The 127,232-nt window shown below is 41.3% G+C and overlaps 1 protein-coding gene across 1 annotated transcript; it reads right to left on the bottom strand.

Moving 5' to 3' along the window:
- Window positions 1-27,404: 27,404 nt before the first annotated feature.
- Window positions 27,405-94,691, bottom strand: LOC141277647 (teneurin-1-like). Its single transcript, XM_073799574.1, has 4 exons — window positions 91,997-94,691; window positions 64,854-65,008; window positions 31,299-31,665; window positions 27,405-29,885 (listed from the first exon to the last, which is right to left on the bottom strand). The coding sequence occupies exons 1-4, from the start codon at window positions 92,196-92,198 to the stop codon at window positions 29,371-29,373; spliced, it is 1,239 nt and encodes a 412-aa protein (XP_073655675.1). The 5' UTR covers window positions 92,199-94,691; the 3' UTR covers window positions 27,405-29,370.
- Window positions 94,692-127,232: the final 32,541 nt, after the last annotated feature.

Below are 127,232 nucleotides of genomic sequence, written 5' to 3'. Positions count from 1 at the left end.
GAGGAAGTACAGGGCGCTTATGGGAAGCGGAGGAAGAGCAGCTAACTCAGATAAGAGGTCAAGAAAGGCGTCCTGGAGGCTGGGACATCTGAGTTGAGACATAAAGGGTGACTAGGGGTTGCCCAGATAAAGGCAGGGTGGTGGGTGGAACAGGATGGGGAGAGTATTCCTGACACAGGGCATAGCACTGTGAGGGTCAGGATAAGAAAGAGAACATGGCTTTTTCAGGGAATGACAGGAATTTTGTGTGGCCAGAGTATGGGTGTGTTGGAAGGGGTGGGTGAATGGCAAGAGCTGAGGCCAGGCAGGTAGGCTGGATCTAGATCACACTGGGGTTTCTAAGCCACGCTAAGGAGTTTGGACTTTAACCTGCTGGCAACAAGGAAAACGCTGAAAGCAAATCGAAGGACAGGGCAATCCAGTAGGTATTCCAGAAAGGTTACTATTGCTTCAATGTGGAGGTGGATTGGAGGGAGGTAAATGGGGGGCAGGGCATGCCACATATTAAGTATTAGTCACCAAAAAATACTTATTGACTTTATAGAGGTGTCTTTCTGAAAAGTTGTATATAAAATATTACTATTACAGTAGTCCCCTCCTTATCTGCAGTTTTGCTTTCTGAGTTACCCACAGTCAACTGCTGTCTGAAAATATTAAATGGAAAGTTCCAGAAATAAACAATTCATGAGTTTTAAATTGCACACTGTTCTGAGTAGTGTGATGAAATCTCACGCTGTCCTTCCCAGGATGTGGATCATCCCTTTGTTCAGTGTATCCACGCTGTATCTGCTACCCGCCCGATAGTACAGGAAATATCAGTATATATGGGGTTCCATACTATCCACAGTTTCAGGCATCCACTGGGGGCCTCGGAACGTATCCCCCGCAGGTAAGGGGGGACTACTGTATTGCTCTGCTATTCGTGTTTTAAACTATATTAGGGAAACATGCCATTAACAGTGAAGACTTCTCTGGTTATGCAAGCCCTCTCCCCCAAACTGATCTGTATTTCAGAAAGTTATTTGTTGAGGTATAATGCTTTGCACGTTATGGGTGCTTCATTGATATTGGTTTATCTTATTTTAATTTTAAATATAGACATAAAAAGAACACTACTGTAGGGAGAACTCAAACCCTATTTCTAATTGAAAAGCATTTAAGCCTCATCTTTCAATAAAAATAAAAATTGTTCACCCCTGGGAATTCTGATATATCTCCCTAAGGGAGCTTTTACCCCTCCTTTCTTGAGAATTGGCTTATCAAGCAAAAAGATTTAGTTGAGCTTTATTTTCTGAAGTTTCTGTTATGAAAACAATAGGTATCTTTTCATTTTCTAAATATAAATTACATAAATAGTTATGAATATGAATTACATAAGCATATATAATGTACTTTTAAAACTTCTAAGTATGAAATTATACTCTAATATTGAACATGCTTCTTGAAACTGCACGTCATCCCTGCTCGTCTGAGAATTGATATGGAATCGCATGTCAGTACTGTGAAGTCAAAGTCAGCACTTATTTGCTTGTTCGCTTATCCTTTCCTTCTTTTCCACCAAGTACTCTGCCCGGGGATACAGAGCTGTGTGGAAATCCTATCACCTCATCACCTGTGGACACCCTGTAGCTCCAGAAAATCTGCTGAACAGAAGGCTGGAGACTTGGAACTCCTGCGGGGGCACGAGGACACAAAGGGACCACTGAGTCCTTGACCACGGCAGAACTCAACAGAACCTGGGAGGAAATTGGTGGGAGATGCCTTTGCATCACCTCTATGCTGAAAGCCAGATTTCTCAGCTACTTTCCACTCTCTTCTGTCAATTTGCCATGAACAAATGACATCTGTCACCTGCGATGTGGGCCAGGGACAATCACCATATGGCTCGCACACATTATCTAGTACCAGCCTGCCTGGGCCAGGCCTTTTCCAGTCGCTGTACCAGCCTTGCCAAACATTTATAGCACATCGCCATTGTGTTCTCTCCCTGCTCTCATCCTCTGCGCTGCAGTAAACTACTGCCTGACCCTGTTCCTGGGTGGTGCTGATGCTGCGCTGTCTCAAAAGCTCCCTGGTCTGTTTTAAAGCTTCCTGCCAATGGCAAAAATGTGGATGATGTGATTAGAAATCTCATGAATGTAACCGTTGCGTTGCCAGACTACCATTTAGTTCTCACTTGCCTGCTTTTTCACTTTGGGTGGGCATTATTATCAGCTCTTTCAAAAACAATACTTATGAGTCCATCCAGTGCCCATAGTGCAGCTATACGGTAAAAGGCCATTTCTTATTCGTTGAAACAATGGAGTGGGAGACTTTGTATTTTTTAAAAATTGATTGTGAGATCCGAAAAGACTGTGACATCATTGTAAAGAAGAAAACAAGAACAATCATGGCTGTATACTCATTTGAACACGAGTAGAAATGAGAAATGGCAGAAATTTGAAAAATTAAAGCATTTGAATGACCACCAGATGGCAGTCTGGGGCCACCTGGAAGCACAAGCCAAAGGCTGCATTCTCTCCCTCGAGGCAGCCTTTGAAAATTTCAGCCCCAAAGAGGCAATTTTGTGTAAATGTATCAGACTAAAGCATCTTATTAAATGATTATAAAATATATTTAAATGTATTTAAAAATGAAGTTCTTAAGAACAATTTTAGGAAACGGAAAGATGTAAATTTACTGTAATACAAAATTTTAGCCCCACAAGTCTTCAAAATATAATTAACTCAGGGAAGGCTCATAAATCAAGATAGAGAATTAATGGCCGCACAGAGAAAACTTAAGAAACAATAATTGATTTTTTTAAATAGAGATGAGATCATTTAAGCCACCGCAGCTATCAGCCAAATAATTATTTTTCTCCTAATGGCTACAAATCATTGCGCATGAAAATGATACGAGTAGTTTTTACTTACTCTAGAGGAAGTCAAACAATTTTTACAAAATTTCTGCACATTAAGGTGAAATATCTGCTGTTTGATTTTTAATATATCATGGTATAGGGATGGCAAGCAAATTTACAGAGGTACTACCAGAAGTATTTTGAGGTATAAAAAGAGACTTATATTTTAAAGTTTGAGAACTCTTACTTCAAAATATACTACTAGAGCCAGCCTCTTTGTCTTGCTCTGCCCCAGACATAGTGAAAGAATGTTCCAGCGAAGGCCATGTTAAAGAGAGGACTTTAAAAGAGCACGGGGAGGCACAGAACCTCATCACCTCACTGGAAAAGTTACATGTTAACTGGATTTTGGTAAATTGAATATTCTTTACCTTTTCTTTCTAGAATCACAATTTCAAAGTTGCTTTAATTTCCTTCCTTTTTTCCTTCCTTCCGTTCTTTCCTGTTTTAATTTACCTTCAAGTAGCAGTAACTGCCAGCCTTTAAGTTCTTCGATTCATATAAATACTAGAATAAATACTAGAATGCACGATTTAAATGGAAAGGAATTAACTTTTATTGAATGACTAGATGTGCTGGGTGCTTTATATTGTTATTTCATTTAATCGCTGCTTCTATTCAGTGAATTAATTATTATCACTGGTAATAATAATGTTAATAAAATCAATCTCGTGATAGATGATTTTTGGAAAGTAAAGAACCATTCCATAATTATGTGTTTTGTAGGTTCTGAGTTTTGCATAATAGCATTGCTTAAGTCACGGGCTATCTTGTAACTAGAGAACAAATTAAATATGAAATCAAGAAAGGGAGAAAAGTCAACTAAAAGGCACAAGCGATTTGGCTGTCTCACTGGTCAGTTAACTAGTCTTTGGAAGTCACTGGGGCTTTTCTCCATACATTGTTTTGTGACAATAAGGTCTTATTTCTGTCTACTGCAGACACTGACAGTCTCAGGGAGCTCTCTTTGTTGTGTTTTTTTTTTTAAAGAATTATTGCCAAGTAAGTTTCTGTAGCAAAACGGACGTATGTGAAGTTTGCTTCACATCATTCTTTGCTGAAATAACTGTGCTGAAATAATCAGTTAATCCAGAAAAGGGGAACAATAAAATTGCTTCATTGGTGTCAGAGAAGAGGCTAAATAACTATATGCAGGGCTGAAATTTAAGTTTCAACAGGCTCTTTTGTCATCCTATGGACAGCCTAAAGGGAAAGTTCTACGAGACATAGAAGCAACTGTCTACAGGCAGTTAGCTCAGTGGCCAGACTGTGGCGCTAATGAGGCTGGGGCTCTGAGTTCAAAACTGTACATACTTTTTTTTTTTTTGGCTGTGCCCGGCGGCTTGTGGGACCTTAGTTCCCCCGACCGGGGATTGAACCGGGCCCTGGCAGTGAAAGTGCTGAGTCCTAACCACTGGACCACCAGGGAATTTCCTCAAAACTGTACATACTCATAATGAGTGCCAGCTCCTTCACTAGTCACACGTAGACCTGTGGGAGGATCAGCACAAACCTATCCTCATTCCTGGAAAGACTAATCAGCCTACATTCTGCTAGAATCAGTGGCATCTTTTTTTCATATGATGGTCATCATTACATGCCTTGCCTCTGTGAACGTACACCAAATCTTTGGATTCAGTTAATTTTTTTTTTTTTTTGCGGTACGCGGGCCTCTCACTGTTGTGGCCTCTCTTTGTGGACAGTAGTCATACGATTTTGCCAATCATCCTTGTTACTAAAATTCAAAAGATAAAAGATCTACTCTGTAAAATTCAGATGTTCCCAGTGTAGAGTACAGATTATAGAGATTTCATCGATTTCTTCAGCAGAAAAGGACAGGAGGTGGATACAGCAGAGAACTCCCTCCTTTACCCTGGCTCCCAAGTGGAGCTCTGCTTTATCTCCTAGGCATTCCCAACTTGGCAAATTCCCCAGCGACTGGCTCTGGGAAATAATACAATAGTTTTATAATAACATACAACCGCTGGCACACTTTTTTTAAAAAAAAACTTTCAGGGGTATATCAGAAAGGCTTAGCATCATTATAGTGAAATTTTGCGATGTGAGCTATGAATGCCCATGACTTTCCTAAGAACTTCTAGGGGTGACTTTGCACTGACTACCCTTGAATCCTCAAGGGAAGGCATCTTCCAATTTTCCCAGAAATTAATTCAGGACTGATAAGTTGAATGGATAGATTTGGGAAAAAAGAGACAGTATCTTAGGACATCAGAGATTGAGATGGTAGATAGAGATCAATTTCTCTTATTGTCTTCTGATACTGATCCGGCTAGAAATCATTTTGCTGTGGGGGGCTGATGTTTGACAAATGGATCCAGTGATGGGATTAAAATCCTTGCCCATTCCAAGCAGACAGAGGCCACGAGCTCCTATTACAGATGCTACTGGAGAGTCATTACATACAAAGGACTATTACCAACGAGGCCCCACTGCTACCATTTCCTCAGACCGATTACTTGGGAAAATTAGTCTTCAAATGTATACCGCTAAACTTTTACTGACTATCCTAACAAAAGTAGAAGTCCTTATCCTCTGCGTAAGAGGCTCTTTTCCGGAGCTGCGATACATTAACACGCAATTTTATAATTTTCTACCTATTTTACTTCAGTGTGAGCTTTCATAATAATAAAGATACATTTTCAGGAGCATGAACAAATATGCTCAAATGAGGAGAAATCGAAGCCATTATCCTGACTTCAGTTTGAAAGAGTACCTGGCAGAGCGTGGGGTTGGGGAAAGTTTTCAGCTGAAAAACAGCTTATCCTTACAGGTATAATTTGTTGTTGTTACTTCTATAGAGCAGAACAGCCAGAACACAGACTTTTCTCCTGCAGGTCCTCAGCAAGGCGGGTAGTTCAGTGCCGCTTTCAATATTCTCATTCGGGAACTCAGAACTAGTTTATTTCCCCTACATGCTTACCTTTTCTAAGTAGGTATAGCTCCAAATTTTCCCATCAGCCCAAGTTCTTGAAATGATTTTTCCACTCTGGTCATATTCCATTTTTTCATTCCACGTCCCTCGTTGAATAAACGTCACCAATCCTGAAGGTGAATATGTGATATTCACTTCATTATATCTGCTTATGGGAGACCACAGAACAGGTCGTCCAGTCTGGTCATAAAGAATTCGAAGGGTGAATTTCCGATGGTCGTCATAGATCTTTCCTGTGCGAGTCATATGATCAAAATCTATGGAGAGCAGGTTTCTGTTATGGGCCTACAAAAAAGAGATAGGAAATACATTTGAAGCACTGCCTTAGCTCCCCTCATCAAGTGCATTCACAATTGAAAAGCTTTTTCTGTTTCTCCAGCAATGGGGCGTCTCTTGCCTTTGAATCCACCGGCTTCTCCTCGGATGACACTTGTCTTTATTCTCCCAGCAGACTGTACAGTCTTGGAAGGTTGGGGCTATGTCTTAACTACTGGTATGTGCTAGCTCCTCAACATACGGTTATTGATTGCTTTTGCCCAACTCAAGCCTCAAGTGTGCTGATACAATTTTCAGTGATTATGTAATCTTATTTTATGTGAGTCAGATGCCTACCAAGGAACGGGATTTCCTCCCCCTCTTTTACCAATGAAGTGGCTAAAACATAGAATGGTGAGTTATTTACATAATTAGAAATTAGAAAAAATGAATATAGAGCGCCCCCTCTAATTTATACAGAGAATCCCTTCTTGGGCTTCCTGTTCCTCTGGGCATGGAGCTTTATCACTTCACATCTATCACAGGGGAACACAGAGCAACTCAGATTGTCTCCTGAGATGGAAGCCCACTCAGCAATGTTTTACCAGAAGGTAAATGTGGCAGGTGTTGGTAGGCCCCCCAGTATTTGCGAGGGTGACACCACTCAGTGAGGTTAGAGCATGGAGTTCAATCTGGGTACCAAGTTTAGAAACAATTAGTAGCTCAGCTTGGTTCTGGTCTTAGGCTTCCTTGACTGCACGCCAGCATCCCCTCTGTGTACTTCACGGCCCCAAAGTTGTCCAGAGAAATCCTGCCTCTGAGGAAATTCAGCCTGGTCTACACAAGATAACCAAAGAACTAAATGGCTTAGTTAAAAAGTTTTTAAATTGGACAAAAGGCCACTTTTACTGGGTTTTCAAAGCAACTGGACAACTGACATGATCTGTTCTACTCTTCAGCTAGTAATGCCAATGTTTGGCACTCCCACCAGTAACTGCTATAGCAAGCTGATGACAACACAGAGCTGAAGAAGGCTCTGGAAGACAGGGGTTTTGAAGTAGGTGGGTGAGAGGCCAAGGGGAGGGCTTTAAAAATTTGTTTTATTTATTTTAGTTTAGCTCAGTTAAGTTTTCATTTCAGTGAGTCGTTTGTTTTGTTTTATTATAACTTTTTATGTGGAACTAGTCTGACTCACAAGAAGTTGCAAAAGTGGGGAATTCCCTGGCGGTCCAGTGGTTAGGACTCCAAGCTCTCATTGCCCAGGGCCCAGGGTTGATCCCTGGTCTGGGAACTAAAATCCCACAAGCCTCACAGTGCGGCCAATAAAATAAAATATGTAAATTGTTGGAGCTATTAAAAAAAAAAGAAGTTGCAAAAATGATACAGTAGCCATGTACTCTTCACCCAACTTTCAAGGAAAAGACTTCTTTTGGGTGAAGGGGGTCCAAGCATATCTGGAAGGAACCTTCTAGGTTCTTGGCTGAGACCCCCACACACTGCCACCCTCACCCTGTAATAAAAACAGGAGAAAAACAAACAAGTTTAATAACATGTATACCTCCTGTACACATGGGAGAGACCCAGGGGAACTGATTAACTCTCCAAAATGGCCCAAGTCACCACCTTATATACTATCTCCAACTAAAGACAAAAGATGTTGGGAGGAGGGAGCCAGTTATGGGAGGTGACCAGGCAAAGCACAGTAAACAAGGGTAAGGTTGTTATGCAGATTTAAGTCATTGCTTTCTCCATCAGCCTAAAATAATCTTTATACCAAAGAGGCATATTTTGGGGTGGCAAATTCTTCTCCCCTTCAAATAAAAAAGGAGGAACTTTGAGAAGTATAAACAACAGTGGCTCTCGGGAGTCAGGAGACTGAATTAGCTGCTTGCCTGTGCACCAGCCATCTCTTGTATTCGGGCCTTAGTTTTCTTATCTGTGAAAAGGGAGTGATATTTACCACTCTACACCACACACCTGTGTTAAGAATTAAATGAGATTACATATACGGGTACCTGGTGATGTGTAAAAATAATATTAGTAATTGTTGTTTTTAGATATCATTACTTTTTGCATTTTAGTTAGGCTTCTGAATGGGCCCATGTGTCAGATTCCAAGGACTGTAGCTTGGTGTATTAGATTTATATCTGTAGGAATTGTCAACACGATCCTGAACAGAATATTAAATATCTGTTTAATGAGGTAGGGGAAAAAAACCAACATTAGGATTTGACTACATTAATCATAGTCGGACTAAATGGATTCACTAGCTATTCAACTAAACTTCATGTTCATTTATAATTTTTGTGGTCAAGGATTTCTTTAAATATCTGAAAGCTATGTACTGTGTCCCCAGAAAAACGCACATAAGTACATAAACAAACATTTTAAACAAAATCTCAAGTGGGATCTGAAACTCAAACATGAAACCTTTAGGGGTCTTGAGTCCAATTTCAAACTCCTGGCTCAGAAAGAGGTTTTCAAAAATTTTTTGTTAAAATTTTTTTTTGCTATTTAAAAACTTGAGATATAACTGACATATACCATTGTATTAGTTTCAGGTTCAATATGTGTATATATTGTGAAATAATTACCACAAAAATCTAGTTAACATCCATCACCATATGTAGTTACAACTTTTTTTTCTTGTGATGAAAACTTTTAAGATCTATTCTCTTAGCAACTGTCAAATATACAAAACAGTATTATTAGCTATAGTCACCATGCTGTACATTACATCCCCAGGACTTATTAATCTTTTAACTGGAGCTTTGCACCTTTTCACCCCCTTCATCCATCTCGCCCACCCTTCACTACCTGCCTCTGGCAGCCACCAATCTGTTCTCTGTATCTATGGCCTTTTTTTTTTTTTTTGATTCCACATCTAAATGAGATCCAGAGTTTTTATCTTAGTGCCCTACATGACTGCAAAGCCAGCATTCTCATTTCAGACTCTGGTTTTCCTTTGCTCAGTAATTTTGTGCACTTTGCTTTTTAAAATAACCTCCTTAACTTCTACCCCCATCATAAAAGTGATATTTTTTCATTGCAGAAAAATTGGAAAATATAGAAATATACAAAGAAAATAATCACCTGTAATCCCATCCTTCAATGTGAATCATTGCTAGTACTTTGCAGCATTTCATGCCCACTTTTGTTTTGCATAATCTATGCCCATACACTTAAAGAATACAATTAGAATTATACTTAAAGTTTTGTGTCCTACTTTTTCAGCTAATGTTTTGTCTTGAGCATTCCTCATGTTATTAAATATTCTTAAAATGTGGATTTTAGTGGTTACATAATATCTTCTACATGGTAAGCATTTATTTTTCCTTTCTCCTATTGTTGGAAATTAGAGTTTTTGTTTTCCATTTTTCTTTTATCTTTCATGTTCTGTTGAACATTTTTGTAAATAAATATTTCCTTAATACAAAACCCTATAAGGGAAATTATGGGGTCAAATGATAACGCATTAAAGACTCCTGATGCAACTCGAGATATTACTTCATGGTGCACAAAGGTTTACAAATTTATGCTCTTATTAACTAGCAGTGGAAGAGTTCAACTCATTCCATCCTTACCACCATTGAGTATTGTCATTGTTAGTATGCTTTTCCCAATATGAGAGTGGGAAAATAGTATGTTACTGTGGTTTAAATTTGCATTTATTTGGTTACTAATGAGGTTGAACCCTTTTAAACGTCTATTCGCCACATGTACGTCTTCTATGAATTGTCTGCTATTTTCAACGTCTTTTGGTTTCAGTTTCTTCATCAGCCAGCTAGGGCTAATGATACTTGCCATTAATTTTGAGCTTCTGCAAGAAAAAAAAAAAAAAAGGACAGCAAATGTTCCACGCCATGAATTCCAGAAGACTAGTGATTAGATACTCCAATTATTTGGGAGGAAGTCTTGTCAGTTGCAGGGGTAGGTTTCATTCAGGGAATAGAGCCACAGATTGGGAAACATGACTCTTTAACCATCTGTAGCCAATGTGTGCAGTGCCGTGGTGCATAAATACACAGTAAACTGCTGTTATCACCTAAAAGGGGATAGAGAAGCACGTATTTCCTGTCTTTTGATACACAGGGCTTGGAAACCTATACGAAACCAGGTGTTCTTTCTTCTACTACCTTTCCTGTGGTTTTATAGCCACATATCTCTAACTGTAATACTGTTCATTTACAATAGCTGTAAAATATCCATGTACTCCCAGAGACGGTTGTAACTGTTACAATTTATGTTATAATGATAGTTAAAGAGCCAAAGTAACAAGTGATTTCCAGTTCAACTAAATTTGTGGTTTTATTTGTCTGATAGATTAAGTTTACTACTCAAGAACACATTTCTTAATAAAGTCATTACAGCTACACAAGCAGGGACCACTGTTAAAAATCCACTACAGGCACTTCCCTGGTGGTGCAGTGGTTAAGAATCTGCCTGCCAATGCAGGGGACACGGGTTCGAGCCCTGGTCCGGGAAGATCCCACATGCCACGGAGCAACTCAGCCCGTGCGCCACAACTACTGAGCCTGCGCTCTAGAGCCCGCGAGCCACAACTACTGAAGCCTGCGCGCCTAGAGCCCGTGCTCTGCAACAAGAGAAGCCACCGCAATGAGAAGCCCGCACACCACAACCAAGAGTAGCCCCCGCTGGCCGCAACTAGAGAAAGCCCGGGCGCAGCAACGAAGACCCAACGCAGCCAAAAATAAATAACTAAATAAATAAAATTTAAAAAAAATCCACTACAAAGCGAGCAGAAGAAAACTCTGCCTAATGTTCTTTCCCTGCCTGCCAAGACTTCTGCAACCATGCTTCTGTTTCTGGATAATGCACTCGGATATTCAGATGTTGCTGAAACGCTAGTTTTAAAGTCAGGTTTGGAAGATAATGTAAAATTCGGCTAAGAGCTGAAAGGGGATGAAGGAATTGAAGATGCCACAGCCCCCCACCCTGCAAGTCTCCTATGGAACCCACATGTGAGAAGGCTGAGAGAAAGAATGCTAGGCTGACCGCCTTTGACTGCTGGGGTCATGAGCAAGGGTGGGAAAGCAACACGTTCATACAAACTCTTGTTTGCCTGAAAGACAACAATAGCCCTTGACCTAAGTGTGGGTCATCAATCCTTATTTTGGCTCTTCCTCCAAACAATCTATACCAATCTTTGCCCTGGAAAAGAGAGGGGCAAAGAAAAGGTTGACATTTGAGAATAGCTCCAAGTTAAAAAGAGTCTCTTTGGACATTGAGCAAGACACTTGAGTTTGGCAATTGATGAGTTGTATGTTGGGGTAAGAAAGTTGGACTTGGTAATTTTTTTAATAAGGAAAGTATTTATGCTTTAATTTATTCTTCGGTTTTCTTTAGGCTTTTTTTTAGCTTTGCTGAAGAGAAGTAAGGAGAAGGGCTTGCTTTTTTGTTCACACTTCGACCAGAAAGGGAAGAGGAAAGAGCATGCACTGGGGAGCCATGGGTTGTGTTGCCAGCAGAAATCAAAGTGCCTGCGAAGGGTGGGTACAGGCAGAAGCTCCAAAGAAAAGTGTCCTCTGCCTCCCCTCAGATCCTTTCCTTGCTCTTTCCTAGGAGTTTGAGTTTTAATTGCTTAAGAGAAAGTCCTTTCAACCCCTTGCAATTTGAGACTCATTCAATTAGTAGGATAAAAATATATTAGGTTGATAATATATAAAGATATATTAGGTTGATATATAGATATATAAGATATATAGACATATAAATATCCATAGGCAACTGCTGATATTTGAGTGTTTTGGGCCTACCAAAAGGGCAGTTTCCTATGGTTCAACCCAATACACACACACACACGTGCTGAACTCTAAGCTCCAATCATGGCAGTTGATTTTCTTCAGAATAAAGGAGGAGAAGGCTGAATTTTCAAGGATGCTGTCTAGCATTTCAACTCACAAGGCAACTGAGGTACGTGTTTGATTTTTGCTGAAGAAGTTGAAAGGTGAATAAGTGAGATGGGCCAAATAACCACATTACAGTTTGGGAGATGCACTGCATTTAATTTCCATGAAGCTGTGGGAATGGACAGAGTCACAGCTGCTTTTAAATTGGTACACGCTACTCTATTCTCACTGGTTTTAAGGTAATTAGTACGTGACTTTTAGAAATCGATCAATACAATTCTACAGATTTTATTTTTTATTGCTATTGCTACGCTGACAATGCAAACCGACTCAGGCTTGCTTCTGTTTCACAGAGTTGCCTACAGATGAACAGGGCATGTATGCAGGGTTAACATCAGCCTGCACGGCTCCACTGGGAATTTCTTTATACCTGTTTTTCTTCTTTTTTCCTCCCAAGGCACTCTCTTTACCTCGCCAGACCACAGAATCTTAGTGCCAGAAGGAATCTTACGACATGGGCTATTGACCTGGACTGCCTGGGTTCAAATCCTGTGTCACCATTTACTAGCTGTGTGCCCTCTGTGTGCCTTGGTTTCTTTATCTGTGAGAATGTTAATAAGAAAACACACCTGATAAGGTGTTATGAGTAATAAATGAGTTAATATATGGCCATACACAGATAATATTTCAATGAATGTTAGTTGCTATAATTATGATTAATGGTAATAATACTACTAGTCATAATCATAGAGATTGTATAGCTCATATCCCTCATTTTATAGATGGGAAAAGTGGTGTAAAGTTATGGGCATACCAGTTCTTCTTCAAAACCTTACTCATTCCTCTCACTTGATTTCTGCCATACCATTTAACTTGGACACTTTGTGCACTAAAATAATTTGCTCTTGTTTAATTACTTTCCCGTTGGCGAATTCATCTGGGTAACCGTACAACAGGCATTTAAATATTTTAATACCAAATCATTAATGCTTATATACAAGTGAAATAGTGTGTGAAATAATACTTTCTGTCTAGCTATCTTTGTGGAGTTGACCCAAGATTAACAAATATAGTAATTTGTTAAATTTACAAATCACAGTAAATTTCTGTGATTTGAAGGCCCCAAGAATCCCCTGACCCCAAAAACCAACACTGCCCAGTGGCCTCGATGCCTTAAATCTCCTGTCTCCAGGCGACTCCTTAGGGGTGAATACACTGCTACTTGGGACTGACACCCACAGATATATTTAAAAAATAGATGAATCTATCTGCAAGCAGGCTCCTTATCTAAATTTTCACAAAATGAAACCCTCCAGCAAACCTAGGGAGAACGAAGTTAAAAGTGTGAAGCAAACACATTTTCTGAGAAAGGAAGGAGACGCTGGAACCCTCTTGGCTGTCTCCCACATTCCCCATCATTTGTCAGCCTGGGACCTTGTGTTTCACCTGGGCTTGTTCCCCCTTTCAAAGCTCAGCTGGCATATGAACAGTCACATGTTGCATTTCAAAACAAATCTACCCTGTTCTCAGTTATCTTTGAATGGCGAGAAAAACAATCAATCGTGAGGGTTTTTAGATTAGTCTTGGCTTCATTTTGCTTGTAAAACATAATCATCTTACTTGATTTGATGACTTTGGTTTGAAGTGCTAAGCTTCTTGGTTTTTGTTTTTTTTTTTAATAAAGGAGGCTGCAGTTCTGGAGTTTTGCTGTAACCTCACATCTCAGTCTGCGAAATCTTGTAAAGAGCTCTGAGGTCCAATGCTGGGATAAGTCACATTTAATAGCATTATTATCCACGGACACAGCAAGGTGCAATCTGGATGTAGTTCCTAAACCAGTGTGCTTTTGGTGAACGTCTAATTTCTCTATTGTCCAGGGAAATGTATATATGGGGACAGACTGATGCAGCAGATGAGAAGGTACATAGACTGGATGGGAAAGTACTTTGTAAGGAAAATGATTCAAATACAACTCAGGTTGGGGGGGAAATGGCTTTTTAAAATAAATGAAATTTCAGGATGTTAATGTGATTTATTTCACTTAATGGAGCTGGTGCCGGATGGCCCAGAGGTAACAAATCCCTCGCCTGCTCAGGCTAAGCAGGATATCATGTTTCCCAGCAGTTTGTTTCCTCACCTTGAAGAGGACCCCCAGTGTGTATAGAAAAAGAAAATCACCGATGGTTGGAGAAAAGCAACTCTTGTTGCTTTATCTTCAAGAGAGGTCTATCATTTTCTGATTTTTTTTTTTTTCTTTCCACCTAGAAGGTCTGGGGTGGATGTGATAGGTAGCTTTGGGGAATATTTGATGTCCATCATCTTACCAAGGAAGCCTTTAAACGAACCTGTCATTCTGTGCCCGAACAATTAGTGTTTTATGACCTGCTGCCCAAGCACATTTGCAAATTACAAGCACACCTCTGTGTGGTTTTTCAAAGAGGAGCCCTATTTCCCCCAGGGCAGCAGGGGTTTCTATGTTGTGTGACTATCTGAACCTGTTATTCTGTCTGAAGAGCTCTGGAACAGCAGCTCCTCCAGGAGAAATAGAAGATTCAGTGCAAGGTCTCCAGGTACTTGGGGGCACCAGAGAGCCTTAATCTTTACATAGATGTTTACGAATGGGTCACCGCATATTTGGCCCAGAGAGAGAGAAAGTTACATCTCATGTGTCATCAGCTTGCCCCTTGAAAGCTACCATAAGTGAAGGGGGCACCATCTATGAAATAATAAAGTCAGTAAGGAAAAAGAATTTGCCTGGTTAAAACTGGATCTACACCTGCCTTTGGGGAGCGTATTCATTCCATTAAATTGGATATGTCTAATCTGGGGAAACTGAGGCAGTAATATAAGCCAAAGTGCCTAAGGATAGGGACAGCAGGTAAGGATTACCCAGTTAAACAGCCTCCTTCCTCTTGCCGCCTCCACACTTTGCCTGCCCGGAGGCCAGCCAGTTGTCCCGCACCATCCACACTTGCCAGTACATTAGAGTCGATTATTTGTCTCTTTTTGTCAGCACTGAAATGAGGAGTCAGGCCCTGCCAAGGTGGCTCCACTGAGCGGGGCAGTGATTTATAGATTAATTATTTTAAGGAACAAGGCAGCACAGCATGATGTAGTGGAAAGAGTGCTGCGCTAGGCGAAGCCCTGCATTTTAGTGCTGGCTCGGATCCTTAATAGCTGTTTGACTTTGGGCAAATCACTTAACCTCTCTGGGCCTTAGTCTCTTTATCTGTAAATTGGGAATAACAATAATTGATGGTTGTTGGACTTCCCTGGTGGCACAGTGGTTAAGAATCTGCCTGCCAAGGCAGGGAACACGGGCTCGAGCCCTGGTCCAGGAAGATCCCACATGTCGCAGAGCAACTAAGCCTGTGCACCACAACTACTGAGTCTGTGCTCTAGAGCCCGTGAGCCACAACTATTGAGCCTGCGTGCCACAACTACTGAAGCCCGTGCTCTGCAACAAGAGGAGCCACCGCAACGAGAAGCCCACGCACCGCAACGAAGAGTAGCCCCCGCTTGCTGCAACTAGAGAAAGCCTGCACGCAGCAACGGAGACCCAATGCAGCCAAAAATAAATATAAATAAATAAATAAATAAATTTATTTAAAAAATTGATGGTTGTGGTGATCAAATAAAACCCTGACTATGAAAGCATTTTATTGATTGTAAGGCACTAAACATATGTAAAGGATTGTTATTGTTGTTAGATTGCTAGGGACATGTACAGTAACACCACCTAGCCATTCTTCAGTCCCAGGACCTCAGGAAGAACCCTAGAAGTCATAGAGGAGAGGGCCCTGAATTTGTTGCCCTTATAAGCCGTTCCACAAATCTGCTCAACTCTACCACGGGATGGGAAACGGGTCAATTATCAATGGTACTAACTAAATAACACTTCACTCTACTCAACACGAAAGAGCCCCCGTATGTTTTATGACCATTAGCTTCTCAGTATTAAGAACAATTTGGGATATGAGGTGCAAATTACAATTTACAGTCTCTCTCCATTATCCGTGCATATGGAAGGGAGAAAACAGGGTGGGTGATCGTAGAAAGTGGAAAATACTAAAGTCACATAGTATAGAATGAGTTCTCCTAAAGAATATAAAATCCCAAAGTCACATAGTGTATGATATGATTCACAATGTTTTATTCAGACTATAAGCTGGGGAGGCACTATGAGACCATTTATTTGATATAATTGTTCTGGGGTGAATCCATGAGGTTGGTGAGCCATATGTAGATAATTCGGACTTTTCTCTAGTATGACATTTCATTTCACAGGTGAAGAAAATAAAGGCGTTCCTTAAGCCAGTTGTAAGACTTCCCCATCGAGGGTTCTACCCAGGAGATCTCATTTCTAGAAGAACTCTGATAGAAACCCTCACTGCTCTCACACAGACAGGTTTGACTATTTGGACTGGTTTCACCTCCCAATTCAGTGGCATACCTAGTAAATAGTCTGGCCAATGGAATCAAAACCTACAAATTGACTTGTGCATGTAGACAACCTTAGTAGCTGTTACAAAAAACAAGCATGGAAGTCTGTGTCTTTGTGTTACCAACAGAAGTGACTGGAAAGTGAGCGCTAGTGTAGATCATTTAGTCCGTATCAAGCCATGGGACTGACTTGACGGCTTGTCACTGGAATTGGGTGGTTGTTTGGCATTGCGTTGCCACAGCCTAGAGGTTACCACATTTTTACTGTGAGTGAAATTTTACTGTGAGTGAAGAAAATGCAAGTGTTCCAGGTATCCCAGGCACGACACAGGTGCTCAAGGCAGGCCTCAATAATGAGTGATCTTCTCCCTCAGGCTGGCAGTTGCTCTCGGGCTGATATTGAATGTTACTATACTTGGAAAGTTGGTCATGTCATCCTAACATTGGTTCATGTTCAAGAAGGGACAGGTAGACAGAGCGCTGTGGTGTCTGTAGGCTTTGTGTGCTGCAGAAAGGCAATTTTGATTGAATGATCCCTGGTTAACTGTGGTGAACAGTGCTTGGTAAGAACTTGAAAACCCCCAAATCTTTCATTTCCCCGGGCAGCTGTCTCTGAGCACCATTAGCCCAATGTGAGTACTAGTCCTTGACCCCTTTGGCCCTTAATATGTATATTCATGACAATGATATCATTCACTGTTTTCGCCCTTTATCTTGCTTTTGTCCAGATGTTGCCTGATGTCTCACATCCTTCTGTGTGTGCCTGCCTGGCCTTTCCAAATGAAGTATCAACTACCGCAAAGCAGGGGTCTGGGACAGCTCAGTGGACCTGCTGACCATCTGCAGGCCTTGTGAGGGATTCTGGAGGGCCTCCCGACTAAACACATTTCTCGATCCAGATGTTCTTGGGTCCTGAAATTGCTATTGTCAGAGCACTTTAGCTGGCTAATGACAAAGAAAGCTCCTATTAGGAGGGGGAAGGGTAAGCTGTGACAAAGTGAGAGAGTGGCATGGACATATATACACTACCAAAAGTAAAATAGATAGCTAATGGGAAGCAGCCGCATAGCACAGGGAGATCAGCTCAGTGCTTTGTGACCACCTGGAGGGGTGGGATAGGGAAGGTGGGAGGGAGACTCAAGAGGGAGGGGATATGGGGATATATGTATACACATAGCTGATTCACTGTGTTATAAAGCAGAAACTAACACACCATAGTAAAGCAATTATACTCCAATAAAGATGTTTAAAAAATAAATAAATAAATAAAAAGAAAGCTCCTATTAGAATGTTCATTTCAGGGTACTGAACCATTATCAGCCTTTAGCACCCTCTCTTGAATTAGTATATCATATAAGCTAGTCAGTCAGCTAGAAAAGCTTTGGAGAAATGGGACTTCCAAAGAGGGAGGCTCTGCCGTTTTCAAAACTGAAACACCAATTCTATAGCTTCTATCAGGTCAAGCCTTACCCTCAGCCTTCTTTCAAAAGCGGAAATGTTGCCTTTGTTCTGCTCCTTCCGCTGCCGCCACTCGATGAGGTTGGCGTTGTGCTCTCCGGGCAGTGAGATGTTGCATTTGCCCAGGGTGGGGTTGACCGCCCCGGACAGGATGTGGGGCTCTGAGCTGAGGCTGATCTCCATCCCGCTGGCAAAAGTGACACGTAGGGAGCCGTCTGGACTCACCCGATAGGTACTCTGGGTATTTTCTGCAGACAGAGGAGCAAAGGAGGAAGAGGGGGAAGAAAGGGAAGCACAGAAGCAGAGGAGAGACAAGTTTAGCTTTAGGAGGTAAGGTTGGGAAAGGATGAGCAGGTGGGGTGCCGTGGACCTAACTGCCCTCTGGGCTAGACAACCACTCTGACAGGCCAACACACTCTGTCCATTTGGGTCTCGTTATTTTCACAGCTGGGCTGTCTTGTTTCTTGGATAAAAGACTCCTGTGTAATACTGCAGGCTGTTTTTGTTTTGAGAAACTTTCTCACTTTTAAAGAATTCCCTCACAAACTCCCTTTCTGACTTGGTGGACTGGCCTCCTCCATTTGATATGCTGGGAGCTAGAATGGGCAGAGTATGAAGTTTAACTCAGTATCATCACTGCGGGGGGACACCAGCACGGTTGCCGGACTCCACAAAATGATACGCTGACAAAGGTCGCCACCGATCCTTTTACAGTGGCTCAGCCTAACAATAGAAGGAGTCCTTAATGACTGGGCAGAGAGAAAACAATTTCTCTGTGTCCACCTCCCTCAGCTTCCAAGATATTCTTTCCAAATCCACCTCCCTCCCTCCCTTCCTCCCTTCCTTCCTGTTTACTCCTCTATTTCTCCCCCTCTCTCTCCTCACTTCCCTCCTTTCTTCCTTCCCTCTCTCCCTTCCTTCTTTTTCCTTCCATTCCTTTACTTTCCTCTCTTTGAACAGAATGAGCTTTTAATTCTCTCATTTCCCTTATATTCCTGCTTGGTGTGTATCCTCATTCATCCTTTTTATTCACCCATGTCATCATTGCTCTAGAATGCTAATCTCAGATGGGACACAGACTTCATTTCTTTAGTATAACCCAATTGGAGCTTAAAGAGCCTTACAAACAGCTGCGTGTTGGGAAATGACTTGACGGAAGAGTAGATTTGGCAGGGATTTAACCTCATAACTCCCACTGGGATGTGGCCCAATGTTGCTATAGGAACTTTGTGAAAGGTGTGACTTTGTCTGGGCTTCAGCCTCCATAGCTGGAATATTGGGAGAAGAAGTCATCTTCTCAGCCAAAAGTGAATTCTAGTCATTGACGGTGTGCAGAGGTTTGATGGTAGAAGTAAGAGAGATGCTGTTAGAGTCTGGCGAAGTTGGAAATATTCTTACCTTGTTTTAAAATATATATGGTACTAGTTGCTGTCAAATTGGTTGACATGAGGACGTTTTCGCGGTTGGAGGTATCTAGCTCCACTTTTGTCAGCTTCTCCAGGTCACTGTGGAAGCTGCTGACCTCTCCAGTGGGAAACGTTGCATTGGTCAGATGCCCCTCGGGGTCATACCTGAGGAATGTAACCAATCCCAATGTTGAAGTCTCTTGGCAGTGATAACAGGCTTTTGCAAAATAAAAATCACTTGGCAGCTAATACAGTTTAACTTTGAGTGATAACAAGTATTATTAACCTTGTTCAATAAGAAAAAAAAGGTCAGAGAGATGATTAATCAAACGAAGGTATTTTTTGCTGCTTCTGAATTCTTGATGACTTCCTTGAGCTGTGCTGTTTTACAGAAAAAATATATCTGGTAATGAATCACTAGGGTGGAAAACTGATTTATGAGTCATGTCCTGCTGTGTGCAATGTTGCAGGGAGCCCTCCGTTTGCAATTTGGGTCGATCCCATCAGATGTGATGGGTCACAAGGACCAGCAGAGGGTGCTGTTGACAAAGAAAAAGGAGGCATGACTGTCCGCCGCCCCGCCCCGCCCCCACCAGCCTGAGAAGGCTAATAAACTGATTCTGCACTGTGATAGGAAAATTATGTTTGCTGATCTTTAAGTTGCCAAATTTGAAATGAATGAATCATTCTTCCAACAAAATGACCAAGCACCGAAGACAATGGAAACATGTTCATTAAAACATTCTGGAGCCCCCTGATCTCAGTGCCACTTAATTTTTTAATCTTTTTATAATATAGTACATAATGTGTTGTAATTTGCCTATATGAGTAAGAGACGAAAACAAATAATTACCTGGGATAATAGGCAATAACCTATATCTAGAAATATAGTCTTGTGAGTTGACTTTTTTTAAAAAATCAGAATTGGCAATCTCACTGTCCTCCAAGTGGAAACTGCCTCCCTGAAGGCTTTTGGTGTGGAGCTGTTCTTTTATTGCCAATAGAACCATGAAAAATAAACCCTTCATTAAAAGTAAGGACATGCACTTGGAAACCCATTACTGCTTTCAAGTTGCAAATTACAAAATAGTTAAGTACTTTTTTTGTTTTTAAAATGTTAAACAATTATATTCTTTTTACCCAAAGTGAGCAGGATACAGCCTGGACACAGTGGTAGAGTCTGGCTCTACTGCCTTCTCCCACCAAAATTATGCAAAATGGCCTAGTGATTCAGTGTTAATCCACTACGCTTTAAAGAACTCAGCCTGGATAGCTGCTGAAATTTTAAAACTTAGACCAGCCTTTGGTAGGCTTGGGAAAAGGGGCTAGACATTATTTTATAGGACAAAACTGAACTTGAGGCTATACACAATGCCATCTCAAGTTCAGTTCTGTTTGTACATGAGTGTGTGCACTGCACACACATGCTATCAGTTAAAAGAGTCAGGCACGCAAATAAAAATAATCAAATAGGTCATTTGACATCATAGATATGGCAAGCCCTAGTTGTTTAATTGGATGCACGCTTTGCTTAAATGGATTTCAGTCAAAAAGGTTATTGGCATGTTGCAGCTATGCTGCTAAGGCCTCATTATCGAGGAAAGGCTGAAGGGTGCTGTTTGCGCCTGGGGTTAATGGCAAAATCCTCCCCCCTGCTCAGCCCGTTTGCCCGTGGCCTGCTCGGGGCTCTGTGGCTGCAAGAAGAAGACCCCTGATGAGAAAGGGGAATGGAAGGGCCTGAACACCTAACACAGCTCCGACTTTGTCTGCCTGGTCTTCCTTCCAGGAGAGGAAAACGATATCCAGTTTTGATTCTTGCAAGGTACCAACCTGCTTTTCCCTGTAGGGAGGAGTTTCCAGGCAGCAGACAGAAGGGAGCTGCTGCAGGCCCCCCTCACTATGGAGACTGTGGTCCCACAGCCTGGACTACTCAGGCAGTTCCTCTCTGTTTCACATCCATCACCAGCAACTCTGCCTCATTGGTTTCCCTTTCCTGATTTCTGAAGGGTTTCCTCAGCACTTGGCAAGGTCACTCTTCATTATTCCTCCAGGAGATCTGACCTAAGATGCTACGCATGCAGGTTTCCAACGGGCTTTCCAGCTCAGGGCAGCTTCTTTCTTTCCCAGTCACATAGCCCCTTGTTTGAAAGCAAGATTTCATTGAAAGGTGATGGCAGTGGTCGTGCCCACTTCTCAGGGCAAGATGACAAGATCAGATGCTAACTGAGCCATCCATGAGCAGAGGTCAAAAATCTGAATGAACCTCAGCAGTGGCCTGTGGTGTAATTCCCTGGATAGATGTAGCTGGGAGGCTGCTGCCTGGCTCCTCGTCTGCTGAGAGAGGGAATGCAGTGGGGATAAGATAGAATTTCCCACAGTCCTGCCCAGGCACTAGAGAGCTAGAAAGTTGTATTGTCTGATTTCCTTTCTGTGGCTGGATAAGCCTCCTTATCTGAAAGTGTACATTTGACTTTATCATAAACAAAGCACTCTACCTTGAGGGCGTTATGCTAAGTGAAATAAATCGGACAGAGTAAGACAAATACTGTATGATCTCACTTATGTGTGGAATCTGAAAAAAAACAAAACCAAAAACCCGAACACAAAAAACTCATAGAAAGAGAGATCAGATTTGTGGTTACCAGAGGCGGGGGGTGGGTGGAGGAATGGGACAGAGGTGGTCAGAAGGTCAAAACTTCCAGTCATAAGTTACATAAGTACTGGGGACGCAATGTACAACATGACAATAGTTAACTGCGGTGTGGTATGTATGAAAATTCCTAAGAAAGTAAATCCTAAAAGTTCTCATCAGAAGGAAAAAATATTTTTCTTCTTTTTTTTTTGTATCTATATGAGATGACGGACATTCACTAAACTTACTGTCATCATCATTTTGCAATATATATAAATCAAGTCATTATGCTGCATGCCTTAAACTTATATAGTGCTGTATGTCGATTATATCTCAGTAAAACTGAAGGGAAAAAACCCAAAAAAACAAAGCACCCTACCCCCCCAGTACACTCACCCGCCCCAATTCTGCTAGTCACAGCCAAAGCAATGGCATTTGGTGTCTGCAGTGTGGTGCCTCTCCTGGGCTCATTCAAAACCTACAGGCCCAAGTCTCTTCTGTGGGGTCATGTTCAAAGGAAGAGCAGATCCCACAACTTTGGAAAGATTGCTCCAAACTGGATAAGAAATAAAGGAAGCCTTTGATTTCTTATGGCTTGCTTGAGGTTTCTTTTTGTTGTTGTTGTTGTTGTTTCCCCTCCATCACAGGGGACTGCATGTTTCCAGAGTGAATGTCAAAGAAACAAGTTTAATCAAAATCTCTTACGCTGTTTTGTGGGCTTCCCTCTGGTGCCTGCATCCTTTGGTGCAGAGAACACAAGCCAATATGCTGCAACTGATCCCTTCAGGCCGTAACAGGGTTGTAACTTCCACCGCCCTGCCCCCACTCCCCCTCCCTACCCTGGGCTGCAAATTCTGGTCGGTGAATTGTGTGATCAGGCATTGACTGTTGCCTTCATGGTCATCAGGAGTGAGCTTGGGAAGAGGAGCTTTGCCATCACCTTGTCCCTTCCCGTCCCTGATTTTACAGAGTTCCACTGTGTGCGTGCGCACACACGTGTCCCCGTGGATCAAAGGAAACATTTGTAAAGGAAATTCAGAATTCATTCTTGTCCTTGAGGAACATATAGTTTATATTAGGGGAGATGATATTTACACATTATTAAAAATATATTTGGTCTGATATTTTCTCGTAAGGGAAAATATCCAGCCAGGCTCTGAAAGCTCGTTCGGCCAGCAGCCTCTCTTCCTTCTGTTCAGTCCCTTTCTCTTTGGTAGTTCTCTCTCCCCAGCATGAGCCACGACAGTTCTCTCTGCCCATTCCTGAGCCTTACCAAGGGCATAAAGCACAGGGGGAAGGAACTGAGCAAAGGTGTCCAGTCTGTCTCTGGAGTACTGAAGGAACTGTTGGCAATTCTACGTTCTTCTTGCTTAAATGAAATCCCTCACCTGCCCAGAGGCAGGGGCCTGGACCATGTGGTGCCTTAGCTCTCTCCCTACTCTGAGATTCTCAAAAGCACTGGAAACACTTCGATGTGTTTGGACTGACTATTCACTTACATAACCAGTTCCGCATGGGAATCACATCCTCTGCTTAGGCAAATATCTCACCCGGAGACGTGGCTTGTGTACCTTGCCCCGCCTCCCCGCTCCCCGCCCCCGTTCTGCTAATCTTATCAGGGAGGAGAGAGAACCTCCCATTAGCCATCTTCCATAAGACTGAGCATTTGTAAAACAGCCTAGAAGGCACCCAGAGCTATCGTGAGGGCATTTCCAAGTTGTCAGTAAATGGCGTTTTCTTGGGGGGGGGGGGGGTGGGGAATGTGCAAACCAAGTCCCGGGATAGAGAGAACACAGAAAACCAGGGATCAAGAGATTGTGCTCCCACAAAGGTCAAGGGCCTGAGGAACTGTCAGCTCGGCCTGCACTGGCAGCAGTGACAAAACTGACACTTTGGCCTCAGTCTGGGACCTTTTCAGTTGAGCGTAGCAGAAGACTTTACCGGGGAAATGCTTGCGAAACAAGCAAGGGTGTCCTGGCTATCCTTGCAGCCTCTGCTGGGGCAGGGTCATCGCAATTAGGAGCCCGCCAGCCCCTCGGGCCAGAACCCCTGCCTCGTTCCTAGTTCTGCTTTGACAGCCATTTCTCTGTGGTCAGCTTTTCCCCTGACACTCAGGACACTTAGGCGCAGTCACATCAAGTACTAATACTTGGGGTGTGCAACTTTGATCCTGGTCCGAGTCAAACGGAATTATGGAAAGCAATGAATTATTTAAACAACATCACACTACACAAGACAAGCCCACATACTACCACGGCACCAGATGCATTTTAAAATCCCATTTGGACTGTCCACACTGTTCAGGGTCATCTGTGTCATTTCTCCCTGCGTTTTCGCTGATAACCGAAAGTTGAACGGATTACTGGCTTAGCTACCTCTATGCAGCAGTCTTCCATCCTTCCAACAATTTTGCTTCTGTTTCTCTTTTTCTGTTTCTCATCTCAGAACAGAAATCTGATGTCCACCTTAGCAAAGGATTTGTCACCTTTTGGCCAAAGAAGGCAGCCTCTCTCTCACCTCTGAGCAATGCTCAAGTTCTTTTAGGAGGGCCTGGTAACAGTGGCCCAAGGCCACCTTCTACTGACCTCAGCATGGCTGTAACCCTGACTGGAAGAGTAGGTCCGATTCGGTGCTCCCTGGCTTCAGAAGGAGAAGGAAAACCTCGAAGGAGTGCTCAGAACCGGCTAAAGCGTTGGAGGATAAAAGTGAAAGAAGCCAGAGTTTGTACAGAGTAGACTGGGAAGAATTAGTTTCATTTTGAAGGTTGGGAAGTTGCTCATTCCCGTATGTACATGCAGGAACCGACAGGGACAGCATTCCGTTGGGGACAGAATGCACTGCTTCAGGAGGAAGAGGAACCTTCTCTCCACAGAGGGTTTCCGCATAATACTGGCTGGAGTCGAGAAGGTGGGAGAAGGACGAAACGGATATTCAGCCTCCCTTTCTCTTTCATGGCGCTCTCATACTCCTCTTGTCCTGCTACTGCAGCAGAAATCTTCTAGCTCCCCAGACTTCCCATGGTCACTCCTGTAATCCCAAATCCTCTTCCTTTTTCTGGAAGGCAGTGGGGTAGTAGTGGAAAGAGCAGTGGGCTAGAAGCTCAAAGATCTGACTCTAGACCCAGCCAACCAGCAACATGAATGGGCAAATTAGTCCCCTACTCTAGGCCTCCATTTCCTTATTTGTAAAGTGACCTCTGATGTCTCCTTGTGGCCATAAAATTCCATGATTAACCCCGCGTGAATGCCTGTGTTTCTCATCTCTTAATGCCTCAAGATTGGTTACCCAAAAACAATGATGTTAGATGCTACTTTTTTCTCACTGCCAGCTGAGTCCTGGTAACAGGCCTGGGCTCTGCTTGCTGTAAGTATCCGCCGGGACCACAAACTATCCGACTACAACATTCTGCTCTCTATCTGACATCATCAGTTTTCCCCTCTGTATTGGATTATTTTCATCAGCACACAAATGTACCATTATTTCTTTCATTTTAAAAACCTCCTTCTGATTACTCTGTTCCCCCCCCCCCGCTCCAATTTCTCTGCTCGTTACAGCAGTGCACTTCAGAAGGGTTCTTTACTCATTGTCCCCAAACTCTCCTCCCAGTTGCTCTCTTTATTATTATGATGATTATTATTGAAATATAATTAACATAGCATAAAATTCACCATTTAAAAGTACACAGTACACAATTCAGTGGCTTTCAGTACATTCACAACGTGTGCAACCGTCAGCACCATTTCTAGAACATTTCCATCACCCCCAAAATAAACCCCGTACTCACTGGCAGTCACTCCCCGTTCACTCCTCTCCCTAGCTGTTGGCAACTGCTAACCTGTTATACTTTGTCTCTATGAATTTGCCTTTTCCGGATATCTCATATAAACGGAACTATATAATATCTGTCCTTTTGTGTCTGGCTTCTTTCAGGTAGCATAACGTCTCTGAGGTTCACCCATGCTGTAGCACGTACCAGAACTTCACTCCTTTTCATGGATGGATAATATCGCATTGTATGGATATACCACATTTCGTTTGGTTATTCATGACTGGATGGACACGGTCCTCTACACCTCTTGGCTATTATGAATAACACTGCTATGAACATGTGTGTATCCATTATCTCTTAAACCTCCTCTGCTAAAGCTTCTGTCCCCCAGTGCCCACAGCACCTGTTCTTGTGAAGGTACACAATGATGTCCACAGTGTTGGATGGAACTGTCATTCTCCGTGCTTATCTTACTTGACTTATCAGGAGTATTTGACACGGCTGATCGCTCCTTCCTCCTTGCATCACTTGTTTTACTTCGCTTCCAGGACGTCCCACTCTCCTGGTTTTCTTCCTACTTCACTGGACTTTCTTTCTCCGTCTCTTTTGCTGGTTCCTCTTCATATCTTCAACTCAATGTTGGGGTGCTCTAGGTTCCATCATCAGATCTCTTTTCTTCCTTGACTACACTCACTTTTCCATGAAGATCTCGTGGCTTTAAACACAGTCAAGACACTGGTGGACGCTAAATTTGGATCTCCAAATTTCACATCTCCAGCCGCTCCCCTCAATTCCAGACTCATAAATCCAACTGCCAACTTGATATTTTCCCTTGGATGTCTAAACTGATCATATCCAACCCTGAACTCCCACCCAGTATCATGTACTCCTTGCCTGGTCTTCCCCATCCTGGTAAATGGAAAGTCCAACACCCACTTGCTCAGGCCAAAAACTTTGGAGTTATTTCTGACCCTTTTTTTTTCTCATACTCCACATCCCATCTGTCAGTCCTGACAGCTCTATTGTCAAAATATATTTAGAATATTATCACTTACTGCCCTCACTCCCTGGTCTAAGTCACCATTTTGCCTGGATTATTGCAATAGCCCCCTCCCTCCATTAGGTTCCTCTACTTCCACCATACAGTCTGTTTTCAATACAGAGTGATTCTTTAAAAATGGAAGGCAGATTCTGTCACTCCTTTACTTGAAGCTCTCCAGTGGTCTCACCTTTTACTCAGAGTCAAAAGGTCTTTACAGAGGCCTGCAAAGCCCTATGTGAAGTGGCCCTGGCCACTTCGTTGATTTTGTCTCCCTACTGTGATTGTGCACTCCACTCCAGTCACAGTGGCTGCCTTACTATTCCTTGAACATGTCAGATTTGTTCCTGCTGCAGGGCCTTTGCACTTGCTGTTCACTCTGCTTGCAATGTTTTCGCCCTTCCTCCCTGGCAGATACCCACACGACTCACTCCCTCACCTCCTACAGGCCTTTACTCAAATGTCACCTTCTGAGTGAGGTCTTCCCTGACCACCCAGTCTGAAATAAAAACCCCTTCTGCCTCCAAATCTTGATTCCCCCTGACCCTGCTTTATTTCCTCCACAGAGCTTATCACCATCTGAAGTTCTGTGCATTTTACTTGTCTCCCTCCAGTACAATGTAAGCGCTGTGAAGGTAGGGATTTGTATCTGTCTTGTTCACGGCTATATCCCCAGCACCAGAACACTGCCAGGTGTATACTAGCTGCTTAGCAAATATTTGTTGAATAAATAAATGAATGGTTAAACGGTTATTTTGTGGGGCTTTTTCTCTAGTTTTATTGAGGTATAATTGACAAATAAAATTGCATGTATTTCAAGTGTACAATGTGATGATTGGTAAATAAGTAAACGGTTGAACTGGTTATTTTGAAAACTAGTTAATAATTCTGCCATTTCTTGTTGCTTAACTGAATTTAACCATTAGTTTTCAAAATAGTTGTTTGTCGGGCTTCCCTGGTGGCGCAGTGGTTGAGAGTCCGCCTGCCGATGCAGGGGACACGGGTTCGTGCCCCGGTCCGGGAAGATCCCACATGCCGCGGAGCGGCTGGACCCGTGAGCCATGGCCACTGAGCCTGCGCGTCCGGAGCCTGTGCTCCGCAATGGGAGAGGCCACAGCAGTGAGAGGCCCGCGTACGGAAAAAAAAAAAAAAAGTTATTTGTCTAATTTCAGCTGCAGTGTGATCTTGCATGAATTTTTGAAAAAAGATATTCTCATTAGAACTTTTATCTTTCTTAAGGGTAGTATATTTCAAAATGTGGGCTCTTGAGTCAGACTGTTGCAGTTTGAATCCTGGACATCTGTGTGAATCAGGACAAGCTCACCATGCTGGGCCTCAGTTTCCTCATCCATAAAACAGGCAAACCAGGAGCACGTATCCCATGTTGTTATTTTGGAGATCAAACAAAATACTTTATGTAAATCACCTACCCTAGGACCTAGCACATAGTAAACCCTCAGTGAACAGTAGCTTTTATTACTTTTATTAAGATGTAAGAGAAATTTTTCCAGAAATAGAGGAAGACCTGCGACAGAAACTGAATACATTTTTCTCAGTGAAACTAAAATAGCTGTCCAGCTCTTTTGTATAAGTGGCATTTCTTTGGGAAATGATCCAAAACTTGAAGGCCAACTGTTTTGTCCCTTTCCTCAGGAGGGTTTCGTGGGATCCAGTCTTTTCATATTCCCTACATTCTCACGGAAGAGTCACACCTGGAACTCCTCGTATTTAGTATCTCCGCTTCTCACGTTCCCCAACTTGAATGCCATTTCAGGCTCTGGGTTCAGTTCCATGCATTATCTTCACTCTGTAAACTGGTTAAAAATTCAGCAACTCCCTTCGTGGGGAAGAGGCTTGCCGAGCGCTGGCAAACTAGCTTTCTAAATGGGTTGACTTGCAAATAACGTTGTCCAGCCTTAAAAGGCAAGGACGATGGTCTCTATGTCCATGACAGGACACCTCCTAGTAGCCTGCCGTCAGACACACCTTCTGTTAATTCCCAGTTAAACAAAGTTATCACAGACCCGGTCTGTGAATACCCAAATGTATTGGAGTCTTTGCCTTGTGCAGGGAAACTGGGGGGAGGGCGCAGGCCTGTACTGAAGCTTTTGACTCCACATTTCCCAGAAGCAGCCAGTGGAGTGCAGCTTCTCCTGTTTCAGCATTTGCCCCACGTCATTTCACAACTTAAACTGAGTTGGGCTGGGCCGGGCTGCGCACACATTCATTCATTCATTAAACCCCACAGCGATCAATAAATACTAGTTAAGCTACACTGCTTCTTTGCTACTTTAGAACTATTTTCTAGTTTTGTCATTTAAATGAAATTTTCCCTTGTTTTCCCAGCTATGCTGTAAATTTCTCGAGCACGTGGACTTCCGCCTCATTCTTGTCTCGTGCAGCACCATGCTTGATTCTTCATTCGGCCTATGTGTTTATTATTATGCTCTGCAAAAGTGCTTGCTCTGGAGAAATGGGTTCGAAGCCTAGGAGTTGGGTAAAATTTTCTCCTTGACTTTTTTTTTTTTATTGTGGCTGTTAGGAGAAAATAGCATGCAACACGCAGCAATTACTAAGTCATTTTCCCACTGTAATACAACTGCAAATACAAACCTAACAAAGCCCATGTTGAGATTTAGAAACTTACTCATAAACGGTTGTCCATCCATTTTCGTTACTTTTGGTAGCCAGAAGCCCCGTGTTTCCTGGGTAGGTCATCAAGGCCAGATTGTAGCCTTGGGCTGACACTCTTTTCAGGACTCCGTTGCTGCTTATGGTCAGCCAGTACACCTGCCCGCCAGGCACCACAAGCCAAAGGGGCATCCCGCTTGCGTCTCGGCGAATGTGCACAGAATTGCCGTTGTTGCTGGTAATCGCACCCAAGTCGCCTTCGGCATTGTAGGTGAAATTATACACATAGTCCCTCGTTATCAAGTTCAAGGTGTGCAGGTGGGTTCCATTGACAGTGAACTGGTACAGTTCCTGATCAGCAGGTGATGCAATCTCATAAAGGTTCATGTCATTCAAGTGGGCTTGGTTCCTGCTAATGGTACGAATTCGAACATTCCCAAGGTCTGCCACGTAGAGGGTACCATCAGGTGACACTGCTAAGGAGGAAGGGGCTTTCATCTTTGCATCTTTGGCATAGCCACCATCACCTGTGGGAGAAAGACCCTGATGTTAATAGTTGTGGTCACAAGCACTTATACAAACATACCATATACAGAAATCGCTGTGCATCAAGAATCATTTTAAAGGGAACAGTCAGTGAACCAACATTCTCCACATGCCCCAGCCGGATATTTGAAACCCATTATTCCCAATTCTTGAGTCAGTGCCACTAAAGATGAACAGTGAGATGCAATTCTCTCAGTTAACACCAATTTTGTGAAATCGTCAATCCTGCTCTTCTGTATCTAAAGATACAAAAACAGCAAATGATGACAGTCACCCCAAATCTAGCCAGAGACTTACGCCTGTCCATGCTCATAGCATCTATCTCAGGGCTTTCCAGTCCTACTGTGCCCAGACACCGTTCTTCTGTTAACTTTCATTGTCATATTGTCAAAGTACACTAAGTCTGCAAGTACGACAATGATTCAGAACATCAAATTTGATAACTGGAATAAACATTCCAGTTTTGCCTTGAAAGAAAGATATCAATTAGCAAAATAACTATAAAACTAGTTGTCTAGGAAAACATTGGAAATATCAATCAAAAGTAGTATTGACCAAGTTGCTCACTCTTGATTCCTCTGTCCCAAGGAAAGGCAAAGGTTAAAAGAACCATCTGGGCGTGGATGAGCAGTTTAATAGGGCGGCATGCAGCATGGAGGGATGTCCACGTACCAGCAGTAAATGCATCTATTGACATTTACAGGACTGTTTACTGTCTGGAATATCCACTCTGTGTTTTGGAGAAAAGGCTCTTTTCCCCCCCTCTATTTCAATTGAAGTAAAGGGCACTATTGGTTATGGAAAAAATTTTGGATTAAAAAAAAACAATGTAAGTAGCAGACTGATGTCCTGAGAACCCTCCATTGTGAGATTTAATTTTGCCCTTGTATCCTGAAAGCAGTCTGCTTCTAGTCCCTTTGGGTTTCAAATAGCACACATTGTTAATCTGGAAACCAGTCACTTATTGGAAGTAATTTTTTCCTTAGCTAAATCAGTAAATGTAGGTTTTACCTAGCTTCCCTTTCTCCAAAGTACAAATAATATCATGATCTTACATTTGTAGAGTGGTGTTAACTTCTTAGAGTACCAAAACTTTTATTATACTAGTTTATCTTCAAAACAGCAAGGTGATATAACTGAGACACGTGGTCCCTCTACTTAGCAGATGAAGTGAGTCATGAAGGGGTTTTATGGCTTTCCTAGGGTCACTCAGTGAGTCAGCTGCAGAACAAGGACAAGATACTAAGCTATCTGACCCCCAATCCATTGCTTTCTCCAGTGCCTCACACCAATGTTTACAAGTAATACTTCTGTTCTTTTTTTGACTTTTCTGATGCACGTTTTTCTTTTGAAAACAGAGAGGGGGAGCTACTGAATTGCTAGAAAGGTCATACCTGAAAAACAGTCACAGTTGGGATCAATTTTGCAGTCACAGTCAGTGGGGGCACCAGCCATGATGGAGATCTCCCCATTGGTGGTAACTTGCTGAATGCGGTTTACTTTCCTCTCGTCTGTTTCAGCTATGAAGAGCAGCCCGCTGTGGGAGACGCTGATGGCCCTTGCTGACTCCAGAGTGGAGTGAATTGCTACCTTGCTGACCAAGAAATGATCGATGCCTGGCACCTGGCAGTGAATGGGGCGCCCTGCAATGATCCGCACTCGCCTGTTCTCAGAAATTTGAAGCACAATGTTGTTATCCAAGACGTACAATGAATTGTCCAAGGGATTGACTGCAAGGTCTGTTGGCCACTCTAATCGCACCTGCAAAAAGAACAGAACACACACCATTAGGTTACAATATCTTTCCGGGGCCGTTTTACCTTGAAAGAAAAATTGGCTTATTGGTTCCCCGTCTCATGAATTTCAGCAATGTTGGTGTTATCCGGCAAAGTTCGGAAGGACAGCTGATTAAGTGCTCTGGTAAACACATTTACCATTTATGCCATTTCCAACATAATGTGAATTATTTTCTGCTATAACTCCAGAAGGATCCTTCTCAGAGTGTGGTCTCTGGACCAGCAGCAAGAGCATCACCTGAGAACCAGTTAGAAATGCAAATCCTCAGGCCCCAACCTAGACTTATTGAATCAGAAACTCTGGAGTTGGAGCCCAGCCAGCCATGTTTTAACGAGTCCTCCACATGATTCTGAAGCACAATAAAGTTTGAGGACCACTGCTCTAGGGCTTCTGTGGCACTATGAGATGCAAATCTCTCTCACTGCTCTGTAGATGCATGGAACAGCAAAGTCATAGAGGCATCTGGACAACAGAGTGCTAGAGAAACCCGATTTTACTCTATCAGCAACCTTTGGGGACAGGACCTTTCCTTGCACAGACCTAGCAGCTGTCTTGTGGAGTACTCAGGTACAGTTCATCAGCTGGGGATTTGGAATCCTAAGTTGTAATGCACTGCTCATGTGGCTTGACCTGGTTCACTCCACATCCTTCTTTCCTCAGCAAAGAAACAGGTTGGTTTGTTCTTTCATTGGATGTTTGCTGAGCACCTTCTCTGTGCTAAGCCTTGTGCTAGGCTTTGGGCATTCAAAAGATCTCCAAAATGACACAGCTTCTGTCTTCAAATGCCTCATGGTCTACAAGAACCCTTGGAGAGCCATCAGGCAATTACTCTCCATGTCATGAGAAGGAGGCAGCGGAGAGGACGCGAGAGCTCTTTACCCAGATTAGGAGTCAGGAGGCAGGGTATTTCCAGAGAAGGTGGTACCTAAATAGGGTCTGCAATGACCAGTAGGAGAGGAATGGGGTGGAAATGGCAGGCAGTAGAGTTGAGGGCAATCCAGGGAGAGGGAGCAGCATGGGTAAAGGTTCAGAGATTAGAAACAGTATGGCCCATCCAGATACTACAAACAATCCAGTAAGGCTAATACAGGCTGAGTGATGGAGAGGTGATCGGTGAGAATCAGGAGGTAGACAGTGGCTAGGTATCAGGACTGAATTGTGCCCCCCTAAATTCATATGCTGAAGTCTAACCTCTAATGTGACTGTATTTGGAGATGAGGCCTTGACAGAGGTAATAAAGGTTAAATGAGGTCATAAGGGTGGGGCTCTCAGGTCCTTATAAGAAGGAGGAAATACCAGGAATGTGTATGCACAGAGAAAAGCCCATGTGAGGACACAGTAAGAGGATGGGCGTCTGCAAGCCAAGGAGAGAGATCTCAGGAGAAGCCAAACCTGCCGACACCTTGATCTTGAACTTCCCACCTCCAGAACTATGAGAGTATCACTTTCTCTTGTTAAAGCCACCTGGTCTGTGGTGTTTCGTTGTGGTAGCCCCAGCAGACTAATACACCAGGTAATGGAGAGATGTACATGTCCAGTTTTATTCTGATGGCTTTAAGTAGGGATGTGACATAATCATATTTGGGTTCTAGAGGGATCACCCTTTCTGCTGTTGAGATCATATTGGAGGAGGAGGTGAGATGGGAAACAGGCCGCTAGTTAAGAGGCTCCTGCAGTGGTCCAGGTGAGGGATGATGGTGGCCTGAATTAGGTTGGCGACAGTGGGGATGGAGAGAAGTAGATGGATTTGAGACAAAGAGTTAGAAGCAAAAGGACTGGGGTGTGTGTGTGTGTGTGTGTGTGTGTGTGTGTGTGTCTGGCGTGCTGGTGCCAAGTGCTGTGCTGGGCACTGGGACACACAGGCCAAGCAAACACGGATCTACTCTAGCTCCTTTCTCGACACAGGAGTCAGCCCAATGTCTACCCTGACATCTCTTCGACACGACAGCTGCTATTTATCACCGGGCACTTCTCAGAGAACTACGTTACGTGCACTCTCGACTCCACCACTCACTTATTCTGTACTTTATTTCTCTTCTCTTATGGCTAGGCAAAGGCAGAAGAGTCTGCCCCATTCCTGGCCAAGATAGTAACAGTAATGTAGCTGCAATTCTTTTTGCCTTGAGTGAAAGCCCGAGGAAAGCTTTGTTTTTCTCATTGAATCCGAAAGTCTGAAAACAAGATATATGCTATCATCGCATTCTGAGGCCCACTATTTCCAGGTTGGAAGAGGCCTTCCACTCAGTAATGAAGTGGACAAAGGCCAGTCTGAGATAAAGCCCTTCCCTCTAATTCTGTCTCTTAATGGAGGACAACTGGTGATGTTATAAAGAAGACAAAGGTTGTCTTTGACCTCCCCTCTTGTACCACTTGGGTCTCTTTGTCCCCTGTCTCTGAGTGTCTCTCCCAGACATCCAGCAGCCTCAACCTGTCCTCCTGTCTCTACATGCCCTCAGCCTCGACATAGGCTGGCCTTCTCTGGTCAGTACCATATGCCTCTGGACAGCTAGGAATTTGAATGCTAATGGAGTATAAAGCTGAGCTTCTGTTATGCATGTTCTACAGAGCCTTTCAAACTGAGGCCATTGGATAAACATTAAACACCAGCCTTAACAGCTCCCAGAGCTGTTTGCTGTGATGTGTTCCTCAGCACGTCTGTCTGAGGCCCTTGCATGTCAGCGCCCTGCCACGGAGAGGGAGAGCAGGGAGATGGAGCGCCTGCGCTGTGGACCCCTCCGCAGCCCTCACTCTGGACCTCTATACACACCATCGGGCTGCTACAGAAGCTGTCTGTGTGCGCTGGGCCTCTGGAGCACGGTCCCCCAGGAAATAAGCTGGGGCTGGCTGAGGAAGAGGAAACCAATTGATTTCAGTCCAACACTCGTATTTTGATCAAGTCTGAAGTCAGTGACCCAGAAAAAACAAAGCTGGCAGAAATGACGTTCTAATTATCCCCACTCTGAGAGCTAAGGCCGGGCCAGAGGCCGGGGACGGCACACACCTGGCAGAAGTCAGAGAAGGCCATGTTTTGGACTCTGCTCTCTGCTGTCAAGGCGGCCTCTGAGATAAAGGCTGGTAGTTGGAAGACGAGCTGTTAAATTCTCCAACTCGCCCGAGCTGATTTAAGTCAACGCTACTGGTGTCATGTTTATTAGGTTTAAAATTGCCTCAAAAATACACCAGCTATTGTGTCTGTTTGTTTTCTGTTCCATCAAATAAGTCACCCTCTGGCAGTTTCCTGTGACTAAAGTGGCCTCTGTGCTTCTGAGACACTTTCTGTATGAGCTACACAGAATCCCTTTAATTCCCATTTGATTTGTCTCTGAAAACGCCTCAGATGAAAGATGTGTGGCTACTTAGTAGTCTAGGGTCTGTCTTTTCAGAAACTGGACCTCTTCACCTCTCGTAGGTTGTTAGTTCCTTCTGCTTCTCATGGTAGATACTCTCTTTTCCACGTAATTTTTCAAGGAACTGGTGCTTTATACCAAGGCATTTCCATAACACACAATGTAACATGCGGATTGGAGTCTTCGCCTCATTCCGGCTGTCAGAATTAGCATCTGTTAGCTGCAGAGAGACCCCAGAATTATAGACTACTGAGGTGGGACTAAGGTTAACCCCTGAGGGCTGTTGGCATTTGTCCAGGTGGAGAAGAATAAACATTTCTTTTGGGGGTGGTGGGAGAATCTTTGCACAGTAACCCAGCCTGCAGGGAAACCATTTGGCCTAATTTGTGGTCGGTGCCCCACCTTGTAAAAATACATTAATTTGCTTGAAATGTCAAAATGTATTCAAGCTAAACTAGCATTAAAGGTCACTGGTGTAGCCGCCAGCTGGTAGAATGTGCCCATCTCCCAACAACCTTCCCTGAGAAATAACCCAGAGCAGAAAGGGGCTCTTGGTCTGGATGTCAAGCCTTGACAGTACCATGTCTTCCTCTGCTAATTGAAAATCTGCCTTGAAGGCACTTGGCCCTCAGGTCAGCCAGTCTCATGGCTGGTTTAAAGAGTCAGCTAATTTTGACCTAAGTAGTAGTTTATAAAGCAACAGAATCCTATCGGGGAAAATCCATGTGTAACAGCAATATCTAAATATGAGCCCTTGATTAGACTAAACTAGAAAATTCCTCAGTTATCCCACACTGTAGACACAGACCATAATTTGTAAACTGAGGCTCTCCCTAACAGTTTCAAGGCTGGTTCCTTCCCATACTAGTGTGTAACCCTAGGCAAATGAGGTATCTTCTGTGAGTCTCTGATTTCTTCATCTGCAATAAGGAAAAGAAGCTGATGATAGTCTATCTACTTTTCAGAGATATTGCATGGATCAATTGTGATAAGGAGGCAAGGTACTGAGCCCAGTGCCTGGACAAAGTATGGGATAGCAAATGGTATTAACATGAAAAATGGTCTCAAAGTCATAAACCTTTAGCGCTAGAAGGAACCTAGTCCAGTTACCATTCAATATAGTTCCTTTTCAGCTCCGTTTCCCAGACTTCAGTTGTCCACATAACAGCTTCATGAATTTTGCCTTAGCTGTCCACCACTTGCACTATTATTGACTTAATATTTTTCTTTAAATTGACTTATTTTTAAATATAAATAGGTGCTGCCCCTTCCTTTGAACTGGTCCTAATCAGTAACATCTGTAAGATTACAGGCCCCCTCATCTGAGCCTTTAATATAAGTAGCTACTGTTTACTGAGTGCTTCCTGTGTATCAGGCTCTTTACATGGATTATTCCTTTATATTCTTAGAGCAATCACTTGAGAAAGGAACTATCAATATCCCCATTTTCAGATGTCTGTGCTTTGCCTCTATGCCGTCTGATTCCTCACCTAGAAGAGTGGACATGTTTCTTCACGCTCTCCTCACCAAGTCTGGCCTCCCCTTTACCTGGTTAGATTCAACCTAAAGGTTGATTTCAACCTTTTGTTTTGTTTTGTTTTGTTCCTGAGAAGGTCAAAGCTCATTAGGAGTTGAGTGATTGTCTTTCTCTCTGTCATTTGTTATCTTTCAGTTCAATGCTTTGTGGTGCCTACTCTGTCTCAGGCACTATTATAAAGGTAAATAAAAAAGGTCCCTGCCCTTTATGAGTTCACGGTCAAGTGACAGAAGGCAGATACAGAAACAGGTCATTTCAATATCACGTGGTTAAGTGACATGATAGACACATGCCCAGGATGACATGGGAACACAGAGGAGGAAGCTTGGGGCAATACTCCTAGAAAAGAAATGTAAACTTAATCTTGAAGGATGAAGCAAAGGTACTGAGAAAAAGCAAGGTGGGAAGAGTGATCTCAGCAGAGGGAAAAGAATGAACAAAAGCACAGAAGCACGAAACCATATGGGAGTGTGGAGCTCACCGGAGTCTGGGATTGCTGGAGCATAAGTAGGGTAGGCAGTGGTGGTAAATGAAGTTTCAGTGTTTGCCGGGGACTAATTTTAAGTCTCTCCACTGAGGCACTATTGTCATTTGGGACCAGGTGATTCTTCGTTGTGGGGCCTGTCCTGTGCAGTACAAGATATTTAGCAGCGTCTCTGGCCTTTATTCGCTAAATGCAGGTAGCACCTTCCCTTGAGCTGTGACAACCAAAAATGTCTCCAGACATTACCAAATGTCCCCTAAGGGGAAAACTGTCCCTTGTTGAGAACCGCTGCATTAAGCCATGAAGGGCTGTGTAGGCTAAGGACTTTAGACTTGAACTGAGGGTGTTGAGGAGTCAATGAAGATCTTTAAAGTTGGGGGTTGACATGGTCAGACTAGGGCTTTAGAAAGATTACTTAGGCTGCAGTTTGGGGAGCAGGCTGGAGGGAGACCAGATTGATGCAGGAGAATCAATTTGGAGGCCAGATCTTCACCAGTACATTCACACATTTACATAGCTGTCCCTCCACGCCTCTCGCAAATATCTGATGCTGATTCAGACAGACAAGGTCCCTGCCTTCATGGGCTTAGAGTCCGCTACACTGTTTCTCATACTTTTTTGGATTTACAAAGTCCTTCGAGAATCTGATGGAAGCTATATACTCTCTCCGTAGAAAAAGGCTCAGATGTAGTAGAAGGAAGTGGTTAGGAGCTCGGGCTTCAGAGTTAAGACTTCCTGGGTTCAAAATTTTGTTATTTGCTAACTTTGTGACCTTGGAGCAAATCAGTTAACCTCTCTGAGCCTCAGTTTCCTTATCTAGAAATTGGGTATAGTAATAATACCTTCTCAAAAATTTATTATAGGAATTATACCAAAAAAATCTACATAAAGCACTTAGCACAGTGCCTGGTACACAGAAAGGGCTCTGTAAAGGCTACTTTTTATTATGGAACATGCCTGTATTTCTTCTCATTCCTGTCTGACTATGGACATGTTCTATTCCTTGGCTATCTCATGAACCCTTATTTGATTTTTTTTTTTTTTTTTGGGCTGTGCCTCACGGCTTGTGGGATCTTAGTTCCCCAACCAGGGATTGGACCTGTGCCCCCTGAAATGGAAGTGCAGAGTCCTAACCACTGGACCGCCAGGGAAGTCCCTCTCATGAACTCTTAAGTGCAGTCACATCGTCATGCTCTTTCAATGTTTCCCTTGCTTCTCTGTCACCAGCCATTCCCTCCTTGTTCATTTATTCCATTGCTTGAGAATCCTTTTAAGCTATGTGTCCTCCAAGAAACATTTGGCTTATATTGGGATATATTATTTCTCATACATTTGTCAGCCAATTTCATGGCTAATATTTCAGCTTATTACTGGGATTCCCCACTGTTATTTGTAACAGTACTCTTGGTGCAGTTCCAAGTGTAGAACATGCTACTTTATTTTCCTTTCTTCTGCCAATAAATGGCTCTTTATCCCATTTTAGGCATTATGCTAGGCACTAAGGAGCCAGCTCTAACCAACACAGACTAGGCCCTGCCCTCATGTAACTGACAACCTTTGGCTGACTTCATTTCCTTCATTTTCTAATAGATACAGGGTGTTGCCAGTGACACAGAGCAGTAGACTACTTCTGTTCCACTCCATCCATTTTAAGAAATTACTTTCCATGGAAAAGCCTCAGAAACACATCATGACTGTTACTATATTTTGCCATTGCTACCAAGTGCTAATAACTTCTTTTCCCCAAGTTCAACTGTGCTGAAGAAACCAGCTGTTTCCCAAACGGCCCTGTCTCACTATCCTAAACAGGACACTTCTCATCTCCCTCCTTTAGTACATTTCTAGCCTTGTGGCTCATTTGAAAAGTGACTGTTTGCTTTTGATCTCTGAGGCCTCTTCAGCAGGAATTTCCAGGAAGCGTATGATTAGCGCTTCTGTAGTACGCCAACCTGGGGGAAGATGCAGTGACGGGACGCAGTGCTCTCTGCCAGGTGTTCTGCCAACTCCATGTTAGACTTCCCCATTCTTCTAAAAGCTGACAACTGCAGACTGTTAGCATCACTTTCTGTCAGTTTGCAAATGGCCTTCTCGTTTCTTGACACTGATACTGTCTGAGCTTCTTCAAATTTATAAAAGAGGGAAAAAACCGTCTGGAGAAAGTTTGGTTTTCTGCAGTTGGAAAGCGCGATGACACCTTTGAGAGCGATGGCCCTTATTGATCTTGCTTTTAAAAAGTGGAAATTATTAGAAGATGAAATACACTGAGACTACACGGACTCGTCAACCGGCAAATTATTTCCCATTATCTCAGATCCACATTCTTGTGTTTCTCTGCATAACGGCTGGAGAGTTTGAGGAACCCCTCAACCTTTGGTCAAATGTGTCAGCCTGGTCTGTGTCCATGGCTGCCCAATCAGAATAACTGACACGTAAGTCACATTATTCATTGCAGATGAATAGCCAGGATCAATCTAATCAAGAGTTACAATTGGACTGATCTTTAGAATCATTTTGCGGCAGAGCCTATAGATTAAATCACACCTACCCCAATGTTTCAAAAACATTGTGGAAGTTGAGGAAACAAAGCAAAGCAAAACAAACAAATAAAAACCCCCCAAAGCAGAGCTGGTATGTTTCATCTTGCAATAATTCACACTTTTTAAAAGGAAGATCAATAGGAACCATCACTCTGAAAAGTATCATTGTGCTTTCCAAGTGCCCCAAACCAAATTTTTCCAGATGGCTTTTAGAAATTTGAAGAAGCTCAGACAGTATCAGGGTCAAAACAAAATGCTGAATTTGTGGTTACTAAGATGCCTGCGGCAGAGACTACTAGTTCTAGACCTACCCTATCATTCTTTCACTCTCTCCTCCTCCTTTAGTGCACTAATCTTAAAATTTGGGCATACTGCTATCTAGAATCGAAGGCATTCCAGCCTGATTTGCAGTTACCTGTAGCCATGTGATAAAGTTCAAGGCAATACGATGTAAGAGGAGGTGTGGAAGTATCCACACTTTTAAATTGATGCTGCTTAAGGACAGCTGACCCAACTGGAAGGAGCCTCTTTTTGCCCTTTCTTCCAATATGCAATATGGATAGAAGTGGTGGGAATTTTAGCAGATGTCTTAGACCATGAGGTGGCCATGAAAATGGAAGTTCTGTGCCGGGTGGGCAGGGCAGAATTATAGGAGCCTGGGTCCCAGACGACCTCGTGGAACTGCCATCCAGTCCTGGACTATACTAATGTGGCTGCTATCCTGCTTATGTCACTGTTGTGTGTGTGTGTGTGTGTGTGTGTGTGTGTGTGTGTGTGTGTGTGTGTGTGTGTGTGTGTGGCGGGGGGAAGGGGCTCTATTATTCTCAGCCAAATCCAATCACAACCAAGAAAATGTTCTGTTAAGCTTTGTTTTTGACTGGCGCTACTGACTATACCAATATGGTCAATCCGGTCTAACAAATTTCTAGGTTTACATCTCTGGATAGATCACCAGTGTTTGCAAAATTAAATTAAACTGACATAAATTAATGTCCCAAAGAGACTGACACATGTGCCAAAGTCCACTAGGGCAGCCCTTTGTTATGAGGATGACTAATTGCTTACACTTAGTGATTAACCTCAAGCATTCCTGAATACCCAGGGCTCCATCTTTGGGTACTTCAAGCTGTTCTTCCAGGTCCATGACTCATTCAGATCCAATGCTTCTCCATTATACTATAAATATTTGTTTGCCTTCCTTTGTCTTCTATTAGGTCTGTGAGTCTTCAAGGGCAGGAATGAGGTCTCATTCATTTTTGTATTTCCAGTATCTGGTATTACAGTTGACAAATGTTTATTGAATGAAAACATTAGTGCCTTACTGACTGTAACATCTTCAGTCCATGAATGCATTTTAAAAATTGTAAAACACAAATTAGCTCTAAGAAAAACTAATTTTCCTCAACATGTTTCAGTCAGTAAATCTGCATTTCCAGAGACCCACTGAGGTTAGTGGGAGTTGCCATATTTCCTCAATCTTAAGAACTGTATTTCCTACCCCTTCCATATTTTAAATTTTCTGAAGTGAGGTTGTGTCTTATAATCAACGCATACATTTAATGGAGCATCTCTCCTCACCACCTAAAGTTATCAAATTGATGCTACGTTTTAGAATACATGGTGTCTTAGAACTGAGGAAATATGGTATTTCCATTTTGGTCTGCAGACTTCGGGGATCCCTGAGACTCTTTCAAGGAGGTCTGTGAGGTCAAAGTTATTCTTAATACTATTTGCCTTTTGTACTTTCTTATGAGTATATATAGTGGAGTTTTCCAGAGGGTGCCTGAGGCTACTATAGTTTTGTGTTTAAAAAAATTCACACTTTTACTTTCTAATAAAGTAAATAGATAAAACCCACATAGAGAAAAGCTCTTTGAAGTCTCCAACAATTTTTAGGAGTGTAAAGGGGTCCTGACACCAAAAAGCTTGAGAATAGGAAAGAAACAGTGAATGAAACCGCTCTGCTACATAAGAGTTTCATTCAAGCTCATTAAGAAAAAAGCACGTATCCCTTCCAAGATGGTTCCTGGGGCCATAAGCTCTGTCCAAAAGCACACTGACCGAGTGGCTGAAAATCTTTCCTTCCTCTAGAGACCCAAGGCCTGATGGGTGCTATAAAAGTTTGTTCTCAGAGGCTCCCTCAGAGCAATCGGCACGTACACACTCTGTATGAGTCTGCTGTGTAATTGCCACTACCTCATCTTCATAACAGGCATAATTGCTCTGAGTTTCCGTCACCCTTTCTTGCATCTCCTCTCTGAAGCCTCAATTTTGGAAATGGCACTTGTGAATACACAGAATGTTTAACCACTTCCAGTTTTTAATTTACAGTCAAAGTCATCTATCAGCAGGAGATGAAGGCCCGGTGTGAAAACTACAGCATGTCCTTCAGACTCCACAGCTAATTTGTTTGTAAATTTGACTGTTATTGTAAGAACACATTGTACACGATGCTACTTGCCGATTTACTATTTGTATCTCTCTGTATCTTGGGCTTTATCATTACAGTCAAAGAACTTAACACTTTCAGCACTTCTGCGGGTGGGGAGAGGAACATGAAAGTTGTACTGTTTTTTTGCTTTTTCTTTTGTGTCTCTATTTCAATTTAATTTTACATGTATTTCTTAAATTCCCAGTGTATAGCCAGCACTGTGGGAGATACACATACAGAAGGGGAGATGACCAGAGAACAGTCCAAGGTAACACGAAATCCAATGTGAGACCAGGTGATGAGACCATGCATTCTGAGAGAATCTGGAGTAAAGAGAAGACCATTGTGGGTCTTCATGCAGTAGCGGGTGGGGCTCTTGTCGACAGCCAAGGCTTTGCCTGCGTAGGAGCCAGGGACTTTGAAGAAGGCCCCAGAATCATTTGGTAGCGTTCCTTCCTGTTGAGCAGTTGCAGAAACTTGTCTGTTGCAGGTTGTTAATATTATAGTATTGGCTCGACAGGATAGACCACGCTTCCAATTCCCTTTGGCACCTAAAGCAATTTACGGGCCAGAAGTATGACTGCACTGCTTTTATGAAATGTTCTGATTTCATTGATCAGCCACTCTGAGATTATGTTTTCATTTCTGTAGCTACTGCTAACCCTGTTTTCCGGTATAATATTTCAGGAAGGAACTATTAAAAAATTTCACCATGGAGATCTTTAGAAGTGGGCAGGGTTCTAAATGGGAAGAGAAATGTCACAAGTCACGATTGCTCTACTCAAAAGTTCATTTCAAGTTAGACTAGAATTCCACCACAGATTGTGTCTCATCTTAACTCTGTAATGTTTCCAAATGATAAGGACACTAATAAGAACAGATGGCCTAATGAACATTTAGAGGGAAGATTTAACTGGTCTTATTTTCATTAGGCCTCCAGTGCACTTCCGGGTTTTGCCCACCACTTCCCTGTGTGTAATACAAAACAGCACATCCTCAACAGATGGCCCAGCTCAGGCTTCATGCTTCTAGAACTCTGGAGACTGGCCATCTGACCACTTACCATGTGTACAGAATCACTTAAGGAAGCAGGCAGGCTACGGACTTGAGCCTGAACAAAAGCAAAAAATTGTGATGCATATTGAGTACCCGAGTTTCAACAACAGGGGAGTCAGAATCACTAGCAAACAAACTGAGCAGCTCTGGTTGAGGTCACCCCATAACAGCTTCTTATGGATTCAGTAATGATGAAATCCTCTGTGGCAAACAGTCCACTCTAATTAACATTTCATCCAAACCGTAAGCATATGTGAGTGACTCCGGCAGCAACAATGACATGGAAATCCAACACCTCGTTGCACAGTGTGTTAGTTAGTGAGCTATTGTCTCCCAGCTCCAGACTCACTCCTTTAAAGACACTGCTTTAGATGAACCGGTTTGCAGGGCAGAACTAGAGACACACATGTAGAGAAACAAACGTATGGACACCAAGGGGGAAAGCGGCGGGGGGGGTGGGGGGGTGGGAAGAACTGGGAGACTGGGATTGACATATATACACTAATATGTATGAAATAGATAACTAATAAGAACCTGTTATATAAAAATAAATAAAATAAAATTCAAAAAAATAAATAAAGGGCTTCCCTGGTGGCACAGTGGTTGAGAGTCCGCCTGCCGATGCAGGGGATGTGGGTTCGTGCCCCGGTCCGGGAAGATCCCGCATGCCGTGGAGCGGCTGGGCCCGTGAACCATGGCCGCTGAGCCTGCGCGTCCGGAGCCTGTGCTCCGCAACGGGAGAGGCCACAACAGTGAGAGGCCCGCGTAACGCAAAAAAAAATAATAATAATAAAGACACTGCTTTGTGATACTGGGCTTGGGACTCTGCAAACTACATTTCTCTTTTTACCAGCTGGATATTTGATCCATCCTGACAATCTGGGAAATAAAGCGACTCTGGAAGGCTAGAGGAGGGCGAGGGCACTCACTCCTTCCTGCTTGCTTTCTGTTCCAGTCAGTGTTGCTATAACAGTAGCCCTTCATCCTGGTGGCAGTGGCTGGCTGCACTTTCCAGCTCTTCTCCGTAATCGGAGAATTGGTCTCATCATGCTCCCTCTCAGGGGCCGGAAGCAGGCTGACTGGTACCCTCTTCTCAGAGGAGTAGGTCCCACCTCTCTAGGTTCTGACAAGTCCAACCCCTTTCTTTTGTTTCCCCAGCCCTAGAGGTGGTGACTGCCTCATGCAGATACTACCTCTTTTCTTGCAACCCTCTAACACCTGTGCAGCCCATTCCCTATATTAAATCTCTCTCTGTTAAAATCACTAATTTCTGTTTTTCTGACTGGATCTTAACTGAGATTCACAGCATCAACCCATATATGACGACAAAGGAAGAGCAATACCCACTGCAGGGCAGTGGTAATAGAAAACTAGTCAAAGTGAACCAGAAGCAGCAAAGACTATCTGGTACTGAGAGAATTTATTAGTCAGTAGCATCCTCAGTGTATCTACTGGCCTGTGAAGCTGCCATGTCCAGAAAATAGCCACACAAAATAAATCCGCTGTGTTTGGACTTTAATGAAGTTCGTTGTGATTGACTTTAACCAGAGCTTCTCTGACTCTCTGGCGCTGCCATGTTGATGTCCTTACCGTTTAAAAGCTTCTCACCCTTGTGATTTTTGAGGATGATTTCATAGTGGATCATGCCACTCTCCCAAACATCTTTTGGAGAAAGAATTCTGTACTGAATGATTCATAAGGTGGGCCCATGACAATAGTTCCTGTGTGCTTAGAATTTACTTATTAAATAATAATACAATGGGCATTTACTACTAAATGTCTTTTATATTCTCTCTTGCTAGTCTCCTTGTCAGAAATTAGGATTGCTCCTTCAGAATCCTTTTCCCCTTGATTTGGAATGGGGAGTGTATTCTGAGGCGGATCAAATGAACACCAGTTTTTCTTATGTATCTCAAGATAAACGCCTCTCAGCAGGTGTAGCCTCTTGGTGTTTCATATGTTCCCGTGTTCACTTTTTACATATATACTAACTTCTGCATGAAAAGATGACACGCCTCATGACAGCTAACAGAACTTTCTCTCTGAATTGTGTTTCCATTTAATAAATATGGGTTGGCACTGAATCATGAACTTCCCCCTCCCACAGTTAATAGAGAGCAAGGCTACATTTAAAGATAAAGTCTGAAAGATAGTTAGGCCAATTGGCTCACATTTGAACTTAGCCCAGGATGTTGGCCATAGATAAGCCCTAGATACTAACCACTGAATTTTCCAACCAGATACCTCTGCATCTTAGAGAGTTTCAGGTTTATTTCAGGTTATGGCGCCTGCCAGGCAAAATGTGTGCAAGACTGAGTGGTTCAAAAGTAGTTTGCAAGCTTTGCATCTTGTGACTCTCCCTGAACTCTGAAGATGCTTTTCCTCTAGTGCTTCATAGCTTTAATAAGAGCTAACATGCCATTGTCCTTTGTGTGGAAAGAGGACACTGCTGAGGGAGTTTTATTTATGCGATAAATTACGTTTTCGATATAGAATTGAGCACGGTACTTGACTTTTATTTTAAGGCCCCTGACAACTCTGGCTATTTGCTTGTGTGCAGACATTTCAGCAGAATTTGGATGTGCTGGAGTTGAAGATGTTGGCCTGCTGTTCTCCACTTCTTATATAAATAACCGAGTGTTCACTTTGGAGGGAGCAATGCAAATATCTTGGGTAATAGGCTATTCTACCCTGATTGTGATTTTACCTAAGAGATGTGGGCCTAAAAAGTGCAGTTAAAAGAAAAAGAGTTTGAATGAATTTGGAGAAGGGAAATGATTGATATTTAAAGAAACTCTGGGACTTCCCTGGTGGCACAGTGGTTAAGAATTCGCCTGCCAATGCAGGGGACATGGGTTCGAGTCCTGGTCCAGAAAGATCCCACATGCCTCACAGCAGCTAAGCCCGTGCGCCACAACTACTGAGCCTGCGCTCTAGAGCCTGCGAACCACAGCTACTGAGCCCACGTGCCACAACTACTGCAGCCCTTGTGCCAAGAGCCTGTGCTCCGCAACAAGAGAAGCCACCGCAATGAGAAGCCCGCGCACCGCAACGAAGAGTAGCCCCAGCTTGCCACAACTAGAGAAAGCCCACGCGCAGCAACGAACACCCAACACGGCCAAAAGAAAAAGAAAGAAACTCTGTGGGTAATTTTATTGTAATGCTTCTCCCAGTTTATAATTTTGTTAAATTTGGGTTTTTATACATTAGACTTTTAAAAACTGATTGACATGCTTGGAACCTGAATATCTTGATTAAAAAAAAGAAAAAGACAAAGCAACTCATAGACTAAACTTGCTTCAAAAATTCTAGGACACTGCGCTCTTTCTTATTATGAATATATTAGCCTCATAACTTCTTTCCTTTTGATTTTCCACTTAGCTGGGAGCCTCTGTTTTGTCTTGGGAGAGTCATATTCTTCGTATTGACCTAGAAAAACCCTGTCATCTTACTTATCTACTTTCATATTTAATTTTTTTGTGAAATTGACCCACCTAGGATGGCCACCCACTGAATGAGCTGCTCTTTACCTCTTGATTTCAAAGTGATGGAAGATGATCTAAAATCTATACATCTCAAATTCACAGACGTATGAAACTCACACTACATTCCAACCCTAGCTCCACAGTCCACGTGACACTTCTTGACAGTAGAAAGAAAATGAAGGATTTGGGGCACCATTCAATGACTGCAGTGAACACGCTTTAAGCAATCTAGAGAGAGCGTCACATTAGCATTAGGCACATGAAACATCCTGTGAAGGTCACAGTAGATTAAGATCAGTCTCTGGAGCATATGCTTGATACAGCCCATGAAACTCATATACAGGTTTATGCATGCCTCTCTGCAAAAGGTACCCCTATGTACAAAGGACGGAAGGGAAGATTACACAATTTCTATAGCAGTTCCAAACTTCTTGGTCCTTTTATGTCTTGGTTCTGTAAATTATCACTTCAATTTTCTGTTCTGTGAATGGAAGGTCAAATACTACTACTGGTGCTGCTACTGCTCATCCTGCTAATTTATTGAGCACTTACGAGCCAGGTACTTTGCTAAGTGATTTTTTATATATCAGTATTATCTCATTTAATCCTCACAACTTCCCTATAGAGAAAAGTATCACTGTCATCTCCATTTACAGATAAAGATTTTTTCCCAGAGGCACACTTCTAGCAAGTGGTGGACCTGGGATTCAAATCCAGGAGGTCTGTTTTCCCAACCATTCAACTTTACTGAATTTTTATATTAATATTATTATGAAGGAGAATCTACCCTAAAGGCCTGATTTTTGTCTCCTGCACCCTCTATTAAAGGATTAGAGAAAAGTTTGGCTCCCCTTTGCAGTTCCAGAAGGTGTTTTCCTGCATCTGACAGAGCAAGGAGAGTAGGTCTGGACTGAATGAGCAATAAATAACATTATCCAGGAAGGCATTTAAAATAGAGACTGACAATCACAGATATTACAAAATCAGAATAAACACCTTGCAGACTTATTTTGTTCTTGTGTCCTCCCATTTTAGAAAGTGTATGATGAATCAACAGAAAATATTTCCTGAAGATGCCAATTAACATCTTACATCATCCCTTATATTTGTAAAGCAGTTCATACTTTTCCAAGTGCTTTCACATTAAAAAAAGCGATGACACTTAATCAACAATTGGGTCATTTACTGAATTAGCCTTCACAAGGAGGAATAATTAACCAGCTCTAAAATTCTAATGTGTGTTTTCCAAGTGTAGTGCTGAATTGGAAATGACAGAGAAACCTCTTTTAGGTCAAGAAGTAGACAAAAACGATTTAATTTTTAAAAAATATATTGCCAGAGGGAGAGAACTTCAAGAGGCAGAGGAGTAAGAGGTAGAGATCACTTTCCTTCCCACAAATACATCAGAAATACATCTACGTGTGGAACAATTCCTACAGAACACCTACTGAAGGCTGGCAGAAGAGCTCAGACCTCCCAAAAGGCAAGAAACTACCCACATACCTGGCTGTGTGGCTGACAGGGTCTTCGTTCTCCAGCCGGGCGCCAGCCCTGTGCCTCTGAGGTGGGAAAGCCGAGTTCAGGACATTGGTCCACCAGAGACCTCCTGGCTCCATGCAATATCAAATGGCAGAAGCCCTCCCACAGATCTCCATCTCAACACCAAGACCCAGCTCCACTCAACGACCAGCAAGCTACAGTGCTGGACACCCTATGCCAAACAACTAGCAAGACAGGAACACAACGCCACCCATTAGCAGAGAGGCTGCCTAAAATCATAAGGTCACAGACACCCCAAAACACACCACCAGACGTGGACCTGCCCACCAGCAAGACAAGATCCAGCCTCATCCACCAGAACACAGGCACCAGTTCCCTCCACCAGGAAGCCTACACAACCCACTGAACCAATCTTAGCCACTGGGGGCATATACCCAAAACAATGGGAACTACGAACCTGTAGCCTGTGAAAAGGAGACCCCAAACAAAGTAAGTTAAGCAAAATGGGAAGAAAGAGGAACACACAGCAGATGAAGGAGCAAGATAAAAACCCACCAGACCAAACAAATGAAGAGGAAATAGGCAGTCTACCTGAAAAAGAATTCACAGTAATGAGAGTAAAGATGATCCAAAATCTTGGAAATAGAATGGAGAAAATACAAACAACGTTTAACAAGGTCCCAAAAGAACTAAAGAGCAAACAAACAATGATGAACAACAAAATAAATGAAATTAAAAATTCTCTAGAAGGAATCAATGGCAGGATAACTGAGGCAGAAGAACAGATAAGTGACCTGGAAGATAAAAGAGTGGAAATGACTACTGAAGAGCAGAGTAAAGAAAAAAGAATGAAAAGAATTGAGGACAGTCTCAGAGACCTCTGGGACAACGTTAAACACACCAACATTCGAACTATAGGGGTCCCAGGAGAAAAAGAGAAAGAGAAAGGGACTGAGAAAATATTTGAAGAGATTATAGTTGAAAACTTCCCTAATATGAGAAAGGAAATAGTCAATCAAATCCAGGAAGCACAGGGAGTCCCATACAGGAAAAATCCAAGGAGAAACACGCCAAGACACATATTAATCAAACTATCAAAAATTAAATACAAAGAAAAAATTTTAAAAGCAGCAAGGGAGAAACAACAAATAACATACAAGGGAATCCACACAAGGTTAACAGCTGATCTTTCAGCAGAAACTCTGCAAGCCAGAAGGGACTGGCAGAACATATTTAAAGCGATGAAAGGGAAAAACCTACGACCAAGATTACGCTACCCAGCAAGGATCTCATTCAGATTAGACGGAGAAATTAAAATCTTAACAGACAAGCAAAAGCTAAGAGAATTCAGCACCACCAAACCAGCTCTACAACAAATGCTAAAGGAACTTCTTTAGGCAGGAAACACAAGAGAAGGAAAAGACCTACAATAACAAACCCCAAACAATTAAGAAAATGGCAATAGGAACATAGATATAGATAACTACCTTAAATGTAAATGAATTAAAAGCTCCCACCAAAAGACACAGACTGGCTGAATGGATACAAAAACAAGACCCGTACATATGCTGTCTACAAGAGACCCACTTCAGACCTAGGGACACATACAGACTGAAAGTGAGGGCATGGAAAAAGATATTCTATGCAAATGGAAATCAAAAGAAAGCTGGAGTAGCAATTCTCATATCGGACAAAATAGACTTTAAAATAAAGACTATTACAAGAGTCAAAGAAGAACACTACATAATGATCAAGGGATCGATCCAAGAAGAAGATATAACAATTGTAAATATTTATGCACCCAACAGAGGAGCACCTCAATACGTAAGGCAAATACTAATAGCCATAAAAGGGGAAATCGACAGTAACACGATCATAGTAGGGGACTTTAACACCTCACTTTCACCAATGGACAGACCATCTAAAATGAAAATAAATAAGGAAACACAAGCTTTAAATGATACATTAAACATCTAAAATGAAAATAAATAAGGAAACACAAGCTTTAAATGATACATTAAACAAGATGGACTTAATTGATATTTATAGGACATTCCATTCAAAAACAAGGGAATACACTTTCTTCTCATGTGCTCAGGGAACATTCCCAGGAGAGATCATATTTTGGGTCACAAATCAAGCCTCAGTAAATTTAAGAAAATTGAAATAATATCAAGTATCTTTTCCAACCACAATGCTATGAGACTAGATATCAATTGCAGGAAAAAATCTGTGAAAAATACAAACACATGGAGGCTAAATAATACACTACTTAGTAACCAAGAGATCACTGATGAAATCAAAGAGGAAATCAAAAATTACCTAGAAACAAATGACAATGAAAACACAACAACCCACAACATATGGGATGCAGCAAAAACAGTTCTAAGAGGAGAGTTTATAGCAATACAATCCTACCTCAAGAAACAAGAAACACCTCAAATAAACAACCTAACCTTATACCTAAAGCAATTAGAGAAAGAAGAACAAAAAAACACCAAAGTTAGCAGAAGGAAAGAAATCATAAAGATCAGATCAGAAATAAATGAAAAAGAAATGAAGGAAACAATAGCAAAGATCAATAAAACTAAAAGCTGGTTCTTTGAGAAGATAAACAAAATTGATAAACCATTAGCCAGACTCATCAGGAAAAAAGGGAGAAGACTCAAATCAGTAGAGTTGGAAATGAAAAAGGAGAGTAACAACTGACACTACAGAAATACAAAGGATCATGAGAGATTACTGCAAGCAACTATATGCTAATAAAATGGACAACCTGGAAGAAATGGACAAATTCTTAGAAATGCACAACCTTCTGAGACTGAACCAGGAAGAAATAGAAAATATGAAAAGACCAATCACAAACACTGAAATTGAAACTGTGATTAAAAATCTTCCAACAAACAAAAGCCCAGGACCAGATGGCTTCACAGGCGAATTCTATCAAACATTTAGAGAAGAGCTAACACCTATCCTTCTCAAACTCTTCCAAAAAATAGCAGAGGGAGGAACACTCCCAAACACATTCTATGAGGCCACCATCACCCTGATACCAAAACCAGAAAAAGATGTCACAAAGAAAGACAACTACAGGCCAATGTCACTGATGAACATAGATGCAAAAATCCTCAACAAAATACTAGCAAACAGAATCCAACAGCACATTAAAAGGAGCATACACCATGATCAAGTGGGGTTTATCCCAGGAATGCAAGGATTCTTCAATATACGCAAATCAATCAATGTGATACACCATATTAACAAACTGAAGGAGACAAAACCATATGATCATCTCAATAGATGCAGAAAAAGCTTTTGACAAAATTCAACAACGATTTATGATAAAAACCCTCCAGAAAGCAGGGCACAGAGGGAACTTACCTCAACATAACAGCCATATATGACAAACCCACAGCCAACATTGCTCTCAGTGGTGAAAAACTGAAACCATTTCCTCTAAGATCAGGAACAAGAAAAGGTTGTCCACTCTCACCACTATTATTCAGCATAGTTTTAGAAGTTTTAGCCACAGCAATCAGAGAAAAAAAAGAAATAAAAGGAATCCAAATTGGAAAAGAAGAAGTAAAGCTGTCACTATTTGCAGATGACATGATACTATACAGAAAGAATCATAAAGATGCTACCAGAAAACTACTAGAGCTAATCAATGAAATTGGTAATGTAGCATGACACAAAATTAATGCACAGAAATCTCTTGCACTCCTATACAGTAATGATGAAAAATCTGAAAGAGAATTTAAGGAAACACTCCCCTTTACCACTGCAACACAAAGAATAAAATACCTAGGAATAAACTTACCTAAAAAGACAAAAGATCTGTATGCAGAAAACTATAAGACACTGATGAAAGAAATTAAAGATGATACAAACACATGGAGAGACATACCATGTTCTTGGATTGGAAGATGAACATTGTGAAAATGACTATACTACCCAAATCAATGTACAGATTCAGTGCAATCCCTATCAAACCACCAATGGCATTTTTCACAGAACTAGAACAAAAAATTTCACAATTTGTATGGAAACACAAAAGACACCGAATAACCAATGCAATTTTGAGAAAGAGAAACGGAGCTGGAGGAATCAGGCTCCCTGACTTCAGACTATACTACAAAGCTCCAGTAATCAAGACAGTATGGTACTGGCACAAAACCAGAAAGATAGATCAATGGAACAGGATAGAAAGCCCTGAGATAAACCCACGCACATATGGTCACCTTATTTTTGATAAAGGAGGCAAGACTATACAATGGAGAAAAGACAGCCTCTTCAGTAAGTGGTGCTGGGGAAACTGGACAGCTACATGTAAAAGAATGAAATTAGAACACTCCCTAACACCATACACAAAAATAAACTCAAAATGGATTAAAGACCTGAATGTAAGGCCAGACACTACCAAACTCTTAGAGGAAAACATAGGCAGAACACTCTATGACATATATCACAGCAAGATCCTTTTTGACCCACCTCCTAGAGAAATGGAAATAAAAACAAAAATAAACAAATGGGACCTAATGAAACTTAAAAGCTTTTGCACAGCAATGGAAACCATAAACAAGATGAAAAGACAACCTTCAGAATGGGAGAAAATATTTGCCAATGAAGCAACTGACAAAGGATTAATCTCCAAAATTTACAAGCAGCTCATGCAGCTCAATATCAAAAAAACAAACAACCCAATCCAAAAATGGTCAGAAGACCTAAATAGACATTTCTCCAAAGAAGATATACAGATTGCCAACTAACACATGAAAGGATGCTCAACATCACTAACCATTAGAGAAATGCAAATCAAAACTACAGTGAGGTGTCACCTCACACCAGTCAGAATGGCCATCATCAAAAAATCTACAAACAATCAATGCTGGAAAGGGTGTGGAGAAAAGGGAAACCTCTTGCACTGCTGGTAGGAATGTTAATTGATACAGCCACTATGGAGAACAGTATGAAGGTTCCTTAAAAAAGTAAAAATAGAACTGCCATATGACCCAGCAATCCCACTACTGGGCATATACCCTGAGAAAGCCATAATTCAAAAAGAGTCATGTGCCACAATGTTCACTGCAGCTCTATTTACAATAGCCAGGACATGGAAGCGACCTAAGTGTCCATCGACAGATTAATGGATAAAGAAGATGTGGCACATATATAGAATGGAATATTATTCAGCCATAAAAAGGAATGAAATTGAGTTATCTGTAGTGAGGTGGATGGACCTAGAGTCTGTCATACAGAGTGAAGTAAGTCAGAAAGAGAAAAATAAATACTGTATGCTAATGCATATAGATGGAATCTAAAAAAAAAAAGAAATGGTTCTGAAGAACCTAGGAGCAGGACAGGAATAAAGACGCAGACATAGAGAATGGACTTGAGGACACTGGGAGGGGGAATGGTAAGCTGGGATGAAGTGAGAGAGTGGCATGGACATATATACACTACCAAATGTAAAATAGATAGCTAGTGGGAAGCAGCCGCATAGCACAGGGAGACCAGCTCTGTGCTTTGTGACCACCTAGAGGGGTGGGATAGGGAGGATGGGAGGGAGACGCAAGAGGGAGGGGATATGGGGATATATGTATATGTATGGCTGATTCACTTTGTTATAAAGCAGAAACTAACACACCACTGTAAAGGAATTATACTCCAATAAAGATGTTAAATAAAATTTAAAAATAAAATAAAATATTGAAAAAAATATATTGCCATATTTCAGAGGAGAACAGAATAAATGATTCAGAAATAGATGTTCTCGGCTTCCCTGGTGGCGCAGTGGTTGAGAGTCCACCTGCTGATGCAGGGGACGCGGGTTCGTGCCGCGGTCGGGGAAGATCCCACATGCCACAGAGCGGCTGGGCCCGTGAGCCATGGCCGCTGAGCCTGCGCGTCCGGAGCCTGTGCTCCGCAGCGGGAGAGGCCACAACAGTGAGAGGTCCGCATACCGCAAAAAAAAAGAAAAAAAAAGATGTTCTTTTCCTCAAATCTAGATATGGCAACTAGAAGAATTGTTTATTTAGTGCTATTTTGTAATTTCCAGCCATAAACGCTAATGGATCACTCCTTTACAGGTGAGTAATGTGGAGAGTCACTAGGGACTCCTAAAGTCGACTTTCTTTATGGTTCTTGGTGCTGTTGTCAAATCAGAGTCTGAACAACAGTAACTGCCATCTCATGCTGTGTGACAGTATAATTTGATTGCTATATAGTTGGAGGTTTGTGAAACCTTTCCACATGCCACTCACCTAACTGGTGGGGTGAAGGAAAACAAAAGCCAACGTTACATGTAATGCCATATGACCTCTCTCTTCACTTCTGATTAACACCAACAATTTACAGTTGCAAGTGCTTTTCAGAAAACAAAGGTCTTTCATATTTGTTTTCTTGTTTAACTATCACAATAGCCTTAGGAAACAATACGGGCTTTTATCCCACTTTCTATTGTTGAGGAAGCTCAGACACAGAGACTTTAAGTAACTTGCCTGAGGTTGCACTGCTAATAAATGGTAGAATCTGGACTCACACCCAGGACTGGCTATGTTCTTTCTACTAGACATGCTACCTTAGTCAAAGGGAAGTGGGTGATTAGGAAATTGCCCAGAGAACTGGTAAAATATGGCTTAGTACTCCTGAAGAAGTGAATAACTGTTCCAAGCTTATAAACGTGTCTGACAGGAAGTTTGCTCATTTTTAGTCAATTGTCATCACTCTCTAATTTAAGTACTTTCACATTTAAGGTTATCGATATTTTGAGCTCTTTGAGAAGAGCGTGGCTAAGTTAGCAGCGCCTTCCTGCCACGGTTGGTGTAGACTAAGCTTCCTCTTTACCTTAGAGAGTAGCACTTCCCCCTCCCCCATTTTTACGTTCATGAGCCTTTGGATCTGCGGGAGGGACTGGCCGTGACTGATGTGGGTTGACAGAGTGCATGTGGCTCAAATGAATAGAGCAGAACATTCCTGACTTAGGATGCTTATATCTGGACTGCTGCAAGAACCGACTGCCGAGCAGCAAGACTGCTGCACTAATGATGCTGTCCAGGCATGAGAATAGGGAAAGAAAGTGAGAAAATCCATTGGAGGTTTGGTTGGTATGAGTTTATCATTATTATTGTAAAAAAAAAAAAAACCCACACATAACATTTTTACCATCTTAACCTCGTTTAAGTGTGCAGTTCACTTGTGTTAAGTATATTCACATTGTTGGGCAACAGATCTCTAGAGCTTTTTCATCTTGCAGTAATGACACTCTATACCCATTAAACATTAATTCCCTCTCTCCATTCCCCTTGGTATCTACCTTGCTACTTTCTGTCTCTATGATTTTGACTACTTCAGATACTGCATATGAGTGGACTCATATAGTATATGTCTTTTTGTGACTGGTCTATCTCATTTTGCATTTCCTCAAGTTTCATCCATGTTGTAGGATGTGACAAGGTTTCCTTCTTTTTAAAGGTTATATAATATTCCATTGGCTGTATGTACCAGATTTTCTTTCTCGTGGTATGTTTTAATACCATCCAATTCATTATTTGGTGGTCACTATAGAAGTGGTTGATTCAGGGACTTCCCTGGTAGTCCAGTGATTAAGACTCTGCACTTCCACTGCAGGGCACATGGGTTCGATCCCTGGTTGGGGAGCTAAGATCCCACGTGCCGCAAGGCAAGGCCAAAAAAAAAAAAAAGTGGTTGATTTAGTTGTTTAAACTAACCAGCCAAATAGGATGAAGTAAATGGTTGGCACAAGGGCTGTCAAATAACTTTTTTGGTTTCATTTTACTACTCCCTGGGCCTCATTAATCTGCTCTTTGAGCCATTCTCCACTCCCTAAACTTCTCTTATCCTTTCTGTCACCTCTCTTTTACTCCCACCTAGCTGTCCCTGCTGCCCACTGGCATTGCTGGCTCCTGATAGAGGTGTTTACAGATATTTCAGATTAACTTGCTTACATCTTCCCTGTTTGCCATTTACTGGCAAGTCACTCCTTCCTTCCACCGCACATCCCTTGGTCTGAATTATCTGGAGTGTGGCCACAGACCGTTTCTTTGCTTTGACAGTGAGATAGGTTCCATAGTCACTGAGGCCTTGGGAGGGGGTGGTGGAGGGGGTGGAGGTGGTGAGATTTTCATCTCTGGTGCCAAGAACTTTTAAAGTAAACTTACTTTCTTTTTTTTTTCTCCCTGGGAAACCCCTTTATTCAAGCAAACCTATTATAATTCATATTTTCTTGATTCCCTACAGAGCTTCACAAAATTCAGAAGTCTGTCCCTGCAGGGAATTTCACTTGTAATGGCCTTCATTCCAAAGATATAATTCTGTCCTCTTTCAGTATGCACATGGGAGAGTGATGGAAGTGCATGAAGAAAGGCAAGTAACCCCTGAAGAACTTGAGTTTCAGTAGCTTCCATATCACTCAGGGTGATGGAGGACGTTCTGTAGAAATGAAAAGGTTGGCAGGGGAGAGAAGAAGAGACAATGAGGCACATTAGGCAAGAGTTTAAAAAGGGGAAAAGAAGGTGCCTTTTCTGTACTAAAATGACTGTTACTTTTCTTTGTTCTCCCTGGATTGCTGTAACTTTTCATGCATGAATGTTATTACATATAGTTTTTCAAAACAACAGGAAATGCTGAATCCACTTGTATAAAATTGAATTGACATGTAGATTTCAAAGAGGAGGCTTATATTTCTCCTTCTATCCAGTTGTGGTTAGGGTATCTGAGACTTGCAAAAAGTTTAAAGAACAATAGAAAATAGCTTTTCTTCAGGCACACAGAGACCTGAAATCTTTCAGGGAAGGCAAAGGTCCTCGGCTTGGGGCAGGCGGTATAATGCAGATGGATGAGAGAGAGGAAAGTTTTGTTTCCTTTGTTAAACAGAATGACCACAAAGAACATTGAGTCAAAGTTACTACAGTCCAAGATGGGTGAAGGGACTGTAAAATAGCACCAAACTTCTTTAAGCTGAGTTCAAGTTTCCTGGACAGAAAGAACTACCTCTTAGAATTGCAAACGAGTTTTTAGAACCAAGTTTTACAATTACTGAGAAATACTGGGCAGTAGAAGATATGTTGGACGATTAGAGGTGGTTAAACATAGGTCTGACCTCAAGAAGAATCCGAAGATGTGCCCCACAAACTGTAAGGAGGGAACCTGATGTTGATTTAGGAAAGGTCTTGGAATGGGTTATTAAACAGTTGTTTCTTAGTTCTTAGATGAGGAAATGGTGTTTATAGATACTATGGCTGGAAACAAATTATGTCAAGGGATTCTTATTTTCTTTTAAACAGAGTTACCAACTTGGTAAGGTTTCTCATGATACCTTCGTGGATGAGTTAGGGGAAATATAGGTGAGTGTAGTGGCTTTCAAGCTTGTTTTGACTGTGACCCTCAGTAAGAATTATATTTTAGACCATTATTCAGGATATACAATTGAAATAAAAGTTTCATGAAACAATACTTATTTACCCTTACCACACATGATACACTCTGATTTTTTTTGTTGTTGTTCTATTTCATTTTTCTTGAAAACTAGTCATAGGCCATCGTGTTGCTTTCCTGATCCACTATGAATCACAACCCACTGAATCTAATGAGATGGAATTGAATACAGACTAACATAAGATCCGGTACTATGATGTATGTGTAGTAAGGGTAAGTCAGTATTGTTTCATGAAACTTTTATTTCAACTATATATCCTGAATAATGGTGTAAAATATAATTCTTACTGAGGGTCACAGTCAAAACAATCGAAAAACCAACAGTGCAAGTACAAGATGAGGAGATGGGGATGAGAGACATGTGAATTTTTAGTCCTCTGTAATCACATCGTACGTCAAAAGTGTCCAAAAATCCAACTCAACTTTAACTGTGGTTTCTTAACCTGTGCTCTTTATTTCCCTAGCATTTTGCCCAAGTGCTTTGGGGGTTGCCATGCAAACTACCACTGGGTGGGAGTGAGCTTGAATAGAGAAGGTTCTAGGATACTACTTCTTGTTTGAATTTGCTGTTTGTATCAGTTTTATAAATGGGGACTTCTTCTGTTTGAAGTAAATGTTCTTTGGCAAAAGTCCTTCTGAAAACCACCAGGCAAAATGACCCGAAACAGAGAATACAGAAAGAGGGTTCTGAGTTAGTCAGAGCACATCTGGATTATTTTACTCATTTCTGGAAGCCTCACTGTCAAAGAGATATTGATAAATGGGAACATGTTCAGAGAAGAATGAGGAGAATGGTGAAGGAACTCAAAACCGTGGCAAGTGAGGTACAGTTAAATGAATCAGGGATGTGACTTAGGAGGCCTGAGAGAGTTGTTCACATATATTGAAAAGGCTGTCATGTGGAGAAGGCAGTTTGGTGAAAAGAATGTGAACTTTGGCATCAGGTCAACCAGGTTCAAATTTCAACTCTGCCACTTATTGGTTGTGTGACCTTGACCAAGTTTCTCAACTCCTCTGAACCTTGTTTTTCATGTTTATTAAAAATAGGGGAATATAATACTTCCCTTGAAGGACTGTCATGAGGATTAAATAAGATAATATATATGAAAGTACTCAGTATAGTGCTTGGTTCACAAATATATTTATTTCATAGAAGACAGATTAATTCATACCACGAGGCCTAAAGAGTTGCAGTAAAGACGAGATGGTGAAAGTTAAAGGAAGATTAAAAAGTTAGAGGGATCCCAGAAGAGTTTTCCATCAGTCAGAGACATTCAAGGATGGAATGCGCTGCTGGGGAAAGGTAGTGAGTTCCCTATCCCAAGAGGCATTTGAGGAGATGCTGGACTATTACTAAATGGTGAGAATATTCTGTAGGGAATGACTGGGGAGAGGAGGAGAATTCCCAGTAGGCTAGCTCAATAGATTGAATGCATGGGGTCAAGCTTGGCTCCTCCAAAGAACCAGATACTGTTCTTCTTTCATAACCATGAATGATGCCTCCTTCCACTTGTTAGGCCCATCGGACAAATGAGTGCTTTGGGGAAGCACTTTGTAGTATAAAGATGGTCCAACAAACATATACGGAGGACTGGTTATGTACTGGATACTCCAAGTGTGCACATTATGGACAGTGGGTGAACAGGATTATCTGCATACAAGAGGTCCATGGTGCTCGTGTATCTGCTATTGGGCTGATTTTGGGGAGAGCACTGGGCTGGCCCCAAGGAGTAAATCAGCTCTCAAATTTGGTAGCACACCAAGAGACTTGGTCTAACTCCCAATTCCATTCTAGTCAGGCACAAGATGGAAGTGAGTTACCAGAGCAAGATGATTCAAAAGCAGCAACGGAAATAAAGAGCCCAATCTCTTCATAATCAACTCATCTCCTGAAGTGAAAGGCCTGGTTGTTTATAGCAGTGCTGACAATGGGAAGTTACGCTTCAGGGTTTATACCGAGAGTTGTTTCACATTTCAGTAAATCAAAAAAAGATACTGATTTTGAACAAATGGCTGATTTTATTGTCAAAGCAAATTTCATTTCTTGAGATGATTAGATTTTACTAAACTCTTTCCTAAGTGCCACTAAACACACATTCTGTGAATAAACAGCATATTCCTCAACCAAATGACATTTGTCATCCACTAAATACAATTATATTTGGTCATCTCCAGTTGTCATTGAAAATGCAGAAGTGGGAAAATTGCACACTGGGAGTCAGAAAGTTTTTGCTCAACTCTTGGCTGTATGACTTAATAATTCTATGGTCATAGCACAATACATAATCCTTCTGACTACCAGTTTTCTTCTCTTCAGATGGGGAGGGTGGCTTCTTCTCTCAAGGGTGGTTGGGTCGTGGAGATAAAATGGAACAGTGTGAGTAAGATGCTTAGCATAGTTCCTGGCACATAGTAAGCTCTCAATAAGTAGTAGCAGTTATTATTAGAATTAACAGAAGGAGAATATTCATAGTCTGTTGAGGATTAGGGCACGCTTTTGAGGATTGATTCTTCCCAGGGGCTCAGGTTTGCCTCAGAAAAGAACAGAAAACAAAGGCATCACGTCCCAGCTTCCAAAGGTATTATACTATGCTAGCATGAATGGGCCTTCCCATGTTGGGGACTTTTTGTGTGTGTGGGGGGGGATTTTAGTTTCCCGACCAGGGATCGAACCCAGGCCCCCCAGGCAGTGGAAGCGCTGAGTCCTAACCACTGGACAGGCAGAGAATGCCCAGGACCTTTTGGTTTTGAAATGTAGGGAGAGTAACAAGGAACTTTAGCAATTGGGTTATATTTCTGTAGAGAAACCTTCATGATGTTGTAAGGGCCCTTGAGAAAACAGTTGATCCACCTTCCTGATTCCAGAGAGGCCTGCATTCCAAGCATTCATAGATTACTGCTATCCAACATTTGCTTTAAAAGTTTCAGAAGGTGGGGATTCTATAAGATCTTTGGATAATGTATGACACTGCCACATTGTCTTAGAATCAGTAAGCTCTTCATAAGGTCTGATTCAAATCTTCATGCTGCAGCACAGGCCTCTATTTTTTCTCTTGCCTCTGCCTGTCAGCAGAATCTGTGTGCTCTCATTTAGACATTTGTCTCTACCCTCACCCATCAATATATTTTGATTTACTGAAATATAAAACTGAGCACTGTAAGCTCAGCTGGATCACTGTAAGTACTACTATAAACAACTGGGGCTTTCCTCTTGGAAGGTGTTATGAAGCTCCCTATTCAGCTTTCTTCCTTCCAGCTCAAGACAGCCCATGTTCTTAAGCAGAGTCATGGGAAACCTAAGTCCCCAATCTGCCACCATTGTCTAAACAGACAGTGGAAACTCTGTCCGTAGAGGCTGAGCACCTGGGAAGCTGTGCCACGCGCTGGCTTCCTCCCGGTAGACACTTTGACCCAGAGCATTTCCTTTGGTGTCTTCCAGCTTTTGTCCACCTGTGCCGCACCTGGGTGCTGATTTGCTTCAATGCCAGATCCTCCCCCTTCCCAGCCAAACATCTCAAAAGAGTGATCTATTTTCACTTTCTTCACTTCCTCACCTCCCACTCTACCACTACAGTCCAACTCCAATTAAATTGCACTGTACCAAAGGCACTCTTATCAGAGTCACGAATGCTGTCCAACCAAATTGCTTCTTAAAACAACAACAGGGCTTCCCTGGTGGCGCAGTGGTTAAGAATCCGCCTGCCAGGGCTTCCCTGGTGGCGCAGTGGTTGAAAGTCCGCCTGCCGACGCAGGGGACGCGGGTTCGTGCCCCGGTCTGGGAAGATCCCACGTGCCGCGGAGCGGCTGGGCCCGTGAGCCATGGCCGCTGAGCCTGCGCGTCCGGAGCCTGTGCTCCGCAACGGGAGAGGCCACAACAGTGAGAGGCCCGTGTACCGCAAAAACAACAACAACAACAACAAAAACACACCTTATTTTACGTGACCTCTAAGCAGCATTTGATATTAACCGTTCCCTTTTGAAAAGCTTGCTTCCCTTGCGTTTTTGGACCACATGCATTCCTGGTTTTCTTCCTACTTGTCGGGTCTCTTCATCTCACTCTCCTTTTTGTGGGTTCCTATTCCTCATTCTTCTCTTGAATATTGTTATCGTTGGAGTTTGGTCTGAAGCCTTCTCTTTTTTTCTGCTTATGTACCCTCCCTGGAAGATCTCACCCACTTCCCTATTTGCCATTACCATGGGATAAAACTGATAATCCCAAATCTCATCTCCATTTTAGGCCTTGATATCCAATTGCCTGCCAGATGTATTTACCTGACCATGCAACGGTACCTCAAACTCAGTTTGCCCCCAGATAAACCCCTCACCCAACCCTCACCCAAACCTGCTTCTCCTCTTCTTGTATTTCTTATCTCAGCGAATGGTACCACTCTACACATACATCCTTAATTCCAAAATTGTCAGTCAGCAAGTTCTTTGATTGTAGCTCCAATATTTCACTAATCTGTCTCGCTTTCTTAATCCACACTGCTGATACTTTAGGCTTGGCCATTATCATTGCGTGCCTATGTAACCCGCATGAAGCTGGGCAGCTTCACGGTCAGGGTCATCACGGAGTTGTATCTCAAAGAAATATCACCTGAACAGCCAAAAAAAAAAAACTGGAAAGCAATTTAATTTGCACTGAAGTTTCTTGAAAGGGGACTAATCATTTATTTATTGATGTTTTGTCCCTGTCACACCTACATTGCTTTGACTGCCTCTTAAGTGGTCTCCCTGCCTCTAATACTGTTTCCCTCCACTTGATTCTCTATACTACAGCTAGAATGCTCCTTTACAAATGGATTTCCATGTTTAAGACTATTTTAAAAATGCATTTTCTTGCTTAATGCTCTCATTGGCTCCCCATTGTCCGCTGGATAAAACTGGAACTCCATCACGCTTATAAGGTCCTTCACCACATTGCCCGCACTTAACTCCTTCATATTCTTTGTACCATATAGTGTCTTTTTCATATTGGTATATGTGTTAACGATGCCTGCTGAGCACTTACTATGCATGTCCAAAGAAGGTACAGTGGGAAACTCGTTGGATACATAGTTTGGCAACAGAGAGCGAATTATATATTAAACATTGTGATGTTAAATTCCAGGAAGGGAATGAGACCACAGAGAGGATTAGAAGCATTAGGGAAGGGTCCCGTGGAAAAGGTGAGGTGTAAGGGGGGTAGGGAAGGGGATTTGGACCAGCAGAAGAAGTTCCAGTCTGAAGGATCGGGGCCATGAGAAGCAGGCTCCTAATAAAAGTGGAAGGTCATACTCTGGACACTGAAGTAGACATCAGTCCAGACTCATTGGCCTGTGCCGGCCTAAGAGGAAAAATGCCAGATACTCTTTAGGGTGCTTGAAGCACACAACACGAAGAGATGGCCAGCAGCGGAGATAGAAGCCAAATAATTTGGACATGAAGCCTGATTTCTCTCCCAGGCTGTCCTGCTGGTTTCGAACATGTACCCTGACCCACCCCACTTAACTCTCCATCTCCTCCCCACCTCCCCCCCCAAAATGACTGTTTTTCTCAAGCTGATGTTGTTTAAGGAAAAGGGAAGGGGGATACTGTCAGGGAAACTGAGGCTTGGAATGAAATGTCATAGAGAAACTGTGACTCTGTCTCCTGTTCAGTGGGCTGCACTCTGCATGCCAACCTGAAAGGGATGAGGTAGCTTTTACGGCGGCAGTTATGGCTTATGAGGTGTCGTGTGAAAAAGGACCCTTCTCACGGTGATGAAGATCCTATGTTTGCTCTATTTAGACAAAGAATTCTCTTTTCAGCATAACTTTCCACACCGAAACACAAATTGTTTAGAGCTGACTGACTGCAATACTAAGTGTTCTACTTTAAAACTATTCCCACAAGTGAATCATATACGCGCATCTTCTCTCTTTCGTCCCCCTCCTCCATATAAACACATTCACGCCCTTCCTCACCGCCATAAATAATGCTCCTTTTGCTTGCCTCCCGCAGGACTTTGCATTGTGGAAAATTAGGCTGCTCTAGGACTTGATAGCCTGACCCACTCTTATCTCTCTTAAAGAGGGTTCATTCATTTTGTCAGTTTTCCAGGCCTTCCAATTCCGATTTTATTTTTGTAGTTGACTCTATTTGACTATTTTCTGAGGTTCTGGGGTGAGGCAGGGGCATCCTAACCGTGGAGAATATTGCTGGTTGCCTACTGAAGAGTAATCCTTCATTCCTTGCTAACAGAACCCTGATTTGGGTTCTAGAATTAGGTAGCAGTCTGCTCAGGGAGGTTGACCCAGTTCCAGAGGGTCTGAATCCATTTTGGAGATCCCATTTCCCCTTTGCCAGTGACTCACTTCTGGCCAATGTGACACAAGAAGGAAATCTGCCGGCATCTTTGCCTACTTCTGGTCATCTCACTATGTGAATTAATGAAACCTTATTGTTCAAATCACTTTTAGTTAAGTGTCTTACTACTTGCAGTCAAAACCATCCTCTCTGATACACTAACCAATTCTAAAACTCTCAACTTCTACTGTGATTCATTTGAAAAGATAAATCATCTACTTCATCAGAGTCATAGATTCATGGAATGTTAGTTTGAAAGTCCGTTTGACGACTGTCTAGTCTGTTTGCCTCACTGAACATACTAACTGCTTGTGTCTGCAAACTAAGAAACTCATCCACAAGGTGCTGGGACTGTGCTCTATGCTCTGTAATCTCTACATGTCTAATCCTGATTTTGCATAATTCTGATAAAATCAGAATTTTGAACTCAGACGGGAACTACACTGAATTTTCCCTTTTATTCTCATTGGCAAAAGGCTCTCCTAAATACATGTAAAATAGATCTCAGAGGGAATGCTGCTTTTACTTCAAAAAAAAAAAACCCCACAAAAAACCGCCCTAGAAATAGCTATTTACATAGACATGAATGATAAGTCATGCTCATATATTCATTAAAAAAGATTTCCAGACTTTAGTAGTCAGTACTTTTCCAAATGTGAGTTATTGTATTATTCAAAAATAATAAAATTACATATCTTGGACCATGGTCAATAAGTGAAATTGGCCTTACCCTCTAATTGATTCAAATTTGAGAGACTTTAATGTTCACGCCAACATTCCACCCAGTGGTACTCCCATCCTAGTTTACTCTTTTCTCTCAACTGAGTTTTTCTGAGAAGGAAAAAAGTAACTTACATAAAGAGAAACTTCTGCTATCTGGTGTTATAATGGATACACCAGGCTTCCTTTCTACCTAATTTCTGTATGAGAAAATTGTTATCCGTTTCCATGATGCCAAATGGTGATAGCGCTTGAAAACCATTGGTGCCTACCTGAGTGATGTCCATTCCCGAGTCACAGCTCAGTGGCTGTGTGGAAGTCAGACCGTTTGAGCCGATTACAGTTGTGATCACACCATTCTCATCAATTCTCCGAATCATAGTCCCATCCACAAAGTAAATGAATCCATGCCTATCAACTGTGATGCCTGTTGGGGAAGAGCAATTGAGCATTAGTAGTCTAGAGGGCCACATTTGCGCCAAGATCAGTATTTTGAAAGAAGCCATAGAAATGAAAAGGCATTTTAAAGACATATGGATTCAATTTTGCTCAGCACAGACAGAACAGTAACGGGAGAGGTTTGTTTGGACACACATTCACTCCTCTGTGTATTGAGAAGAAACGACAAAATGTAGTATGTGGAGAGAAAGCCAGTCTAACAATTTTGTTGTCCAGTTTTACATTTCCACCCCCTGGATACTTGCTTACTCCCACAAACAGAAAAAAAAAAAAAAAAATCCTCTAAGACAAATGGGAAAAGACAGGGGAGGCAGTGTATGTTACATTTCTTTTAGAGTGCAGATGCACAGGCCGCTGCTTGTTTTCATAGTTGCATTAGAAATAACTGACTTGGAAAGCATTAAAATTATTTTCATCAATTCACTCTCAGTTAACAGAGTCTGTAATAATTCTGATAAACTGGACTGAGTTTTTTCTCTGTATTATCTGTTAAGAGGGCAGCTGGAGAGCAAAATTATGGTGTCACAAAAGGAATGGTTAAGCTTCTAGAAAAAATACAAGTCAATAAAATTCTCACAGTAGTTTTACACACTGTGCTAATTACAGTCTTGTTTCTTGGAAAATATATAAACGCAGTTAGAAGGCTGGGGTTCTAATACTGAACGCACCACTTACAACTGATGTGTGACTTTGAGTCATTCAGCCTCCTCTTTGGTAAAATATGGAAAAGATTATCTGCCTGTGATATTGTGATTTATAATAAAGAATTTTGGTCTCCGTTCCCTTTTCTAACACAGAGCTCCTAAAACTCTTGGGATTGCCTGTGGTGAGAGAGATAAAGGTGACTTTTGTTATGTTAATGAGGTGACTTTGGCTGCACTTTGGCCGAAAGAATAGGCTGGTTGCCAGGAGAACCAACCTGGTGATTAGAGGATTGGAACTTTCAGTCCCACCTCCTGACCTGGGCTGGAGATTGAGTTCAAAGGCCAATGGCCAATGATTTAATCAATTATGATTATGAGGCCTCCACTGAAAACCCAGAAGGACAGGCTTTGGAGAGCTTCCATGTTGGTGAACACAGGGCGATTTGGGGAGAATGGTGCACCTGGAGAGGGCCTGGAAGCTTCCTCTCCTTTTCCCCATATCTTGCCCCATGCATCTCTTCCATCTGGCTCTTCCTGAGTTACATCCTTTTTATAATAAACCAGTTATCTAGTGAGTAAACTGTTTCTCTGAGCTAGCTGAGCTGCTCTACCAAAATAATGGAACCCAAGAAGGGAGTTGTTGGAACCTCCTATCTACAGCAGTTCTGTCCGAAACACAGGTGACAACCTGGACTTGTGATTGGCATGTGAAGTGGTGTTGGGGGAAGGCAGTCTTGCAGGACTCACCCCTTAACCTGTGGGATCTGATACTATTTACGGGTAGATCGCGTCAGAATTAAGTGAAATCGTAGGACACTCAACTGGTGTAGAATTGCTTGGTGGTGTTGTTGGTGGTTCTCCCCATGCTGGAAATTGGTCTCAGAATACCTTTTATTGCTTTACTTGGCTAAAGTGACCAACTGTCCTGGCTTGCATGGGACTGAGGCAGGGTTCAGTTTTAAACCGGCGACAGTCCTGGACAAACTAGGATGAGTTGGTTATTCTATGCCTAGGTTGTAGTAAGTATCTGATGAAATAATGCATTTAAAAAGTGTCAGACACTGATAAAGAACATATGGTTCAACTCCTGCTTCCCTTGCTACTTTGAAAATAACCACATGGCATTACTTTAAAATTAGTTTACAATTTAGTCTTTTCCTAGTTCTCCTTTATTCAGACCTTGTGAAACTCACAATGTATGTTAAAGTTAGGAAGATCTGTGATAACCAGCATGTCCTCTTAGTGCTCATGCGTGCACCCACACACACACACACACACGCACAATAATTTTCCTGGCAAAGAGTGAACTCATCTAAAGACAGTTTATAAACCCAACTTAATAAACTGCCTTTAGATGAGTTAGTTCATTGGCAGGAGGTTAATATTAAGGCTCGACTTTATGATGTACTTTGATTAATCCTGATGTTCCTCATGAAGTATTAATCCTTAACATCTATGAAAGTTACAGATTCATTTTTTAAAAATAAATTTATTTATTTTATTTATTTTTGGCTGCATTGGGTCTTTGTTGTGGTGCGTGGGCTTCTCATTGCGGTGGCTTCTCTTGTTGCAGAGCACAGGTTCTAGGTGCGCCAGCTTCAGTAGTTGCAGCACGCGGGCTCAGTAGTTGTGGCTCGCCAGCTCTAGAGCACAGGCTCAGTAGTTGTGGCGCACTGGCTTAGTTGCTCCGCGGCATATGGGATCTTCTGGGACCAGGGCTCGAACCCTTGTCCCCTGCATTGGCAGGCGGATTCTCAACCACTGTACCACCAGGGAAGCCCCAGATTCATCTTAACTTTCCCTGAATGCCTCTAAAGTCATCTACGTTTTGGTGAGTTCTCCAAGGAAACCAGCGTGTCCAAACAAGGGCAATTCCATGTCAGTAAGTCCCTTTATTATTCTGGGTGGCATAAAGACCTTAAAGAAGGTTTTTAAAAAGACTTTCAAGACCACGGCAGGTCAAAGGATGATGGCATAGGAACATTTCTTTCATCTCCAGAATATCTGGACTGAAGATGAATCAAGGGGTATTTCTGCTTTCTATTTTTCTTTGTGTTTTGGCGAAATCAATTTCTTAAATGCCTAGAATTTGGTCTGGTGTGTGGCAGGCCTATGATTTGGGGTCACCTTCTATGACCTCTGTATTCAATATCACTGAATGTGAACTTGGAAATCTGGCTGTCATAAGGGGATGAACTGAAAGATCAAGACTCAAATCTGGAGAGAGAAAGGCTAAGAGCAGACAGGCTTGAAGTGTATAAAATCATGAATTATCTACCAAACGCATACTGAATGGCACTGTGCCAAGTTCTGTGCGCGCTAAAGGACGAAGAATTCAGGTACATGGAAAGCAAGACTAAGAGGATACTGTGAAGGTGCTGCTCTAACTGGGAGATGATAAACTTAGAGAATCAAATCCCTGAAAATTGAAACAGATTCCCAAAAGGTAAAGACAAATGTATTCCTCCAGAAACTAGCAGTACAGAAACATACATCTTTATGCTGACATCAGGGAGGACCATTCTGTTCCTTGACTACTACACTCCTCACCCCCGCCAGAGGGTGGAGCTTGGCCTGAGCTGGGGAGGATAATCTTGGACTTTCATGGTTTTCCCACTTTTAATTTTCGTGAACTTCTAAACACTGAACTGCTCTCTCTCTGTTCCTGTCAGCTGAACTCCACAGATGAGGCTTATTAAATCCTCGCTGTTGGCCTTCGGGGCTCATTTGGCTGACAGTTTGTAGGATATTCTCCTTTCATATATTTGTGTAGCAATTTCTTTTATCGCGGTCCAAATTCCAAAATACTCCAATTTTTGAGATTCTTTAATTAAATTTAATTGGGTTATACTGATGTTCGGAGTTGAAAAAGAAATAGTGGAAAGGGCTTTGAGGGACTGTGTGATAGGTGCTTTATTTATGCATCTAGGCATATTTTCTATGTACATATTTTCATTTCCTCTCATTTTCCTACCCCAACCAATGAACCAACCAAACAACCAACACACAGACAAATTCCCCAAACAACTAGTTTTACAAACTCTTTGCTGGTGAGGTTTAAAGGGTATTTAATTTTCACTGAGGTTGAAAACCAAACTGGAAATCACGGGTAAGAAAAAGAGAATTATTTCTGCTATTATTTGGCTGGGGAGCGGGAGGGGGTGTGGTCATCTCCCATAATGAGTATCGGTATAGCCCGGGGATGTTGATGACGCAGTATGATCTATTACTGTTTGTTAGACTGAGTGGGAGGAGGTAGCACATGGCCAGTCTATTTTAAATTTTAGTCTTCAGAGATGGGGACGTGAGTGATTTCAGAGCACATAAAGCCATCTGGGGCTAGCAAGATCTTACAGATTCAATAAGACGTTCATATTTTGATATAGTTGTACCCAGATTTCCAAAATTTGTTACCCAATGCTGTGGGCATAATTTGTTCCAAGGGTCACGTCCCTTGATGTGCTTACTTGACAGGGTTTTCATTAGCACTTAAAACACAATGGAAGGCACAGTCTTTGAATGAGAAAGGAATTAAACTGCATTGAAAAGACTCACTTCCAGGGTTTAAAATTTTAACCAGTATTCATTTTTAGAGCAAGCAAAAAATATATAGCTCTGTGCGATTACCACAAGGTTAGGCAGTGATGCGGGGTGGGTGGGATAGGGGTGGGACGAACCACCAAGGAATACACTTCCCTCAGATGCCCAGACAGCATGTTTAGCTTGGAGCACATTTTTACATTTGTGAGAAAATAAATAAATCCTTGTAAATTAGTGCATATAATGAAAGCACTGACAGACCATAACCTGGAAGTGTGAATGGTGCTGTCTCCATTCATCAGCATTAAGCCCTAACAAGCTCTTTCTATGGAGGAAACTGCTCATAAATAAAGTGCATCTTGTAAAAAAAAAAATTATTCGCAGTGTCTTATGCAAAGTAGGGGACATTATATAATATCTGAACTGCAGGCTCTTTTCTCTGTGAAGCATAGCTCTGTATGAAACAGCTGCAAATTAACGGGCGAAAGTATTTGACTTCTACCCTTGTCTTATTATCCTCTAATGAATAAATACTATAATTCTTAAGAAGACAATTGCCTAAAGCTGGGGCAGCCTGGATAGTTACTAATAAATTTATCACCTGTTGGGGAAGAGGATGCTGCTGATCGATACTGAAGCAGCAGGGGCAACCTGATGTGGTATCACTGAGAGTCCAGATGTGGAGGTTAACAGCCTGGAAATAGTAGCTAAAATCCCAAATTAGATAACAGAGAAGATCAGAGTTTTTGGCTGTGCAGAATGCCAATTTCAAATGTTGGCAGAAGGCATCTCTGTATTTAATTTATAAAAATTACAGCTGTTGAGGCCACCTACATTTTTATTATTTCTGTATTAAAAATGAACCTTCTTTCAGAATATAAGCTTTGGAAAGTAGTCATAAAATTCTCTCCATCTACAGCCCTAGCAACCACAAAACTGAAATACTGCTTTTTTTTTTTTTTTCCTGCCACAATCTGCTCTTTAATTTTATGAGACAGAGGTAAATGGTTAAAATAAACTTTCAGGGAATGTCTTAAGTGCAATATGGCATCAGCTCAATCTCCAATACTGAGTGTGCTGAATTGTGTAGCTGACATTAGCCAGTTGATCATAAAGTGCCCTTTAAGTCAAAGAGTTTAAATTTTTTGCTTTGTTTCTGTGCATTTCAATTCTCTGAAAATTGGTATCATATGTGTGGTCTATATGGAAATTCTCCACTAGGCAGAAAAGTCCATTCCCCAACTGATCTAACTACTGTCCACTTACAACTACCTACCAAAAATCAGAAAGGGCCAAGTTACTTCTGTACAATAAGCCTGTTATCTTGCTAGGTAGACACCAAATGGAGCTTCTAGAATTTGGAGGGATTACAAATATCTGTGTGTTACTAGGGTTGGAAGGAAGCAGAGCTTAATGACCAGCTGAGATGATTTCACTGTGTGGTTAACAATGAGAACAGGAGTTCTCAGATATGACACTCTAATAAACCTACCGTAACATTACAGGACAAGTGAATAGTGTGAGTTATTTAATCAGATGACCTCTTTAATTAAAAAAAAGTTACACTATATTCTAACAGTAAAGGTCAATTTCCAAAGAATTTAAATACAAATTAAAAATGATAAGCATTCAGACTAATATGTCCTTCCTTTCAAGACTCAGAAGGCACTCAGAGACATCACGAGGAATGAGAGATTCGTGGGCTAGTTAAACCAAGAATTGTGATTGAGAGAAAGGCAGGTAAGGCCACTTGTCTTCACTTTCGCTCCTTCTGATTCTCTCAAAGCTTTAGCCCCCCAGGCAAGGAACAGTGAATGAAGAGCTCTCCCACCTCCACCAGCACTATTTTCCTAAAAGTTTACTGGGAAAGTTGTTTTTGTCCTCACTTATTAATTTATTCAGGATTTATTTTGAACCTATTATATGTCAGGCACTGTGCTAGGCACTGGGACTACTGCAGACTATAAAACAGATATGGCACTGCTCTTGAGAAGCTCAGAAACCAGTGGGGGAGACGGAGAAATAACCAGGCAATTACAGTGCCTTGAGATAAACACTAGTTTGGGGCAAGTCCACGGTACCATGGGAGCAGCCTTGGGGGATGGGCTGGGGAAATGAAGGTCACTAGTGTTTTCTCAGATTATAAATCACACGTAAGCAGAAATCTGAAGGACTATGTTGAATTTCTGATGAGCCCAGTGTGAAACCCAGGTAAGCACCACAAAAAACCCATTAAGGCTGACTATTATCACTAAATAATAACCATTTTCATTTGCTGAGAATACTAAGATATTCCAGGCACTGTGCTGGACTCTTTTTTTTTTTTTTTTTTTTTGCGGTACGCGGGCCTCTCACTGTTGTGCCCTCTCCCGTTGCGGAGCGCAGGCTCAGCGGCCATGGCTCACGGGCCCGGCCGCTCCGCGGCATGTGGGATCTTCCCGGACCGGGGCACGAACCTGTGTCCCCTACATCGGCAGGCAGACTCTCAACCACTGTGCCACCAGGGAAGCCCTGTGGACTCTTTACATACATTTTCTCTTTTTAATCCTCACAGTAGCCCTGTGAAGTAGGTATTATTAGTGTCATTTTTTACAAGAGGAAATAGAGGTTCAGAGGTCAAATGACTAACTCCAGGTTGCCAATGCTAGATTTAGCTCATGTTCGTCTGACTTTCAATGTCCATTCTTTTGATCCCTATCCCATGTAGCCTAAGTGGGGCTATCAATCACTTTACCACAGGAGTGGTGTACAGAATGGTTTCTGAGGGTCCAGAAACTCCATGAAATTATCTGCAAAAAGTTTCGTGTATGTGTATCGTCATGAGGAGATGGTCCATTGCTTTTGTTAGATGGTCAAAGTGATCCATGATCCCTCCCCTGAAATTGTAAGAATTCTTATATTCCTGTAGAGCTCCTGGACCTTTTCAGAATTATTCTTCAAAGATATTCTGCAGCTTCATTCCTACAGAGCTGGTGAGTTTTAGGAAAGCACCCAGAGTTTCCATGTGATAGGGACTTTGGTAACTTGACTATTATTTATGATCTACTAAATAAAAAGGAGACCCCAGAAACAAGGGTCACAAACTCATATGTCATCAGGGGACAGGCAGGTAGCATTAGTCTGTGAGTTAGGTCAGGTGTTACATTATACAAGTTCTAGGGGAAACGAAGGTTAACTAAATAATGCATGTCCCACCTAAATGCACTCAATCTTTTTTTTTTTTTTAATAAAGACACAGAGTGGGACAAATGAATTATATTTTGAACCAGATTTATTCCCTGAGTTGCCAATTTATGATGCTTGCTAGAGAACAATCAAGAGGAATATATCGTCAGTGAAGAGGCTGCTGTGAGCAGACAAGATCCATGAACTTAGAATAAATCTAATAACTAGTACTGCCGTTAAAAGTTATGTCCTGATAACAGAGATTTCCCATAAACCGCCTGCCTCCACATGCATACCTCTCCCACTATCAATGTCCTGCACCAGACTGGTATGTTTGTTACAATTAATGAACCCACACCGACACATCATTATCACCCAAAGACCATAGTTTACATTAGGGTTCACTCTTGGTGTTGGACACTGTCTGAGTTTGGACAAATGTGTAATAGCATGTTTCCACCTTTAGAGTATCAGACAGAGTAGTTTCAGCCTATAAAGATTCTGCTTAATTTTTCTGTGAACCTAAGACTGCTCTAAAAAATAAAGTCCGGTTAAAAAGAAGTTATGTCTTGGTTTATAAGCTCTGAGAAACCAAAGATAATCAAATCTAGTTCCAATTCTCCATCACGGGAAAATGAAATCCCTGGATGGCTAGTGACACAATACTTGCTAAGCATGCAGCTTCTTTTGTTCCCACCAAGATCAAAGCTCAGAATTTATGACAAGTTCATCAAATTTAGTCAAATCAAACCAGAAAAGTAGGTGTTCAAGCTGAACTTGACTTTGCTCTTGCTCTGTCCCCCTTCTCTTCCTCATCCTTCCTTCAGGAAGCTCTCCCCCTTTAGTACGGCGGAGACAATGCTATGTATTCAGGTCATCCTATCTGTTTTTCTTTCTGAGAATACAGCTAGATTACATTTCCCAGCCTCCACTGCAGTTAGGTGTGGGAAGAAGTGATATATGCTACTTCTAGGCCTGGTCCCTAACAAAACCTCTGTTGAGCTCCTTTATGGAGCCCCCCCTCCCTCTAGGCTGGCTGGATGCAGAGTACCCACTGGAGGACTCCAAGGCCTAAGAGATTGACAAGCCACTAGATGGAAGGAGCCTGGCTCCTGAGTCACTGCTAGGAGCAGGGATTTCTCCTATCCCACAGGCAACCTTTTACTGCACTGTGATGTGAGCAAGAAATAAACGACTATTTTGTTAAGCCATTGAGATTGTGTGTGTGTGTGTCTGTGTGTAATATATAGTTGTTAGCTTGGCCTCACTATTACATTCACCAACCACCAATTCAAATCCTGTTTATCTTCTAAGGTTTTTATGAGATGTTTCTTTTCCAGGAAGCCTTCTCCATAAACTCCACTTTCTGGTCTCTCTGTTTTCTAACCTAAAGAAGCTTCTTTTTTTTTTTTTCAAATGTGAATTATCCAGTCATGCTCTGTCTAGGCAAAAAGCTCCTTGAGGGCAAGAACTGGATTTTATGCTTTAGTTTTATATCTCAACAAATCCAGTAGACCCGGGCACAAATGTTCAATAAACCTTGTTGAATTACAGGCTTAACTGCCACGCATCTATAATGAAGCACATCTATCTTGAATCAAATAAAGCATGCCACGATGTCAAGATCTGCATATGAATTTCTCTAAAAATGAGTTTAGAAAGGAGGCAATGGTAATCTCTTTCTCCAAAGACCTTTAAGAGGAGTACAGCCCCCTATCAATTAGTGATGATGAGAATATGGGAAAAAGGGGAATCGACCACTCGGAGAAAATAGCATAAGGACCATGGATCAAATTAACTGCAACTGAATTTGATCCATGTAGATAGCTACACTGAATAGCTCAGGTTCCCTGCAAATCCACTTTGCTCTATCAACACAACTTTGTGTTATGATCTTATGACCTCTTCCAACCGTACTCTAATGTTAGGAGTTCTAAGGAAACAGCAATATCTCAAGATTTCACCTTAATTTGCTTCACTCTGGACCACATAAGGGAAAGCAGAGAGAACACTGGCTCCAGGGTCACATCAGGGGATCTGGGCTTCAGGATGACCTCTCTTACAGATTAGCTGTAGAACTTGTCTTGATTTCCTAACCCACACCCTACCTACTGCACAGGGTTAAAACAGTGTGAAGCTCACAAGGGCCAATGAAATAAGAGCCCTTTGAAGAGGATGAAGTCTTACAGTGGTGCTAAGTGGTGTCCTAATTGCTCAGTCATTGCTGTAATTCTTTCTGAAAGTGACTTTTCTAAGCCTTAGAACCATAGACAAAGATTTCCACATAGGCTCTGCTTCAACATTTTAGGCTCTTCTATGTTGGACAGACATAGTCGAAGCTTTAAGTCCATAACACGGGTCAGTGGCAGAGTGCCCTATGTTAGATTCACCACAGAGACAAGGCAGAGGTTGAAAACAATTTTGTTAGCTTAGGGGAAATACTGCACTACTGAACTACTGGTGTAGAAGCCTTCAAGCTTTTATAAGATAGCTAAAGTTTTCATCCAGAGAATCAAATAAATGAAGCTCCATGCTGTGCAACTGGCTCAGGGAGACCCTGGGCTGGGGGTGGTGCTGGTATCTCAACATTTAACAGTGACACCAAACACTAGGGATGGTATGAGTTATTTTTCCTTGCTTTATAGAGGTCTGTGTGTGTGTGTGTGTGTGTGTGTGTGTGTGTGTGTAAGCGATTGGGTTAAATAGACAGTTCTAGTTCAAGTTGAAATGCATACCTCATGTTTTATTTTTATGCTAGAATTCTTGCTCAAAAGATGCCTATAGGTTGAGATTTAAGGGGACTCAGTACATTTGGGCTAAGATAAATGAGGTTTATTGGACACGATCTGAATATTTTATATCCCCCCCCTTAAAAACTTCTTCAATTATCAAGCAACTGTATCTGGGACACTACTCAGATACATTTTGAAGAAATGCCTTTGTCATCCTAAGGAAACAAACCACCTCACAAGAACCTTACGCGAACAATTAGCTTGAAGAGGGAAAGTTCATTTATTGCCCATGAACCAGCAAAAAACTAATTGCAGTTGTTACACTCTGGGGGAAAATGAGTCTCTTTCAAGATATGTGAACGACCAAAAGGTTCTGATAAAAAAGCAAACTAAGTAGAATACCTTGGCCTGAATACTCAATAAAAGGAGGATATGAGGAATTAAGCCTGACAGTGCTTACTATTCACAATAGTGGGCTAACTCAAGAAGAATGAAAATTTCTGCAGGAAAGTTATTTGCATGTAGTATCTATTCAAAGACAACGCGGAAGGCCCATTTAAAATTCTTCCAACAGCCGTACATCTTGACTAATGAAGCTAACACTAGAAGAGAAGTTCAGGAAGCCAGAAAGGCAGGGTGATGAACACTCTGTGAATACAATTTTCGAACATTTGAAATGAGGTTTAAAGAGACACTTAGGAGGACCAGTTTGGGCTTAATCAAAAATATATTATTAGAACAACAACAACAAACACAAATATGACAGTTGAGTAAAAGAAAAAAATTAAGCAAAGCAGTTGTCCAATGAGACAAACAACTCTTTGACTTTTTCTTTTCCATGCTCTGACCTACAGGTTTGACAATCTGAGTGCAGAAGAAGGTTACACTGAAAGGTATTGAAAAAAACTGGGATTTGCTGTTCAAAGGGGGCTGGTGACACCTCTGGCCTTGTCTTGATTGAGACTGGGGTTTCCAAGGCCATTTCCCCACCTTTTTCCCTCTAAGTTCAATTACCCAGACATGTTCAGGAGAGCTATGAGAGTAGCACATCAGGGTAGAAGCTATGAGGAGATCCTGTTGTGAGGCTGACTGTGACTTTCAAAAATTTACATAATCTCCCAGTCCTTGGGGTTTTGCCTTTGTCTAATTGCGAGAAGAAAAGCTGAGATGCCCATGTCAGTGGATTACTGTAAAGACCAAATAAAATCACATCGGAACAGAATAGTCTGTGAAATTGTTTTGAAAGGTTAACACAAATGGTGTTAATATTTCTGTTTTTGATTAACTGTTAGGTTTCTGGCGTCTTGCTGTGGATTACCTGTTACATGATGACCTGCTTCAGCACAGCTTGACTTAGATGGCAGGAACCCTCTGTGCAATTCTGTCAGCGTCTCCTCCATGCTGATGGTGACGAGCAGTCTGTACAGGGGTCCTGTGTTACTTTTCCAGTCAAACTGGTCTATTCACTGTCTCTGAAACACATCTTTCTCTTTCCCTGGTTATCACTACATATTTGCCTGCACTACTCCTGTGCCCGGAATCCCCTCTCCCTCTCCTAGTATCCAGATCCTACTCATCTTTTAAGACACAGTGCAAAGTCTAGCCTCAATAATTATAATATATAAACTAACTCAAAGACTTGCAGATATCTTGATGGAGGTACTTCCTTGTCGAGTATATCAAACAATTTCATCAATCTTGTCTGATGGTAGAAATCTGAGCCTCTTAGAAGAGATGTGTTATTCCACCGATATAAGTGGCTGGGAATGAGGATCACATCAGGTATACATCATTAAGCTGCAAATCTAAAGCGTGGCCTGTAACTAAGAGTGTGAGGCTTTTTGACTAGACTCAAGAATGCATTTTACATACTGAGATAGGGTCATTTTAACCAACCCATTTCAAGACCACCCCAGCCTTCGTAGGAGGAGCTGAGTCATTCACTTCCCACTTAGGTGGCCTCTTTGTTCTCCACTGCCCTACCCTTACTTCTTTGCCTTGTTCTTTGATCTCATTCCTTTATGAATTCACTTAACCTACCAGGAAGAGAGGTTAGAATCTAGTTCCCAGTTTTTCTTTACCCACGTGTCCAGTCCTTTTTCAGATTCCTTTCCTTTCTTCCACATCTTCCCCCTTCTGCTCATTTTCCTCTCCCCTTTTCTCCAAATCCCAACCAGCTCTCCATTCTCTGAGCCCCTCGAGTGCTTATGGTTTATATCACACAACCTAATGCTGATTACTGTTTCCTCTGACGATGTCTCCCTTCATTGCCTAACCAGATCATATTTCACTCACAGGCAGGGATCAAGTCTTTTTACTGCACTTATAATTTCCAAATTTCCCAATGCAGACCAGATTGTCTGCTGCTTGAAAAGCTCAACAAAACACTGAAGGTCAGTGAACATGGTTCTTTTTCTACTAAGATATACCAGGAGCATGACATGGGTCTGACAGAGTAGCTAAAACCAGTGGGAGTCTTATAAATAGTATAGTGGGTCATTGACACTAGTGTCTCATTGACACTAGTTAAATATGTTGAAAGTATTAGTTAAGATGATGGCACCTCTGGACACCTGCTTGATAACCAGGAGATCTTTGTTGTAACAAGAGATGGTTGCAGTGTGTGACGACAGCATTTAGCATAGTTCCTGCCATACAGAAGTGCTTTATAGAATAATAAATGACTAAGCTCTATATTAGAAAGAGAACAATTTGAGCAATTAGAAAAAACCAAATTAATAAGAGCCAGCAAGTCTAATAAAGAAGGTAAAACAAAAGGAAACAGGCATTTACAGATACTGCTAGATAACATTTTGCAGCTGCAATGGTTCCTTAATTCAACTGCTCAAAATATATTCAGCATTTCCAGGAACCAGGAAGATATCAATTTAGGGCCAATTCAGAAGGCAGTGGTTTTGGTCATGTATTAATTGACTAATTTTTTTTTAAACATTCAAATAGATTATTTGAATAAAGACATGCTGTTAAAACTAGACCAGATATACTTGGGAAATAAAATAGTGCCCAGCATAACTAAAAAAACCCAAACAAACAAACAAAAATGAACACCCCCCCCCCCACACACACACACAACCACATAAAGAAAGGTTTTGAGGGCGCTAAGTGCTGATCTCTGGGTTTTCAAAAATTTCAAGCCTAACAGGCTAAAATCAGAAGATGTAAAAGTAGCCCTTCTTCAGACCTCTCTCCCCAGAGATGCCCCCAGTTTCACCACTCTGGGAAAAGTGGGAGGCACCTTTTGAGGGACCTCAAGCCCTAAGGTAGGGCTGGGGCAGTTGACTGCCTACAGTTCTGGTTTTACTTTGTTCAAGAGAACACAGAGAAAAGATTATAGAAACCAAAGTAGATAGTCTTGGCAGAAGGCATTCTGATGGGTTTTTGACTGGGGGGTGGTAGTGGGGAGGAGGACAAAGCAGACCTATCAATCCATTACCATGGCTTCAGTTTCCTTGGGTTAGAGACGCCTTCCACAATGAGGAATGATTCCTGCCTTCTAAGGGAAATTACTGCTGTAATCAGCTTTCTTTCCTGAGCAAATACTGGTAAAATGGGGCACCTACCCACCTTCCTTTCCCCAAAAACCTCTTATACAGTCTAACAAGCCTTTTGAAAGACCAAATGGAATAGCTAGTAAATGAAACTGGAAGAAAAACAGAGCAAAAAACACTGCAGCTTCCTGGCTAGGCTTTGATATTTGGGGCTTAAAGACAGCCTCACATTTCAGTTATTAAGCCTTTGATTCCTCAGAGAGAAACTTTAAATGGCCCAGGACTCACTCGCAAGGGAACAGTGACTTTCTTTGGTCAATGATAAAGCTGACTCATTATATCAAGGCTCTTTAATATTAAGGAAGTTCAGTGTCAGCCATTTAGGGAACTCCACATATGGACACACACTAGATGTGTTGGTGAGCTCTGCAGGTAATGGAAGAGCCTCACTCACATCCAATCAGTTCAGAAAATAAGGGATTAATACTGGCCACTGTAGGGGTCCCTGAAGACCCTACTCCAGGGCCAAAGCTGGTGTGTGTTCTGATATGTTGGTTCCTGTGCTTTAAAGGTTGTTAAATATTTTGAACACTGTCTCTGTATGACTGAAAGCCTTATTTAAAACAAACACTTTTTAAAATGGAATTTTCAGGTATAAATTTGCAAGTTGTTTTCTAAACCCTATTTCTGACTTAACATTTTTTTTAAATTATGAAAGATTTCAAACGGTCGACAACTCAGAAAATCATTACACACTGCCATGCATCTACCACCCTAATTTAATAGGTGTTAACATTTGTTTCATATAGCTCTTAAAAAAAAGAGAAAATATTATGAATACAGCCAAAACCCATGTCTTTATCTCTGTTCCCTTTTCCCTTCCCTCCTCAGAGGTAAGCACTAGTCTGCAGTTAGTGTGATCCCCTTGCATGTTTTTATACATTTGCTACATATGTATATGTTAAAAAATAATATACAGTATGTTTTTATGCTTCAGAAATTTATGTAGGAGATGGATGGTGGTGATGGCTGCACAACAATGTGAATGTACTTCATGCCTCAGAATCGTACACTTAAAAATCGTTAAAACGGGGGAATTCCCCGCTCCAGTGGTTAGGACTCCACGCTTTCACTGCCGGGGCCTGGGTTCAATCTCTGGTTGGGGAACTAAGACTCCGAAAGCCGCAAGGTACAGCCAAAAAAAAAAAGTTAAAATGGTAAATTTTGTTTTGTATATTTTACCACAAAAATATGCTAATGATATCACATCATATATATTCTTTTGTAATTTTCTCTTTCATTCATGCAACCTTATGTTTTGTGACTTAATGTTTTTACACGGGCATCTAGTTAATTCATTTTTACTGTTGTATAATATTCCATCATTTGACCAAACCCGATTGACAGATTATTAGGTTGTTTCCATTTTTTATACTGTAATGACAGCGTAGCACATCTCCTTATACACATGTGTACTTGTGACTTTCCATACATTTTTCTTCAGCCAAGCTCCCTTCAGTACCTCTCTCCAAGTATTTTAAAACATAGTTGCAAGTTTTCCTTTTAGTTGGACAATGTATTTTGCAGGCAAAGAGAATTAAAGTAGGGCTGTGTATATACAATCAACAAAGTTTGACAGAAGAGAACTTGAATACAGTAAAACAATTTTGAAAACAAAATGTTTACTACTAGTCTTGAAAACAATCCAGTTAATATTAGTTTAAAAAATTATTGGGCTTCCCTGGTGGCGCAGTGGTTGAGAGTCCGCCTGCCGATGCAGGGGACACGGGTTCGTGCCCCGGTCTGGGAAGATCCCACATGCCACGGAGCGGCTGGGCCCATGCGCCATGGCCGCTGAGCCTGCGCGTCCGGAGCCTGTGCTCCGCAACGGGAGAGGTCACAACAGTGAGGCCCGCGTACCGCAAAAAACAACAACAAAAAAACAAAACAACAAAAAAAATTATTTACTTATCCTCCTTATCATCATACTTTATTTAGTACTTCATCTGTGCCAGGTACTGGCTTAACCCATATTGTGTCATTTTATCCTCTATAACCCTACAAGGAAGGTAGGAGCACTGTCTCCATCTTACAGATGAGAAAACAGTGGCTCAGAGATGTTAGTAATAAATTCGAACTCATTCTTACCTGCCTGATTCCAAAGTCTCTGGTTTTAACTACTCTAAACACTTCCTAAGTTTTCCAGATTTCACGGGGCCCAAATGGGAAATACAAAGAGTACGATTTAAAGGTCATTGAAAGGCCTGCCCACTTGCCTTAAAAGTACCTTTACTACAGGAAGGCTTTTCTAGAAGGACACAAACTTTAGAGATCTTAAGGACATATATTGCATATATTGCTAAATCTGACCAAATAAAGATAGAAAACTTCTACACTGTTAAAAGAAATGACAAACTTGGAAAATATTTGCAACACATAGGAGAGACAAAAGGATGCTTTTCTTAATTTTCAAAAGAGAAAGATCAACGGCTCAGTAGAAAAATTGGCAGAGGATATGAAAGTGAGTTTACTGGAAAAGAAATACACATGGTCACAACAGATATGAAATGACACTCCTCTTCACCTAAAATTAAAGGAATTCAAATTAAAGCTACAAGCTATGAGATACCATTTTCCACTGATCAGATGGGCATATATTAAGAGGTTTAATGATAGTGTGGCTGAGGGTATGGCAAAATGGGCATCCTTACACGCTATTGGTGTAAATGTGTTCAATCTTTTAGGAGGGCAATTTGGTAATATCTACTACTGCCGAAAATTAATCCGGTGTATATACTCACAAAAGTGTTTCAAAACACGTGAATTAGGTTGTTCAATGCAGTGCTACAGTGATAAAGGATTTAAAAAAAAAAAAAAAACAACATCAATCAAGAAGCAAATTACTAAAAAAAAAAAAAAAAGAAGCAAATTACTTAATAAATTATGGTATGTCCATATGTTGTAATATCATACATCTCTTAAAAACAGAGGCAGATATATACATGCTTTTATGGAAAGATCTTCAAGAAATATAATCAAATGAAAGAAGGAGGGTGAGGAGTAATGTATATGATATGATTCCTTTTATGTAAGAGAAAAATACATATAGAGGTCTCAAAGGAATCGCAAGAAACTGTTAACACTGGTTACCTTAGAGAGAGGGACTGGGGTGTGTGTGTTTGTGGTAAAGAAGCCTAGAATTTTCTTTCTGTGCTTTTCTACAGAGTTCCAACTTCCAAACCACAGACATATATTACTTCCATATTTTTATCTTTCAATATCAACAGGGCTTATCTAGATGGTGAGATTATAGGCCATTTTAATTTGTATTCTTTATATTTCTCTTTCTTAAAAAATAATAAATATAATTAAAATGTCTTTTACTACGGGCCTGCCAGGATGCCTTCAAGGTCTTCCACTGAGCTTTTTTCCTTGGCTGATGGTATAGCCCCTCCAGCAGGTCTCCAGTAACATGCTCAGATGAGAGCAACCCACTGGCAACCATCAGTACTATGAGACCGTCTCTGGAAAGCTGTCATTTATGAAAGCAAAGAGACCTGGGTCCTCAGAGGTCGGTCATAGGACAGGACAGAATGTGTGTGTTTTAAAATAATATGCTTTGTCTTTTGTTGCATTATAAAAATAACAAATGCTCAGAAAATTAAAGAGAACAAAGGCAAATCACTCAAAATTCCTCATGAAGCAATTATCATCGCTAACATTTACTTTCTTTATTTTATTTTATTTAAAAAATTTTTTGGCCATGCCGCACAGCATGTTGGCTCTTAGTTCCCCGACCAGGGATTGAACCCACGCCCCCTGTATTGGAAGCGTGGAGTCTTAACCACTGGACCGCCAGGAAAGTCCCATTGCTAACATTTAGATAAACTTCCTCTCAATTTTTTTTCTCTGTACATATATACCACCCCTGCCGCCTTACAGATGTAGCAGTATACAGTACATAGTTTTGTATCCTGAACTTTCCACTGAGTATTATTTTGTGAGTATTTTCCTTATACCTGCAGGTTTGGGGGCTATGGGAATGGTCTGTTCTGGGTGCAGACAATGAGGGGAGTGCATTTTTGATAGGAAAATTAAAAACAATAATAAAACTGATGAATAACAGGACTGTGTTTACTATCCCCATTCACTGGAAATTGTAAACAACATCAGGATAAAATATTCTTCGCACTGTCCAGTCTCCCTGTAGCATACACCACTGTATGCCCACACAGCTCTGACTAGGGGAGAGGGAAGGGAAAGGCTGGATTTCTATCTCGGGAAGACAGGCTGAGGGCTGCAGGGAGGGGGCTCAGAGTTAGCCAGGGGAGTCCCTGAAAGAGGGAATGAAGAGGTGACATTTCAAACAGCCTCTCCTTTACTGCTAGTTTGTTGCTTAGTTAGATTCAGTTCACTCGAGAATCTGCTTGACTTAAAAAAAAAAACTTAGCAGTTGTCTTATGTGCATATAACTTAAGTCATTAGTACCTTCAGAATGCTGGTCTAAATACCCTCTGTTGTGCCATCTCTAATCCTTGGTCTGAAATGGCCAAAAAACGCAATTAATTGATCAATTATAAAATAAAAATGGGCTTCCTGACTCCATTTCCAGCTGTGTTTTAGCCTGTGATGATGTTAAAATAATGGATTTCCTTAGTTATCTAGGTTTGCTGCATGTTGTTTGAGTTTTACACTCTACTAATTCATCCAGTATGGCTGGAGGATCAATGAAGCTAAAAACATCTTCTGATGACTCCTCTGTTGTGGAGCGAATATTCTTGGTTCCCTGGGAAGTCAACCCACGGTAGATTTCAGATTCCTTCAAGAATCAGCAAAGCATGCTAGACTCACCAGGAAATGACTTCCTCATTTCTTTGATTTTACAGTCAGCTCCATGCATTTGGTAAACTTGAAATTACTGGGCCATCTTGTACTGATGGTGGAGCAATATGGGGCCATGATCAAAGCTTTAGCTCTAATACAGTTTCATGTTTTAGAACCTTAAAAACAAACATTTTGCATTGAAAGAAATTTCCTAATTAACTTCTGAAGAATTTGTACATTAAAACATCTTACCCTGCTGGAGAAGACTGATAGAGCAAACGTACTACCTTCTGCTGAAGAGAAACTGTATTTAGAAGGAACTTGCTATTCTCATAAAACTTTTAATAGGAAGAAGTGAATCAAATTCCTTAATTACCATTTTATGGTTGGTAAAAGGGCAAATTACATGCCATCCATTTCTAAACTTCTAAATGTCTCTGGTGCTTTTAATTAAAGCTGCCATCTAGAAACTACTAAAGCAATTTTACGCAATTAGTTATTTATAGGTTACCATAATACACCACTCAAAATATGATTTTAGTGATTTGCAGTCTGTTAGTGTGTGATCCCTGTCATTTTTGTTTGATGGAGAGGGGGTTCTTTTTTTAATCAGCTGAGGTGATGTGACACTGACGAGCTGTGATAAGGAAAGTTTTGGGGGCTAGTGATCTCAAATAAAAAGAGGAAGAATCATAATCCCGTTCTGTCTGTCCTGATTTGTAGGGGTTGAAGTTTCATTCTAGACAATACTGCAGAGAAGTATATCATGGTCATTCTCCCATCTCTCTCCACTTTGCTGCCCTTCTGCCCGATACCTAGCACTGCCCTTCCTCATGCTACCTGGAGTAGTTGCCACCTTGGCTTGTCCCCCTCCAGTGATCTCATCTCTCCAAACACATCCATCCTGTGCTCCATGTCCTTAAAGCCCCCATAAAGTGTTTTAATGAGGAATTAATGTGTTGCTCTCCTAGGCATTATCCTGCATTCAACACTGAAGTTCACATCTGAAGAAAACCCTCATGGAATGAATTTAATGGTAGGCTGCTAAGGGAATTATTTTGGTTACATGGGTCTTGGTGGGGGGGCTCCTCAAAATACAACACGTTGGAAAGACCCAGCACTAGAATTACTGCATCTCAAGGTCAGGAGGGATCAGCTAATCAAATCACATGTAATACTCGAATCCCACCCTACCTTGACTCCTGCTTCTTTTGTGGCACCATTCTACCCTAGAAATGACCAAGTCTCCTTGGACAATTTGGAACTTGCCTCCTTTAAAAGTAACTTGTTCCACGCTTGGGTCACTATTATAAGCAGCATTAGTATTAACAACCAAACAGCAAGCCTGATCATAATGGCAGGTAACACTTAATGTGTACACCCCACAGGCTGGGCACCGTGCTTTACAATGCACTTCACCTGCATTACCAAACACTCTCATGTAGGCACTATTACTCTTATTCTAACTTCATAGATGAGGAAGCTGAAGCTCAGGGAAGTTAGGTGACTTACACAAGGTCACACATTTAATGAGTGGTGGATCTGGAATTTGCATCCAGTTGTTTGACTCCAGAACCTGGGCACTTATCTCTCATGGTATTTGGCCTCTAAAGTATTATCTGTTTGCTAGAATGCTATACATGCATGAAAATTAAAATAAATGCAGAAGAAAAAGTCATTTAATGATGTATTTGTGGCTTTATAAAACCTGAATGAACTTAATACAAGTTCCGCCGTATTAACCATGGATGTGACCTGGACCAATTAGCCAAGGCTAGAAGTAAGTGCCTTCCTTTTGTCTGACTTCTCCACCAAAAGCTTATGGCTTTAGGATTGTGACAGAAAAGGCAGAAAGGTTCTCAGATTCCAGCTGCTGACATAATGTAAGGTCTAAATCTTTTGACTATTCATAAGCAGATGCATTAGACCAACTGTGCAAATAACAAGTTAAGCTCTCATTCTGGTTGTATCACAGGTGCTAAGTAAGTCATCAGGTGTAGCTACCGTAAACTGAGAGACCAATAACATAGTTTAGGAAGGAAATACCCAGGAGTGGAAACAGCACAGGATCACTGAGTAATAAGGAACAAATATTTTACCTGAATTCTAAGGCTTTGTCAAACATATTTTTCTCAAGATGCCTCTGATTCTAGGACAAGGATGTGGGAGGAAAAGTTCTCACAAGAAATGTCTTGACACTGAGCTGGGAATTTGGCATGGGTGGTAGAATGTTGATCTTACCCAAAAAGCTGACCTCACTAAGTGGTGTTTCCGAACCATTCTCACATACCTCAAGGCCTAACTGTACTTCCTCATTTTTAGCAGAATAGACGCACTTCTTCTAGAACACTGAGGCTATCAGAATGGAGTACCATCAACTTTCTAGCACCTTCTATCTACAAAGTTCTCAGCCTTACACCTACACATTATCTTAGGATGGTCTCTGCAATCTCCCCTCCCATTCAAGGCCTGCTCCAGTTTCCTCAAGATCTGGTTTCATCATTTATCCTCTGTCTCCTGTATCTTCCCATTTACCTATCATCATTGCCATGTCTCCCACAGAAAAAGCCTCCCCTGAGCGCCTTGTCCTCTTACTACTTATCACTCTGTCTTTCACATCCAAGCCTCTCAGAAGAATGATCTTCACTAATCATATTTACTTCCTCACCTCTCACTGGCTCATCAAATGCCTGAAATCCGGCTTCCACCTCTACCACCATTCAGACCACCAAAGGCAGGGTCACCAATGAGCTCCTCCGTGCCTCATCCAATGGCTACAAATGTGTGACATCTGATATTGTTTTTCACACCTTCTCGAAACAAAGGATTCCCTTGGCTTCCTGGACACCAAGCTTTCTTTGTTCACTTCCTTTTCTTGTGAAGATTTCCTCTCTCTTTCATTAGATGCTCTTCCATTGCCTACCCTATAAATATTAGCATTCCCTATGATTTCTTTGCCCCAGTCTTGCTCCTGTGCATTTACCCTGTCACAAAACAATCTATCAAGAATGCATCCATCAAGTGATCATGTCACTTTCCTGCTTCAAATCTTTTGCCTACAGGACAAAATGCAAACTTCTGATTCTGGCCCTGCTCCTATTACCCTCAAATATGTTTACTTTAATAATACTGGATTATTTCCCAAATATACCATTCATTTTACTCGTGCTGCAGCTTGCCTGTAATTTTGGTGAGGGCTGGCCCTGGTGCCAATCCAAATGGTTACGTCACCATAATGGATCATGTACTAAAGGAATTTAGGAAAAGTCTTACTGCACCCTAGTTGCATAGTAGAACCAGAAGAACATTCTCATGTGTGCTTGTGCACTACACTCTCTCCCTCATAGATACCAGTTACATGAACAAGATGTCACTGATGAGAGTTTTACCATCTTTCCACTAACCCCAAGTTTAGCCTTTCAGAATAGCATTTAGATACCAGGGGAATCAGCAGAGCTCCAGGATGCACCCCGGATAGATCTGGGTAGGGACAAAAACAGATTGCTTTTGTCTAGACTTTACCATACCCAGCTTTCTTAATTGCCAATGAAGTTAAAGGAACTCCTGTGTGATTAGTGTCATGAACAACCTAAAAACACTTTCGGAAGCCATCAAGATTTAAGGATCATTTCCCTCCTTGGGAGCGGCTCCAGGGCTGTTTGCATTTCTGGGGATACTGCCCAATTCCTGCTGAGTTCTGAGGTCAGTTATGCTTAAAGATGCACATGAAAATAGAAATATACTCCATGGTGAGGTCCAAGAAGACCAAATTAAGTCATTGATTAATTTCATCCTGTCCAGTCACTCCTTCACCCTCTGTAGCTACTTAAAAAAAATAAATGTATTCAGCTTGTCACAAATTTTATTTTATATCTCCACCTAGTAGCATTTCACATTCTGCTTAAGTACTTGGTCATCTATTACATGACTCATTAGTTTGAGTTCTCTGTAGAATTAAAGAACGTTGCAGTAAAAATAATAAATGGAACCTAAGTTTCAACTACATCAGCCATGCATGTTTTAAAAGCATCTTGCAAAGTCAGTTCAAACTCATATACAATGCCAGGGATTAGCACACCATCAACTTCTTTGCTAAACTTTTTTCCTTGCCCCATTACATTGAAGTACTGATGAGTAAAATGGCAAATGTTTCTCTTTACTGGGATTCAAATCAAAGTGTGTAAAACTGGATCAGATAAAGACTTCTTCCCAGGAGAAGTACCCAGGGGCTATCTTATATAAAACTCTATTCAGGGGTACTTCCATTTTTCCTTTAAACACAATTTTTAGCTACCAGTTGTAGTCAGTTTAATGAAGTTAAGGTTTCCTGACTCCATCTCTTAAGAAAAAGTTGAAGTTGCTAACTGCAGAATCTTCCAAAGAGATGTGACAATGTTTCCTGGAGATTTATTTGAACAATTCCATTTACAGATTATGCAAATGCTATGGAGTGCACTATGGGTATACTATCGGGTCAGAAAAATCAGAGGAATAGTTTTAATAGGAAAAGGAAACTGGACTGAAAGTCATTCATCTTCCAAATAAAAATATTTTGTTTTCACTGAATACATGTCATTAGATTGAAAAGCATTTTCCACTATTTCCTACCCTCCTAGAGAAGCCAACAGAGATCATGGATTTTAGCTGAAGGGAAGGCTACCCCGCCCCCCACCCCACCTCATGGGTTTTGGAGTCAGGTAGACCTGGTTTGAATTCCAGTGTTATCTGTAAACTGTCTGACCCTAGATAACTTTCTTAAGGTATGTGAGCCTCTATCTCCTCATCTTTACAATGGGGATAATACTATTTACCTTGTGAATTGTGAAGATTAGAGATACCCTGTGTAAAATATCGAACACAGTGTACAGCACACAGTAGACACTAAGTAAGTTAGAGCTATGGTTATTTTAATACATTAGAGCTGGGAGGGAGATCATCCCAAGCCCTTCAGTTTACAACTGAGCAATCTCAGGACCCAGTGTGTATATGACTAGTCCAATGTAACAAAACTAGTCAATGGCATCATTAAGTCTATTTCAGCGTTCAGGGAGGTACGGTGACTTTCCAAGAAACAGTGGCATTACATGGATGGAACACGAAAGCCTAGGCTCCCTAACCCAATATTCATCAAAATTTGCTGCCATTTCTCAAAAAAAAAAAAAAAAAAAAAAAAAAAAAAAAATCCCATGGCTTCTGACCTTTTTTTTTTTCTGACCTTTTGCTGACTGGTTTTAATCCCATTTGATAATTTATTCCAATGTTAGGACAAATGATCTGAAAAGCAAATTTTATTTCATCCTATTTTTAGAATAGATTCAGAAAATAAATTAGCTGTCTTGCAGATTAACATTTATTTGACTTACCTTGCATAATTAAGGACATGCTGGAGAGCCTGCCTGTAATTGCAATATGTTGCTTGTTAAAGTCTTAGAGCGAGCTCTCTTTCCTAACCTAGAAATGATACTCCCTAGATGTACATTTCCATTTTCTACTGATCTACAGCTTTTCTTTATTAGCTTCTAGGTGGAGAGAAAAATCAAACCTCTCCTTCAAGAAATCCATTAAACATTTGCTGTCTTCTAAGGGGGAGGGATGAAGGAGCTGATGTTCATGGTAGCTGTAAAGCCAAAAAACAAACAAATTGGGCTTTCTTGAGAGATAAAGAACCTGCAGGAGAACCTCAAAGACATAATTAGCAATTAGCAATACTCTCCTCTCAATATGCCCACCGTGCCCTAATGACTTCCTGCATATTTCCTTCCTCTACGGAAGTCTACGAAATTGCCCTGCAGCATTCCATATAATGAGAACCTCACTTCTGATTCACTGCCAAGGGTAAGTGCTGTCTAGATTCAGCGTGGAGATAGGTGCCCTAGCTAGGCACCTCAGTGTTCTGACCAGCATTTTCAGATCAACCGATGTCTGGACATAGGTTCTGCCATCTGAGTGATTTCGAAGATCACTAACAGGGTCCTCAAACACTGTGAATATGGTTGAAGGAGGTGTGATGGACACTTAGTGTGAGTCACACATTCCCTCCCTTTAAACATCCTCATTCACTCACTGGATCAGAGCAGATGTTGCCAACAGCAGCTTTAGTACATTATGTGAAAGCTGTCTTGGATGGATTAGACATTCAGCTGTCTGAAGACTGGGCCAGCTGTTCTTAGGGCCCCTTACTGCTTTGGGATGAATAGTGTACCAGATTACTGTAAAAGCCACGCTCAGATAGAAGGTTGCGTAAGTCAAGCCAAAGGAAAATGTGCTACTAGCTATGACAAGAAGAAAAACTTAGTTTAATGTTAACTTTAATAGATATATAAATTTTGACACTCTCATTACTGACGTTTCCAGAGTTCATGTAAACCCTGCTCATCAGGACTCTATTATTGCTGCTTTCCAAGCCAAAAAAAAAAGCAGAGCTGCAGTGAACCAATTATTTGCTTTATTTGGAAAAGCTGACATTCATCCTGTGTGGCAGGTTGAATGTGGTAGGTGAGATGAGTGGTTTTCACACCAGCAGCAACTCAGGAGGGTGTCAATTTCAGGCACAATACAAGCTTGATTCCTCCCTATTTCTCATGCAGAAATCCTTATAATACCTGTAAGCGTTTTAAACCTGTGTAAAAGGTGGGACCCAGCCTGACGTATTTCCTTGAAAGATGAGCTGATTATATGTTGCACCCAAGTTATGCATTCACTCATCAAATATTTATTGCAGACCTACTATGTGTAAGGATGGAGCACAGGTACAAGAGGAAAAAAGAAACATTCCCAAACACTTTACCATGATACTTATGGGTGGGGACGCTTATGTTCCCTTAGGGAAAAAAGGTCATCCCCTTTAAGTGCCATTGAAATTCCTCTTAGGAATACTTGGGTATGGATAAGAGTTACCTAACTGGTCAATTACATAAGAAGCATGTGTAGTGGATCTCACACTGTGCAAGATATTGCTGAGGAGGTGGGGAAGAGTCAAAAGAAATATTAGATATAGTTTCTCATCTCAAGCAGCTCACTTTGGTAATAAAAAACACTCCATTCATGAAAGGACTGGAAAGTAAAAGAAGGCAAAATATAATCAGGTGCTAATTGGGTAGTGGAGACACTCTTAAAGAAATTCAGATTTAATGGGCTGGGTTAGCCAGAGGGGCTTTATGAAAGACACATGCCTTGAGTATGGCGTTGAAGAAAGGGACGGCTTTAAACTCCGACTGTAGTTGAAATTTAATCCCCATACGGCAAATGTCAAATAGCTAAAGAGTAACCTCTTAATATTTGAAATAGTAAGTTGACCATCTAACAAATTAAACACATTGACCTCACTATATTTTTCGGCATGGAAAGGTGTTCATAATACATTACGTATGAAAAGCAGATTACAGAACAGCATTCTATAATACGATTCCATTATTAGAGAATAAAATATATGATATGCATAGAGAAAAGTCTAGAAGGATATACACTAAAATGTTAACAGTGGCTTTCTAGATGTGGTAGGATTATGCGTGACCTCAATTAAAAACATTTTTTGTGTTCTCTCTTTCCTAATTTTTCTGCAACAATTGTGTATTATTTGTGTAATAGTTAAAAAGAAAAAACACATTGGGTTCTTAAAACCCACTACAATGAATACTTCATAAAACCTGCTGAAATAAAAGCACACATACACACAACATCTTGGAGAAGGAACAGAGAAGAATGATTAAATAATTAAGGAGATAGGGTGGATGATATATGACGACAGACTTAAAAGTTGACTATCCTTCAGCTTAGTGGCCTAAGATGGGAATATGATCCAAGTCTATAAAATCATGAAGCTGACTGGGAGGACACGTTTATTTACAAATCCCAGGCAACAGAATTGAGGGTTGGCCCTTTAAGGTTGAGAAGCTGAATTTAGAAAAAAATAACAGTAAGGCTGAGCTCTCACAGAAGGCCAAAAAAAAAAAAAAAAAAAAAAAAAAAAATTGGAATTTGTTATACTAGGGGTGATATAAATTGAAAATATAAATAGCTTCAAGAATGATTTAGATAAATTAATGGAAGATAGGTTCATTAAAGGTTGGTTGTTAAGGAAAAGCCAGGAGTGTCTAAAGTCTGTGAGATACTCAATATATTTGAAAGTGGTAGAAGGTGGCACAGACCTGATCCCCAAACCAGTGCAGGCCACAGTGCTAAAGCCTTCCTCCTGGAGGCTCTCTGCTGGCCAGGAGTTAACCCTTTAGTTGTTGGACTATTGGGAGTTTCCAGGAAGGAGATCATGGGGAGAGGCTGGGGTGTCCGGGAGGCAGAGGGTTCTGGGCAATAACTATTTATCAACCAGAAAAGCAGCATTCCAATATTTTAATAACAGTTATGACTATACTAATGCATATTGGCTAAAAATTAGTCCTGGGTGTGCCTATCTTCCGAGATAGACTTCAGAGATGATGTCTGTCAGAGGTACATTGGGACGGATGGACTACAGTGTGATAACAATCTTAGGATTCTGCCAAGTCAAATGAAACGTTTAGATAACCAAAGGATTTTTTATTTTTACCTCGAGGGCTGTTCAGTGAAGCTTCCGATGCTCTCCCTCCATCTCCACAGTGACTCTGGTCAAAGGGAAGGCACTGATCTCCTGTTCCTGCCACCACTTCAAAATTCTTGGACAAGTCTTTTGTTTCCACAAGAGATTTCAACTTGTAGACTTTTCGGGTATTGGTGTCTGATAGATAAAGTGATTCAGACACAGGGTCCATAGCCAGATAGTATTTGTGAGCAGGACTTGTGCTAAGGAAGAGAAAAGTAAAGTTATTCAAAGCAATTTGTTCAGCATACACTCCCTGGGGTCTGCCTTTTGTCACAAATGGAAAATTCTCTTAAGAGATAAAAGAATTAATGTATCTTCCTTATGTATCGAGCCGATAGGTACCTCTTTGTTTTTCTAGTAATGGGTCTGGAATTAAAAAATAATTCAGTGCGTACTGCTAACCTGTAATGTTCCTGATATTCCAATACCGTCCATTTGGGGGTAGAGAAAGAAGCAGAAGATAGAAAATCCCAGGAGATCCTTTTTCTCATACATACCTTTCATACCCCCCTCAGTTCTCCAATTACCTACTAGATGACTGCCTGGATGTCTAAGTCACCTCAAACTCAACAAATCCAAAACAGAAGTTATTCTCTTCCTGCCTTCCCCATCCTTCAAAAACCTACTTCTTGTCTTCTGGGCTTCCTGCCTCACTTGCAGTCACTACTGTCCTCCCAGGGTGCTGCTGGAAATTGAAAGGCATGTACAAAAAGGGAGGAGTGTGTCTTAGGGAGGGCTGTGCTGGAGATACTCTTCCACTCCAAGCTTCCTTTTGTTAGCTGACCACCGTACTTCTCTAATACACTTTTTCTTTTTCAGGACATAACAGAAGTGATCATATTTGACCTTGTCTTGGTTATAATTAAAATCATCCATACCTCCAAAAGGTGACACTCAAGTTACCTTGATCGGATTTTGGTATTCCTGAAACTCTTCAGTTCCATATTTTACATAGGATCTTGTGTTATTTTTATCTGCATACATGGCTGAGCTTATTCATTAGTTTTGACTATTCCTAATATCATTTTTCCAATAGCTGCAGGAACTTTGGTTTGGGGGACATTTTGCTTGAACTTAAGGTTCCTGTACTGCTGATATCATCCAAGCTCCCAACATGGAAGTCTAACCCTTACTCTCCCCTTTTCTCTCCACATTGTGCCTAATTGTGCCTGAAAACAAGCTTTCAGAAGCTTTGTCCCTCCTGCCATCACATTAGTTCTAACTCTTATCATCTGTGGCCTGGAATATTTTCTATAGTCCTGCCCATAGGAGGTGTTTTTGAAATCTTAAATCCATTTTTCCCCCATACTGACTCCAGGGTTATTCTGATCATTTGGTTCCCATCTTTAAAAACTGTACAAACTTTTAAATGTTCCTTAGTGTGGTGCACATTCCTTTCTTCACTTAGTAATTAATTCTCTTTAACCTTTTAAGGCTTTACTCAGGCATCATCTTCTGAAGAAAGCCTTCCGGAAATGTCTAGGCTCGGTTATTTGCACTATGCTTACCTCTATTCTCGGGAATCACACATCATATTACTTTTTTAAAAATGTATTGGTATGCCCCAGTAAACCATGAGAGCTTGGAGGAGAGTAATCTTGTCTTATCTCTAATGTGCTCACTGCACAGCACTCTGCCTCACACCCAATGGTCTAAGCCAGAAACCAGAAGCCATTCTTTACTGCTCCTTCTTTCCGCCGTTCCCCATATCCAGTAAAACATCATTAAAAAAAAATTCTACCTCCTAAACTCTTTTCCAATCTGCCCACTTCTCTTTATCTCCACTGTCATTAGTCCTGACATCTCTCAGCTGCACTCCTTGCTTGGTAATACCATTTCTGTATTGTGGATTTATTCAAGTCATTCAGAAGTATTTACTAAGTGCAAACAATGTGCCAAGGAACTGTGCTATGGTCTGGAGACCTACCTGTGTGCCCAATACAGCCCCTTGCTGCATGGAACTCACAGTCTAGTGGGGGAGTCAGATCAGTAAATAGGCTATGACTGTCATAAATCCAAGTGTTACAACAGAAGAAGAAAGGGAGAGAAATGAGCAGATAGGAGGGACACGTGACCTAGCAGCAGCTATCACATTGTATTAGCATTATTGTTTTAAATTATGAAGTCCATACTTTACTCCTATTTCCTTAGTTTTTAATTAATATCCTTTTTCTGTTTCAGGATTCCACCTAGGATACCAAGTTATATTTAGTCTTCGTCTCCTTAGGCTCCCCTGGGCTGTGACAGTTTCTTAGACTTCCCTTGTTTTTGATGACCCTGATAGTTTTAAGGAGTACAGGTCAGATATTGTGTAGGATGCCCCCACGGCATCGTTGTCTGATTTTTCTTTTTTCTCATAGTTAGACAGCGACTACAGGTTTTGGGGAGGAAGACCACAAGGGTAAAGTGCCATTCTCATCAAATCAAATCAAGGGTAGTAATATCAACATGACTTACTGTTGATGTTGACCTCGATCGCCTGGCTGAGGTAGTGTTTGTCAAGTTTCTCCTCTGCAAATTTACTTTCTCTCTTACTTTCCACATTGTATTCTTTGGAAGGAAGTCATTCTGCCAAGGCAACACTTAAGGAGTAGGGAGTTATACTCCACCTCCTTGAGGGTCGAGTAGCTACATAAATTATTTGGAGTTCTTCTGCATGAGAACCTTATCTTTTCTCCTCCATTTATTTATGAACTCAACCATTTATTTATATCAGTATGGACTCATGGATATTTGCTTTATACTTTGCATTAAACTCCAATGTGACTTTATTTTGTTGCTCAAATTGTTCCAGCTTTAGCCATTGGGAGTTCTTTCTGTGGGCTTATGTGCCCCTCATAAACCCCCATCAATGTCGGTGCGTTTTGGTTTTTTTTGAGCACTTCCTTACTTTCTGGAAGTACAAGATGTTGCAGGCTCATCTTGTATAATCCCTGCTCCAGGACTGGAACGAATCATTTCTCCAAGGACCCCTGGTTCCTTTCATTGAAGAATGGTATTAGAAACTGAGATCTGAGTGCTGGGTGTAAGCACTATTTTTTCCACATCTCTCTCTCTCCAGATACACTGTGAACTCTTTGCAGGAAAGAACATTATTCCGCTCTCTACCTCAGTGCCAACAGAGGGTCTGACAGGGTTGATGTTCAGGAAGTGCTGAACTAAACTGCAGGACATGAAACTAACTAAGACATAGAGGAGTTCGGGCCTTGGCTACTTAGCCAAGCAAAATGGAGGGGAGAAGGTCATTAGAATAATTAAGATACTCTTAAGGACTGGCATGTTCCTGATTGTATTTGTAATTGCATTTGCCCTCTAAGCATATTTATATTAATGATAGTAAGGCTGGCAAATACTGATTTGAGACCCAGTTTATGGTTTTAATTGGAAAAAAATCAAATCCAATCGGAATACTTGATTTTTTTCTACTTACCTTCATCAAATAAGAGAATCCGGTAGATTCCAGGGACATCTTCAACCCTGGAACCACCATGACAGCTGCTGTAAATAAACTGTAAAGGGTCCCAACAGATTCCAGAATTGATTTGGCAGTCATATCAGACAAAGCATCTCTGTAGCAAAGACTGCTTAAATAGGGGTTTGAGTAAAAGTTTTGACATATTTACTTGCACTTTTTGCCTTCAGAATAAAATTTTTCCAGTGCCCTTCGATCTTTCTAGAATACAGAAGGGGTCACAACCCTTCCCTGAAATAACCTTCAATACTTTGGTAGCCAGTCTGTGGAAGTTTCAACTGAGCCAGATCAATCATGTTTTGTTTAGGAGAAGTCCATAGGCTATTTTTCCAAGAGAAATGTTACTTGCACAAAAGCACTTTGGAATGCATTCCATTCATTTACTATCGAATATCCCCTATGTGCCTGTGAGGGAAGTTGGAATTATCATTCTTCTCAAACCTCAGCTGGGGAAACCCAGACACATAGAAGGCTCGCCCAAGGTCACCAACAAGCCTGTGCTTGGACTAATATTAGATTAGATCATATGTGACTGTGTATGCAAAATAAATACCTACAAGAATAGTCTTGTTCTGAAAGTGGCAAAAAAACAAAAAAATCAGCGTTACTGTCTTCTTCTAACTATGTTGCTCAGCGAGGCTGTTCTCAAACTTTGCACACTGGCCTTTAGAAAACAGAACAGCCCAACGCACCAAATTCAAATCTGATGGTTATTTTCTTGACAGCCAACAGTCAGGAAGGTCTCCAATATTGAGATGTAATTTCTTGCCATTTCATGCCATTTCCCAAGTGCACGTCAGCTCTTTTGAGATTGTTTCTTTCTACTTTGTGGAAACATGCCAAACCTGAGAAAGAAAAACCACTGGACTACATTCCAATTTGTTCTAATCCCTTGTGTCTAAACGCGTATTGCAATTTGAGATACGTGAAGATTTCTCTTACAACTTCAGTGTTGTTACACTTATTGTCACCTTCTGGTTCGTTTTATATTCAAGCAATGCCCTTCAACTTAGCAAAGATCCCTTCATTCATGCTAGTTAAAATCACACAGATTGTTAAATGGGCAATTAATGCTTATAATTAATACTGGGCAACATTTTCCCAGAAAGCAATTTGATAACCAATTTAATTTGCTTAAGGAATCAGTTATGCCAAAGTAGCAAGGCTGATCTTGTGCACTGGTATTTAGGAAGTGGCATCTCCCAAACAAAATCCAAATTACAAACCCTACCAGCGCCATTTTGATGACAATTGGCATTTGAAAGTGAACAAATTCAATTTTCTCCTTTGCAATTTCAGGTAATTTAGAACAGTTTTGACAAGTGTAATGCATAAACAAATTGAATACAAATACTCATTATGACTAATTTCAGAGTTATGTGCCCTTGTCAGTAAATGGTCAGTTTAAAGTTTATTATTTTTTTGGTGGGATAAAATAGAAACCATGAGGTCACATAAGAGGAAAATGGAAAAATCTTATTCAAGAAGGTCATCATGGGCACTCTCTCTTAATACACACGTCAACTACATTCCTGGAAGCAGGAAGATTGCTGTGCTACCTCTCTCTCTACCTGCAACTTGAAAACATCGAATCTATTTGAACTTACAGACTCACTTGTGATATCACCTAAGGAAAACATAAGCCTGAAAGTTTTGCTTTCCCATGAAGTACTGAACGGCCAGCTTTCACTTATCTTGTTTTCTTTTTGGTATATTTTGATCCTCCAGCAAATTCCCACTTAGTGGAGCTCTCTCCTTTTGGAAGACACTTACCTGAGTTATAACTTCCAAGTTCATGTTCACATTATGCCTTTAACCTTATTTAAGAAGTTTCCCTGTTAGCGCATTATTAGGAGGTGGCGTCTTAGGCAAGAAGGGGCATTAGGTAGCCACCCATGTGATTTGCTTACCTATGTCTGGTATCTCTGTTTCTAGGGTGCACAAGGTATCCACGAGTGGCAAGTAAAAGCAAACAGAGAGTCATCAGTGTCATTCAACAAGCCAAACCTAACCAGACACACCTATTCAATTCCTAACTCAGCTTGTGGCTATTAGAGGGACTCCACAGGGATCACTTAGATGTGCAAGCCAATCCCTCCAGATGTGGACCCAATCCCTCCAGGCTGCTCCTCCTAAAATGGTGTCAAGGTGACTGAATATCCTGCTTGGTGGGTGGGCAAAGCTCTAAGGCAGTTTTTTCAAAAAGTTCACTCGGGACCGTTTTCATTGGAATCGGTTGGGTTCTTGCCACATACGCAGTTTCCTGGGGCTCTCCCCAGTCATATGAATCAGGACCTTGAAGTGGGAGTGGAATTCCCAGGAATTCCATTTTGAACGAACTCAGGTGGTGATTCTGATGCAAAATAAGGTTTAAGAACCACTAGGCTAGGTTTTGAAGAAGCAGCCACTGCAAAGGGTCTGACTGTTCTAGGCTCTATTTTGTTTTTCTGTTTTTTTGAATTTTATTTTATTTATTTTTTAATACAGCAGGTTCTTATTAGTTATTTTGAAAGCCACTTTATCAAAATGCAAACTCTTTCATTATCAAGTCTTGCGTGCAACAGACATCCCAAACCCAACTTTAAGCCACTTATATGATTGCAGAGATAAGACAGGGACATGTCTTGTGAACATTAGCACATTATTTAGCAATATTAAACAATTTAACAAATTGAAAGTATAAAAGTTTTCTCTTCGACCATGATAGAATGTCCCTGGCATCAAAACTGCTGCCTCAAAATAGCTTCAATAAAACACCATTTACATCAAACTCCTAGGGCCTTGTGTTGTCCAGTTATCCATGCACCAAGGGGGCAACCGGGGTGGGCAAAACAGAACTATGTCAGAAGCAGCAGAACGCTTCGGGGAGCCCCTGATCTGTAAGCCTCTTGGCACAGGGCACTGCCTAGGCTATTTCACTCTGCGACCTGGTATGGGTCTTCTCACCCCGGGAGCGCAGTTCGTGGACAGGCCTGACTTTGGGTCAAATCTACCCAGAATTAAAAGGCTATAATCATCTGTGAAATATAGTCATTTAAATTTTAAAATCCTTTTAAACCTGGCCCTTATGTCATTTTGAAAAATATGAAGATAACAAATCTTTTTATCTAAACTAGAAAATGTTCTTATTCTTTGGAACATCAGGAAAGAAGAAAAGATACAAAATGATTTCTTTTGAAGCCATCTGCAACTACTGATTCAAGTCTTTCTAAAGAGAATCTTTCTGGGATTTTACTAGTTGGGTTATGGTGAGGATCCACTGACTTTTCTGTTTCATGGAGCCACCTCAAAAGGGTGGGTATCCCCTGGGTTGACACAAAAGATCAAAAGGTAAGGGTGGGGAGATGTGATTAGAAATCTGGCCCCAGACATTTGAACCTCTTTGAGTTTTTTTGTCTTCAGACACTTCCTTGTTTTCATGGTCTCTAAATTACAGGCTGAGTGTGCTTGAGGCTGGCTCTAATCACCATTACAGGGTTGATCTTCCTGAAGGAAGCTGAGTTGTAAAAATACTAAAAGGATCTCATTAAAGCAATGGTTTCGTCTACCACAGAGTCTCATGGTACAGAACCATTTGTGTGGCTACAAAGGGTTCTGAAATTCTTAGGTGATGGCAAGGTGTGGGGAGGGGGATGGTCTGAGTTTCTTGCAGCTTCTTCTGATCCTGCCAATAATGTCACTGTGAATTTGGAAAGATGTCCCATATTATGCAGAACAGCTTCTCTCGTTAGCATCTCAGAGGGAGGAAGTGAAAATGACGGAATTTATTTCCAGTGTGTGACCTTGTTCTGTCCCAGAATTACTTTTAGTTAAAGATTTAGGACTGAGCTACCACCAAAGTCGGTCTGCTGTCTAGCTGGCAATGGACTGCATGCTGAGGTGTCAGCGTGTGAGCGCTTCACAAGTGCCTGGGCCCATCAGCGGGCATCACCACCTGGCAACTGACTGACTTGAAGCTTGCGGTGAGTTCGGAGAAAGGAGTGGAATGGCGAATCTTTTTAGAGCAATAAATGCTCCTGATGGTAGGACCTTTAAGTAGATCTTTGATTTTGTTCAGGACCTACATGATTAAAAGGGTTGTCTATTCTTTTTTAATTAAAAACTTTTTATTGAGATATAATTCACAAACCATAAAATTCACGCTTCTAAAAAGTGCAATTCAGCAGTTTCCAGTACATTCATAGAGTTGTGCAACCATCACTATCACTGAATTCCAGAACATTTTCATCATCCCATGAGGAAACCCCGTGCCCATCAGCAGTCGTTCCCCATTTCCCCGGCTCCCCCAGCCCCAGGCAACCATTAATCTGCTTTCTGCCTCTATGGATTTGCTTATTCTGGACATTTCGTATGAACAGAATCATATAATACGTATCCTTTTGTGTCTGGTTTCTTTCACTTAGCATCACTTCTGACCTATTCTTTATATATTCAGTGAGGTGGGGGATGGAGAAAAAAGGGACATGCCAACTTCGGAGGTGCTGTCTCGTGACCAGTCGTGGCCTGCTCTGTGTTGGTTGCAGCACTTTGCTTGTTCTTCATGCTGTTTTCAGCTTCTTCCCTCATACGTAGCCAGAAATATCTGAAGTCAAAGAACGAACTTCCCTGCCTGCTCATCGTCCCATGGTAGTCTTCCTTTGAAGACCGAGTTCCCACTCCTGCCACTCGTTGACTTCTTAGATCTTCCAACTTCAGCAAACCCTCATCTAAGACTGTCCTCATTCTCTGGCTCTGTCCCTTGGCCTTATCTCAACTTACCTGTCTTGTGTTTAGGGTCCTGCTTTCAGCTAGCAGTTCGTTTGAAAAGCAGTCTCACAAACGAATCCATGCCCAGGGATTAATGATGACTTTAGCTTGATGGGTCATTCTAACACAGGTTCCTGTGTTGGGGACTCTTGGAGAGGCAATGTCTCAACTCAGAGGAACACATTTCTTAGAGTGGAAATTGGGGCACTGTGGAAGGCCAGCGAAGATGTTTTGGGGTGACGTAAAGGGAGCCTTTGAGTGTCAATGTTAATACATGAGATTACACTGGGAAGGTAACCACCTATTTCATCTACGTGTAGTTTGTTTCTATCTTTGTAGCTCCAGCGCTGCTGACAAGAGGAAGGTTCTTGGTCACTTCTCAGATATTTTCAAAGCCCTCACAGTCCACATTCCATATGCCCCTCAGCATGCTAACTGCCCCTAAATGGGTGCTATTCCAGTTCTACTCAATACCTAGTCAATGACAGGAGTTGAGTCCTGAGAACAATGTAGGAAATATTCACCAGTCACTGTAAAAGAAACAGTAACATCTCAAGAGAAATTTTCATGTCACATTGACATTTGTCAAGTCCAAATTACTCAAGGTACCAAGAAGCATCTGCCAGGCTCTTACTGTTTTTTCTTTCTTTCATTTTTAATGAAAGGACAAAATAAATATCTGGAGAATAACAGCATCTTGAAGAATAACAGCATGAGGTTTTTATAAAGAATAAGTCATTTCCAGTTATGCTTAATAAGTTTTCTAATAGATTCATGAAATTAGAAGATGAGAGGGGAGCAAGAGGATATTCATACTTAAATTCTTGCAAAGCACTTGACATGGTGTCTCCTGTTTTTACTTATATAACTATCCATGTAAGTTTTAGAAAACTGAAAAATGACCCTGAGGCCATAATCAAAGGAAGAGGAAACAGAGCCATTAATTGATGGGAAATAGTTGAAGGACTTGGGGATGTAGAGAATGAAGAAGAGAAAGCTCAGGAACCTATGGTAATCTGTCTTTACACTTGTGAAAGTTTCTCAGGTAAACAAGGGAAGTGGCTTCTGTGCTTCAGATGTTAACATTTGCCACTACTGAGTGGATGTTTCATGAAGACAATATAAGGAAGAATTTTCAACAGAGCATTCCAAAGATGCAGTGGACTGTCTAGAGAGATACGTAAGTTTTCTGTTATTGAAAAGGATCAAACAAAGTAGAGATGATCAACCGTCAGGGATGCAGTGGGCACTACGTTGTACCAGATACCTCCATGGACTCTTTCTATCGCTAAGCTCACAAATCTGTGATATCACTTTTGCGTTACTGAAATATGTGTGTGTGTTTAAAATTTTAACACGAGAAGCAAGTCACTAGGGATACCTAGGCCTAAACTATCTCATATGGAAATAAATCTATCTTAAAAAAAATCTTCACAGAATGTATTTTTGAGACTCCCTCGGGTTTAATCGCATGATCTTATAAGCTTCCCTTCTTTATTATTTTATCTCAATTTCTCACTGGAAGGAAGCACTAAGATGTATATGTGCAGATGACATCTGCAGTAAACAGGCAAAGGGATACTATATACTTAAATAACAAGAAATAATATTGTTGTTCTTGGCATGTTGCTAATAATAATCACATAACTGACTTTTCCTTACCCTCCCCATTCAGCCAATGGGGGATCAGCTTGAGGAAATAAATGATCATCCAACAATGAAAATGAAATTATTTTTGAGGTCAGATGAAAGAAACTCAATTGGGGACAGTTTGGATCGGTAGAGCTGAGAGGAAAAATCTATAGTCTTCTAATCTTTGAAATGTCAAGGGGCATCTGGAATTGTTCAATGTGGCCCAAAATGGAACAAGAGGATGAAAGAGAAGGAAATCTAGAAGGGCAACCAGTAGGAGCAAGCTTTATGTCCTCTCAAAATGTCATCAAACTCTGGGCTGAGAAGTACACATCTGTGGATCTTAAAACAAGTTAAACCGTATAAGACATGTAAGAGGATGCTCAAATATTAACGTGAAGCCAATTTTATAGATAGAAAAGTAGAAAACAGAGTAGTTAAGTTATATAATGAATAACCTGACAGAGAGTGAAGATCTAGAATGTTCTGTATCCCTTTCTGTAACAACTTGTTGACGATATTGCTCTTTCATTCACAGCTTTAAATGCAACTAATAACATAATGACTATATATAGTCTGTGTTTCCAAGGAAACAGATGACTCAACCAAATAAAATGACTAATATGCACTGGAGGGGGGGTAATTAAATTAACTGATTTTAACATCAACCAAAAACTGGTACAAAATGAAGTTTCTGTCTATCTACAGTAGAATTCAATGAACATTATGGTTGTTAAGCTAGCAAAGCCCCTTATATCAACTTATTTCTCCCCAGGAAGTTTAAGCCTGGAAAAGTTACAAAGCAAATATAAAAATTCACCAATTGTATGTGAAAGATGCAATGTGTACAGTATAGGCTACCGATCAGGATAGATACTTTTTTTAAAAAAGTGAATCTAATAAGAGCTATATTAGTTTCTGAGTAAACATGACAGATAATGTTTGCTGTCACAGACTGGGTGGATGGTATTGACTGCAGTCAAATAGGGAGTTACCTGTTAATTAGGTCAAAATGATCATATATATATATATTCAATCAGCTTATTCCTCCGATGGCCAGTCAGAGGAGTGTCGGAGTAGAGAAGGAAGAACTATTTTTTTCTTCTTGAACCTAATGCAGGGAATCTTAACCATGAGTCTATGAAAGGGCTTCATCCACAGGAGGGGGGAATGTGGGGAGAGGGAAAATATGTGACCCCTGAATTTTTTGTGAATGTTTTTTTCTGGGGAGAAGGCACATAACATACAATAGATTCTCAAAAAAATCTGAGAATTTTACAAAAGAATGTTAGGGGGCTTCCCTGGTGGCGCAGTGGTTGAGAATCGCCCTGCCGATGCAGGGGACACAGGTTCGTGCCCCGGTCCGGGAAGATCCCACATGCCGCGGAGCGGCTGGGCCCGTGAGCCATGGCCGCTGAGCCTGTGCGTCTGGAGCCTGTGCTCCGCAATGGGAGAGGCCACAACAGTGAGAGGCCCGCGTACAGAAAAAAAGAATGTTAGGAAGAATTGCTCTACAGGAAGTCAGCTCAGAAGAGTCAGCTAGGGAGACTCAGGCTAAGTGAGAGCCTGGGTGTATGAGCTCATGGTGTGCACTCGCCTATGCATTTGAAGAGCTGTGACAGTGAGAGAGAGCAGTGTTTTGGAGTAAGAAGGAATAGAGGGATTGGAAAATACTTCACGCCATCAGAAATGAATTTTCCTTTATACTGAGAAAATCACTGCAATTAGGGTCCAAGTTATTCTACTTTAGTCTTCAAATGACTTTGTGTTGAAGGTCATAAGGTACTTTGGACTAAAATTCAAATTTGTGAACTGTTAAGGATCCTTGACGAGGGAGAATCTCCTTGATGAATGACAATTGCTCCACCTTAGGTAAATTTGCATTTAAATTACAACGGAAGGGACTAAATTTAGCTGGGTTTTCTTTTTTGTTTTTATAGATAATCCTATGGTTTTTTCCTCTGAGGAGTTAGCTATATAGGGGCTAGCTATATAGGTTTTATAGGATTGGCTATATAGGGCCAGCAAGACAAGGTCTCTGTCTACCCGATGGCCAAGATCTGCATGCCTGGAAATATTCAGATGGTGAATGAATTGTTCAGTGCTCCACCCATGTTCGGCATCAGGTGGACAGAACTTCCCTAGGATTTTGAAAACAACATAGAATGTTGTATAAAACATTTGCAAATCCAGGCATACAGCCATCTTGGCCTTCCTTATTGACTTTCCAGTAAGTAGGTACCCAAAGGGATATAGTGCTTGTAATGACAAATCCTGGTGAGGTATGACGTCCCGAGGTACATGAACATTTGATTAGGGCAGGGTGCTATGAATTAGTACCTCTCTAGACTCTGTAGATGTGCTTTATCTTTATAAAATCTTAATTTTACAATCTATTTTTTTATCAGTCAAGGGATTTAACAGCTTTGTTCTCTATGACAGCGTTTGCAATTATAATTAAGAAATGTATTAAAACTGGAGTGAATTAATGTGAAAAATGGATGGGGGCTTGGGACTAGAAGATTTCCCCAGCTAGCTATGAAAGACTAACTCAGTCTGAGAAACGGGAGGTAGATTCCAAAGCAAAGCACGAGAATCTGAAAAATTTCGAGGACTGTCCTTATGTATTCAAATTTCCACGTTTGTGTCAACATGAGTATTAAATGAAAATGACCCAAGATTTTGCATGTGCTTTCACTGGTCTTGACTGTGCTTCCATACATACAAGTTGTTCCATCATTGTCTCTATTCTCCCAGTCACTACTTTTCAGGTCAATGAGGTGATGAATGAGGCAAGAACTGTTTTGTGGAGTAGTTTATAGAGTGGCGCCAAAGTCTTCTGGAACATAGGGAAATTTTCAGCCTAATGCCCTGAAGGCATGTGTCAGGGATAAAGCTGTGATAACCAATGAGAAGAAAGGCTCTACCAGTTTACCCAGGGAAAGGGAAACAGGTCTGTTTATCTCTACTGGGATGAGAGAGGATGTTTTCCTTTTCTAGGACTCCAGGGGACATATATTTGGTCTTATATCCTTAGAAAGGGAGAAATAAAGCTGATTAAGCCATGGTCTATTTACTTGCTATCTTTGTGTAACTTCAAAATATGAAATACCAAAAGGTATGAATTCCTTTCAAAAGGTGCCAAAATACTTTGTACTCTCAAGAAAATTCCTAAAACAGAGGAAGAAAGCCTAAAGATGAATGCTTTAATCATTTTTTCCAATGGATTAGAGCTTTTAAGGATAAAAAAGTAATCCTTCCTCAAAATGTCACACAAACACAGACGGCAATTTTCCTTTTGATGAACTGATGACTTCAAAAGACTGGACCTGGAGAACTTAGAAAATTTAGCCTTTTGGATTTGACAACACCTCTACCTGCTAGAATGAATACTAGATATTTCTGATCAGTCTTCATAGTGGCCAGAGCACGGGTTGAGTGACTTACCTGAGCACTCAGAAGTACTGAGATCCACGTCAGTGACAGGAATGCACCCAGGGAAGGCCACACATACAGCGATGTCAACACTTCCTGGTTCTCCAAAGCAGTGCTCAAAGGTTTCTTCAAGTACGAGTAGCCATGGTGACCTATGTCTGTGCCCCTATTCCTGCATCTTAGCTCAGTACTACAATATGGGCAACTGCATTTTCTGCTCCTTCTGGCAATGCCTTGTCTCTTCCTGTTTTCTCATTCTTGCTTTTTCCTTATCCACTAAGCAAACACAGAGATTAGAGGAGACTTACCTTAATTCCAAAATACTAACGGAGTTTCCCGAGGGAAATATTCGCCTTACAAAATTGAAGTCACCAACATACACACTACCATCAGGGCCAGAAGCTAAGGCAACGGGAGCAAAGAGTTTGTTGTTGTGGGCGAGGCCATTGCAGTTGGTGCAGGCAACACTCCGTTGGTGTCCATTACCCATTATGGTTGATATGACTGGAGGCTGCTGGGAAATGAACATATTTTCTCCATTCCCTTTGTGTATGATTCCTAGATCCAAGGGAAAAAAAAAAAAGAATTAAAAAAATTACCACACAGTATTCTCAGTGATATTTTAATTTCTCATTGTTCAAAGCAGGAAGGAGCGTTGGCCTGCTATAAAAGAACTTGAGAGTGAAGCGCATTGCCCCAGGTTTTAGTTAACTGCACAGCTACAACAAATGGCAGCATAACACTTTGCCTCAGTTTGCCCATCTGTGAAATGGAGTAATATACCCAGTCCTTTTAATGTTGATTCTAAATGCCTCAATGGAGCATTTAATGACTAACTTTTAATGATCTCCTGTTCACTTTGGGCTCTGTGAATCATCCATGGCTGATTTTTCATCTCTGGCTGGCTTTCTTCTGATGCCTGGCGCACACCTGTCTGACTTCAAACCACCCGCACTATGCAACGGCTTCGTGAAAAGGGAGTTATCAGTCAATTTAATATTAACCTTAGCAAAACACAATCAGGAAGGTAATCTACTTCTGTGAAAAGAAAAGAAATCATATTGCTAGAATGCACTTCAAAGATATAAGAAAAGGACTTGAATTTTCCACTCTTTTGGACCATATCTCACTATCATCAGTGCAGGAAATAGAGATACTGACTTATGAGAATGCTGGAAAATACTCTGCAGTCATTTTCTTTGGGCAATCTCATCCATTCCCACGGCTTTAACTCCCATCTCTCTATGCTGAAACTTTCTCCTGTCTAGTCTAGAGTTTTCACCTGACATGCAATTTCCTAGTAGATCTCTTTACTTGGATGCCTCACAGGTACCTCAAACTCAACAAATTGAACACTGAACTCGTTATTTTTATTTTATTTTATTTTTCTGCACTCCCCTACCAAACCCTCCTCCTCCTTCTGTGTTCCCCACTGATCTTCCGAGGTATCACTAGGCATGTATTTACCCAAGTTGGGAATGTGGGCACCACTGTGGCTCTTCTTTTCCTCACTCTCTAAACCTAATTAATTACTAAACCCCCATTGAGTCTATCTCCTAAAATATGTTGAACCAGTTTCATGGTCTCCGTTTCTACCACGACTGCTTTCGTTCAGTTTGTCTTAAATTCTGGGTCTCCTGGTCTCCATGCATACCCATCTCCAAACCACTGTCCACACTCCTGCCATAGAGATTATGTCAATCTGTGGCTGAAAACCTTTTAATAGTTCCATACCCTCTGTGGAGTAAGGGGTCCATTCCTTATTATTAAGGAATACAAAGCCCTTCATGATTTGGCGCTTGCCTCTTTCTTCAGCCTTCTGTCTCATCGCCCTCTCATGTGTATCCCGAGCTTCAGCTACAGCAAACTATTTACAAGTATTTTCACATGCTTCCATTCCTCTCTGCTTTTTAAAAAAAATTATTTATTTATTTATGGCTGTGTCAGGTCTTTGTTGTGGCACGTGGGCTTCTCTCTAGTTGCCGTGCAGCATGTGGGATCTTAGATCCTCGACCAGGGATCGATCCCACGTCCCCTGCACTGGAAGGCAGATTCTTAACTGCTGGACCACTAGGGAAGTCCTTCCTCTCTGCTTTTGTACTTCGCTAGTCCCTCTATCCTGAATGCCTTCCTCATCTTGTTTGTTTGGGAAATTCTTACCTATCCTCCAAAGCTCAGCTCAGTTCTTCCCCAATGCTCTATCCAGCCAGAATTAGTTACTTCCTCCTCTGTATGTGCAGTTTTCCATAGCTCTGTTATAACACTTGACACATGTATGATACGGTTTTCACTACTTCTCTATCTTCCCCATTAGAACATGAGCTCCTTGAAGGCGCACCCTCTGTCTTACTCCTTCCTGCGTTTCAGCGCCCATCCCTGTGGCCAAGTTGTTATAAGTGCTCAGTAAATGTTGAAAATAAGCTTTGAGTCTCTTATAGTTTCCTTGTCCAAATTCCAATGATTTTGAAAACCTGCTGAGCCTGGGCAGAAAACCCAAGGAACAAGTACTGCTGTGCTAAATAGCTCAAGTCTGCCAGAATGAGCCAGGACAGGTATAAAAAAAAAAAAAAAAAAAGCCATGTGGTGAGAAGGCATGCCAATGTGTCAGGCTGAAGTAACTGACAGCAAATGAATGAATGCAGTTATCCTGTCCAGTCTTATTTTTTCTCCCATGACCCCTGCTATCTATCTCCTCGGACTACCTGTTACTCTCCCTAAACATTTCCTGAAATGTCTCCCTCGGTTTTCTTCCAACTTTTAGTCCCACAGTCCTACAATAGAAACTACTGATCACTCTGAAATAGGAACGTTGCTGGCAAAAATAGACAAGAGGGTAAAACACGCACAAAACCATGGCACCAAATATGAACCTAGAAGGGGTCTTCCAGGAAACAGAAATCCCATACTCATATAGCCTTTGCATTTCAAATCTAAAGTAATTTTACTTTCCCTCACAAGGTGATTTCTGGCTATTTTTTCAACATATGATCTGCAGGACCAGCTATGAGCTTATGCCCCAACAAATTGGTCTGTCATTGTAGAACCATGAGATAGATATCTTGAGGCTCACTACTTTCTTATTTATTTTATTAATAACTTTATTAGGCAGTAAAGAAATTTCTTAAGATTTAGAGTAGTTAATTAAGTTAGATTAATAGGATGGAATTTCATTTCTCAAAAAACACTTAATTGCAATGTGATCAATACTGCAATTTAAATGAATTGGGAGAAAGTGAATGAGAACTGGCATGACGGTTGCACAACATCATTGAAAAGAAATCTCCTGATGATCACTCACTGAATATCCTACCAATGAGACCATGATATGTTCTTTAATAAATGAGAAAACCAACTGTTTAGCATGTCAGTATTTCAGCAATGCACTACAGGGTATATCATTCAAAAATATTTCCAAGTATGGGCTTGGAAATAGCAGACTTGCTATTAACATCTATTTTCACAGATAGATCTCCATTTTTTTTATATTAATATAATGGTATAGTTAACAATTACCTTCAAAATGACATGTTATTACCAGGCTCCTGCCAATTTAAAAACTAAGATGGCTATTCCGAACCATTCTTCTAAGCCTGCAATTCTAAAACTCCTCTTTTCTATTAGAAAGCCCAGCACTCCATCAAAGAAGAAGAATGATTAAAGGAAATAAAACATAAGGCAATGTACTTTCTGATTACATCTCAACAATTGATGTCTTGCTTTCATGCAAGGTACTAAAGTGCCCGTGTACTGAAATTACCATTCCTGTTTAAAGCTGAAGCAATCAAAACAAAAATGGGCAAACCCCTTTTGTATTGCCCTGGAAAGATAGATCATTTTGAAGGGTGTTTTTGTTGTTTCAAGAATCTGTTTAACCTTCCATTACACAGAACCGGGGCATACCATCTAGCAACAATGATTTAACACCAATTCTTCTGCAAAAGGTTGCTTTGAAAAGATTTTGTTTATGTTCCTGGAAATCTTGATCAATTACTGCTGCCTCCTTTCCAGTTTATTCTGCCACACATGCTCATTTTGAAAACAGAATCAAATGATCCTGAGACTACGCACATTATTTATATGAAGGCCAACTTCCTGCTAAGGATTGCATGTCTTGTTTACAGTCAACAAAGAAACCCCACTGGCTGGAGCCCTACAGCACATTTTAGATCTCCCCCAAGGTTTCCTTTCCTCTGCCAAAAAGTCAAGCCTGTTGTATAGTAAGTTAAGCATACTTTTAAACACACTACTCATACCTTCCTGCTACCTTGCTCAGAACTTCTTTTGAAGCTTATAAGTAAGTTTGAAATAAAAATTCCCCTTGGGAGCCAGTGAGTGGTGCTTTATGCTGATTTCAAAGAAGAAACCATTTTTCAGGCTTATGAACAACATGGGACCCAATACATATTTCTCTTAGGACTTGACTGAGAGGATATAAACACAAACTGGGAGATATGCCAACATGATCAATGGAAACTTACTTGTCCTCCCACTAAAACCATTTGCCAACAAACTACTGGCCTATCTTGGAAGCTAAGTTAAAGGAAATTCTTTATCCATTTCAGACAGATGACAATACCCAATTAGAACCCTGGATTGTTTTTTCTAATAATTTTAAACACTCAACTGGCATAATTTTAAAGAACTGATTTATCTTAAAAGAATAAATATGTACTCTCTGTAATCACTAAGAAGATGTATTTTGAAGGAATAATATTGAAAAACACAAGTTCCTAGTTGTTTTTTTTTTAATCTCACAGTGAAAGCAGGAACCATCTCCATATATCAGGCATAATATTTGGAAACAATGCTCCACAACCAATGGTTAATTGTCAGGTAAATACAATTGCTGCAACTGAAATGACAAATGGTCTGAAAACACTGCCTACTAGAAACTACCCGCTGCATAATGATTTTGGAGCCAAAGAAAAACTGCAGAATTGAATGGCAGCAGACATCCAATCTAATTACAGGTGTCTTTTTAACCAGCGAGAGGAAATTGGGGGAAGATAGATTCTTGTTTCTAATCTGCTATCTGTCTCAGATCAAAAAAGCGGGGTGCCTAAAGAGTTAGGCTCTGGCCTTAATCAGTCAGAAAAGACTGTCTGACCTGAGGGGGAAAGAGCATTGCTTTCTAATTGGTCCTCTCAAAGCTGCTCCTTCACACTTATCATTCCTGTTTCGAAAACTGCATTTATGGGTGGGATTTAGATTCTGAAAATGTCCCAAGAGAGGTGTTCGTGTCCAAGGGCAGGCTGAAAGGCACTGGCAGAGCTGCCTTCAGATCTGTTTCCTGGCAAGTGTGACCAGTTCTTGGTGAGAAATACAATGTGCCTACAAATGAGATGATAAAATGAACAAATCTTCCTTTTAAAAAATCTATCTTAAGTAAGGTTTCTTTCTCAGAATAAAATTCTCAGAAAGAGATAGAAAGTAGATTTAGTGGGGTTGGGGTGAGTACAAGGGATCTTTTGGGGTGATAAAAACATTCTAAAACTCTGTGGTGGTGACGGCTGCACAACTCTACCATTTACTAAAAAGCATTGAAGTGTACACTTAAAATGGGTAAATTTTGTGGTGTATAAGTTATACTTCAGTAAGGCTGTTAAAAAGATTCCCAGAAATAACTTGGTACCTATTACCTAAAAACCAATTACTGGTGAATTAGGGGTGAAAAGGACACATCTGTGGAAATCAGGGGGGCCCCTAAAGCCAACTCTCTGAATGGCTCCCCTCTGTTCTGAATTTTTAAACCTGGGTGAAGCAAATGGTAAGAGAATATAGGACTGGGAGCACACAGCTGGGGGCTGGATTGAGGTCATTTCCACTTTGTGTTTAATGTCAATGACAGGCATTTGAAAGAGACAATCCATACGAGCCAATAAAAGTGAGTGGAAAAGAAACGGCTGCTTAAAATGTCAAACTCTTTCAAATCAAAACAAAAAACCTAATAATTTAATAAGTGGCATCTGCACTTTCGTTTTTATACTTTTAAAACTGTGATTCTCCTTTTGACAACAGAAAAAAAGTTGACATTTTATATCCGTGCCTGAATCTTTGCTCTTAAAAAAACAAACAGTCGGAAGTGGAATTTGGGATCTTCCTTGAATGGGGGGAAGAAGGTATAACACGGGCATATAGCAATGGACTCCACCTTCAGGGCCCACACTGGGACTCTGGTAGGTGGTCTCATTCTGTGGTTGAAGCAAACCTGGTTAGCTTTGCCGATCAAAATTTCCCAGCCTGTGTGGCTGGTTGGATTGGTTGATTTAACTACGGTGCAAATGAATAAGACCATAGGTGTGATTATAAAACGGATCTCTTAGCCTTGGTCAGTTCATGGCCTTACAAGATAACCCGGCCTTAGCCAGCTATTTCACAAAGGTAAGAGGGATACAAGGGCAGCTGGATGCAAGGGTGTAGCTGCCTCATATATACATTCATTTCCCCAGTCCTGGAGAAATAACCCAAAGTACACGTTCTACTAAAGGTTGGTCAGAAGCTGCCTCTTCAGATGAAAAGGAATATGATTTCACAGTGAAAACTTACCAGTAGATGTTCAAATGACGCTGGATGGAAACACCAACGATTGGTTTCCCAGCAAAAGGAGGTGAAGTGACTTGGATGAAGCATTTATAACCAGGGTAGCAAAATCAGTTTGTCTGAGAGAAGCATGGACTTAAGGGCCACCTGTGGTCTCCTCTCCTGATTTATTTAACATTTAAATTACAAACTAGGAGAAAGCGACAGCAGGAAAAGTGGTACAAAGAAGGCAAAGGTTGAAGATGAGAGTGTCCTGATTCTCACTGCTTTTCCCTCTTTCCTAAGTCCAGGACTTAGGAGGCTTAAAACTAAGTGAAGTCCAGAGCTGTAGCCTTTTCCCAGATTCTTTCTCTTCTTCCCCTGCGTTCCTCTTACCTCTTTTTCTCTATTACCCATTACTGTCCCTTTACTCTACCCCTAGCTTCTTACTGCATATACTGACATTTATATGGATAAAAAACTGGCGTAGAGAAAGAGCACATGGACAGCTCTTGGCCACTTACTGTGAGCCCTAGGGGAAAGTAACGTGACTCAGCTTCGGAGTCTTGATTTTTAAATGGGGTTAAGGCCACACTGCAGGGTGGTTGTGTTTAAAATGGGACAGAGTTCACTAAAACTCTTTGAAAACTGTATCACTTAGATTATTCATTAATTCTAAGATGCACATTTTGCTTCCTATTTTCACATCTCTGGAATAAGTATGTATCTTGCAATCAATGTGTGTCACTGTTTAATTGACACCGCTTTCCATAAAATAATGGTGTACTTATAATCGATGGTGTCTTAGATCATATGAAATACGGCAAATATTATTCCAATTTTTAGAAGTTGGTTACAATGTCAGATAAACTGGTTAATCACCTGGGATAGTGCAGTAATGACAGATGATTTTTTAAAAATAAATTTATTTATTTAATTTATTTTTGGCTGCACTGGGTCTTTGTTGCTGCGTGCGGGCTTTCTCTAGTTGCGGCGAGCGGGGGCTACGCTTCATTGCGGTGCGCGGTCTTCTCATTGTGGTGGCTTCTCTTGTTGCAGAGCACGGGCTCCAGGCGCGCGGGCTTCAGTAGTTGTGGCTCGCGGGCTCTAGAGCGCAGTCTCAGTAGTTGTGGTGCACGGGCTTAGTTGCTCCGTGGCGTGTGGGATCTTCCTGGACCAGGGCTCGAACCCATGTCACGTGCACTGGCAGACGGATTCTTAACCACTGCGCCACCAGGGAAGCCCCGACAGATGATTCTCAAAACCCAGTTTCATATTACTTTGTGAAGAGGTCTCACTCTACTAGCACTAATTTGAAATCAGATCCATTTGAAAAGAAATATAATGTGGTCATCTCTAGGTGGTGGACTTATAAGTACTTTTTTCCTTGTACTTTTCCAAATTTTCTGCAATAAGTATTACATATATACGTATATAGCATTAGGAAAATAGTATTAATAAATATCAAAAAATGTGCTTACCACTTTGAGGGTTCAAAATATGATGCTTATTCAATGACCAGCCTCCTAGGTTAGAAGCATCCATCTCGAAACCTTGTAAGATAACAGTCCTTTTTTCCCAGAGAATAAAGTCGGGGCACATTTCATATTCATATCCCACAGACACTGCAAACAAAGAGTTAATAACACATTAGAACATTTAAAAAGATTTGCTTCATTTTTGCACTGGTTGGTAAACCTCTGGCTAACACATCTGCTATTGAATTCTGATTTGGGTTGAAATTTGATCACAAATACTTTTCACCTAGCATAGCATCGGGCATCCGAAAGTGACCAGTCAGTGCATATTGGATAAATATATGAATGAGTGACTCACTGAGGCTGTCATTAGGTATGCACCATATGTTTTGGACATCAAGCTTTAGTATGGGCTTTTGGGTAAAAGGCTGCGTTGTAAAACTGAAGAAATAAGCTCCCTGAAGGCTTAAGCTGTGGTGATACAATTTCTTTCTTTACCTTTGTAGTAGAAGTGCAGGGAAAGTTGTTTTCTGATCTCTCTGGAGTGCAAAATGCACTTAGGAAGTTGGCTTTGGAGTACTGGGTCACTTATACAACAACTGACTACACATGAGACTAATAAAAATCGATTCGCCCATTTATATTTTCTCCCATGCTAACTGGCCTTTAGTTTGCCAAGAAGTCTGAGTTTGCTTAGAGTGCTACAAGCACTGTGAGTGTAAATTCCACTTTGTGCATGTCAGACTTTGGTTTCTAACCAATGGGACATCGCTGAACATTTGGCTCCAACCCTTATGAAGCACGGATGTCGTGCGTTAAACTGGGAACCCCAGTACGGCGCTAAAATGGGAAGTGCAGAATGTGATAACTTGGGTGCCTCTGCTCTACTGAAATATGTAGAACTCAAGTATACCAAGTCCCAACCATTTTCTCAGTTGGTAAATCTGCTTACCTGTTGGAACCCCAGAGTTCTGATTCTTGAATTTAAAATGCTTTGTGTCCTCATAATGTTCTAAGCCTGAGAGTATTGGCTCATCACACTGCATAGCCCAAAGCTAGCTGCTTTTCCCCCTTTCTGGCAGCTTAAAATATCCCTAGCTGGTCGTGTGCTATTGCTTTCGAGTACCTGCCTCTACCTGACTCTTCAGATGCCCCTGGAGAACTCATTTCTTTCTTTGTCATCTGGTTATGAAAACTGGTAATGAAAATGTGTGCTTAAACAATGCCAGTGCAATAGGTCCTAAGAGGAAAAATTCAAGCAGACTAGTTTTGGATTTGGGCATTAGGTGAAGAGAAAAGATGGTAATTTTAGTCCAACTGATTTAGGTGTGCACGTGCATGTGTGTGTGCAAGCACATGCACAGATAAGCCAAAAAGTCCTTATGATTGTGAATATACAACTCGTTACCTTTGGGGGGTCATCTGTGGCCAATTTTAAACCACAGGCTGACTTCTCTTTGTCCCCCCTCCATCAAAGCTTTAAAAGGGACCAGGACCATCTTCACGCTTAGAAGGGCCCCATACTTGGTTTAATGTTCTCCTGTCACTGTCTTGAAATCCTTAGTACTTTTTTAACAAGAGGCTGGGTATTTTCATTTAACACTGGGCCCTGCAAATTATGTAGCTGGTCCTGATGGGGATGCCCTTCTACCCTGCCATCAGCTGGTGAAGACTCTTGGAATGCAAACTCATTTTAGTATTAGCCCTAACCAAGCACTATTAGCAAGGGAGATCAATAGGAAGCAGGAAAGACTAATCATACAGTGGAAATGATTTCTAAAGGGAAATTAGTTTGGGATCATCTGGTTCAATGCTGTTCTCTATTAAGATGGATAGAAACACAGAATTTCAGTGGTGAAGAGGATCTCAAAGGTAATCTAGTTCAGGTTACACGTGTGGCACAAATCATTGCTGTCTACAATCTCCTTGATATCTTATCATGTCCCCAGTGCTTTGCTAAAACAACTCTGGTATAGTGGAGATAACTGGTTTCAGACCTAGAGTCAGAAGAGACTTCAATTCTTGGGTCTGCCATTAACTAGCTGTGTGGTTGCAGGCATATTATTCTCCATCTCCGGGAGTCTGTTCTTCATTGTAACAAAGGAGGAGGGGAGAGGATGGACTAGAATTGGTGGTTCTTAGACCCTTTTGGGTCAGGGAACCTTTTGTTACGAATGTGATAAAAGTTATGGATCTTCCTCCTAGAAAAACGCATATGCACACAAAAATTTAAATATAATTCTAGGGGGTTCACGGATCTCCTGAAGTCTAAATAAAGATCTCAGATCAAAGTCTGCTGTACTAGATAATTCTTACAGTCCCCCTTTAGCATTTCACTCTATGATTCTAAAGTGCATTCTTTCAAGATTGCATTTGATCAGTTCAAGTTGGGGAATCAAACCCAAAAGCCAAAGAGAGCACTGTATCTCATGTTGGAAAAATCAGGGGGTGAGAAAGCACACTTAGGGCCATGTTGGTGTGAAGAATAACACAGTTTCTGCTTCTCTTGCCAACACTTAAAAGTCTTGATTAATAAATAATCACAACGATAATGATTACAAGTTCCCTTAAAGCCACATCTCCTTCCCTGCTATTGTCAGGATCTGCCTCTTACACATTTGAAGCCTGATGTGCTCCCCTAGAATCTCTTCTCCGGAAGTTGATTGTGCAGTTTTGCAAGTAAGTAGTGTGCCCTGGTGACCTCCGATGGTGGTTTGGAGCCTGCTTTTTCCCTCTCAGGAGCAAAGATCCTCCCAACTCTGTGGCAGGAAATGCTTATATAAAGTATCCTCAGTGCAATGGTAATGAGACATCCTCTTCACCTCCTCATGTCTGAATTGCTCTCTAGCCCACAACAAAAAAGTGCACTGGCTGCAAACCCCACAATTATATTATTTTTTCCCCTAGTCATAGCAAATAGCAACAAGGCGGCCACTTAATAAGTTCCCTCTAATTTTTATTAGATTTACTTTCTCTTGAGAAAACTCTATGAGCTAATCATGTTATGATTTATACTTAAGACTTGTCCAAAATTCCAACTGACTTTAATGAGAATGGCTGTGTGTGGCTCCTTGCTCAGAGTAACAAGGCAAGGTTTCTTTCTGACAGCAGCCGCTTTAACAGAATCCTGGAACTTGCAGTTGGTGTATGAGAAGGCAGACGTTTCACCCCGCGGAGTTGAGCTGCTCTCCAAATGCACAAGGAACTGGCAAATACAGTAGCAACCAATCCTAGACTTCCTCTCATGGAAGCAGACTGTAACGCACTGAATGCCTACTCTTTTTCATATAATTAAATATGGGGGAAAAAAGGGCTACTCAGGGGTTGGCACTGAAAAGGCTGAGCACCGACATTACACTCTGCCTGGTACTGTGACAGCTGAGTCTCAGTTAACTAAGCAGAGTGGACCCACTACCACTTCCCAGGTGGCCTGGTGCCTATCACATCTGATCATCAACACAGCATGGTGTAGGCAAAGGATTCAGCCTCCAGCATTCTGGAGTGGGGCCTGGGAAGAACAGTGTAATAGGAAGAAAAGAATAATTATTCATCAACATTTCAGAGGCGCTATGGAGGACAGACCAGGCTGGCAGTGAGTGGAGACAGGTGGGGAAGGAGGGGGTCCCGGGCTATACTTCCTAGGGGCTGGTGTAGTGGTCCCATGCTGGTGTGTACATATTGGGAAGGCAGTTGAGAAAGAGCCGTTAATATGGCAGAATACTTTCTCAGAACCATGTGACTGCCTCTCTTGTGACACCCTTAATTCCGTCTGGATTTCTGTCTTCCCATATTCTCTCCCTCACCTTGACACAGAGATATTAATGGGATGTTCCTTAACCAAGAGTCACTGATTGTCAAGATAGCCTTGCTACTTTTGTAGAGGATGCCGTCCTCTGGTCACAGGATTTGCACCTGACTTCACTGTTAGTCATCTTGCAACAACACTGGCTTATAAAGAAGACTTTATTCTACTGGCTTATAAAGAAAGACTGCAGCTTGCTCCCCTAAAGCCATTTGACATTAGAAAAATAGTAACTGAATTACACTCTACTTATCAGAGCAGCAGCATTAGTGTGATGCAGGGACTGCAAGAAGGTGAAGGGCCACAGCGCTCCTGACACCCGACTTAGTGACTGTGACATTCACCTATAAGGGTTGCGATAGGAGACTGACATTATATAGCCAAGGTAAAGATGCCATGCAATGAAGCTGATGTGCAAAATATGACAAGATTAAGCAGATGATTTTCAACAGCTTCAGGCTAAGGCTTCAGAATTCATAATGGCTGCATTTATGAAGGCAATATATAATTAAAAGTAGTCTGATAGTCAGTGTGAGAAATTTATGTTACCTTCATGAACTCAAGGAACATCTAAAAATAATTTCATCACATTTAAAAGGTAAGTAACAACAAGATCGAAACGTTCTTATTGAAAAGAAATCATTAAATAGAACAAGAAATATTTCCCATTCTTTTAAAATAGTAGATTAATATAAAACAACAACAATAAAAGACGAGAGGCCTAACAAACCAAATGAAGGCCACGGCCACAATAGACAAAAACTACAGATAAAATGCTATCTACTGAGAACGGGTACCTGCTCCCAGAATGACTTCTACTTTCTCCTATTCTCTAGTGATTTCTCACAGGATAGGATAACCCCAGAGACTCCTCAATTTGACACAGTGCCCAGTGGCCTGAAATGCTTTGTTTATCTATTATTCCTGGCTTACTAAGAGTGTCAGAATCAGGTGATGAATTTTTACCAAGTGCCTTTTCAGTACTTATGGAGATATTCACATAGTTTTCTCCTTTAATCTATTGAGGTGGAAAATTCTAGCAATACATTCCCTAACGCTGAACCATCTTTGAGGTCCTAAAATACACTCTACGGTACTTAGTTATGATGTATTATCTTTTTAATGAGTCACTGGATTTGATTTGGTAATATTTTACTTAGGATCTGCACCTAACCAGTTTACAAAAATAACCCTACCAGTTTAAACATCATAGTTCTAAAAGCGACACAGTAGTTGAATGAAGAGAAAATACAGGTAGAAAAGGTAAAAAGCATCCAGGAGTGAGGTAGCCACACAGAGTTTCGGCCAAGAGGTCCTGTACACTGACAACTTATCTTATGAATTTTTTTTTTCGGGCTGCTTTGTCCGAGCCTAGCTGCATAAAAGCGAACCCAGAACCCAGATGACCTGTGTACCACAGAAGGCAGGGTGAACAAATTCACGATATTTAATGAGCACCTCCTGTTGTCAGGCACTGGGAAGGTGAGAATGAACAAGATAGCACTCCCGCCAGCGGAGCTCACGTTGCTCACATTCTAGTGAGAGGGACAAATATGAAACAAGACAACACGTACACACACAAATCATGATAACTGCTATGGTGGGAAAGTGCAGGGTATCATGAGACAGCGTAACAAGGGAATTTAAGTTGGAATGGGAAGACAAGAGAAAGCCTCTTCATGTAGAAGGGGTTTACCTCATGAAGAACAGGGAAGAACATTCTAGGCAGAGAGCATGGCATGTGGGCAAGGCTTTGAGGTTTCATATCTTTGGGAGATTGAAAGAAGGTCAGGGTAGCTAGACAGTCAATGTCTGGGGAGTGCATCAAAAACAAATGAAGGGGCTTCCCTGGTGGCGCAGTGGTTGAGAGTCCGCCTGCCGATGCAGGGGATGCGGGTTCGTGCCCCGGTCCGGGAAGATCCCACATGCCGCGGAGCGGCTGGGCCCGTGAGCCATGGCCGCTGAGCCTGCGTCCGGAGCCTGTGCTCCGCAATGGGAGAGGCCACAACAGTGAGAGGCCCATGTACCGGAAAAACAAAAAAAAAAACCAAAAAAACAAAAAAAAAAACAAATGAAGAACAATCCCTTCCCCTTCCCCGCTCCCCCGCCCCTCACCCAGTACAAAAGAAAACAAAAGGTTACTATCTTCTAGCAGTATTTAGGCATTTTTCTTTGGGAGGGGGTTTAGGAGATGGATTCACCTTGAAAATGGACTAGTTATCCTTTGAAACAATGTGATTGATTAACGGGGATGCAATACTGTAATGGAAAGAAAGGTGCTGGTTATTTAATGACTCAGCAAACCTTCGCTGAGCAGTTCTACGTGCCAGACAGGTGATTTGCTAAGCACTGCAGACACAGTGGATATTACACAGGGCAGGATAATTCGTCATGTCAGAGAGGCCATACCCTGAAGGGTTACCTGCCTTTTGGAACTTTCATCCATGGCCTCCTTAAAATAATATCACCTTACATTTGCATAACACCTACCATTTTTGTGTATATTACCTAATTTGAAGACTCATGCAAGCTCATGAGGAAGATATATTTACTCCCATTTGATAGATGAGATAATAGACTCAGAGAGGTGAAGTGACTAGTCCAAGGTCATCTGACTAGTAGTAAATGGCAGAACCAGAGCTCAAACCCAGTCACTTCTTAGCAAGTGCCTTTTACTTCTATGCTAGATCACAGCTATTAAGGGAAAGACCCATGATTCAGAAGTGCTTTAAATAAATAACCTTTCATTTGCTCTGAGTTTAAGGTATAAGGATTGGAAGCTAGGGATAACCTTGAAGCAGAAGCACCATGTATCCTGGTTGGCCCAAAACAGTATCCAGTTATGCTATTGTTAACAGCATCCTCTTTCACTCTCAAGAGTATATTGGTTTGAATGACAAATTATATATATCGTCACCTAATCTTGAAGAGATATCACCATGATGCCCTGAGATGGGTTGGTAGCAGGGACTGGGAGGCAAGAACAGTCATAAATGCTGACTTGGAAAATAAACCATATGGTTTGGTAAATCATTTAATTTTTCTGTCTCTTGACTATATTACCTTGCCAATGGCTTTCAAATTCTTATGCCTGAAAGTCATTTAATTGTGACCCAACACACATGTAAAGATACACACACACACACACACACACACACACATATAAGTGAAAGGAAGTTTTCCCAAACCATACTCTCCTCATAGTTTTACATTCTGATCTATTCTATTCTATTCTATTCTATTCTATTCTATTCTATTCTATTCTATTCACTTATGTTCTATTCCATTCCATTCCATTTTATTCCATTAAAAAATATTGATTGACTCACCAAATGGATTTCACAGTCTAATACTGGGTGTGACCAGCAGTTTGAAATGGGCACAGACCACTTGCTTACCAGAGTGTCAATCAAGGGTCATTTAAAAACCCTGGTAAGCTCTAGGTACTCTTCGGAGGGCCAATCTCACATTTTATCAGAAATATTAAAATGGATACAACCCACAACCCATATCCAACATTGAACACATTTCACGTGTAAGTGTGAAAATTGAGTTGGAGTTGACAAGCTGACATAATGCTCCATTTTGCAGACATTTATTTAAACAATTTATTAATGTTGATTCCTGGTTTTCTTTGCACATTTTGGTGCCAATAAATTTATTTTTCAGGTTGTGAAGATTTTTGTAGGTCCTTGAAAAACTCATATCCTTGGTGCTGTGCCTATAAAGCTGAATGGATAAAACAGCCCTGCTCTCAGTTAATGATTACGAATTCATGAGTGGAGAGAAATGATGAAAGATTATTATCTCTGCTAGCTTCTTTGACAGAAAGCCACTGGGGCGTTGAATTGGGTACTCAGTAAAGTGGGTTGGTCCCTTTAGTGAAGACAGGCAGCAGTAAAAAGGCATGCAGAGCTCAGGACTGGGAGACCTGAGTTTGAATCCCTGCTCTGGAACGGTCTTTCGGCAAGTCACTTGTTGTTTCTGAACCTCAGTTTCCCGCTCTGTAACATGAAGATCATATTCATTGTGCCATACCTATCAGGCAGGAATGTTATAAGGATTAAAATGAGAAAATGTATGTGAAAGAACTTTGTAAATTGCGAAGCACTACCCATTTATTATCGAAATATTCAGTGGATGCTATTTTTGTGGCTGCCCAGCCTGCTTAGGTTTTACTGAAGGGAAATTTATGAGCACTAAAGCATCATTCTTGGGGATGTTTTGTGTGCACAAAGCAAACTTAGCTTAGCACCTATTACCATTAATGTTCCCCTGTTTCTCTCTAACACAATTTAGACAGACTCCGTTGCGTCGTGAACCTTTAGGAAGTCTAGTTCTCCCTGAAACACCACTCCTTCTTGCCAAACTACTGTACTAAATAATTATGCAGTTGTTGTTGCCAATAACCTTGAAGAAAAATAGAATTGTTTATAGCAGTGCTACTAAAGGCGGATGGCTGATTTCCTGCACTTCCAGGACTCCAAACCACTGCAGTTTAATTTAATTAAAATGAAGACCAGGCAGAATGCATTATTATATATTGATAAGGTATGCGGACACAGGCGGACATAGGGAATTCTTTTGACAAAATTCATATAATGGATGCAGATCAGAGCCCCTGAACAAGCCAGTTTGTCAAATTAAATAAGCCGTCTCTAGAATTTTAACAGCACTGTGAACTTAAAAATGATTTTTTTTTACACTGTTTTGCAAGCAGCAGAGTTGGGAAAGAAACTAAATAATATACAGTGATTTCCAGACATCACACCTTATTTAGAGCCAGAGAATAAAGCACTAAGGGCAAATTAGTTCAAATGCTCACATGGAGTTTTTAGCAGGGGAGTCTTGTCTGTGTATCAGACACCAAAATCTTTAAGCCGGATGAACTAGTGATTGTGGTTTTTGTATTGCAACCCCGAGGGAGATTTTACTCTTCTTCCACTTGATCAATATTGTACTTGGATTAATCAATCTTATCAGCTGCCATTGATACTTCTCCAAGGAATTAGTTCACACAACCTCTGTTGGTAATTTATTCACTCTGGTATTATCCCTCTAGTTGCAAAATCTGTGTCACTGTAAAAACTGGTGGGATACCCTAGGATCTCAAGTACTCCTTTTCTCATTTTGCCTGTCTCTCAACAATCTGTTCTTCTTTTGTGACACTCTAGGCCTTAGAGATCACACCAATCTCCCACAGCTGAGCCATGGGGGAAACAAGAGTCCCACATTTCACACTAAGTGGGCATTTCAACTTAGATATTCACCATCATTTCCAATTCAGCTTGTTTAAATCTGATCTCTTTCTCTATCACCCAGAAACAGGTGGGAGAGGTTCATATTTAACTGGCATGGGAAGGAAGAAGAGTGGGAGACCTTTCAAGCCATAGTTTTAATCAAAATCCTAGCTATAACTGGGACTGTAAGGATAGTGGTCAAGGTTTGTTTCCTATTGCTGTTGTAACAAATTATGACGAATTTAAAGGCTTCAAGCAAGACAGATTTATCATCTTATAGATAAGGAGGTCAGAAGTCTGAAAAGGGTCTCACTGAGCTAAAATCAAGGGGTCAGTGGGCTGAGTTCCTTCTGGAGGCTCCAAGGCTCCATTTCCTTGCCGTTTCCAGCTTCTAGAGGCCACCCACATTCCTTGGTCCTTGGCTCCCTTCTTTTATCCTCAAAGCCAGCAAAACTGCATCTTGCTGTGCCTTTCTTCTATAGTTATATTATCCTCTAACTCTGACCTACCCTCTGCCTCCCTCTTCCACTTTTAAGGACCCTTGTGATGACAGTGGGCCCACCCGGACAATCCAGGATAATCATTCCATCTCAAGGTCAGCTGATTGGCATCCCTAACCCCATTTGTAACCTTAATTATCTTTTCCCATGTAACATAATATATTTCCATCTTTGGGAGGTGGTGGCTATTATTTTTCCTACCAAAAGCCTATACTAGGATTTCTGAATTTGAGGCAAACCTGAGAAGTGTCATATATAGCACCATTGTTAATATCTGGTGCAAAATTTAGTCTGTTTCTTCTAACATCAGTTAAGTGATTAAAAAATATGGCTAGGAGTACAACTAAATGTTTGCTTCTTTGTTTAGATTCAATCGTATCTATTAAGGTGTGAATTCAATGGTAACATACTTGATCTCTTTGTCTCCATCCATTTATCACCTGAACTATTTATTGTCTGTTATGTTCTTAAGGCACTCACAATCCATCTTCAGAGAAGTAGATTGTCCATCTTCATTCTACCACACATCCTAATGCTCTACCACTGTCAAGAAAATTCCCTTAGTCTCCGCGGAGATGGAAATGGAGACTAGGTAGTAAATAAAATCCCTTTAACCATGATTAAGTTATCAGGAACACTTCCTACAAGGTAAATAATCCATATTCCATCTTAGGTACCACACCTGAAATTATTTTGGCTGTTTTCCTTGGGATCCTTGCCAATTTCCTTTCTCTACTCTAAAAAAAAAATGTCCCTTAAGTATACATAAAACACCACGAGGAACATTTTTTCCCTCTCCCTTGGACACTTCTGAGTGGGTCAATTGTCTCTTGCTTTTATTACTGTTACTAGCCTTAAAAGGGAACCAACAATATATATTTCAGCATTTTAATTAAGGCCATGTTTATAGTCAGAATGCTGGAGCAAGTTTTGACCAGGAACTTAACTGTAGAAATAGGAAGTAAAACAACATCCATAGGCAAACAATACGGATGAAGCCTTCATCACTGGCGTGTATACTAGAACACCTTTGTTTTTCTTTGTGTTTTAGTTGTTTATTCAATCATCCATGGATATATCAGAAACTAAGTCATTAAGAGTGCTTAACTACAACAAGGAGGAAAATTCTAGAATCTTCAGCACTGGGAGTATTTAAAAGGAAGATGTATAACACATTTTTATGCATAAAGTGAGGTTGATAAAATAGTGCAGTCACTGTGGAAAAGAGTTTGGCCACTCTTCAACATGTCAAACAACTACCATATGACCTACAGTTCTACTCCTAGGTATATCCCCCAAAGAACTGAAAACAGGTATTCAAACAAATACTTGTATGCAAATGTTAATAGAAGCATTATTCACAACAGCCAAAAAGTGGAAACAACCCATAAGTCCACCAGTTGATGAATGGATAAATGAAACGTGGTATATCTGTGCAACGGAATATTATTCAGTCATAAAAAGGAATGAAGGACTGACACCTGCTATGACATGGATGAACTTTGGAAACATTATATTAACTGAAAGAAGTCAGATACAAAAGACCACATATTATATGATTGCATTTGTTTGAAATATCCAGAAAAGGTAAATCCACAGAGACCGAAAGGAGATTGGTGTTTGCCAGGGCCTGGAGGGGAGGGAGGAGTGACTAGTGACTGCTAGTGTCTATAGGGCTACTTTGTGGGGTGATGAAAATGTTCTGGAATTAGATGTTGGTGATGGTTGTACAACACTGTGATAATACTAAAACCCACTGAATGGTACATTTTAAATGGGTGAACTTTATGGTATGTGAATTATATCTCAATAAAGCTTTTACTTTTTTAAAAAAGTCAGGCTGAGTTGCATTTATGTGAACCCTAGCAAGAAATGACTGCTAGACACTGTCTTGGTCAGCTCTTCATCAGAGTACTGGGTAAGTTGCTAAGTGTCACAACTTAAGAAAAAAGTAAAAAAATAAAAACAAAAAACCCCCCAAATCTCACAACTTGGCAAGGGTTCTGAGCAAAGCCATAAAGAATTGGAAAACAAAGCCCTATGGAGAAAAGTTAGAGGGATTTTAGATTATTCTAGTGAAGCAAAGGCTTTAGGATAATATCCTGGAGAGGGGAATATGAGGCTTTGAGGAGGCATCAGCCAGGCTGTGATATTTGACTCCCAGCAGGAGTCAGATATCACACTCAGAAGTGTTCACAGTAAAGAGCTGTATGAAGGGACTATTTAAAGAAGCATGAGCAGGGTGAAGGGAATCAACAAGGGTCGTGACCCACCCAGGGACTGGCAACATTGGGAAGCTGTCTGGGCTTGCAGAGAGGGGTAAGGGGAGGGAGTGATACAGGAGACCAGAGAGAGCCTGGGGATTTGGAGGAGGGGCTACTCAACAGGAGCTCCCATCTTCCAGTGTAGTCACTGCCAGAACTGCAGTGAAGCAGGGAGAGGGATAAATACCCTGACCTCTCTCTCCTTCCACCCTGCTGTCTCCTGATGGTGCCATCCATTGACCAAATCAAGAGGGAAGCCAGAGAGCAAAGGAGTCCAGGCAATGTGGTCCACAGAAGCCAGTCTTTCAAAGCACAGAGACGGTCACAGAAGAGACTGTGTGTGCGTGTGTGTGTGTGTCTGCGTGTGTGTGTGTGTGTGTGTGTGTCTGGGAGGGCAAATGGAGAATAATTAACACAGTACCTACCTGTTAAGCCCACAGCTCCCTTATTAGAGAAGCTGAGGCAACAAACACCTGCATAGGCGCCATGCTTTATACCTTGTGATTCCAATATGCTGACCATACCAGCAACCAGCACTCACTCACCTCATTTAATCCTCATAGCATAATAATAATAGCAGGTGTGGTACCATAGCATAATAATAATCCTCATAGCATAATAATAATAATCCTCATAGCATAATAATCCTCATAGCATTTAATCCTCATAGCATAACCTGTAACATTCTCTTTATGATAGATGGAAAAACTGTGGCATTTGGAGATTAAGTAATTAGATGGAAAAACTGTGGCATTTGGAGATTAAGTAATTTACCCAGTGTTGCATAGCTGCTAGTAAGTAGAGAAGGGATGATGTGAACTCAGGGAGGGAGTCTGGCTCCAGAGTTATTCTCTTCATCACTACACTCACTGGACTAGGGATTGGGCAGGACTCCACAGGCTGGCCAGCGACCTCATTGATAGTTAGCCTAACGGTAGAGCTCTGCCTTCGGATGTTCTCTACTGCATGGTGATTGGCTGACAAAACCCAATATTGTAAGAGAGATCTGAATGCAAAATACAGAGCAAGACACCAGATCATGGAGTTGGTAAGAGCTGAGAGAAAAAGGGGTAGTTAGTACCACAGGAGAAGTAATGAGCTCCACCATCACTATGGCTGGGTCACCATGGTGGGAAGCAGTGGACTCTTGCTGCAGAGGGGACAACTAGAGCTGTTGCTCAGCTGATAGAGCAGATGCTGATCTTCTAGGACTACAGTGTATCCCAAGCCAGGCTGCAATTTGATGAGGCCCACCTTTGAGGCTGCTGATGCCTTTTCTTGTTCTTTCCTTACTTTCCCCTGTGTCGTTACAATAATTCCTCACTAACTGAGGCAATCTGAACCACTCCATGGTCCTTGCATTCTAATAAAGCCCAACAGAGATGAGTTGATTATTTAAATATATGAGGGTCTCTTGGGCAAAGAAGAGTCACCAGTCTTTTTTTTTTTTCCCCCTCCCTATGCTTCCCTCTGGAAAGAAAGAGAGGAAATCGACACACTGTAGTCTAAGAAATATAGGTCAGTTATATGCGAATTATACCATGATAGACACTTCCAAGGGAGAATATGAAAAGATCTCCTCTGGAGAACTTTAAAAATAGTCTTCTCATCTGTCCAAGGGTGGTTTCCATGAGCTACTGCCTGAAGGCACAAGAGTCAATGGCTCCCAACCGTGGTTCCGAAGACCTGTCAGGTCTCTTAGGAAGTTTTCACTGTCTTCTACAGACTGAGAGAAATAAAGACATTGGTGTCTCTCTGCCTATCTGTCTGTCTGTCTGAGCATCAGTATTAGATTGCTTACTACCATTTCTTAAGACAGACTATTCCTTTTTTTGATGCTAAGGTATTCCTCCTTGATGAAATTATGGTACTGGTAGGCAATAGTAGATTGTAGGGGCTTTTTTTTTTCCTTTAAAAAATATTCTTACTTGGCAAAATAAAAAGTTGGCAAATCTGTCTCAGTCTCATTTTAAAAAAATGCCGTTTGTCTAAAGGAATTAAATATCTGAAGATCACAGACCCCCAAGGACCTCTTAAGGTCCCCGCTATTTGTAAGATTCTAGGTTTTAAAGTCAAAAGGACTAGGAAGGCAGGATGACTTTTTATTTAACCTAC

This window comes from Tursiops truncatus, chromosome X (genome assembly GCF_011762595.2).
Source record: "Tursiops truncatus isolate mTurTru1 chromosome X, mTurTru1.mat.Y, whole genome shotgun sequence".
In the NCBI taxonomy this organism is placed as follows: domain Eukaryota; kingdom Metazoa; phylum Chordata; class Mammalia; order Artiodactyla; family Delphinidae; genus Tursiops; species Tursiops truncatus.
The sequence above is the reverse complement of the archived record's forward strand: the minus strand, read 5'-3'. Positions and strand labels throughout refer to the sequence as shown.

Excerpts from the sequence above, each read along its gene's own strand:
- LOC141277647 (XM_073799574.1), bottom strand. The coding sequence starts at position 92,198 with ATGGACCCTGTGTCTGAATCACTTTATCTATCAGACACCAATACCCGA. Across the intron at positions 31,666-64,853 it reads CGGGAATGGACATCACTCAG|GTGCGATTAGAGTGGCCAAC; the intron begins GTAGGCACCAAT and ends TTCTTTTTGCAG. Across the intron at positions 29,886-31,298 it reads CAACTGTGACTGTTTTTCAG|GTGATGGTGGCTATGCCAAA; the intron begins GTATGACCTTTC and ends TTTCTCCCACAG.